The sequence below is a fragment of the Haliotis asinina genome, unplaced genomic scaffold (genome assembly GCF_037392515.1).
Source record: "Haliotis asinina isolate JCU_RB_2024 unplaced genomic scaffold, JCU_Hal_asi_v2 scaffold_39, whole genome shotgun sequence".
NCBI lineage: Eukaryota > Metazoa > Mollusca > Gastropoda > Lepetellida > Haliotidae > Haliotis > Haliotis asinina.
In genome coordinates this window covers 44,577-178,606 of record NW_027133911.1, presented here as the reverse complement: position 1 = coordinate 178,606, position 134,030 = coordinate 44,577, and the positions used below count along the sequence as shown (strand labels likewise).

The following is a 134,030-nucleotide window of genomic DNA, read 5'->3' as shown; positions in this document are numbered from 1 at the left end:
CTTGATAACAGTGTTAGTACCAATGCATAAACGTTGCATTCACTGCAAATTGACTATCTATACACTTGGTTTTCCTGCAAGGTCAGTCAAAAGTCATTGTGAAATATACTGTCGGACACTGGGGTGGGGAAGTTGTGGACTTCCAGGGCCTCGAGGGGCAATCTGCCAGAATTTTCAGGTCAGACACTTACTGGTGAGCACTGTAATTTCACAATTAATGTGGACTTTTCTGCATTTTTCTGCATAGTTGGACAGTCTCTGTAGGTCCATGTGCTTTTAATCTTTGGTATCAGACTGTTGATGTTGCATACATTATTGTTCTTGATGGCATTATGGCATTGAAATATTATGCAAATAAATTTACATACTTGATATTTGATCAAAGATTTCATAACCACTTCCTAGTTCTCAAACTGACCACACATAAAAAACATCTGCAAACTGGAGCAAATATGTAAATAATTCTCAGCATTGGTAAAACATATTTATGTCATTCTGACTGATCACAAGCCTTAAGTTTGGTGTTTCTTTACATGGGAAAACTAATATATATCAATCAAAGATTCACTTTCAGCAAACTGTCAGAATACTATTTCATAAAATCACATGTGCTTTGAAACACTACCTCTCAATAACAGAAACAGTCCAGTGCTCAAATGTTTCAACATGCTCAATGAACTTGCCAATAACCCCTCCCTTAAACACTACAGAAACTAATTACTGACACGCAGGAGTTAATGAAGCAACAAATTAGCATGTCAATGGAGAAGGAGACCTAGAGATGGCCTTTGTTAGAGTGACCTTGAGATGAAGCACATGGACTGGTCAATAAGATCGACATTGCAACTGGTTGGAGCACCTGAGTCGGGCACCATCTCAAAGGCTGTTAGACTGATGGCAAGGCGCAGATGGGATGACGGTCTTCTGCAGTGTGGACTGGACAATAAGATCAGCAACTGGTTGGAGCACCTGAGTCGGGGACCATCTCAAAGGCTGTTAGACTGATGGCAAGGCGCAGATGGGATGACGGCCTTCTGCAGTGTGGACTGGACAATAAAATCAGTCAACTGATTGGAGGACCTGAGTCAGGGATCATCTCAGAAGTTGCATAAGTGATTGCAAGGAGCCCTTGGACCTTCTACTGTATCGACCGGACAGTAATAAGATTTTCAGTGCCACTGACCATCTAAAAGGTTGGCAGAAAGACAAGACCTGAGCACGAAGCAATTACTCTACAGGAACTTGACGATAATAAGATGGTCAGTGCAACTAGGTGCAGCAAACCAGATTGGCCTATTTACCTTTGGTACTAAAAATATTTCATACATTTCAATTTTCCTGGACACCTCATGAAACAGATTACCAAAATGTCTTGACAGGTACATACAGATACTGCTTATCTACTTACTCTCTAAAAGTCAGGGATAACAACAGGTAAAAGTACTTTCAGCTGAAAATCACCCTGGGGTCAGAACACAGTCATGGATTGATTTGCATTTAAATCCGCAGATTTCCAGAAATTCCGGATTTTTTCTCGGAAATTTCCATCCTTGAAAAGTGTTTGCAAACAAATGACAAATACATGAGATGATATTTGTCAGAAAGCAAGGAACAAGATCTAACATGAGGACAAAGGAACAGATACAAAGGACAACTGGACAACTGAATACTTTACATGTAACTCGGTCCATGTGTTACTTAGCAGCCCAGCTGGGATAGACTAATGTTGACTACTGCTTGACAAGTATTAGATGAGCCACAAACGGATAAAGAAGAGGGAAACAGGTTGTTGTCTAAATATTGAAAATTTCCTCGTGCGAATCGTGTTTTGATGGTGTTTTGCTGACCTATATCGCTCTACAAGACACATGTAGCAGCACCGATTTCTTGCCATGCTCAGCATGTATTGCACATGCTTAATCACCAATCTACCTGTAGCAACCAAGTGTATTCACCCAGATTACTTGCCCCGCATGCTTGTCACAAACACGTTCCCTGCGCTGGCTCATCTAATACTTGTCAAGCATTAGCTCTTCAGTGTTCAATCCCCAAGGACCCTGAAGATTCAAGCTGGAGATGATCTGCAGTAACCCAAGAGGTGGTGTATGGGCGCAGGCGGTCAGGATCTTGGTTGACATATGTCACTGTATCCCATTTGTATAGATCGATGCTCATGCTGTTGATCACATGATTGTCCGGACTCGATTTACCGACTGCTGCTGGAATATTGCTTGAAATTGCATAAAACGAAAACCACTCTCTCAACCAACGAGGATTAAGCCTGTCCAGTCTAATGATGGTCATGTGACACACCTTACACGTCTGCCCCAAACACATACCCCACTGCTAGGAGCACAAACACAAACACATTCCTCAGGCTGTTATCTATAACATATGGAAAGGACCAAAATATAAATTTAATTTCATTCCAATGAATAGGTGCTACATGCATGCAACCCTTCAACATACCAGTGCTGTTTATCTAAGGAGACACTACACACCCACTTTATTCTTATCAGCAATGGATGCTAACCATCTGTTCAGTCGTGAGAAGGATGCAGATTTTCTTGTCTGAATAATGTAAAAGAAAACCTCTTTGGGTCCAGGAAGTCTTGCTGGTTCAGCGAGTGAGCGAGTGAGTTTAGTTTTACAACACAGCCATATTTATATTATATGATGGCAGTCTGTATATAATCGAGTCTGAACCAAACAATCCAGTGATCAACAGCACAAGCATCGATCTATGTGACTGGGAACCAATGACGTGTCAACCAAGTCAGCGAGCCTGACCACCTGATCCGGTTAATCGCCTTATACGACAAGCATAGTTATCTTCTATGGCAAGCATGGGTTGCTGGAGGCCTATTGTACCCCGGACCTTCACGGGTCCACATTCAGCAATATTCTAGTAATATTGGCCTACACATGACAAAGCTTCTAACAAACAAGAGTGAGTGAGCTGGTTGTAATCCTGCTGTGAGTGAGTGAGTAAGCAATTCTCAGTGTTTGTCCTGATGCAGAAAAAGTGCGTATTTGATGTACAAATTATGTCAACTACGCTTAGAACTCAGAAGCTTATATCATCTCAGATGCAATGCTACCGGGGCCCTAAGTTCAGATAATCAAAGCTTGTAATTAGTTGTGAACCTTTCTACAAAGTTGACAGCTACATAAAAAGTAAGGGTCGCGATATTCAGTGACTTCCACCCTATCACTGTGACCTTAACCCCATTGAAATGATAAGGAGTATTGTCAAAGGAGATGTTACCAGATCAAACACAACTTTTAGATTACGTGACGTAGAGGTTTTGGTTAAGGAATCCCTTAACAAATTCACAACTTAAACTTGCAAACTGTGTTAAGAAGGAAGCTAACGTCATTGAACAAGGTTACTGGTCTTGGGATAGCTTACAACACTCAACTGTGGCACAACTTGTCGTCCCTTTAAGTTGTGACTATGACACTGTGACAGACAAGGAACTGACAGGTCTCCCAGAATAGATTTTGAGATGTCCCCTGACACAACTGGCTGTTTGGTTTCTGCAGTTTCACCTCGCTGTGACAGATAACAACTTTTGTGTTGTCAATAATGATAGTCTCTTAACATCTTTTCTGGTGGAGTCTGGAAAATGTTCAAATATAAGAAAACTGTTAAGTATTAGTAAATGATAAACATGTGTACTATTTATATTTATGTGGCAGTTTTGTACAATGATAAAATTGCAATTCATTGGTCCATTTCTGACTCAAACGGACTGTATGCTAACCCTAACCCATCACTGCTTTGAACTGTGTTTCAGATCGTAAACCTACACAAGGTGCAGACAAGCGTATTAATCAGCTTGTACCATCAAATATTGCATGCACCATGTCATAATAACCAATACCATCTCTGTCAATGACAACAGCCGAGTTTTTATCAGCAGTAACACTCATAAGCAACTTCAGTATCTCCACAATAGCTTCACAAGATTGTGTACAGTATGAAAATGAGTTTAGTTTTACGCCACATGCAGCAATATTCCAGCTATATGGCCGCTGTCTGTAAATACTGATAATGTGTCAACCACGTCAGCAAGTCTGACCACCCAATCCAGTTAGGCGCCTCTTATGGCAAGCATAGTTGTCTTTTCTGGTAAGCATGGTTTGCTGAAGGCCTATTCAACCCTAGACTTTCACTTTTTAACAATTATTTTACCCCGGTAATTGATTCACTGGACACACACAAAAGAAGATTTCAATAGTGGAAACTCATACAAATTAAACTGCCGCCGTGTACTTGTGGTAGAAAAGGTTACCTGCACTGAGTGCAACCTAAGAATAATGTTCCCTACATTAGCAATAATTTACCTGGTGTTGCCTGGATATATAGCAACATTGATCCCTGTTCTGATATGATCACAGACTTGACTCTGCTTGGCAGCCGTTCTCTGGCGCTGTTGAAGGCGATACGCGAGTTTTGTTTCCATTTTAACCAATACATTTTCTGTTACAGAGCATCTGTTCTGGTTAAAAAGGATATTGTAGCAGTTTTGGAGGTTTATTTTCCTATTTTGATGATTTGTGTTCTGTTTTGGTGTATATGAGTTCAGTTTTGATGATTTGTTCACTGTTTGTATGGTACACCTGTAAAGCAAGCCTAGATTTTCCAGTCATTCATGGAGAGGTGGGCTAGCCTAGCAGTTAAAGCATTTGCTCACACACTGGAGACCAAATTCAATTCTCAACATGGGTACAATGTGTGAAACCCACTGCTGGCTTCAACGTCGTGATTTTGCTGAAATATTGCTAAAAGCAGAGTTAAAAACACACTCTCACACTCCAGAGTCCAGCATCTCCAATCTAACTTACTTTTCAATTTAAGTGAAGTTCTTTGCTTCTGTCAAAATTGTCTTTTTTCAGAGATTAGGCACTAGTCTATCTGAAGAACAGCACTCATCTTCACTGAGGGAGCAGTTCCGAATGCATGTGTATCTGTATGCAGCATCTGGAACTGGTGAATCACCATGTAATGCTCCGCAGGCAATATACTTGCTGTGCCAACATTGGGACTTGCGGCATCACTTGTAAGTGATCCATTACACATTATGTGAAGTTACTCTCAACAAAATATCAGGCCAATTAACTGATCTGTAAAGCTGATTGAGCTGTGACTCATCAAACTAATAAATAAAGTCATTAAAAAATTGATTACATTTGAACAGCTTCTATCAATTGAAGATTGTTTCTCAATAAATTATACGAGTTCATTATTCCACCAAAGAATCACGTGGTACATCATCACAATGTTTCAAAGATGGTGTGCATTCATATTTATTCACTTTGACAGTCTGAACACAGACTGGTTGTTAAATCTCAATCAGCAGCCATTGATTGTCATGAAACTATGATAAAAATGTAACGTTTCATAAGATTTTTGCAATTTCAAGTTGGTAAAAGACAAAGCAGACAAAATTCCTAACAACTTCCAACAGAGACCCTTTGTTATAGATCTTTGTACCACTGTCAATTTGCATGCTTAGTCTTGCATAAGGATCTATATGAATTTGTCACTGTACAGTATATCATGAAGTTATCCATAAATTGTGTACACTAATTTTTAAGTAAGCAATGCAGTGGGGTAGCCTAATGGTTAAAGCGTTCACACTAAGGACCCAAGTTTGATTCAATACCTGTGTACAATGTGAGAAGCTAATTTCTGGTGTCTCCCCCTTCCCCACCACAGTGATATTGCTGGAAACTCAGTCAGTTTCAATAAACATGTCATTGATAATGACAAGTCATACAAGACATCGACATTTTCTAATTCATCAACCCTTCTATTAAAGCTGTAAGCAGTAAGCACACCACAGTGAACAAGGACCAGGGTTATGCGAGTGACATTTAGCTGGTCGTTTCATGTCCTTGTGGGTAAACCTTGTAACGGAAATGTAGCACTCGCCTATTGCCCTGCCCTGCCCTGCCCTGCCCTGCCCTGCCCTGCCCTGCCCTGCCCTGCCCTGCCCTGCCCTGCCCTGCCCTGCCCTGCCCTGCCCTGCCTCTCAACGAAAAGCAGGTGGCATTGAGGCACGAAAACGGGTGACACAGTCTTCCACGAAAGAGGTGCAGCAACTGGCCGTCCAAAAGATGGCAATGTTAGAAACACGCTTCGTTCCTGTTTGAGCAAATCTCAGTCATCAGTTATCAGTTATCAAATAAATAAAAAGTGGAGTGAAAGACATTAATGTCCTTTCCTCCAGACTCAAGTCAGACACGTGGCTGACCAGCGACTACAAGCCCTCCCTCCACTTTTGGTGGGCGGTTCTCGCTGCCACGATCAGCTGACGGAGGTAAACAATGTGCTCTGGTGTCTGATTGGTGCTTGCGGCGTCCGGCTTCCGGCTTCCGGGTTACGTAGTGCTTGTGAATTAATGTGAAAAGTGGAAATGTGCCGAACTGAATTGGAGCTGTGATGAAAGAAAAAGAGAATACATCGTGAAATAAGGGTATATGTAGGGAAAATAAAGTGAATTTCTGCAGAATTAATGGTCGATGGGATGAATACAGGTGAAGTGTATTTGAGAAGCGCGAAAGTTGTAGTCGTGTGTGGGTGAGAGGAGGCGATAGTACTACGTGACCATATATGGCAGATGAATGAAGTCGAGGCAGTGTGAGTTGGGGTTTTGTTGTTGTTGTTGTTGTTGTTGTTGTTGTTGTTGTTGTTTGCCTTCCTTTGAAGTGCTTTGCGGTGTAATTTGGTGGATGTGTGGTAGATACGTGTTGGTTGCGAAAGCATCGTAAAGAAGATGGTCGTGGCGAAGTGATTCCGATGCGTGTCGGAGGGAGTGGTCTGGTTGAGGATGTGTCCGAAGGCGATTGGTCGGTCAGCATCGTTTTGGATGTTATTGATCAACGCATGCGAATGAGCAGGTGGTGCAAGGGTGTGCGAAAGTGCCTTCAAGAAAATCAAAAAGGGCACGGAATGCCATGTCTTCTGGCTTCGGTGTTGATGGTTCCAGTCGGGGATGCCGATTTGGCGCTCAGGCCAAGAATTTTGAGCACGCCTTCGAGTTGTGGAATTATTGGAGCCTAGCATGGTACAGGAAAGCGCAGTCGCCCCGATGGAATTGGTGGTAAACAGGACTCCTTCCGGGTCAGAGTTCTGTAACTATGCATCGGGGTGGGGGTGTTGGTGGTGGTGGGCTTGGCAGGGGCATTAGTGCTGGAAATGATAGGAAAAACATAAAGTACATGAGCGCTACAACGACTTAATGCATTCTTTTTATGAACCACAAACAAGAAACAGTTATGGGAGTCAATAAAATTTTAAATATACGAAGGGCATTGCCTTGGAGTAATTACGAAATGCCTATGTGTGTATTCGTAAAATTATACAAACTATTGTGGTATGAGTTCTGTCTTTGGTTTTGTTGTGAGTGTTGCAAATGCGGGTAAGAGTGCCTACCCGACTATCTGTCACACATGCAAACGACCAGGCGACGGGGGGAAAGGTTTAACTCTCAAGAAAACTAAAGTTGCGAAGGCGGTTAATAAGGCGGTATTAACCACCACGGTTAATAAGTGGCGTAGAACGCAGACTAAGTCTTATGCTGCCTGTTGTGTAGGTATTGATTATATTGTGTTCTTTTTCATAGCACACGAGGGGAATCTCACGTTTTGCTGGGGAGAGGAGTGGGTTTGGGGATGAAGTAGACTGCCTGCAAACTTGAAAAACACTCATGTCGCTTTTATTAATATTATCATTGTTATCATTGTGTAGTGGTAATGGTATTGCTGCTGCTGCTGCTGCTGCTGCTGCGGCGGCGGCGGCGGCGGTGGTGGTGGTGATGGTTGCACTCAGCAACATGCGACTATAGGGTGGCGTTCTGGACACACGATCCAGTAATCAACTGCATGAAAGGCTGACTGAAAGGCTGTGCGTGTGACCATGTCTTCACAGTGTCGGACACGATGCACATATTGTCATACCCACTCAAGCCTTCAGTCAGACAGTACAGCGTTGAACGCATTGCTGCCTGGGTTCAGCATTCAAGGAAACGTGCACTGTTTCTGCAACATGACTCGGACGACGGATACGGCAATGCGATGCACAGACTGATATAAAACACGGGAAAGTAAGACAGATTTAAGAAAATATGATGATCTCATGATTCAAACCGCAAGTCTCACATGAACTGTCAAAACTAAATACAATGTCCACTCGATCACCACTCGTTTCGTCGGGAAGTGAATATATGCTGATGCTCTCAAGCTCCTTTACCCGATATTCCACACCCAACCCCAATCGCTCGCACGCACGCACGCACGCACGCACGCACGCACGCACGCATCATTAGAACGACAACCGTGGTGGTCAAGTTCCTCACGTGCTTGTCATGTGATCCCTCTTGCGTAGATAGTTGTTCATGCTATTGATCACTGGATTGCTTGGTACAGACACAGATATTTAAAGACCGTAGCCATACAGCTGGCAAGCTGCCGAGTGCCGCATAAAACAACAAACAGTGCACAGTACAACATTCAAACACTCTCTTTCTACGTTGTATGAATGGTAGAGAGAGAAAAACACTCGTACCCCTTGGCAGGATGACTGACCGTGGATCTAATGGCGTACACTGTTGGACATAATACACACAGTCTCGTGGGCATTGCCACTTTACCTATTATGTTTTTCTTTGGTTGTTTTTTAAGGACTCGGAAAGTTTAACGAGTTAATTCCAGTACTTCAGTATCAGAATTTAACTGTGTGAGATAAACATCATGATGATGTTTCCTTTCTTGTTTCTTTCGCAAGCTGAAATAACATTTCTTGAAAAACATGGTGTGAAAACAATATTGAAGAAAACAAGGAACTTTCTGGTACCAGACCCAGTGGCGTGGCGTGGCGTGGCGTGGCGTGGCGTGGCGTGGCGTGGCGTGGCGTGGCGTGGCGGAATGATACATAAAACTTAGACAGACAGACAGACAGACAGACAGACAGACAGACAGACAGACAGACTGTATTGACGCAAGCCACACGGACTGTAAACACTTAGCATTTGGACACTACCGTTACATGTTGTAGCCATACATACAATACAATATCGATGTAGTTGTTTGATGATGAGATTGACATTAATAAGTTACAAGTTGTTTCTTATATGGAATGCCACATATCTACCGAGACAGAGCTGAGTATTTATATTTTCTGATGGGCTGGTTCGAACCCGGTTGATTGTGTCTTGTATTCCATTTCTTCCTCTAGGTTAACAGAGGCAGCCCTAACTAACTGAAGCGGCCTACAAATATCTCAAAATCAACCATTCACGGAAACTCCAAGTAAGAGATGATTTTCACGGGTATGCATATACGTGAGCCAAATTCATCACCTTGTTTATATCAAGGTATAGGATTTTTTTCTCTGTGGTTTAGTATATCTATAAAGCAATATTGACGATGACGACAACGACAACGACGGTTCCGAATCCAGGACATTCAGGATGGGGTTCAACGCGCTTCCATGTACGCCAGTCAACGTGCACAATTTCCATAGTATTGCCTAAATTTGTGGTGGATGTCGAAACATGTGGCGCATTATCACCTATTTTTGGCTCTGCCCTCCAGTAAAGAGTTTGTTGTATCAAACATTTCTCACCACTGGGCGAATGTTGTTGTTGCTACTGATATATGCCGCAGAGGCAACATTGCCAAGTGGCACTGACGCGGGACATTTTTGTGAAGGGACAATTTAATCAGTAATCATTTAATCATCGAGTGATTTCATATCAACTTATATGTATACTTATATGTATCAATATCTACACTCATAAATACATTGACTGAGCATAGAACTATTTTACAATGGAAAATAGGACACGGTAGTGCTAAATGATTTTGTGTCTCTCCATTTTTTTCCACTCCCATGAACAATTCAATCCTCCTCTCCTCCTCAAACACAGAACCGAGCGAATATTTCAGTCATTTGAATATTTCGAGAACCAAGCTTGTGGTGAAGTCTTGGTCTTGACATCTTGGGCGGACAGCAGACGTCTGGAAAACTATGACGTCAGAACGGGCGATGATGACGTCATTACGTCTGTACTTGTACTAGCGGACCGTGGTGATGGGACGGCAAACAGTGGTGTGTTATGTGCACAAATGTCAGCCAACCTGTACAGATACACTGTCCACTTTTGATGACGTTTCGATGTCTGTTAAACTATCAACCATTCTCCTCCGCATTTGGTGATTGCGATTGTGATGTACTCTGTGGCTGGGTATTTGTTGTTGTCTTTTGTAAACATACATACATTCATTGAATGCATACGACAGTAAGAAATGCAAAATGATTCTTATGTTGCAACTGGTGACCACAGGAGCAACTATGTTATATTCATTCAGGATGTGACCTATTTCAAACTGCATTCGCGTGCATAGCACCAGTACAGGTCAATGTGAAGTTGCTTAAATTGTTTCCCAGAGTATATCCCGCTATAACATGTAGAGATGTGTGGGCATTAGGACACAGCTACACCATATCCCGTCTAATTCCAGTTTTGTTTCACAGATGAAGCAGTAATACTAGCAAACAACCATTCACGGGGAATCATATTCACGCACAGAGGTGAGTGCGCCCTCTACCGGATGCTGAAAGAACAGTCACAGTCAAACTTCGGGTATATGATGAATCTTACGGATAAGCATGTACAACGTGAAAGTTCAAGTTTTAAGTATACTTTAAAACATATTTTTGTGTCAAATATTTAGTATTTTATTTTCAAAGTGAGGGATAAAGAGGAAGGGCATATAATGTCCCTGTGGCATCCAGGGGGTTAAACATGTGATATTTACTTTGAATGAAGACCATGCAAAACACTGTCAAACAACTGACCTTTCCAGACACTTTGAGTACGGACTAACATCGATTTGTATAGCTGTAATTTAAGTAAGTAACAGATGACCTGCATGAGGGCGGCCATCAGTGCACATGGACAGCGCCCTCGTCACAATTGTGCGGTTAACTGCCTTTGACATCTGAATGCGGTCACGGTGGGACGATTCAAACTGATTAGTTAAGGGGTATGGACAATATGACGTATTCCTGGATGAAATAGAGATAGTGTTTTTATAGGAGAACGCCCTAACACTACCTGGAATCGCTAATACCGTAATAATACAATGTCCGAAATACGACAGTACCGACACAGATTGACCAAAGGAAGATATAAACGTGTAATTCAATATATACACATGCACAGAAGTTAAGCGCCACCCACTATTTTTGTGATGTGCTACTTTGGATACTCAATGGTAACTATTATAAGTATCAGATCTCTGCCGGTCATTGACTGGTTTGATTATGTTATCACTAAACTGGTGATGACGTTGTGATGACGTTGTGATGACGATGACTATGGCCCCCTCATGACATGCCAGCATTTTTCACGCCTATCACCTGTCATCTCTCAGGGGTAGTTAACTTTCTCTGCACCATGACTGATTTCCTAACTCTAAAATGAAAGGAGAATCTCACGACTGACCGGTGAAACTTGGTTTTTAACATTGATTTTCAAAATTCAGATGGTAGGGAAATGGAGTTGCACGTGCAGAAATGCAGAACGTTTTCCTTGTCATATCTTGACAATATTAGGTTCAAGAATCTATGGAAGGCTAATTCGGTCATAAACATTTATAGTTTATATTTCTGAACTTCTTCAGTGGTGAAATCAAGACACTATGAAAGTATGGGCGCTTAACTTTTGTGCATGTGTATACATTTACTGTTGCTGAAAAAAACACCGCAGACTTTCTCTAGCAGCAAAAAATGAAACGATGACGAAAATGATAAGTGTTTACTCCTGTGACATCACTGCTGCATAACGGCGCTTCTACATGGAGTATAATGTGGTGCTGTTATGGGTACACAATATGCAGTATGTCTCCACTGACATACAAGTCCATACATTTCGTTAGCTTGGTTTACTGTTCCGGAACGATATCAGAATGACAACATTTTTTTAAACCAGCAACGGTAAATAATGTTTTAGCAATATCATATGTTTTCTGAACGGATAAAACGGTCACAACGTATTGTGTTCTGGCTTAAAGGTTGTATACATGATTGATTATAAAAATAATTAAAAATCCGCATAGATTTTACCGTAAGAACTACATTATGTCAAAATACTGACAGCAGAAAGATTCATATCTAAATAGAAAACGGCAAAGGGTGCGTGAAGATGCATCTCTTCCCCGAGTACAGGACTCAAAGGATAAACGTATTTCTTTCTACAGATGACACGCTGCGAGGTTGGTCGCCGGGCCAGACGTCATAGCTAGCGGCGTGACGTCATACATCTGGCCTCTGTACTCTTAGTCACAACTGTACTTACTTGTACCCAGTTGTCATGGCAAGACACTGACATGTCCTAGAAGGTCTGCAAAACTGAAAACGGCAAGGTGGCTGAAATATGATAATATTCAAACACTTAATACAATTTGAATCAACACTACAAACCGTGCCCTTCATCAACCCAGTCGTGTTCACACCCCCACGGAAATACTACTAAAAGGAGATGTCGTTGTGGGCACATATGCAGACATACATACCCAACCGGCAATAGAGTCCAAAATGTTCTACCACTGTAGTTTCGAATCCCCTGATTACGAGTGCACATGCACGCTGCGCATCGCACCATAGAGTACTGTACATAATACAATTTGAACGTTTTTGAATGGCGGCAGTGCAACAGTTCCGACTGGACCACGGAAGAAAATATGCTATGTTCACCTCTTGTAATAGCATAGCATAGCGTAGCGTAGCGTAGCGTAGCGTAGCATAGCATAGCATAGCATAGCATAGCATAGCATAGCGTAGCGTAGCGTAGCGTGTCCAGCTAATCTTCCATAACATACGAGTGGCAAGCACTACACCCTAGGCGGACAGAATTTGTTGCCATCAGCCTACTGCTGGTCTATTCAATTCTTTTATTACAGAAGTGTCGTCCATCAGCCTATTGCTGGTCTATTCAATTCTTTTATTACAGAAGTGTCGTCCATCAGCCTATTGCTGGTCTATTCAATTCTTTTATTACAGAAGTGTCGTCCATCAGCCTATTGCTGGTCTATTCAATTCTTTTATTACAGAAGTGTCGTCCATCGGCCTATTGCTGGTCTATTCAATTCTTTTATTACAGAAGTGTCGTCCATCGGCCCATAACTACACATTTTGCTTTGTGTATGGTAAAACGTGGTGTGTACAGTATAGATTGATAATTTCAACATCTTAGATGCATTGCGTAATAAAACAACTAGCTATTTACTATTTTCAGTTATTTATAAGGTTACAATCGGATGGTGACATAAGGAGTTTGAATTTGGCTTTACTTGATATGAAACTCTTTTCGTAAATGGGTTCAAGCGGGGGTTTGAATTTGGAACACACAATGAGAAGGTGGTACTCATCCTCAACATAACCTTCATCGCACTGTAAACATAACCTATCACTTCTATCTATATTACAATATCTTACAGTTTCAATACGCAAATGATGTGAAAAACATCTAAACTGCGCGAGTGCTAAATATTTTAGTGTAAATTTTAGTGTCAATCACATTCAATTCCCTGGACAGACAGTGATATTTTCAAATAAATATAAAACATAGATTTCCGGTCATTTTGAAGGGAACTGTACCAATTTTGTTCATGAATACATTTAAGCCGACTGACAAATTCAGCTGTTCCCAGACGAAACCAAAATCATTACTGGCCTAGATCCGGGCAACAGACGACTAACGGGATCGTGTGGTCAGGCTCCCTGATTTGGTTGAGTCATGTCATTCATCTTATGCCAATTGTTCAACGTGTCAGTAATTAACTGGACTGCCACAGACCGCAGTCATATTGCTACATGTGGTCTTACAAACTAAACACAGAAACGCACAGTCCATCACAAAGAACAAAATCTTGTACAGAGTTAAGACTCTATTTTATTCTTTTCATCTTTAAATACACACACAGATGTGGTTGTTCAAACAAGTATGAAGAGTCAAGAGGCATTACCCGGGGCTCTGGCAATATTTTCTCTTTCGTCTACCCTCCTCTCTGAAAACAAACAAAATACAAATTGATGTAATCTGTCTGTTACCGTTACCCATTGTTAAAACTCTAAACTATAGCAAACCTGCATTACTTCGAGCATATGAACTGTTTATTTATTTCTTGTAAAGATATGTTATAGATTTACTAAAGATATGCTCTCATATGCAGAACTGGATTCCACCGTAAATAACGTTTCTTGTTTGCGAAAACAACTATGTAAGAACGTATGTAACGCGTATGTAAGTACATTGACCACTGTCCACTTGTCGATTGTACATCCCCACCTACGAACCGTCGTCTGATGTGGGCATATATGTGACGACGAAAGTAATAATTAATACGTTTAACCTGAAATCTGCAAGGTGGACGGATTGGAAGATGGTTAAAGTGGTACTGTGTTTCTTGAAAACTTGCATTGTGTTGTCTATGGTGTTTGTGTTATGCATTACTACCTGCAAATACTATAATTTATGCCGACTTCTTTTGTTAAACGAATACAAAGTAAACAATCACTTTGAAGCACTGATACAACCAGTCCATTGCGACGGTCACGTGACGTAGTAATTAACTAGATGTACATGTATAAGTGTTGTCGATGCATTCGGGGTATTTCTGGCGGAAATACGGACATTTGAATATAATAATTACAGCAATACTTTAAGGATTAATTTGGGTATGGAAAAGGGCCACTGATTAAGTCAAAATTCGTTCACAGTGGGCATATGTGGCATATCTCACTTCTTGGTCTCTGTATATGATTGTTCCCAGATGAGTGAGTGAGTGAGTGAGTGAGTGAGTGAGTGAGTGGGTGGGTATGGTTTTATTTGACTTTTAGCCAAGTTACAGCAATACAACAACGGGGAACCAGAAATGGGCTTCGCACATTGCACCCATGTGGGGGAACGAACCCGGTCTTCTGCATGATGATCGTAAGCTTTTGCTAGGCTAGGGCACATGTTCCTTGATGAACATGTAAGCAAACATTTTACCCTTAAAAAAAACCTCTCGTTTGTTCGCAATTCCGATTGTGGTGGTGTTCATTTACCGTCTTTTTAATAAAATGAAATACAGAATATAAGTACGTATGCACACACACGTGATCATAGAAGGCACATTTAGTTTTTTACCTTATATCTTATACAAGGTAAAAAATTAGTTACTATTTGACAATCTAAGCTGTGTATTCATTTCACTTGATATCTCCAGAGTAGCCATTTAAAACGGAATTATAGCGAAAAAAACTTCAAAGCCATGCTTGACCCTTTAAAACCTTGTGTTTCTTGGAAACGTCTTTGCTTGTATTAGTTACACTGTTACTTGCACAGCTAACTGTGTGACAGACCTACATACTCGGGTGCACACAAGCAGCTTGTTTTCAGGGGGTTTTGTAACAGCTAATGTGGTCAGATGTGCGTCAGACTGGCAAATTCTTGACATTCAAACTATTCATTATCTTCATGACACATTTCATTGTTGTTTGGAGTCTGAACATCTATGTCATACATCGAACGGGTCAGGATGTACAGGCTTTACCCACAAGTACAACCAGGCTTTAAGTACAACATGTACACATTGTCAAAACCGCTTGTACAGGTGGTTAGTAGAAGATGCACAGGCCTCCTGTTGTGCAAAAAGTACGATCTAAAAGCACTGGAAGACCGGATCTACAGTCTGTCAGAACCGGAAGTTGATTTTTTTTTTAATACCGGAAGTAGATTTTGTGAGAAAAGGAAGTAGAATTTAACAGAACCGGAAGAAGATTTCGTCAGAACCGGAAGTAGATTTCATCAGAACCGGAAGTACAATTCGTCGGAACCGGAAGTAGATTTCGTCGAAAACGGAAGTAGAATTCGTCGGAACCGGAAGTACAATTCAACAGAACCGGAAGAAGATTTCGTCAGAACCGGAAGTACAATTCTTCAGAACCGGAACTAGATTTCCTTGGAACCGGAAGTACATTTCGTCGGAACCGGAACTAGATTTCGTCAGAACCGGAAGTGGAATTCATCACAACCGGAAGCAGATTTCGTCGTAAACGGAAGTAGAATTCTTCAGAACCGGAAGTAGATTTCGTCGAAAATGGAAGTAGAATTCATAAGACAGGGAGTAGATTTCGTCAGAACCGGAAGTACAATTCGTCAAAACCGGAAGTAGATTTCGTCAGAACCGGAAGTAAAATTCGTCAAAACCGGAAGTAGATTTCATCAGAACCGGAAGTACAATTTAACAGAACCGGAAGAAGATTTCGTCAGAACCGGAAGTACAATTCTTCAGAACCGGAAGTAGAATTCATCAGAACCGGAAGCAGATTTCGTCAGAACCGGAAGTACAATTCTTCAGTGTCGGAAGTACAATTCGTCAGAACCGGAAATTGGATTTTTCAATACTAAAAGTAGAATTTGTCACAACCGGAAGTTGAGTTTTCCAATACCGGAAGTAGTATTTGTCAGCACTGGAAATACTTATTGTTAGGACTGGAAGTAGAACTCCTAAGTGCCAGAAGTTGAATTTGCCCAGTACAGGCTGTAGAGACTGATACTACCAGATATACTGCAGGCTGTCAGTACTGGATATACTGGCTGTTAATACAAGACATAAAGGCTTTCAGTGCCAGATATACGGTCTGTCAGTACCAGATGGACATGCTGTTATACCAGATGCACACAATATTAGTACCGGATCCGGAAGTACAGCTAGGCTCTCAATACCAAATGTACAGGCTGTACTGGATGTATAGGTTTTCAGTACCGGATGTTCAGGCTTTAAGTATTGGAGAGTCACTAACAGATTACAGACACTTAGTGCCAGATTTACAAGCTGTAAGTACAAGACCTACAAACTCAAGTACCGGATATACAGTCTGTGTGAACCTTATATACTGAAGTAAGTAACAGATTTACAGGGTTTAAGTACCTGATGTTCAGACTGTAAGTACTGGAGGTACAGAAGGTACAGTACCGGATTTACAAGCTCTTAGTACCAGATGTACAGACTGTAAGTACAAGATGCACAGGCTTTAGTACTGGATGAAGAGGCTGTCAGTACCAAAAGTACCAAACCTAGGAACCGGATGTACAGCTTTTTAGTACCAGATGAACAGGCTACAAGCATGGGAATTACAAGAAATCAGTCCTGGATGTACAGGATGTAAGTGTCAGATGTACGACGTGCAAGTACAGGCTTAAAGTAACCGATATACAGGTTTTCAGCCATAAATGCTATTATCTAATCAGGACTCAAAATTGGTGACCAGATTCAGGAAATTCACCAAGTTACTCATGCCATTCTCACGTGACTGGACACATCTCAAACACTCTCAATGTAAACAAAGAACTCAAGATTAAAATCATGTTGTGAGAGTAATCATTTTCTTTAAACAGTATACTCCAAGAGCCTCAGTTTAACATTGTTTATCACTCAGCTGTAATAACCTTGTGAGTGAGTGAGTGAGTGAGTGAGTGAGTGAGTGAGTGAGTGAGTGAGTTTATCCAGCATGTAACAACGTGAAAATTTCTGTCATTTCAAGTCTTGCTGTCATTTCAGCCTGAAAAGCATTGGAGCTTGCACAAATTATGTCTTCTGGCCAAGATGGGGTTTGTGCACAAATTGGCCTCCTCTTTCCACTACTCCATTTTGGATCCGATAACCTGTCCACAGTCAAACTGCTGTGAACATCAGGCTTTATTCTTTTCTGTGCAGAAAAGACCATTCACATTCTGTTGAACTAATATGCAACACAAGCATGATTTTCACAAGGCGTAAGATGTTACTAAAGTCGGTTTTGCAAGGATCCTTGGTGAGGAGGTATAAGTGAGATTATGACATGAGAAGAAGGCAATAAACTTCAGAGAGGGCATATGCTTCAGGACTTTTGTATCACGTCCCTTGACATGTGCAATCTTGCGTGTTCCAACAAGTTATTCCAAATGTGTAGACACAGATGTCCAAACTCAGTCACCAAACTTCCATCCTTTCCACCCTGTAGGAAAAGTCTCAAGTACTTGTCAATGTGTGGGACACACCCTTGTGCCTATGGCAGGTGTTGGGGATTAAAGCCTGGCTACCAACTCATCTCCAATCTGTTTGAGCTTGCTTTTACTTTTGGGACGTAAATGATATGTTTTCCAAATCAAGTGTCAGCAGTCTGTTACATGAATCACCATTTGGCATTTCTTTTATAATTTCAAAAGAGCAAGTTCAAGTCTATGTGCCATACAATGAATCAGATGTGGCATAACTTGACTCGCCTATGAAGCTACACTATTTCCACAACCAAGATAAACTGAGGTACCATCTGTATAGAAACCCACAAATTTCTCCTGGACGTTATCTTGACAACCATTTGAAAGTGCACCTTTAACAGCATGTAAAACCCCATCAGCATAAGACTGTTCTTTCAGCTCAAAAAGTCTATTTTTTGGCTCACCATTTTCAACAACTGTAGCAAAAATCTCTGAAGTGCAATCTGTCAGCACTGGAAGTAAGTAAATTTTTGTCAGCACCAGAAGTAACATTCTGTCAGCATCACCACAAGTACAATTTGTCAGTACCGGAACTACAATTTTGTCAGCACCAGAAGTACAATTTATCTGCATTTGAAGTACAATGTCAGCACTGGAAGTACAGGTGGTATGTATCGAAAATACAGGTTGTACATACCAGAAGTACAGGTGGTACATACCAGAAGTATAAGTGGTACACACCGGTAGTACAGGTGGTAGGTACCAGAAGTACGGGTGGTATGCACTGGAAGTCCAGGTGGTATGTACTGGAAGTACAGGTGGTAGGTACCAGAAGTACGGGTGGTATGCACTGGAAGTCCAGGTGGTATGTACTGGAAGTACAGGTGGTAGGTACCAGAAGTACGGGTGGTATGCACTGGAAGTCCAGGTGGTATGTACTGGAAGTACAGGTGGTAGGTACCAGAAGTACGGGTGGTATGTACTGGAAGTCCAGGTGGTATGTACTGGAAGTCCAGGTGGTATGCACTGGAAGTCCAGGTGGTATGTACTGGAAGTACAGGTGGTATGTACTGGAAGTACAGGTGGTATGTACTGGAAGTACAGGTGGTACGTACCAGAAGTACAGGTGTTATGTTCCTTTTTGTGGAAGAAAAGCTGAAAGTGATGTAAATGTTGGAGTGAGTGAGTGAGTGAGTGAGTGAGTGAGTAAGAGTGAGTTCCAGATGCATCAGGATATTGTGGGTTTTACTAGGATACAAGCTTGGTTGTTAGCCTAATACTTTTTTGTTATCCTTGCTTCAGGTGGCAGAAATGAAGCCAGTGAAGCAGAGTGAAAACAGAATAAAACTTAATGAAATCAGTGATTTGTACAAACTGACATCATAGCTGTTTTTTTTTTTAAAAAGCAACACTGACCCAGAGCAATTCCCGTGGTCAGCTGGTTGTTGCTTTTGTTTTATCCCTTGACTACCTGGATGATATCTAAGAATTCTAGGCTGGGTTTCGATTACTGTAGTGTAGGAAAGATGTAGAAAATCTAGCCTCTCCACAGGACTGGCTGGTCAGTTGTTTTACCGGTCCTGCAAAATTCCCATGTTTCGGATGTTGGGACTTGTTATCTTTACTTCACAGGTACCTGGATGATATTCAAACATTCATGGCTGGGTTTCGATTTCTGTGGCGCCACCCGCAAGCGCAGTTGGTGGTAAAAGGATGTATACTTACACTGAACAACAGGGAGGAAATACAGTTTAGATTGGAAATCAACTGAAAAAGTGGTCCTCTTTACAAATGCATTAACATTTTCATTAACATCTGCCAGTGGTAAATAATTATAGAATTGAAAGAAACCGCAGTCAATATATGTCTTTAATTTTTTTACTTTAGAATCATAGCATAATTAATATACTAATATATTTTATGTGCTTTGGAACTTCACAAGTACAAAAGAATTTTGGATGAATTTTAATCATACTGTTAGTGTGGCTTATGTGCATCCTGTCTGTCTCACATCGATGAACTTCATGGAGACCAAAAAGAGTAATGATTATGAACACTGACCAGAGTCCCTTTAAGAAAATGTACAGTACAGAGGAGGTTGATACCAAACACTGTCAACCAATGTACTGGGCTGGTGTACACAAATGATGTACTCTACCTCCCTTCAAGACTGACAGTGTACAGTATAGTGGTGGTTGTTGTGCAAAACTGACTACTGTACCCTACCTCCCTTTAAGACTGACAGGGGACAGTACTGGGGTGGCTGGTGTCAGAAGCTGACTGATGTATTCTACCTCCCTTTAAGACTGACAGTGTACAGTATAAGGGTGGCTGGTGTTCAACACTAACTAGTGTACCCCACATCCCTTTAGGACACATAGTGTACTGTACAGGGGTGGTTGTCCAACACTGACCAGTGTACCCTACCTCCCTTTTAGACTGACAGTGTACAGTGCAGGGGTGGCTGGTGTACAAAGCTGACCAATGTACCCTACCTCCCTTTAAGACTGACAGTGTACAGTACAGGGGTGGCTGGTTTACAACACTGACCAAGATAGTGGTCTGTGGTACGGATAAGGGATAATACTGAGAAGTTCTAACATGCGTTGATGACAATTTCAGTAAAGCAGATATTTAAGGAGACATGCCAACCTTATATCAGACCAATTAGTACTTTGGTCAAATGTCACTGCACTGCATAAACCTTACTGCCACATTTCAATATGACAACAACATATGATAATCTCCTTTAAGTTTACTAGAAAATAACATTTTGTCACAGTGCCATGATATAACTGACTTCTGTTGCATCAACCAACACCAGGGAGACTTCAACATCCGCTATACATTAACAGTAGACACTGATCATATCTTAGTCCTACTACTATTGACAGGATACTGTTGCACATTTTACTTCAAATGTGTAACTTGGGACCTCCTTATCCAGGAACCTGCTGACAGAGGTCAGAGGATTTGTGAAGGAACAGCATGTGTGGAGGGGTACAACTGCAGAGACCGGAGTGGGAGGATTTAGCTTTACGCTGCTTTCAGCAATATCCCAGCAATATTACAGCGTGAACACCACACATGAACTTCACACATTGCAAACATGTAGGGAATGAAATCCCGGTGTACCAGCTCAGAATTTACAGTGCCGTTTGGCTGTCAATGCAGTGGCTGACATACCCTGCCAGTTTCAGCTTGAAAACCCACTCTTACTATGCTCTGTATCTGGAGAATGTATCAGCCCATGTTAGCATTGTAAATAGTGTTTAATTGTGTGAAAAGTACAAGAAAATTATCACAGCATTCTTAATCATTTATTTTCTGTAGGCGTATTATCTGGCCTGGGGGTAAAGTATGGCCTATTCCAGAATAGACCCCAGGTATACATGGCTCGTAACGCCACAAATAAAGTGGAAGGGGTATTACACAAACAGCAAGGTACAATAACCCTTGGGCATTAAAGGGATGCCCCACATACAACATGCCACTTTAATCCTATGACTCTGAAAATGGTGTCCCACTCATACCATGGCACCCTAACCCTCAGACCTTTAAAGGGGTGTTACACCCATAGCATGGCATAATCACCATCAGACATTTAAAGAGGTGTTACACCAGTAGCCTTGCACCCTAACCCTCAGACCTTTAAAGGGTGTTCCACCCATAGCATGGCACCCTAAGCCTGAAGGAAGTGACTGTGAGAATTCAGATTTGTTCCTGTAGTATTTGAGTGTAGTATTCAATCCAGGACAATTCTGGTTGGTCAGTTGGTGTTTGAGCCACATTGCTGAAATAATATTAATGCTGAGAGAATCCATGCTAGACTCACTTCACACAGTCACTAAATTTGGTTTCAAACAACGGCACTACAAATCTTGAACAGCATCTCTACTTACTGGCTGTCAGTACTATTACAAGCCTGGGATCACACTTTTGGTACCTACAGAGATGCCAAACCTGAATCAAATGTAAACAGAGTGATGCCTTGCCTGAAGCAAGTCTCAAGCCCTGAATTTGCAAGTTGGGAGTGAGCATGAGAGTGGGATCGGGCCTCTTTTGACAGTGGGGGGTCGGTGGGTAGGGGGGTTGGGATCTCTGTACCTGCGACACCCTCAGAACAAAGCTGAGCAACCACTGGAACATTTGACCTGTTACAGGGTCATTACCTCAGACACCCTCAGAACACATCTGGACAACCACACAAACATACAAACTGTTACAGATCAAGTAATTTCCTGTGAAAAGGGTCCTTTTGCCAACAATCCCTTGATGTACTTACAAACACACATCTTTACTGACCTGAGTGACATTGTAGTGCTACCTAGTCTACGATGGTAGCTGCTCTCTCAGAAGACTTGGCTTCAAGAAACATATTCATAATCATTATTTTTTTAATTATTACAGAAAATATTTGATGTCTTTTTTTTTACATATCCCTGCAATAATTATGTATGCTGTCACTCAGTTACCCAGGGCTAAGGCCAAGTCCTAGGCACAGACAATTCACAAAGCTGAATCACATATAAGCACCCCAAAGGGAGCATACTCTTCCACCAAATGTTCTAAATTACCTCCCCCTTGTCTACTGCTCAGATACAAATCAATCCCCTGATGCAATATCCAAAAATATAAAGAAAACTGATCAACTACATGTGGCTGATAAACAGTGGTGTATGTGTTCATGAAAACCATTAATGGCAAATTGGGAAATTCTTTTCAGAAGAAGTCCTCCTTGGAGGACATACAAGCATTAAAATGTCCATTTTAAATGCTCTGACAGATGTAACTATATTTTTCAAGAAAAAACAATAAAATATTTGCAAAACAAACAAGAGTTATCCGGAGATGACATATCCCTCCGGCCCAACATATCTGAAAGGGCAAATGATCTGACAGTTACTTCATGTGTTTTTAGACTAAGTTCCAATCATCTTCATGGAAGTCAGGAAAAACATAAATGCCATATCTCTGTAAAACGTAAAAGGCACCATTTCAAGATCTGCTTCATATATCTGCCAAGATCTGTTAAACAATATCAAATGGTTTTCAAGTTGTGCTTTGGAAACAAAGCTTACCCCTCCCTTTCAAGACTAAGTCTGAATCGTTTCCATGGAAAACGGGACAAATGTAAATGCCAAAACTCTGTAAATAGCAAAAGGCACCACCTTGAGGTCTATCTCACATATTCTGCCGAATGATATTAAGAAGATTTCAAGTTGTGCTCCAAACACGGAGGCCATCCCTCCCTTTTAAGGCTATGTACGAATCATTTTCATTTAAACAAAGAAAAATAGAATTGACAGTAACAGGAGTGGGAGGTTTTATTTTTATCTCACTTTTCACAGTATCCCAGCAATATCATGGCAGTAACACTTGACATGTGCTTTACATTGTACCCATATAGGGAATTAAACCCAAATCTTCTTCAATACTGAAAGGGATGTCAACCTCCACCCATAACATGGCTCCTAACTCCACAAAGAATGTGAAAAGCATGTCACACCAATAGCAAGGCACACTAACCCTCGAGCGTCAAGGGAGTGCCCCACTCATACCATGTTGCCCTAACCCTAAGACACTGAAAGAGGTGTCCCACACATACCATCAGACCTTAACTTTAAGACACTGAAAGAGGTGTCCCACACATACCATCAGACCTTAACTTTAAGACACTGAAAGAGGTGTCCCATACATACCATCAGACCCTATCCCTAAGACTCTAAAAGGGGTGCTCCACCCATACCATGACATCCGAACCCTAAGACTTTGTAAGGATGTCCCACACATATCATGGCAACTTAACCCTAAGACTCTGAAAGGGGTGCTCCAACCACAGCATGGCACCCTAACCCACAGATGTCTAAAGGGGTGTTACACCCATAGCGCTACCCTAACACCTTTAAAGGGGTAACCCACCTATAGCATGGCACCCTAACCCACAGATGTCTAAAGGGGTGTTACACCCATAGCATGCTACCCTAACAGTGTCCCAAACTGAAGACGACAAATAATACTAATGATGAATGACTGGCGCCCATGCAAATGACAAAGTCAGCACCTTGTATGGAGAAACACAGGAGAGTACACAAGTAGTTTCCCCATTGTCGTGTCATGCCACCAAGTAAGTGTCTCAACTAATGTAACTAATATAGACAACAGTGCTTGGCATGAAGGAAGTGACTGCGAGACTTCAGATTGGTTTCTGTAGTATTTGAGTCAGAGGATTGGAATCCAAACGTTTAACTCTTCATATTGACTTATGCCCCGAAACTGGAATGAAGAAATTAATCCAGGACAATTCTGCTTGGTCAGCTGGTGTTTGAGGTCAACCACATTGACAAAAGTACTGCAAAAATATTAATGTCAGAATGTTCATGTAAGACACACTTACCTCTGTCAGTAAATTTGGTTTCAAACAATGGCACTACAGATCTTTAACAACATCTCGATCTTCCTGGCTGTCAGTAAAATTAATTCCCTAGGATAAGACCTTTCATACCTGTGACACCCTCAGTCAGCGGAGAGGAGTGGAGTTTTAGACTGCATTCAACAATATTCAAGCTACAGGGCGACAGTCTGTAAATAATCGAGCCTGGACCAGACAATCCAGTGATCAACAGCACGAGCATCAATATGCGCAAATTGGGAAAGGATGACATGTGTCAACCAAGTCAGCGAGTCTGACCACCCAATCCAGTTAGTCAGAACACAGCTGGGCAACCACTGAAACACTCAACCTGTAGCAGGGTCATTATTTGACACCCTCAGAGCACAGGTAGATTGCCAATGAAACATTCAATCTGTTGCTGGGTCAATATCCTCACAGACAGATCAAGCAGATTCCTGCGCAAAGGAACATCTTACCAAAACTCCTTTGAAATACTTACTAAGAAACACCCTGACTGATCTGAGTGACACTGAGATGTCTGCACCATATGGCATCTTGGAAGACTTGGCTTCAACAAACATATTCATTATCATGAACTTTTTAATTATTGCAGTAAATACTTTATATCTTTTTTTAAAATAATGGTTTCCCTGCAATGATCATATATGCTGTCAGTCAGTTTCCCTGGCCTTGTATCCAGCTAGGCGCAAACAATTCACAATGCTGTATAAGACAAAAAGCACACCAAAGGGAGCATACTCTTCCACCAAATGTTCTAAATTACCTCCCCTTTGTCTACTGTTCAGATACACATACAAATTAATCCCGTTGCTTAATACACCAGAACAAAGGAAACTTATCACGTACATTTGGCAACTGAATGGTATGTCTATGGTGTATTAATGAAAACTGTATCATGTGCCCTTGGTGTCATGAGGGGTAAACCAAACCTTTACATACACCTCCCTGGTGTAGTGTGTTAGTAAGTGTGTGATCATACTCTCTACCCAAGAATATGATTGCAATCAAAGTGTACGGAGTCAGAATTGGATCTATTACCCACCCGACCGGTACCCGACAAGTCACACTTGACAGAGGGAGTGAGTACTGGAAATACGCGGCCAGCTCTGATTTACAATTTAGTCTGCTTATCAGCCTCTTACTGTAGGGGATCCATTTGTCGGCATCTTTCTGTGTTATAAACTGGTGTGAAAATTTAAATGTTAACGCATATTTGCCAAAAGAAACGACATTCTTTTGTGCAGTGTGTCACGTCACGAGTTTTGAATGTGACCTAGTTTTGTCTATGACATCGCCGCATATGCTCCACATGTGCACCAGAGACATTTTCAGAACCGCGAGCACCCGCGCGATTGCCTCCCATGACCGCTCGCGTGAGTCCTGAAGAGATAAGAGATATTTTAATGAGCGAGCTATGTGACGTCAAATCAGGACTATCCGACATGAAATCTGAATTTAAAGCAATCAACTCAAAATGTATTTATCTGGATAGAAGGGTTAGTGACGTCAAGCCAGACATTAACCAGGTAAAACAGAACCATGATGTTATGTACAATGATATTGATGACCTAAATGAGAAAGTGGAATGTGTATCCTTCAGATTTTCTCGTACCGACATTGAACCTTCATCTCCCACTCTATAGGATGTCAGCCAAGGCCTGGACTTTATTTCACATGGAACTTGTAGCTTTGACACTGGCAGTGATGACAGCTACATACAGTACGATGAGCCTGTCTGTGAGGGTAGTGAGGGAACATTTGACTTCCTCTGTTGGAACATGAATGGTCTTAAAAACATAATACATAACTCAGACTTTCTCCATTATTTACTTGATTTTCAAGTTATATGTCTGGTAGAAGCATTTGTTGACGATGTTACTGATGTTGATTGGTAAGCTAACTACGATATATTCTACAGCCCTGCTATCAAGTTGTCTGAGTATGGACGACTTTCTGGTGTCTGTGCATGTGTCTATCAGTCACTCAGTAAAACTTGTAAGTTGATAAAAACAGACATTGATAACTTTGTGTGTCTTAACTTCACAAAGGATATATTCTTAACTGATAGAAATATTAATTTACTATGTACATACAAACCCACCAGCGGGTTCGTCTTATCATAATCAGTCTCCGACAAAATGTAACCTTTTAATTGTCTAACGTGGCACAATTACGTGATACATTGTTGTGTGGTGACATGAACACTCAAACAGGTGAGGGTAATCACCCACAGGTTTTTGTCAATGATGATAGACTCATCTAACTTCATGTAACTGGGCCAGTACTGAAGTCAGAGCATCAGGCCCATGCAAGACATTCTGGAACTTGGCCTGTACTATTTTTCTCCCACAATTCAGGCCAGAACGATGCCAGCACTGGCCCAGTAGTGTGATGTTAGGTGGGGTAATATCAACATTGAAGATGATGATGAGGATATCACAGTTAATAATCAAAAGTCACATGATAGTGTCATCAATAAGTTCAGAAAAAACTTCGTAGTCCTTTCTTATGCGTTTAAGCTATTTATCAGTAATAGCAGAGTCCGGAGACAAACAAGGTGAATTCATGGTCTTCATGGGTCAACAAGTGTTAAAGACTATTTCATCTCTTCTCGTGACTCCTTTGAGTATATCGGCAAGCTGAATATAGGGGTTCATCTAGAATCTGATCATTTGCTTCTGGAACTAATCTGCAAGTTCCCCAACTTGAAAATGTTGAATCTTAATACTTTGTCAGAAGGTTTATTTGACAAAATCATATGGAATAATGCTCTTTGTCACACTTTTTTGGAAAATCTAAAAATGAATTACGTCAATATAACTCAGACATTTTTAGATAAACTTGAGAGTAGCATTGAAGACGCTATTGACAATTTCATATGCATGATTGTAGAGTCTGCTAGATACATGAAGAAACATGCATTGAAACCCGAGAAGATGATACTGCTAAACTGTGAGTGTAAAATTGCATGAAGCGCTGCACGAAAATCACTTAGGAATTGTAGAAAACATCATAATGATTTCAAAAACATCGTAACTGGAGACTCTACAGTAAGGAAAGAAATAGATAGATAGAAAACTCTGTGTAGAAGAAACAAATCAAACTTGCATCAACATAATATAGAAAGACTTTTCAAATCAAGTAGTTCACCAACAGCATTTTGGAAATATATATGAAGATTCAAGGATAGACCAATCATTGGCAATACAACTACTAAAACATCACAGCTTGCTCATTTTAAAGGGGCTTTCTGTTTCTAATAATTTTTGCACAAGCACTGACATGCAAGATAATCCAATAAGTGTAACATTTGAAAATAATTTAGACCCAGAAGCACTCGTATTAGATTCGCCCATTAAAGATCAGGAAATTTGTTGACGCTCTTGAAAAATGGAAAATCAGCTGGTTTGGACAACGTTGTTGCAGAAATGTTGAAGTGTTCACCATCTATAATTATGCCATTTTTTAATATGTGCCTTAACAAGGTGTTCAAGACTGGTATATTTCCATGCAGCTGGGGAATATCAGTTACCATTCCTATACATAACAAGAGTCATCAGAAGATAACATATCCCCCTGGCCCCAACATATTTGAAAAGACAAATCATCTGACAGTTACTTGATGTTTTTGAGACTAAGTTTGAATCATTTCCATGGAAATCATGAAAAATATAAATGCCATATATTTGTAAACAGCAAAAAGCACCACTTCAAGATTTGTCTCATACATTTGTCAAGATCTGTTGAATGATATGAAACGGTTATGAAGCCCACCCCTCCATTTTGAGACTAAGTCGGAATTGTTTCCATGGAAACTGGGGAAAATATAAATACCAAAACTTTGTAAATAGCAAACAGCACTACCTTGTGGTCTGCCTCAAATATCTGCTTAAGTTTTGCTGAAAGATATTAAATAGTTTTCGAGTTGTGCTCCAGAAACGAAGCTTATCCCTACATTTTGAGACAAGTCAGACTCGTTTCCATGGAAACCCAGAAAATGATAAATCACCAAAATCTGCAAAACAGCGAAAGGCAAAACTTTAGGGTCTGCCCCAATATCTGCCAAATTTTGCAGAAAGGTATTAAATAATGTTTGACTTCTGCTCCAGAAACAAAGCATGTCCCTCCCTTTTGAGACAAAGTCCAAATTGATTCCATGGAAACCCAGAAAATGATAAATGACGAAAACTTGCAAATAGCAAAAGGCACCCCTTTGTGGCAAAATCAGTCAGTTGGCGATGTGAATCATTTTTGGTGTCCATTCCAAGAAACAGCCATTAATATGTGTAATCGAAACTGGCATTCGGTTATACATAAACGCTCACACTAGGATTCCTATTGAATGTTTAAAACCTTTCTCCAACTTTTAACATCCAAAAGTTGAGAAAGTCATTAATACGATTTAGATTAGAACTATCATACTTAATTATGTCCATGGACAGATATGAAAGAAATTTCCCTTTATGTAAATTAAACCAGAGGGGGAGGGATGCTGGTTTCACATTGTCTATTGAAAACCAGAAGAATGCTAACATATATACCATCAGTGATGGAGAATTACAATGTAGATGATCATTTAATGAATTTAATGGCAGTAACTGTAAGTAGATAATTTAATCCCACCACTTTTGTCTGCCCACTTTCGTCTGCCAGATAGAGCGTCTGCCTACAAATCAGAGACTTGTGGTTCCAATCCCGCTTCAGAAAACATTTGTACTTTGAGCTTGATTTTGAATGATATTTTTCAATTGATTTCAAAGACTTATGTATCATTTGAATGTTGATGTTCATATAAAGTAAGGAAAAGTTAAACCTGGGAAGAGGTCTTTCTAGAGAAAAGTAAAACCTCAAATGCATTTTTTCTCGGTAAACAAGAGATGACTTCATATATAGTGAGAAGCACACTTCAGGTTTATATATACTAAGTACAAAAATTAAGGGAACACCTGGTTTTGTGCAACATGTTTAAATTCATTATTGGTCACAATTTGAAAGCTGCTTCGATAGACTTAGAGATGTCCATCTCTTGCAGCCACACAAGCTCTACACTGTGGCGGCATGCTGGACACCAGTCGCTGGATTGTCGCCCTTGGAATCAAGCCCCACTCTCACTGTAATGCTCTGCCTAACTCGTCATGATTGGTTTGTGCAGGATCCATGCAACAGACTCTTCATCCTAAAATGCTCCACAAATGTTGGGGGATGGGGGAAAGAAGGAGGAAGTGGCAGATTTCTTATCTTGGAGGGGTTACATGTGTCACCTGAAAAGGGGAGGGGTGGCATTTCACCTTGACCAACAAATCTTGGGATGCCAACCCAGAAAGGGGAGGGGAACTGTGATCTTATGGGTAGATGTGTAAACTAAAGGGGAGGGGTATATGTCATGTTGGGGGTAGATGTGTCACCTGAAGGGGGAGGGGGATCTGTCATCTTGGGGGTAGATGTGTCACCTGAAAGGGTAGGGGGTAGGGGGATTACATTTAACCCTTCAGACCCTCACAAAACCAACCTGAACATGAAATGCTCACAACAAAGTCTGTTTGACGACTCCAGCTCTTTTTCAAACATGGAAGTTCTACAAATCACTCTTTACATTCTGTGTTAACCACATCTACCCAAGCTTACATGAATCTGATTTCCATCCCATTCTATTTGACCATTTTACCATTACTAGAAAATACCTTTGTTCTGTAACATTTGATACAGAGTCTTACCACTACACCACAGCCACACCTTAAACCCTTGATACACCAATCAGTTAAACCTACCTGAATTATCATGTATCCATCCTTGATAATCTCCTGGGTATACATTCCGCTAACTCTCCACTTTACCCTGGATGCATCAATGGCTCCGATGAGTTTGGAAATTTTAACCTTAAATTGTACACTTATATACTTATCCTATCTCATGATCTGCATGTCTCTCTCTTGCTTTGTATACATGCACAAATGGTGAAATATTTACACACACATTTCATCTACTGCAGTACACATGTAGATACCACATGGATATGGTTCAATTATTTGTCAGATAAAACAAGAGTCATCAGAAGATGGCATATCCCCCTGGCCCCCACATGTTTGAAAGGACAAATCATCTGAAGGTTACTTCTATGTCTTTTTAGACTAAGTTTGAATTGTTTCCATGGAATTCATGAAATATATAAATGCCATATATCTCTAATAAGCAAAAGTCACCATTTCAAGATCTGTCTCATATATCTGCCAAGATCTGTTGAAAGATGTGAAATGCTTTCGAGTCGTGCTCCTCAAACAAAGCGCAACCCTCCATTTTGAGACTAAGTCCGACACGTTTCCATGGAACCCAAGACAATAATCAATCAAAAAAACCCGTAAAGAGCAAAAGGCACCACTTTGGGGTCTGCCACACATATCTACTAAGTTATACTGACAGATATTTAGAAGTTCTGGTAAGGGAATGAAACACACGTCTCACTTTTGAGACTATGTCCGAAACGTTTCCATGCAAAATGAGAAAATAATAAATCACAAAAACATGTAAATCCCAAAAGGTACCACTGTGGTTCTGATTGATATATCAACCAAGTTTTGCAGAAAAATAGTGAACGTTTTTTGAGTTATGATCCAGAAACCATACCTCCATCTTCGGACCAACTCCAAATCGTTTCTATGGAGACCAAGAAAATAATAAATACAAAAAATATGTAAATAGCTAAAGCCACCACTTGAGGTTCAGATTGATACATCTACCAACTTCTGAACAAAAATACATAACAGGTTTTAGTTCTGCTCCAGAAACGAAGCTCACCCCACCATTAGACTAACACCAAAACATTCCATAGAAAAACAAAACAAAAATAAAAATGCCCAAACTCTGTAAATAGCAAAAGGCACAACTATAGGTTGAGATTATTATATCTATCAAGTTTGGTCCAGGAAACAAAATGATTACCGATGGGCGGATGGACGGACAGACAGACGAGCGTTGACTATATCCCCCCACATTACATGCCAGGAGATAATAAGTCAACATGTAATTATACTGGGGTGCCGTCTGCGGTGTCAATAGACTACGCCTAGACTACACATGCCACCTGGGTAGGTGGTGTAATTCCGGAACATAAATTAAGGCGTAACTTTTCTAACAACATGGATACACATTACGGTGCAGTTCACATTTACACCCACAGTTGAATTTATGCCTGAGATATGCATACAGCCACAGGACTGGCCAGTGTACAACACTGTCCGATGTACTCTACTTCCCTATAAGACCGACCGAGTACAGTACAGGGATAGCTGGTGTACAACACTGACCATTCCAAACTACACCCCTGTAAGATGGACAGAGTACAGTACAGGGGTGGCTGGTGTACAACACTGACATGATTCCACACTACAGCCCTGTAAGATGGACAGAGTACAGTGCAGGGATAGCTGTGTACAACACTGACCATTGTTCTCGATCTCCCTTTAAGACTGAGAGTGTACAGTACAGGGGTGACTGGTATCCAACACTGACCAATGTCCTGTACATCCCTTTAAAGGTGACAGCATACAGTAAATGGATGGCTGGTATCCAACACTGACCATGGTACTCTACCTCAGTTGAAGACTAACAGTGTACAGTACAGAGGTGGTTGGTATCAAACACTGACCAATGTACGCTACAAACCATTAAGACTGACAGTGTACAGTACAGGGGTGGCATAAAGGTCCAAAACTAACCAGTCAAATATACAACACTTCAAGATCGACAGAGTACAGTACATGGATGGCTGGTGTACAAGACTGACCACACTGTACTCCACGTCCTTTTAAGACTGACAGTGTACAGTACAGGGGAGGATGGTGTCCAGCACTCACAGACCAGTGTACTCTACATGTGTCTAAGACTGACAGTGTACCATAGAAGGGTGGTTCGTATCTAAGACTGAGCGATGTAGTCTAGTTAAAGACCGACCGTGTACAGCACTGATCAGTGTACTCTGCCTTAGTCAAAGACCAACAGTGTACAGTACAAGGATGGCTGGTGTACAGCATTGACCAATGTAATCTACTTCAGTTAAAGACTGACAGTGTACAGTACAGGGGTGGTTGGTGTCCAGCACTGACCAGTGTACTCTTTTGAAAGATATGAAAAGGTTTTAGAGTTGTTTTCCGGAAACAAAGTCTGCAACGTGTTCATGGAACCGAGAAAATAATGAATCACAAAAACCTGTAAATACACAAAGGCACCACTTTGTGGTCTGCCATATATCTACCAAGAAGTTTTTGAGTTCTGCTCTGGAAACGAAACACACTTCTCACTTTTGAGACAATGTCCAAAGCGTTTCCATGGAAACAGAGAAATTAATAAATAACAAAAACCTGTAAGTAGCAAAAGGCACCACTTTAGGTTCCGATTGATATATCTACCAGGTTTTGCAGAAAAATATTGAAAGGTGTCTGAGTTCTGCTCCGGAAATGAAGCCCACCCCACCATTAGACTAACACCAAAATGTTCCATGGTAAAACAAAAGAAAAGTAACAATGAAAGTGTCAAAAGTGTGTAAATAGCAAAAGGCACAACTATAGGTTGAGATTATTATATCTATGAAGTTTGGTCTAAAAATATTGAACGGTTTCTGAGTTATGCTCCGGAAACAAAATGATTATGGACAAGTAGATGGGCGGATGGACGGACAGACGGACAGACAGACGAGGCAGGGGGATAAAAACCGACAGTGTACAGTACAGGGGTGGCTGGTGTATTATAATACCAATATACTCTACCTCCCTTTAAGACTGACAGTGTACTGTATACGGGTGGTTAGTGTTCAACAATGACCAGTGTAGTCTACATCCCTTTAAGACTGACAGTGTACAGTACAGGGGTAGCTTGTGACCAATCTACTACACATGCCTTTAAGACTGACAGTGTACAGTACAGAGGAGGCTGATGTGCAACACTGACCAGCCTACTCTACATCCTATTAAGACCGACAATGTACAGTACACTAGTAGCTTGTGACCAACCTAAACATGCCTTTAAGACTGACAGTGTACAATACAGAGGTGCCTGGTGTCCGCCACTGACCAGTGCACTTCACATCCCTTTAAGACTGACAGTGTACAATACAGAGGTGCCTGGTGTCCGCCACGGACCAGTGCACTTCACATCCCTTTAAGACCGACAATGTACAGTACTGGGATGGCTGATGTCCAACACTCACCAATGTACTCTACCTCTCTTTATTGCTGAAAGTGTACAGTATAGGGATGGCTGATGTCCAACACTCACCAATGTACTCTACCTCTCTTTATTGCTGAAAGTGTACAGTACAGGGATGGCTGATGTCCAACACTCACCAATGTACTCTACCTCTCTTTATTGCTGAAAGTGTATAGTACAGGGGTGGCTGGTGTCCAACACTGACCGATGTACTCTACCTCCCTTTATAGCTGAAAGTGTACAGTACAGGGGTGGCTGATGTCCAACACTGACCAATGTATTGGTCAATGAGAGCGATAATGTTGAATACTGAGAAGTCATTAGATGCTTTAATGACATTTTCAGTAAATGGAATATTTAAGGAGACACACCAACCCTGTTTTAGGCCAATTATGTAATTTGGCCTAACGTCACCTGTGTAAGCCCTAGTGCCACATTTCAATATGACAACAACGGTTGACATTCTTGTTTAACTTTACTTAACTTTACATTTTACAGTAGACATTAAACATTATTAATGCTGCTACTGACAGGATACTGTTGCCCATTTTAGTTAACATGTTTAAAGTGGAACCTCCCTTATTCAGAAACCTGTTATTCCTGACACCTTTATACTTATACTTTATACAAATGATAATGCCCTGAAATGTAGCATGACCATAATTATCGCTCAAACAGATAGACTTTTCATTAAAATAAAAACAAAGAATGGTATCTTTTTTGAAGCATTTAATGCAAACAGCAAACGATGGAGGTCACTGCCTCCAAAACACATGACATCACCTAACATTGGGTTTCACTTCAGCATGTTGTAATTCATGGTACAACCAGTTAAAGGTGGCACCGACAAGAAAGCACATAATGGCACAGGCACATGTGTAGTCTGTCTCACAGTCCCTGAACCACATTATTTTGCCTAACGCCAAGCCTTCTCTGTAGTGCTAAAGCCTTAACTGAAGCAAGTCTAGATTTCCTCAGGAATCTCGAGTCTCCCTGAGGCTTCTTTTAAAATGGGTTTGTTTGTTACTATCAAAATTATATATATTCAGAGACTAGCCTTAGTCTAGTAATGTGATGAATGTGAATCACACATATTGTTAATACTGAACCCAAGTTCAAACGAACCATAGATGATTGAACATCTACAGCTGAGCTCCTTATGATGTCACCTAACATTGGGCATGATAATGGCCCAACGTCAAGAAATTTGAGGGCATTATCAAGCTACAGTGGCCTGCTCATCTCTGATAACACACGGGCATTTTAATGATAATACTATCCATTTTGGCTATAAATACGTGCACTTTTAACACGTACTATGGGTATATCTAGCATGACCAAGCCAAAAGTCGCATAATGACTTCTTCAAAGCTGGGTTGACAACCCAAGAGATACAGCCAAGAGTTGGTGTAATTTCAAGTAAGTCATTCATACCTACTTTGAGGGTGCCACTTTTGCATTAAACCCAGATGTAAGTTCTGATGATCAGTTTGTTGTCAGTGTAGGGAAGTAGAACTGGCATCACAGACTTCTTGAGTGCTGCTATAGCTGCAGCATCAGCAAGTGTTACCAGATATTCAAGCATGGCAGGGTTATCAACAAAAAGCAATGTTGCAACAATAACATTAAATAACTCAATAATTTTACATAAAAGTGGATGTTTACAAGATGTTTCTCATAACCAGAAGACCCACACGTTTTCGCATCAAACATTAAAAAGCTACAGATGCCTACAAGCCAATGTTACTTGACAGATGTGGATACCTACGTATCACAATTAGAGTCAGATTTGTCGTAGTCTAAAAAATAGATGCGATGTTGTCTCAATGGAAAGAAGATCACAATAAATATCAGCAGTGACTGATCTGCAATAATTTCCTCTAAAGTGTATGGTCACTTCTACATGAATACACAATGAGACCCTGGATACCCAAATACATTAAATCGTCCAGATAACTGGATTTTTTTGTCTTTGTACACCTCGAGGAAAATCCAAAACTTTCATGATTGCATGTTACTACTTGAATATACACATAATTATCAGGGCTTAATTTAATGAATAAACACCTTGCACACAGTGCAACTTTAGGCAATAAATAACCTTGTGACACCAGACAAGAATAGGTTGCACCTTCAGCTCAATGTACAATAATATACAACACTAGAGTGATGGCACTGATTATTTACAACATCACTGTAAAAAAGATCCTCTTATAAGATAACTTGGAATACAGAAATTGAAGTTTCTTTAAACATTTCTGACCTCTAGGAGAATATGGCTGCTGACTGAGGTTTGAGGATCTTGTGGAAGAACCGCACATGTGGAGGGGTACAGTGGCATGGACAGGAGCGGGAGGTTTTAGTTTTACACTGCCATCAGCAATATTCTAGCAATATTACAGCGTGAACACCAGACATCAACTTCACACATTGCACCCATGTGGGGAATCAAACCCTGGTCTAGCAGCCCAGAATACCCCCCCACCAGATTATACCCTGAGGTAAACTATAGGCTGGCCTGGTTTATACCTGGGGTATATTCTGGAATAGGCCAGAGTATACCTGTCCAGCCCAGAATATACCCCTAAAGTATTACGTTGACAACACACTCAATACTAGTGTGTGACTCTTGGCAATGGTCATGGTGTCATTTAGAGGTACTTGTAGGTGGATTTCACTTACATTACTGCATAATATGGGCTGTCTTCTGGGAAATAACCAGTGTGAGTAGAGTTGACGATCCAAAGCAACAAAAAAGACTGAGAGATGAACAAGAGTCAAGCGACCATACTGATCTTACTACCAAACAAATTAAGTCAACCCGTTTGTTCAACCCTATCTACAAAAAATGCTCGAAGGAATTTTGGCTGCTGCAGTAGGCCTTATCCTTTCAAAGAACATTTATTTCGGAAGATCAATAGGCTTAACATCACTAATTTGGGGATTTCATGAGAGCGTAACAAGGCAGCTGCTCTCTGCACCATTTAGAATCTCGGAAGACTTAACTTCAACAAACATATTCATAATCATGAACTTTTTAATTACTGCTAAACAAGAGTCATCAGCAGATGACACATCCCCCTGGCCCCCACATATTTGAAAGGACAAATCATCTGACAATTACATGATGTTTGTTTAGACCAAGTTTGAATCGTTTCCATGGAAATCTAGACAAATATAAATGCCATATATCTGTAAACAGCAAAAGGCACCACTTCAAGATCTGATCTGAAATGCTTTTCCAATTGTGCTCCAGAAACAAAGCCCATTCACCCATTTTGAGAGGTCTGAATTGTTTCCATGTTTCCATGGAAAAAAAGGAAAAATAAAAATGCCACATCTTAGTCAACAGCAAAAGGCACCACTTTGTGGTCTGCCTCATATGTCTGGTAAATTTTGCTGAAACATATTAAGAAGTTTTTGAGCTGTGCTGTGGAAACGAAGCCCATCCCTCCCCTGTTGAGACTGTGTCCGAAATTCTTCCATGGAAAAATGGGAAAATGATAAATCACTAAAATCTAACCACTTTAGTGTCTGCCTCACATATCTGCCAAGATTTGCTGAAAGATATTTAGCAGTTTTCGAGTTGTGCTCTGGAAACGAAGCCCATCCCCCCATTAGACCAAAAGTCCAAAATGTTTCTATGGAAACCGAGGAAAATAATAAGTCCCAAAAATCTGTAAATAGCAAAAGGCACCACTTTAGGTTCTGTCTGATATATCTACGAAGTTTGCAGAAAAATATTGAAAGTTTTTTGAGTTCTGCTCCGGAAACAAAGCCCACCCCACCATTAGACCAACACCAAAACGTTCCATGGAAAAAAAAAAAAAATAAATAAATAAAAATGCCAAACATGTGTAAATAGCAAAAGGCAGAAGAAAAGATTAAGCTTATTATGTCTATAAAATTTTGGTATATAAATATTGAACAGTTATTGAATTATGCTCCGGAAACAAAATTCATACGGATGGACAAGCATACAGATGGACAGACAGACGAGGCGTCGACTATATCCCCCTGCATGTAATAAAACTATTTTATGTCTTTTTCTTACATAATTGTTTCCCTGCAATAGTTATTCATACTGTCATTCAGTTTCCCTGGCCTTGTATTCAGCTAGGAACAGATGATTCACAATGCTGAATCATACAAAAGCACACCAAAGGGAGCATACTCTACCACCAAATGTTTTAAATTACCTCCCCCTTGTCTACCGTTAGATACAAATAAATACCCTGTTGCATAACACACCATTTCGTTGTCCCGATGGATTACAAAATCACAATAAATCTCAACAGTGATTGATCCTTACATATCTGCTAACATATCTGCTAACAGCAATAATTTACTCCAAAGTGTAGGGCCACTACAACTTGAATGTACAATGAGACCCGGGATACACAGAAACATTTGTTCGCCGTCAATCGCCTGGATAACAGGATTTTTTCTCTTTCGGAAACCTCGTGGAAAATCCAAAACATTCATGATCATTACTACTTGAATATATACATGTACATCGGGACTTAATTCAAAGTACATGTATTTAGACCTTCTTACACATGGTGCAACCTCAGGTAAGAAATAAACTTGTGGCACTAGACAACAGGCTGCACCTGCAGCTCAACATACAATTATACACAAAACTGGAGTGATGGCACTGATCATTTAGAGCATCATTATAAAAAATATTACTCTGATAAGATAACTTCAGTTTTTCGTCACAGAATTTCATGCCATGAACTAGAATATTGTCACTGTGCATGTTGTCATCAAAGCCACTAATCAAGACAATGCCTGATGTTACTGTATTTCAAAGGAAATCTGTGTTCTTTGACACGCAAACCATTAACAACAGAATTTATTGTGGCTATGACTGCCAATACAGAAATTGAAGTTTCTTTCTACATTTCTGAACACTGGGAGAAAATGGCTGCTGACAGATGTCACCCTCGGAGATTTTGTAAAGGGACAGCATGTGTGGATGGGTTCAGCGACAGTACTCATGTAGGGTATGAAACCTGAGTCTTCTTCAATACTGAAAGGGGTGTCGACCTCCACCCATTAACTGGATCCTAAAAACACAAAGAATGTGACAAGCATGTCACTCCAATAGCAAGTCACACTAACCCTAGGCCATAAAGGGAGTGCCCCACCCATACCATGGTGCCCTAACCCTAAGATTCTGAAAGGGGTGTCCCTCCTATAGCAAGGCACACTAACCCTAGGCCATAAAGGGGGTGCCCCACCCATACTATGGTGCCCTAACCCTAAGATTCTGAAAGGGGTGTCCCTCCCATAGCAAGGCACACTAACCACAAGATTCTGAAAGGGGTGTCCCTCCCATAGCAAGGCACCCTAACCTCAAGATTCTGAAAGTGGTGTCCCTCCCATTGCAAGGCACACTAACCCCAAGATTCTGAAAAAGGTGTCCCTCCCATTGCAAGGCACACTAACCCCATGGTGCCTTAACCCTGAACACCTCTAAAGAGGTCTTCCACCCATACCATGGCACCTAGGAATGGAAGGAATTCCCCACCCACAAGGCACCCTTTCCCTAGGGCATGAAAGGAGTGCCCCAACCATATCAAAGCACCCAGATCCAAAGACTCTGAAAGGGGTGTTCCATCGATAACAAGGCGTCCTAACCCAATGACATCAAAGGGGTGCCCCACCGACAGCCTGACACCATAACCTTCTTTAAAGGGGTGTTCCTACCATAGCATGGCACCCTAACTATAAGACCTTTAAAGAGATGCCCCAACCATAGCATGGCACCCTAACTATAAGACCTTTAAAGTGTGCCCCATAGCAATGAACCCTAACCCTGAGACCTTTAAAGGGTGCCCACAAATAGCATGGTACCCTAACCCTAAGACTCTAAAAGGGGTGCCCAACCCATACCATAGTGCTCTAACCCTAAGACTCTGTATGGGGTGTCCCACCCATACCATGCCAGTCTAACCCTAAGGCTTGGAACCCTCCCATGGCAAGCAATGCTAACCAAAGGGCACTAAAGGGGTGCCACACCCATACCATGAGATCCTAACCCTATGAGTGTGAAAAGGGTGCCTCACCCATACCATCGCATCCTGACCCTGAAAGGGGTCTTCCACCATATTATGGCACCCTAACTCTAAGACCCACCCATACAATGCCAGCATTACCCTCACACTCTGTATGGGGTGTCCCACCCATATCATGCCAGCCTAACCCCAAAACACAGAAAGTGGTGTACCTCTCATAGCAAGGATCCCTAACCATTAAAGAGGTGCCCCACCCATACCATGGCACAGTGCCCCCACGACTGTCATGTTATGCCAACAACTAAGTGCCTCGGGTAACATAACCAATATAGACAACAGTGCTTGGAATGAAGGAAGTGACTATGAGACTTCACATTCGTAGTAGCATTTGAGTCAGAGGATTGGAATCTGAATGTTAAACTCTTAATATTTAGGTTATTACAAAGACCCTTGACTCATACCTACAAACTGAAATGAAGAAATTAATCCAGGACAATTTTGCTTGGTCAGTTGGTGCTCATGGTCAGCCACACTGACAAAAGTGCTGAGAGCATCAATGTAAGATTCTTTTAGTCACTCAGTCACTAAATTTGGTGTAAAACATTCACATCTTAAATCTTAAACAGCATCTCTATCCTACTGGCTGTCGGTACAATTATTACCCTAGGATACAACCTCTGGTACCTGTGACACCCTCAGAACACAGCTGGACAACCACTGGAACACTCAACCTGTTGCAGGTCATTACCTGAGGGGGCGGTGGGGTAGCATAGTGGTTAAAGCGTTCGCTCGTCACGCCGGAGACCCAGGTTCAATTCCCCACATGGGTACAATGCGTGAGGCCCATTTTCTGGTGTCCCCCATGGTGATATTGTTGGAATATTGCTAAAAAGTGGTGTAAAATTAAACTCACTCACTCACTCATTACCTGAGACACCCTCAGAACACGGCTAGACAACCACCGAAACACCAAACCTGTCGCTTGGTCATTATCCTCACATCATGCTAACAAACAGATCAAGTAAATTCCTGTGCAAAGGAACGTCTTACCAAAAATGCTTCGAAGTACTTACAAAGAAACACCCTGACTGACCTGAGTGACACTGTAGTGCTACCCAGTCTACCAAGGTAGGTGCTCTCTGCACCATATGACATCTCAGCAGACTTGACTTCAACAAACATATTTATAATCATACAAACATATTCATAAGCATGAACTTATTAATTATTACAGAAAACATTTTATGTCTTTTTTTAAAATAATGGTTTCCCTGCAATAATCATATATGCTGTCACTTCCCCTGGCCTTGTACTCAGCTAGACACAGACAATTCACAATGTTGTATCAGACAAAAGCACCAAAGGGAGCATACTCTTCCACCAAATGTTCTAAATTACCTCCCCCTTGTCTACTGTCCAGACACAAATAAACTCTGTGTTGCATTATCAAGCATGACAAAGAAAACGTATTAACTACATTTGGCAGATAAATGCCAAGTCTATGGTATGTTAATGAAAACTATGACAGTTCAGAGCTCCAGATAAGATGCGTATTTGCGTATTTTACTTTATAAAATCACATTTCCTCAATTACTTGCAAATCTGGAAGTACAGAAAATGCAAAAGAATTACTTAAAACCCAATAGGTCTATAATACCTGGCGTACTTTACTCAATCAACTAAACTGGCTTGTGTACGATAATTCATCGTGAAGCCCAAACTCTACAACAGCATCAGCAAAAGTGAAGTCATGCCTACATATTCATATGCTATTACAGCCGTAGCCACTGTCTGGAGTTGACTGTAGTAGTCACGTGACTTTGCAGCTGCCTGTTCAAAAATGGCTGCCAACTACTTGGGAATATAAGAATTACTAAAAAAGTTAGGTCTATTGAAAACCATTTATGTTTACATATTTAGAAATAGGAAAATACACTCTTTGTAAAGGTACTCACTTCTTTACACGAGTGGCAGTAGACAAAATGCTAGTTAGTCCTTAAGAAATGTAATTACTCATACATACATAAACAGACATGGGTGTAAATACCCAACTGCTTGAAAAAATATCTGGAGCTACATCATGTCAAACTGGGAAAATTCTAACTCCCCATCTGAACTCATGAAACAACATGATCACCTCAAAGAAACAAGTCATTTTGGGGTAAGGAAGGATCTCACCAGGGTGGGGGAGGATGTGTTACCTGGGTCAATCTACATGGTGACCTGGGGGGGGGGATGTGTCACTTGAGAGAATGTGACATCTGGGTGAATCTACATGTTTAACTGAGAGTAGGGGTCACTGTCATCTATGAGAATGTATCACCTGGGTGAATCTACATGGTGACGAGGGGCAGGATGTCCCTGTTATCCCATGAGAAGGATATTTCACCTGGGGTAGGGAGTACAGGTCATCCTGGGAAAGAATGTGTCAGCTGGGGAGGGGGTTCTTGTTATCTGGGTGGAGGTCACCCACCCACTTTCATTTATAGAGGGAGAATGCATCAGCTGAGGAGAGGTTGTGTCACATAGGGGAGGGGCCAATCTCATCTGTGGGAAGGGGTGTTAGATGGAGAAGGTGTCCTCTCATCGGGAGGCGGAATGTGTCCTCTGGTCATATCTACATGGTAATCTGGGGAAGAGAGTCATCTGAGGGGAAGGGGTCTCATCTTGGGCAGGGGTCCCTGTCTTCTAGGGAGAGGGTGTGTCAGCAGGTGGAGGGGTCCCTATCATCTGGAAAAATTGTGCATCAGCTGTGGAAGGGGTCTCTGTCATCTGGAGGGAGAGGGTGTCAGCTGGGGGAGGGGTCCCTCTCATTGGGTCTCTGTCAGTGTGTGTGTGTGAGAGACGGAGAGGGGACCCTATCATTTGGGAGAGGATGTGTTACATGGTAAAATCTACATGATAACCTGGGGTGGGGAAAACCTCTCATTTGGGTGGGGTGGGGTGATGGTCCCTCCCATCTGGGTCAGGTAGGGGGGGATGTATCCCCTTGGAGAATGTGTCACCAGAATAAACCTAGAAGATCACCCAGTGGTGGTGGTTGGTTGATGGGTGTGTGGGTGTATGTGTGTGCGTGTGTGTGTGTGTGTGTTTGTGTGTTAGATGTGTCGCCTGAAAGGGGAAGCGTCAGAACCAGAATGGGGAGGGGGATCTGTGTAGACTAAGAGGGAGGGCATTTGTCATCTGTTGGTAGATATGTCACCTGAAGGGGGAGGGGGATCTGTCATGTTGGGGGTAGATGTTTCACCTGAAGGGGAAGGGGGATGTCATTTGGAGGGGTAGATGTGTCATGTGAAAGGGGAGGGGCAGGATTTCACCTTGACCAACAAACACTGGGATGCCCAGCTCTTAGTTTAAAGGGTCCTCGTGGACACTCCGAGGGCCCTGTGAACTAACAGTGTAGAGAAATGTGTGTTAATTTCTTCAGTATGGTGGCTGATTCGGGCCATCGCATTATCACACTGTAAAATCTGGGTAACATAGCGACAACCCGATAACACGCTGATTGATTACTTTTATGCAGATTTAAATGGTGATTTGTCAAAAGGTAGTGATTATGTAGGTACATTTACTAATCTACACTGAATACACTCTGTTGTGTTTGTGTCTATGTAAAAACAACACCCTTCTTTCAAAGGAGTAACTGCCAATACATTGATTGATTGCTCAATATTGGCTAACTAAATTACTTTTTAAGAAGAATGACGCACATTATGCAATTAGTTGCCAGGTGTGCTATCTTGGGTGACCAATGAGACTATACAGCAATGCGAAAAACCTGAAACGATATATCACGTTTCATATATTAGACTGTTAAAAGACACATCACTTGGGATATCTGCAGTTGAATTATATATCACTCGTTTTTGTGGATATTGATGGATACATTCCTCAAACAAGGTAATAGCCTGGCATTGCTCCTGTAACCTTAATTCTAATATATGCATTTTGTTTTTATTAAGTTCTCATAACTTTCAACAGAATCACTGTTTTCGTCGTGAAGTGTAATGATGCAGATGTCATACACAAGGGTGTGCGTGCGAATTATGATTCATATAGGCAAACTAGAAAATGTCTACATATGACATTCCTTTTATACATTCGCAGATCGCTTCTTTTTTTAAGTTTCAAAACTCATTCAAGTATGATTCTAAAGTAATTAGGATTATGAGACCAAGCATAAAGATGTATACTGACCAGTGTCTACATACTGGCAAGTGAACGTTACAAATGAAGTAAATTTAGCAAATGAAGAAATTTATTGCGCAATTATTTTCACTTCTACACCGAGTTTCTTGGAGACTCCTTTTGGTCATAATTCATATACATATTTAACTACTAGTAGAAAGTAGTTTTGATTTTCTAACTTGATGAAAACAAAAGTTTTCCCATCTTATAAAAAGTACATTATTTATGATTCTGTCTTCTTTGAAAGAGAGATGGTTTACTAGTTTCTTCGTCATTTTTTTATGACTGAAACCCCTGATGGTCTCACTTATAGTATGAAGAACATCAAGGTGTAATCTTTCCAGTACTAATCCTTGTTCTTGAGTTCACTAATCCCTAATGAAGTCACTGAAGTCAAAGATAGGAAAGATGAATGATCTATATAGTCTTTCTAAGCTGTTTCTGTTTAGTTTATATTTAAGACTCCAAAAGCAACTTATCATAGGATTAGTCTTTTTAATAGATATTTGATTTGCATATCATTGCTTTGAAATGATAGACTACTTGTTTATAATTATCAACTTCTTTCATTTTTATGTCATCCATTATAAATCTGTTTTCGCACCAGGTATTAACTTCTAGTGAATGACATAGCCACTCTCTTTTCGGACTAAACCATATCTGCCATTCATTTTCTCATTCAGATAAATAAGCAAGTCCATTGTTCAATATTCTTGTTGCATCGGTGAGGTTACCCGTGTCTTTTAATATGCAATGATATAAAGAAAATATGAATGTTATTAGTAGTTTGGGCTACATCACGAAAATGACCAATCATATCGGGTGAACCAGTTCACGAAAAGTGTACCGCAATATATAGTACTGTGAAGTTCGAATTGCAATATACCGGTTAGGCATTATTATCGCCCATGCCCACAAACTTTTCATTGTTGAACTTTCAAGCAATCATGTAAGCTACAACCAAAATGAGAAAGTGTTAACTTGCCAAGTAAAATATAAGGTTCTGTTTTTTCAAAAAAATATTAAAAATTGCAGTTCAGCCCTTTTTAGATGTACATTGGGATGTACATTGTGCATGTCTTTTAAGGCCCATAACAAACGGTATATTAACATCGGTAGCGTGTATACGTGTTGTAACTAAATACACATGAGTGTTATTTATGCACCATTTGAAACTGGGGGGCAATTTTAAAACTCTTCATTCAAACATGTGATATTACTAGAAAGCACTTGTAAAGCACACTCTCTATCCAGTATATACAAGTGGGTGGAAGGACGATGTGATAGCACATTGAGGTGAAGTAATATATTTCCAAATAGCACTTTGTGTAGTCTGAACTGATGTAAAAGATGACATTACCACTAAACATTAACTTGACAAGACAAGAAGCAGACTTTCCGAAAACGGAAAATCAAATGCAGTCATCAGTTGTTGTTCACAAGTTGTGGTACAATCACAACAATTACATTATTTGAAAACCATACTCTTGGGCATTGATATTTACATTTTGTATATGCCCCACAAATTGTTCATAAATTGTTTCCAAACTTACAAGTTCAGTTTGATGGTTGTTTTTGTCAGAGTAAAATATTTCTGTTACTATTTTCAGTGGAATTATGTTGTTTCAACATGTAGTGTTTCCGTATCTATGTAAATAAAATGGGGATGATTCTTCATTAATACTTTTGTGAACATTACTATGTCCACACATGTTCTTAACTGTTTCTTTCCAAATCGTTTTCCAGAGCCATCATTACAGAACTACAAGACCCAGACTTTCAAAATTTATAAATATCTGTAGAGATAGATTGAACCCTTGTACATTAATCAAATACATTATGTTTTGTTAACTGCATGCTTCATCCCCAAAATATTTAACACTTCCTACCTTGAACATGTACCTTTCCAGAAAAATTCTATTGCTCTACATAACAGTGTATCTTGAAGGGGATCATCAGTCCACTTTACCTGAAGTTGTATGACTGGGTCTAGTTCCGTTGAAACACAGAATTCTAAATGTATATTCTCACTTTCAGACTTCAAGATTAAGCTGACCTACATTTGGCTTCACTGATGGCCATGATAATAATGGTCAAACCGCAAAGTAAAGATTTTCATATCCTACTTCAACTAAACTCAGGAATGTACAAACATATCTATACACATCCTTAAAGCGTATATTCCATCAAATTGCCAACGATAATTGTCAAAAATTCTGAGACTGATTTACTATACCTACTCAAATTAATTAAGTGTATAGAGTTATTATTTGTAGACCTGTGAAGGTCCGGGGTAGAATAGGCCTTCAGCAACCCATGCTTGCCATAAAAGGTAACTGTGCTTGTTGTAAGAGGCGACTAACAGGATTCGGTGGTCAGGCTCTCTGACTTTGTTGACACATGTCATCGGTTCCCAATTGTGCAGATCGATGCTCATGTTGTTGATCACTGGATTGTCTGGTCCAGACTTGATTACCCCAAGGCTACAAGAACCACACTTGAAGACACCCTGCAATCAAAATATGCCCCTATTTATCAATTTCAGTATCCCGTGTATTTGACAACCTATCTCCTAGAGATAGCGACAAACATGTAGCTGTATAATCCACCCTAAAGACACCCTGTAGACACCCAGTAGTACACAACTCCAACCTAGCACATATCTGTTCTTGTTGACTGAACCATTTCATGTGCAATATCTAAACCTGAAGCTATTTGGACCACAGTTCCACCAAAACAATGATCTTAATCTGTTTGTTAATTTGACCATTTTCAGAGAATACCACTAAACTGAACTAAACTCACTAACTAACCTGACACTATACAAACCACCCTCAAGATACAGCTTTCACCCATGCTATGATGTATCTGGCCTCCGCTGGACCACTTCACCATTTCTGGACATTGTCACATTTAAGTTTTACATTTAACCCTTCAGACACTCACAAAACTGACCTAAACAGGAAATTCTCACAACAAAGCCTGTTTGACCTCTCCAGAATTTTTTCAAACATGAAGTTCTACAAATCACCCTTGATATATTGTGTTGACCAAATCTACCAAAGCTATCATGAATCTGATTTCCATACTGTTCTACTTGACCACTTGACCATTGCTAGAAAATATCTTTATTCTGTAATATTTGATACAGACCCTTACCACTACACCACAGCCACACCTGAATACATCAATCAGTTACAACCTACCTGAGGTATCATTTATCCATCCTTGATAATCTCCTGGTTATACGTTCCGATAACTCTCCACTTTTCCCTGGATGCATCTATGGCTCCGATGGTTTTGGAAATTTTAACTTTAAATTGTACATTTTTATACTTATCCTATCTCATGATTGCACTTCTCTCTCTTGCTTTGTCGCTGATTGGAAGAATGAGAACTTTCCCTGTCGGCCTCTCTTGTCCATATGCCTACGTCTGACTCCTTGTGAGCAATTGTGCCTAGTAAGCCAAGAGGTTCAGGAGGTACTGTGCTAGTTGGGCCCTGCCACCCTGGTTCATAGCCATCTATGGTTGTCATTAGCCTATACAATGTATACTGTCAGTGCTTTTTGACCTAGGGTAATCTGTGACCCGCCATCCAATCATGGGCTACGTTCAAATCGTGTGATAGGATAAGTTTGAAAATATGAAATTATTCACTAGAAATTGTATATTTATATACTTATCTTACGTAACGTGATGTATGCCGACTCAGATTACAGTGGTGGCTCCTAGAAGAGAATAGGGACTAGGGACCTGTCCTAGAAGGAGAGCAGCCTGGGGAACATGGGTGTATGAACAAGAGAGGCCTACGGGGAAAGTTCTCATTCATTCCACTCCACATCGAAGCAAGAGAGACAAGTGCAAATCATGAGATAGGATTACCTCCCTTGGATAGCTCTTTTATCCAACGTGGTCAGCTCTGGGAAGAAGAGCAAGCCAATCACAACTCAATTTCGCTTCCTAAATTATCAAACATTTGTGGCTGCAACAATTCATTGTTGGCACTGGCAAGCTCGGTTGTAATGGTGGCTTAGCTGACTGGCTCCGAGAATGGGCAGCAAGCAAGGATTCTTAAGAAAATTATTGGGCCGAGTCACAGATGGATCCAGGGTATAGTGGAGGGTTATCGGAACGTAAACACTGGAGATTATCAAGGGCCTCATATATCTTAACTTAACAGTGTAGCTGTCCACTTGACCATTTCCAACAAATACTCTGATCTGAAGTTGTGCACACTCGCTTCAAAGACCATGACAACCAAATATATCCATGCTGACATCTGGCCTCTGCCAAGTGTCGATATGTACCCAGCACAGAGGTGCTGGATTCAGCTGACCAAGGTCTGTATACAAAATCCAAAACCAAAACCTCATAACACAGCTTGGGGACAAGGTTAATGAAAATACATCACAAACACTGAAACAGTTTATCAACAGATCATTACATTATAAATCTATGGAATAAAAAAATAGCTAATCCCAAAACTAAGTACTGACAGTAAACTACATAAAACCCATATTTTGTTCCACATTGTCCACTTTCGTAAACTGGAACTGGATGCAAAAAACGTAATTTCCAATACAAACCTGGACTTAGTATCAGGTAACTTTGAACATCTTGATCTAGTACCCGGAATGAGTCTTGATCGGCTGCTGGAACCATGGACCTATCAAACATCATTCAGATACCATGTTACCTAATCACTACTACCTGATAAACTACCTGGAAAACAGACCAAGCATTTAGAACATTTAAGTAAATTTACTGGTTATACACTTATATATGGCGGCAGTCTGTACTTACAAGTCTGGCCCAGACAATCCAGTGATCAACAACATGAGCATCGATCTGCGCAATTGGGAACCGATGACATGTGTCAACCAAGTCAGTGAGTCTGACCACTCCATCCCGTTAGTCGCCTCTTACGACAAGCATAGCCACCTTTTATGGCAAGCATGGGTTGCTGAAGGCCTATTCTACCCCGGGGACCTAAGTTAGTAGTAGTCTAAATAAATAACACACCATGCATGGGATACTAGCAGAAATCTTCTATCACATAAAGGACACATCAAGACATAAGGTAACTTACTTCAAAGCAAGAATAAAGGTCTCCCTGCAACCTATTGCTGTTGCACTAAATGGACTAAATGGTCAGGAATCATGTCACTGAATCTCAGATGTGTGAACCAGTGCACATACTAGATTATCACCAGATTATCTGGTGCAAACCTGACTACTTATGAACTGCAGTCAGAGTATTGATGAGGGCAGTCTAAACAAACAATTATATTTGTTCTAATCTAGCTGAGGGTTAAGTGGAAACCATCACTGTTTATCACTACAAGAACACCATATCTGTTACATCACCTGTACTCCCTCATGCCTCACCTTCATGGTTCTTGCTATAAGGGAGGTTCTGGTCATTTGGGTGGATCTGCCATCTGGGTGGATGTGTCATCTGGGTGGATGTGTCATCTGTGAGGATCTGTCATCTGAGAGGGTCTGAGTCGGAATACCTTGGTGGATCTGTGATCCAGCTCGATCAGTCTTTCTAATGGATCAGACATAAGGGTGAATCTGGACGGATCTATCATGTGGGTGGAACTGGACATGATGGGTGCATCTGTCAGTGAATCTGTCATCTAAGTGCATCTGTGATCTGTGAGGATCTGTCATCTGGGTGGATCTGTGATCTGAGTTACGGTATGTCATCTGGGTGGATCTGCCATCTGGGTGGATCTGTCATCTGGGTTGATCTGCCATCTGGGTGGATCTGGATGAAGCCTTTGCCATAAGCATTCAGTACATCAGTGCATCATCTCAGAACAAGCTCTGCTACATTCTGTCTGGTGAAAGGAAGAGGTTTGAATGTAAAATGTCAGGCACCCATAAGGATAATGCCAGTCACAGGCGTACCCTATGGGATGAAATGGCCACGACTGTTCTAGCATCTCACAGTTATTATGATGCAAACACTTCATAGGATGTTGTCTACAGGATGTGACCTATTTTCTTCAACCATTCATTGACTTAGCAATGGCCCCAGAACATTTCAGAGTTGGGCAGCGTGATCAAACAAACAAGGAGACTGTTTATCACGTAGAGTATCAGAAAAATCCCTGTCTTGCGAGAAGAAAACCAGTCAAGCGTGGAAACCAAATTATTGAACAGCTGAACTCTAAACTGACTGACAAACTAGAGGGGATCATTAAAGATTTAACTGGACCTTGTACCATATTTTAGCAAAAATATGTACCCATGGCTGTAACATACGTATTTTAAGGTCTCATGCAACCCCTGCCCTCAAGTGTAACGACAGCTTCCGATTGGCTGGTTCATTTGCTGATATGCTGAGGGCTCATTGTGTGTACAGAAAGATGATCTGTTTGATGGGCATTTTAGAAGTATGGCGAGTCACAAGAAAGTAAGATTCTGGATGGCTAACAACTTCTTTTATTGTAGTCGATACATCATTTCAGTATGAATTTATATACCGTCGTCAAACAAAATCACATACACTAGAAAAAGTTGTTATCCTTAAAGAATGTGTATAGAGATGTTGGGTCTTGTAAATATATGTTCTCTGAATTTGTGTTTGATCCAATCAAAAATCATCTCAGAAGAGATGGTGAACTACTCTGTGGCTTCGTACATAGCAAGACTTGAAACTGACAAGAGTTTGCACCAGTTTCTGTCAGATCTAGTCATCTAAGAAAAATGGATGTAGTTTGTTTGCAACTCACAGACATAAAAAACATGTCATGTGTATCACATCAGCCCAATTACATAATATGGCAGAGATGGGACTCAGGTGCACGAGTCATAAATCAATGTATTTTGTTTATAAGCTTTCTCTGTGACAGAGACTGCCTACGACAATCAACAAGTTTTTTTATCTAACTAGTAGATTATTTACTTGTTTGTGTACAAAACCTAGATAAGACTATACTGCTCACGGCCACATACCCCAGGCATGCATACTGTTTCAAGCTCCACAAACCTATTCACTGTGCATGCATTATGGGCGCAGTGCAGCACACCTAGTCAGAGGCAATACCTTCAACCTCTAGCTAAATATGTAACCCCTAGGACATCCTGTTATCTAAATCTACCCAAGTAACAAACTGTACAGTCTATTTCATCACTTGACAATTCCACAGAATACCTTGTAAACTGGAACTACATAAACTGCACAACTCAAGATAAGGCACATATTTGCATATTTTACTCAATAAAAATGACATTTACTCAATCAATTACAAATCTGGAAATACGAAAAATGCATAACAAACGCTAAAAACTTAATAGGTCTGTAACACCTTGTGTACATTACTTATATAAGTAAACTGGTTTGCGTATGATAATTCATCAATAACAGCATTAACAAATGTTAAGCGATGCCTGTGTATAGATATACTTTACAGAGGCAGCCCCTATCTGGAGTTTACTTTAGTGGTCATGTGTCTTTGACCATTTCAGAAGCCATTATGCTTACACATTTAGAAGTGTTAATTGTCCAATAAGCATAAGAAACTCTGTGCATAGTACACAATTCTTCAAACTGGCGGCAGTATACAAACTCTTAGTCCTCAAAATATGCAATTACTCAAACATAAACAGACATGTAACTCCCCAAAACAATTGGCCTGGAGCTCTGGACATACTGAAGACAAAATACAATCCAACACTGCCATTGTTATTGTGTAGTTATAATCAACAGAAGCTACATAAATCACCCTGAAGACACCCTATAATCTGAATCTAAACACGCCTGAATGTATCTGGCCTCTATAAACAGTGCTTCAGGACTTCCAGAGAAAACCTTTAACCTGGAGCTACACAAACCATCCTGAAGACACCTGGTAGTCTAAATCTACCCCAAGTAGCATGTATCTGGCCTCTATGCACACACTACTTCAAAACTTTCAGAAAATACCTTTAACCTGAACTACACAAACCACTCTGAACACAACCTGTAATCTAAAACAAAACAGGCTACCATATCTGTGCCCTTTGTACATACTCTACTTCATAACTTTCACAGTACTTTTAAAATGAGCTACACATTTAAACACTCTGAACACACCTGGCTGTAGTCTAAATCTACCCCAGGTAGCATGTATCCTGCCTTAATACAGTCTGAGCCATGACTTCCAGAGAATACCTGTAACCTGAAGCTACACAAACCACTCTGAACCCTGTAATTTGAATCTACCCAAATTAGCTTGCATTTGGCATTTATCTACCTGGTGACTTCCAGAGAATACCTCTAATCTGGAGCTACACATTTATATCACCCTGCATACACCCTCTAATCTGAATCTACCCCAATTAGCATGTATCTGGCCACTATACATAGTTCACTGCATGACTTCCAGAGAATACTTTTAACCTGACCTAGACAAACCACCCTCAATACAACCTGTGGTTTGAATCTACCCCAGCTACCATGTATCTAGCTTCCATACACACTCTACTTGATGACTTCCAGAGAAAACCTTTAACCTAGAGCTAGAGAAACCACCTTGAACACACAGTCGGTATTCTGAATCTAACTCAACTAGCATGTATCTGGCCTGAATACACACTCTATTTGATGACTTCCAGAGAATACCTTTAAGCTAAGTTAGTGAAACCACCCTGAACACAGTCTGTAATCTGAATCTACCCCACCTAGTATGTATCTGGGCACCTACAGACTATTTCATGACTTCCAGAGAATACCTTTATCCTGAACTGAGCAAACCCATCTGAAGACACCCCGTATTCCAAATCTACCCAAGCTAGCATGTTTGTGGCCTCTATACATAGTCTACTTCATGACTTCCAAAGAGTACACTACTGCCTAAAAGTTCATTCCCCTTGAACACATTGAGAACACACGACAAGGGTGTGCATCGCATGTGAGTCTCCAGTCACACAGGTGTGCAACGTGTTTCAGCCCCATCACAACGAGACACACATGCACGTACATGTCAGATGCATGTGCGTCTCATGATGCGTCTCATCATGAGACACACACGCACATACATGTCAGACGCATGTGCACCTCATCACAACGAGACACATACGTGTACATGTCAGACGCATGTGCGTCTCATCACACCAAGACACACACGAGTGTACCATGCAATGTAACACAGGAACAAGCTTCAGTTGAATTTGATGAAAAAACAACAATTAAAAGTTCATAGCTGCATGCTGAACATTTTATAGGTTTTGAATTCAGAAATTTACAAGAAGTGGTCAGGGAGGAACTACATGTTGGTAATTGTTTTGTGTATTTCTATGTTTTGGTTTTATATTTTATAAATTAGTAGTTTAGTTTAGTATTTTTTTCTTCTTGCATTTTGTAATTTTGTGTTTCCTTATTCCTTCATGATGTTGCTTTCTTAAGTTTGCTTTCTTAGGTTGCTTTCTTAAGGTTGCTTTCTTAGGTTTGCTTTCTTAAGTTTGCACTATTTGGTTATGTGGAATTATATGTTAACTAGGAGGACAAGTTTTATAAGATATATGTTATTCAGTGGGCATGGTTCTAGCATTAGCTTAGGTTTGGATTTGTGTCCAGTGATCACAGGAACACCATTCTGTGATCTTAACACATTACAGTGGTCTTAAATCTGTTTTGAATGTTGAAAAGTATTTCCTGGAATTGTTTCCTGAAAAAGTCCCATTGATGGTATATTGTAAGTTCCGCAGTGGATCTCATCAATTGAAAGTTCAGTTAGTTTCAAATGCTATGATAATCCCAGTGCACTGTTATGTACAAAATGTCTCCTTGGTTCCACCAAAACGCATCAATTATTAGCATCCACCAACACAAAACATATTAAATCTCTGTCATTGTATTTGAAAAGAAACTTGCTAATTTGATATTGTTATAAATGAATGATACACCAATATGTGCATTGCATGCAGTTGTTTACCCAAAACTCTGTAAATAGCAAAAGGCACAACTGTAGGTTGAGATTATTATATCTATCAAGTTTGTTCTAAAAATATTGAACGGTTTTTGAGTTATGCTCTAGAAACAAAATGAACGGACAGACGGACAGACGAGGCGTCAACTATATCCCCCCGCATTACATGTCAGGGGGATAAAACACGCGATGAAAAAAACCTGCGAAATCGGAGTACACACAATTCACTCATTTTCCCCATCACTGGGGAAAAAGAGGTTTCAGCAGCTATGCTGCGCTGCGCTAATAACACATGTGCAGTGAGTAGGTTTGTGGACCTTGAAACAGTATGCCTTCTTGGAGTATGAGGTCAGCAGCAGCCTGATCTTGGCTGTGTACAAAAATGAAAATAATCCACTCGTTACATGAAAAAACACGTTGATTGTTATAAGCAGATTCTGTCAGAGAGAAAACTCAATGCCTTGTTAATTGACACCTGTATGTCTGCCTGCCTGTCTGCAAATGATGATTTGCAATGCATAACTTTAATCACTGACCACATCCAATTTGAAATTAACACCTGTCAGGCTTATAAGTCATAATCAAAGAATCGGCTGAGCGGAACAGGCAAATGAACCAGTGGCCAATGACAAAGCATCGTTACACATGAGTGTACTCCCACCGGCTCTGACTGGGTTCAGTATCACAGCTGTTTCATTTCAACTGAGGCAACCCAATGTACAAAACATTGCACGCATTGCTTTCAAGGAAGGGCGTTGTTTTCACAGCGGCACCTCAGGGTGTACTAAGCATAGATTAGTAAATCAAAATACATGAACATTAAATCTTGACAAATCTGCTGTCCAGGATAACAGTAATACATGAATCAGCATGTTACCAGTCAATCCTTGGATTGATGTTTGTTTTTGTATCTTAGCCGATAATCTGTCCAGCTGTTATATAATATGTAATACATTTGCCACATCAGACTTTAATTTATGTTGAGTACTTACTCCAGACATGAGAAATGCCAAATGGTACCCTTTGTCAGTTAATCTGAGTGCTTACAGAGAGGGAGCAGTAATTGCTGTATTGAATGTGCATTAATGTATTTTTAATTGCCCGAAAAAATTGTGGACCGACATGTGGCTGTTTTGAGGAAACATAACATCATTGTTCAATAAGAAATACACATAAGCACGTGTACTTACATGTACGTTAAAGACTGTATATAGTTTATTTTCCTCTGTGAAGTTTCAGATTTTTCTGGCATAGGCAAAGTAGGGTTATAGATACATCAAATACATCAAATGTGTTTTAATATCATAGGTAACAGACATCATATTTGTTTTAAACAAATCATATTTCAAGGGTACAAGAAAGGATTGTCAAAGAGGCTTATTGGACTTATATAAATGGCTCTTCAGAACATGTACATATTTGCAGAAGATATTTACAACTAAATCAATTAAAGTAGAGTAAGAGAAGTAAAGTAATAAAGAGAATCCTCACCTACTTACCAGCACATAAAGTCAGCCACCTAGCCCGTTCCGCTATACATTTGAATGTATGCATGAATGTACTCTGAGGGTGTGGGTTCGAATCCCGGATGGGACTCAACCAAAAGTACTAGAATTTGTACTTTACTAAGAATGTGAAATCCCAAATATGACGTATGTTGCATTTGACCAATTTCCAAATGGCATGGCTTTCGGCCATGGGAGCCGTGCCAATTTACACTTATCAGAGGGGTACACAAAGTACATAGTCTAGACTACCATTTGCCTGACTTTCACTTTTGAGGAAGTCGCGGTGGCTGATTTCGATCGGATGAAGTTTTGAAAGTATGTCAGAGTTTCATTATTTAGCATTGTTTTGCATGATTAAAGATCAAGGTACAAAACACAGATATAGGATCAAAGTGGATCATTCACTGTAACAAAGAGGCATTAAAAATCCAAAGCACATACATTGCTGAGATACTTTAATACAATCACACAAGAACTACCAGGGTATTTTCAAAACACGGCATGTGATGGGCATCCACCATTCCCTATGTCCTGCTGTTTAGGTTGGAGAAATTTTGACAAGTTGGACATTAGTCCAGTCCCTATGTCCATCACAGTTGAATGGATGCAGCTTGTTTGCAAGCAACAGAAATCATAAAATGATTTTCTGTGTGCATGTGTGTGCATGTGGGTGTGAGTGTTGGAAAGGAGCCATATTGATTGTAGGAAGTGTGTATATGGCATGTATGTAAGAAGAATGTGTTGTCTGTTTTAGTTTCTTTCATTTAAAAATAAATTTAGGCAAAAAGTGCCCATAGTCCATGTGGGTGACTAATACAATGAAAATTGTATCTTATTTTATGTATTTTGACTATGCGTTGTATTGGTCAAGACTTGAATTAATAATCTCTGTTCATAACATGTCTAATAAAGTAAAGTATCACCCCTGTTTGTCTATGTAATTACAAAATGTGACAGAGACAGACCGTGTTTTGTTTATGGTGTATTGCATGATAGGTGTTAAGTTAAAATTTCAGGGGGTCAGCGACTGAAGTTATGTATTGCATATTGTCTTTTGTCTATGTGTCAATAAAACAGACTGTTGTCTGTGAAAGAGGCTGCTTCATCATAATCAACATGTGTTTCTTGTTTCCATAGACAAGAGTTAAAACATTTCAGTTTTCAATCTGAGCATTTTCTAACGGTCACATGCAACCACAAACACAAGCATGATTAAGACACAATTACCACTTTAATATTGATGACATACAATGTGCTGATTATAAAAAAGTACACAAACAATATTATAAACGTACAATCACAAATCAAAAGTGCAGAATTTCGTACTAGGGTTTACATATGTGCTTATTGTAAATGTCCAAATAATGTCACATCGACTGATTAGACATTATGTTGACAGTAGCACTGGCATTATATTCAACAGACCAGCAGAAACACCACTCCTGCTACGTTTTAATTTCCGCAGTCAATAATATGTTTTTACCACTCCCATCAGCCATTATGCCAATATTTCACAGACATATGTGTGGGGATGTGAATGTGTCTCTACCTGTAATAGGTAATTACTAAAACCCATGCTGCTCTTCCCAGCATTAAGACCAAAGTATTCACACAAGATCATCAAAGCCATCATAAATAATTACAAGCCATTAAAAACAATACATCTACTCATATACAAACTAAAGTCGCAATTTTTGAATGTGAAATTACACAAACCTTTCATCGACAAGAAATCCATGTCACAAGAATTTGAAAATAAGATCATATATATCTTTGATAGGTCCTCCTTAGGTCAAAAGTTTATCCCCTTCAAACTGTGTGTGTCACTGGTTGCACAACCGGTTGCACATGATGACCAGCGAGACTCGCACAGGTTGTGTCACACGTTGAACACATGTTTAAGGGGAATGAACTTTTAGGCAGAAGTGTACCTTTAACCTGAGCAAGAGAAACCATACTACACTAATCTACAATGAACACACCCTGTAATCTCAATCTACCCCTGCTAGCATGCATCTGGCCTCTAACCTCAGTCTACCTCATGACTTCCAGAGACTACCTTTAACCTGAGCTAGACAAACCACCCTGAAAACACCCTCTACTCTGAATCTACCCCAGTTAGCAGGTATCTGGCCTCTATCCACACCCTACATCATGACTTCCAGGGAATACCTTTAAAATGAAGCTACACAAACCACCCTGAAGACACCCTGTAATCTAAATCTACCCCAGCCAGCATGTATGGCCTCTGGAGATTCACAAACCACCCTAAACACACCATGTTATTTACAATTAAACACCCTAACACATCTCTTGCCTCTATACACAGTTAACTTCATGAGTTCCAGAGAGTACCCTTAACATGAAGCTACATATCCACCCTGAACACACCCTGTTATCTGACCCCAGCTGGCATGCATCTGGGTTCTATCCATACTTTACTTCATGACTTCCAAAAAATAAGTTAAAAACAAAGCTAGGCAAACCATCCAGAACACAACCTGTAGTCTGAATCCACAACAATTGTATGTATCTGGCCTCTAAGTAGACTCTACATCATAACGTCCAGAGACTACCTCTAACCTGTGCTACACAAACCACTCGGAAGACACCCTGCTATCTGAATTTACTCAAGCTGGCTGTATCTGGCCTCTACACATATGACTTTATGACTTCCAGAGAATACCTTTACCCTGAGCTTCACAAATCAAACTAAATACAGCCAGCAATCTAAAACTAAACACCCTAACATGTCTCCTGCCTCTATACATAGTCTACTTAATGATCGCCAGGGAACACTTTTAACCTTAACCTACACGAGCCACCCTGAAGATCAGAGAATACCTTTAACCTGAGCTAGACAAACCACCCTGAACACACACTGTAATCTGAATCTACCCCACTTCGCCTACATCTGGCCTTTATACACAGTCTGTGTCATGACCTCTAGAGAATACTTGAAGCCAGGAGCTACACAAACCACCCTTTTTAAGACACCCTGCAAATATGAATCTACCCCAGCTATCATGTACCTGGTCTCTATGCACACTCTACATCATGAGTTCCAGAGAATAACTTTAACCTGAGCTAGTCCACAGTGTACATCATGACTTCTAGAGGGTACCTTTAACCTCAAGCTACACAAACCACCCTTTTTAAGACACCCTGCAAATATGAATCTACCCCAGCTATCATGTACCTGGTCTCTATGCACACTCTACATCATGAGTTCCAGAGAATAACTTTAACCTGAGCTAGTCCACAGTGGACATCATGATTTCCAGAGGGTACCTTTAACCTCAAGCTACACAAACCACCCCGAAGTCACCCTGCAAATATGAATCTACCCCAGCTATGATGTACCTGGTCTCTATGCACACTCTACATCATGAGTTCCAGAGAATAACTTTAACCTGAGCTAGTCCACAGTGGACATCATGATTTCCAGAGGGTACCTTTAACCTCAAGCTACACAAACCACCCTGAAGTCACCCTGCAAATATGAATCTACCCCAGCTATCATGTACCTGGTCTCTATGCACACTCTACATCATGACTTCCAGAGTCTACCTTTAACCCCAAGCTACACAAACCACCCTGGAGATACCTTGTAATATCAGTCTACCCCAGCCAGCATGGATCTGGCCTCTATACATACTTCCTGACGCCAAGAAAATAAGTTGACACTGAGCCAGAAACACCACTTTGGACACTTTGAACGAACACTGTAATCTACTTTTACCCCAGCTACACAAATCACCTTGAACACACCCAACAATTGAAAACTCAACACCCTACAATATCTCTTGACCATATACATAGTGTACTTGATGACTTCCACAGAATACCTTTAACCTGAAGCTACACAAACCAACCAGAGGACATGCTGTAATCAGAATCTAAAACAACTAGCATGTATCTGACCTCTATGCACACTCTACTTCATGACTACCAGAATAAAATTAACCTGGAGCTACACCAACTACCATGAACAGAAGATATAATCTAAATTTATTTAAACATGCTAACCTGTATATGACCTCTCTACATGGTCTAGTTCATGACTTCCAGAAAATACCTTTAACCTAAAGCTACACAAACCACCCTGAAGACATGGTGCCACCTGAATCTACTCCAGGTAGCATGTATCTGGCCTCTATACATCGTTTACTTCATGACTTTCAGGGAATATCTGTTTTTTTAGCTATACCATCCAACCTGAAGACATGGTGTCCTCAGGGCGTTTGTGTACCTCCAGTTTAAAGGTGTTTTCTGGAAATTGTAAACGTGACTGTGGATAGATGCAATAGACATGCTAGCTTGGGTACTCAGATTACAGGGTGTCCTCAGGGTGGTTTGTGTAGCTATGTTTAAACATTTTATCTGAAAGTCATAAAGTAGAGTATACATAGAAGCCACATACATGCTACCTGATTTTCAGGGTGTCTTCAGGGTGGGATGTATAGCTTCTGGTTAAAGGTATTCTTTGGAAGTCATCAAGTAGATTGTGTATAGAGGCCAGATGCATGCTGGCTGGGGTAGATTTATACTACAAGGTGTCTTCAGGGTGGTTAGTGTAGCTTCAGGTTAATTTTATTCTCTGGAAGTCACCAAGGAGACTGTATTGAAGGTAGATACATCCTAGGTGGGGTAGATTCAGATGACACCATGTAATCTAAATCTACACAAACCACACTGAAGGGGCCGAAGTTAGCATGTATCTGGCCTCTATACATACTCTGGTTCATGACTTCCAGATAAAAAGTTTAAACTGAGCTACACACACCACTCTGAAGACACGGCTGTTTTCTGAATCTACTCAAGCTGGCTGTATCTGGCCTCCACAAGTAGTTTTCTTCATGACATTCAGAAAATACCTCTAACCTGAGGTACACAAACCTTAAACACACCCAGCCATCTAAAATTAATACCCTAACAACTCTCCTGCCTCTATTCATATTTATCTATTTAATATCTACTTAATCATCTCCATGGACTCTTAACACAAACCACCCTGAAGACACCCTGTAATCTAAATCTACCAAACCTAGCATGTATCTGGCCCCTATACACATTCTACTTGGGAACTTCAAAAGAATACCTTTAACCTTAAGCTACAAACACCACCGTCAAGACACCCTGTAATCTAAATCGACCAAATCTACCGTGTATCTGGCATCTATACACAGTCTACTTGGGAACTTCCAAAGAATACCTTTAACCTGGAGCTACAAACACCACCGTCAAGACACCCTGTAATCTAAACCGACCAAATCTACCGTGTATCTGGCCCCTATACACATTCTACTTGGTGACCTCCAAAGAATACCTTTAACCTGGAGCTACAAACACCACCGTCAAGACACCCTGTAATCTAAATCTACCAAATCTACCGTGTATCTGGCCCCTATACACATTCTACTTGGTGACCTCCAAAGAATACCTTTAACCTGGAGCTGCAAACACCACCATGAACACATAGTGCCACCTGAATCTACCTAAGGTAGCATGTATCCGGTTTCTATCCACTGTCTACTTCAGGACTTCCACAAATTAAAATTAACCTGGAGCTACACAAACCAACCTGAACAGAAGATGTAATATAAATAGTACACTAGCCTGTATCTGGCCTCTATACACACTCTACTTCCTGACTTCCAGGGAATACCTCTAACCTGAGCTAGCCACACCATCCTGAAGACACCCTGTAATCTGAATCTACCCCAGCTACCATGTATCTGGCCTCTATTACACCGTCTACTTGTGCAATAAATTTAACCTGGAGCTACACAAATCACCTTGAACACACCCTGTAATGACTTGACTCGATACACAGTCTACTTAATGACTTCCAGAGAGTACCTTTAACCTCTAGCTAGACAAACCACACTGAAGACACCCTGAAATCTAAATCTGCCCCACCTAGCATGCATCTGGAATCTTTACAGAGTCTACATTTTGACTTATATATACACCTGGAAATTAATCAAGCAACACCCCAATTTTTTCTATTGGAGCAACTTTGAAGTGTTCTGACAATCAAAATATGCCGGGTTGATATAGTTTGACACTTTTTTATTCAACAGACGATCTCTGACAAACAACTTAAAGGGAAAAAGTATCAAGACTTTGCTTTATTGCAACGAAATCCAAATTCTTAAAACTGTCTTAAATTCATGAAAAAATGGACACAATTTACTATTCATCCACAGACGTTGTTGTCAGGTGTATTAACACAAATGTCACATGGAAAGAAAGAACAGTCATCTGAGAGTCTACACACCGACTTTCATCAATATCTAGTGTGTCCTCCCTGCGCACGCACCACCGATTCCAGACGCCTCCTCATTCCTTGGATGAGTCTCCGGATCTGATTCTGGGGGATCCTGTTCCACTCCTCATGCAGGGCAGCCGTCAATTCGTTGAGATTATGGACTGGTGGGTCTCTCTGCCTCACACGACGGCCAATAAAGTCCCACAAATGTTCAATGGGGTTGAGGTCAGGGCTCATGGCAGGCCATGGAATTCTGTCAATTGCATTTTGCCGCAAAAAATCATTTACAGCATGCGCCCTGTGAGGTCTAGCATTGTCGTCCATAAATATGGGTCTCGTTGCCAGAGGATGGTTCTCAAAATGAGGTACCACAGCCCTGTCAAGAACCTCCTGTTGGTAACGAACACCGTTAAGGTTGCCACGGATGGTAATGATATCCAACTTGCAGTTCATGGAAATGCACCCCCATACCATAACGGAACCTCCCCCAAAGGCCACAGTCTCCTGGATGTTCCGTGGAGCCATTGCTGTGTTCCTCTGCCTCCAGACCCGAGTACGACCGTCCACCATGTGCAGCAAGAACCGGCTCTCATCTGAGAAATGGACCTTCCTCCAAGAGGCAATGTTCCAGTGCAAACGGTCATTACACCAGGCCAGTCGGGCTGCCTTATGGGCTGGAGACAGTCTGGGTCGCTTGATTGGCCTCCTTGCCCGGTATCCTGCAGCTTTCAGACGATTCCGAACAGTCCTGTTCGAGATGGGTCTCCCTGGAAGCCACTCCTGTCTCAACCGAGAGCTCGAGTCGAAGGACCTGCGCCGTACAAGTCTCAGTAAAGCTCTGTCCTCCCGGACTGTGGTCTTCCTGGGTCTTCCTGGTCTAGGCAGGTCTTTAACTTCATTAGTGGCCCGGTATTTTTTCAAAAGTTTTGAAATTATGGAATGATGTCGTCCGATTTGAGTCCCGATTTGTCTTAGAGACATACCAGCATTCCTCATGCCGATTATTTGCCAACGAGTGGCCTCTGATAATTTCCTACGTGCCATGACATTGAAATGAATGAAAAACCGAATGCAATCGACAACCTGCGCTTGTAAACACCCCAGGGAAAAAGTGCATTTTTCGAAAGTTGAGGTTAAAGCAATGCACGTGCGCTGTGCAAGCTTCACGCGCGTCATATCAACCCATGAAAAGCTCATGCTGTATGTCAATACATCAAAATTGAATAATCAATCATCAAAATTACTTCGTTAAACTTTGTTAAGTTTTTATGTGTCTTTGAATTTGGTGTTGCTTAATTAATTTCCATATGTATAGAATACCTTTCACCTGGAGCCACACACATCCTCAAGACAACCTGTAACCTAAATCTAGCCAAGACAGCATTTATCTGGCATCTGTACACAGTCTCCTAAATAATTTCAAGTGAAAACCTTTAACCTGAAGCTACACAAACCACCCTGAACACACCCTGTAATCTGAATCTACCCAAGCAAGCATGTATTTGGCCTCTATACACAGGCTACTTTATGATTTCTGTCCGTGAATGTCCGAGGTAGAACTAGCCTTCAAGAACCCATGCTTGCTATAAAAAGCGAATATGCTTATCATAAGAGGTGATTAACAGGATCACATAGTCAGACTCGCTGACTTAGTTGGCACCTCATCGGTTCCAAATTGTACAGATCAATGCTCATGCTGTTGATCACTGGATTATCTGGTTCAGACTTGATTATTTACAGACTGGCACCAGTTGGACTATTCCTGAGTGCTGCTTACAGCATTAACTGGAAACTATGCAAAACCTACCCTTAACAGCATGTATCTGGACAGTGTTGTCTATCTGACCACTTGACCATGTCTACAGCATTAACAGAAAGCTACACAAAATCTGCCCCAGCTCTCACATGTCTGGACAATGAACAGTCAATTAGACCACTTAACCATTTCTACAGCATTAACTGGGTGCTACACAAAACCTATCCCTACTAGCATGTATCTGGACACACTGTCTAGTCTATGTAACCACTGCCACATTTCTACAGTATTAAATGAAAGCTACACAAAAACTACCCTTGCCAGCATGTATCTGGACAGTGTACAGTCTGTTTCACCACTGGAACATTTCTACAGCATTAACAGGAATCTACACAAAAACTACCCTTGCCAGCATGTATGTGGACAGTGGACTTTTGTCTTTTTGACCACTTGACCATTTCTACAGCCTTAAGTGGAACTTATGCCAAAATCTACCCATGCGAGCATGTATCTTGAAACTCTACAGTCTATTTGAACACTTAACCATTCCTACAGCCTTAACTTGACCTTTTGCAAAATCTACCCATGTTAGCACATATCTTGGCACTGTACAGTCTGTTTGACCACTTGACCATTTCTGCAGCATGAACTGCAAACTGTACAAAATCTACCCATGCCAGCCTGTATCTGGACACTGTACAGTCTCCTCCTTCAAATCCTCACATGTATTTGAACACTCTTGTCAATTTGACCATTTGACCATTTCTACAACATTAACTGGATGCTTTGTAAAATCTACCCACGCTATCCTCTATCGGGATACTGTTGTCTATTTGTAGATTTGACCATTTCTACAACATTAAAATCTTCCCATGCTAGCCTGTATCTAGCCACTGTACAGTCTATTTGACCACTTGACCATTTCTACAGCATTAACTGGACACAATGTAAAACCTACCCACTCCAGCAGGTATCTGGACACTGTACAGTCTGTTTCACCACGCCATACTAGTCGTTATCTACCCATACCAGTATGGATCTCTATCTGACCACTTGACCATTTGTATACAAAATTCAATCTGTATAGCTTGCCTGACCATTGAATATTTCTACAGCATGTAAAATCTACCCATGTTAGCATGTATCTGGATACTGTACAGTCTGCTTGACCACATGACCATTTCTACAGCATAAGTTGCAAACTGAACAAATTCTACCCATGCCAGTATGTATCTGCACACTGTACAGCAGTGTCTAATTTACTTTTCAGATGAAGTGGGCCATTGGCCCGGTTTTTGAGTTCTTCTTCGGAAACGAAGCCCACCCCACCATTAGACTAATACCAAAAGTCTAAGCCCGAAACGTTTCCATGGAAACCGAGAAAATAAGAAGTCACAAAAACCTATAAATAGCAAAAGGCACCACTTTGAGGTCTACCACACATATCTACCATGTTTTGCAGAAAAAATATTCAACGTTTCTAGAGTTGTGCTCCGCAAACGAAGCCCATTCCTCCATTTTAAGTTACACTGACAGATATTTAGTAGTTTTTGAGTTCTCCGGAAACGAAAAACATTTCTCAGTTCTTGAGATTAAGTCCGAAACGCTTCCATGGAAACCCAGAAAATAATAAATCACAAAAACCTGTACATAGCAAAAGGCAAAACTTTAGGTTCTCTTTGATACCACATTTTGCTGAAATTTATTGAGCGATTTTTCAGTTCTGCTCCGGAAACGAAGCCCACACCACTAACACCAAAATGTTCCATGGAAAAACAAAAAAAAAATAAATAAAAATGCCCAGACTCTGTAAATAGCAAAAGGCACAACTATAGGTTGAGATTATTATATCTATCAAGTTTGGTCTAAGAATATTGAACAGTTTCAGAGTTATGCTCCGGAAACAAAATGATTACGGAGGGACAGACGGAGGCACGGATGCGGCGTCAACTATACTCCTCCCCCCTATATGTATATGATTTTGTTTGACGACGGTATATGAATCCATACTGAAACGACGCATCAAGTACAATAAAAGAAGTTGTTAGCCATAAAGAATCTTACTTTCTTCTTATACCATACTTCTAAAATACCCATCAAACAGATTATCTTTCTGTACACGCAATAAGCCCTCAGCATATCAGCAAATGAACCATCTAATCGGAGTGAGTGAGTGAGGTTTTACGCCGCTTTTAGCAATATTCCAGCAATATCACGGCGGGGGACACCAGAAAATGGGCCTCACACATTGTACCCATGTGGGGAATCGAACCCAGGTCTTCGGTGTGACGAGCGAACACTTTAACCACTAGGCTACCCCACCGCCCCGCAAATCGGAAGCCGGTGTTACACTAGAGTGCACACCCATCCCCTATGACTGGGTTCGGTCTCTCGAGGGCTTAGTTTTGAGGGAAGTAAGCCAAAGCACAAAATTTTGCACTTTTGAATCACGATTGCACACTTATAATTGTTTTTACTTGTTTCTTTTACAAGCAGTTATGTATAATATATGTCAGCCTACAATCTATCTGGCCTTTAAGCTATCGGACCAACATTCCCACAGAATACCTTTAACCTGAAGCTGTGCTACCCACCCTCACAACACCCAGTTATTCAAATCTACCCAGTCTACAATCTATCTGGCCTGTATACTATCTGACCAACACACCAACAGAATACCTTTAACCTGAAGCTGTGCAATCCACTCTCACAACTTATTCAAACCTACCCATTCTACAATCTATCAGAGAATACTTTTAACCTGAAGCTGTGTAACCCACCCTCGAGTACAACATCTGGTTATTCAAAGCTACCCAAGCAACAATCTATCTGAAATGTACACATTCTATGTGAGTGAGTGAGCGACATATTGGATATGAATCATTTTTATATGACGTATGACATTATTTCGGTGGGAGAAGCCTAAATTGTCATGACTTCTATTTTGTTAGTTGTCTGGTGAGTAGTGCACGATTCTGGGCCCCTCCGTTGATTTGATAGGTTCTCTCTGTATACTATAGTATCAGAAGTTGTGCGAGAAACCAACAAGTTCTTCCAGGACGTTATAAACTAATGTTGTGCTTAGACCAGAACTTAGGAAATATCTGAGGACCTTTGTTTGTGAATAAACATTCCAAAAATAAAAGGACTTGAACGCCATACTGGACTTATCCTTGAGTATTCCATCTAGCTACATCATCCCCAGACAAAGAGTGGAGGAAATACAGATTGCCTAAGGAGAAGGGTATAACACCCCGACACCCTCAGCTAACATTTTACTTTTTGCAGTAGCTACACTGCCTTAGATGTCTATCAGCAATAGTGTACCTTCCTGTTTCTATGGTAATTTTAAAGTTTAAACATCTAAATCTGGAAATAGCAGTTCTTGCATGAAGAGGTAAATCACAACATAAGCACTTCTCAACATCCAACAAAGATTTGTACAATTTGTAGCGATAACATTTAGGTGTAGACTCCAGAGAGGAGTACCATGCCTGCTGTAAATTATCACATAACCGCTTTTTGAACGTAGATATGAAAGCCTTTGAATCCCCAACACTGTCACTTAACCAGGCGTAACCAAAACTACTAGCCTTACTAGCCCATGTAATTCTCCCACACTCATCAAGTGCCTTAAGCATCATGTGGGACTGATATGGTAACCTATCTTTGGGTAGCTGCAGTAAGTGACACCAGTACTTGATAACCTTTGTTGTGTACACACGCTGTAGTGGATACCTACCACATTCTCCTAAAACCATATCTGATGAAGTAGATTTGTTGACCTTAAGAAAATATTTGCAGAAAGCAAGATGAATAGATTCAATAGTTTTACAGTAAGATAATTCCCAGACATCTGAACAAGAAATATTACCATCTTTCCTCTGGAAACCATTAATTGCTAGTATTGCCATACTTGCCCGAGATGCTAGTACAGTATGTAAATAGCAAACAATTTAATTACTGGTCATGTGGGTGGATGTGACCATAAGGGTGGATCTGGTCATAGGGGAGATCTGGTCATGAAATATACCCATGCTAGCATGTATCTGACCACATGACCCATTTCAACAGGAAAGCTTTTACCTGACGTTTTGACATTCTAAAGCACCTTTGTGGGAAATCAAACCCAGGACTTTAGCAACAAGAAGGAAACACTTCAACTACTTGACCTCCTGTTAACCTGAAGTTCTATACACCATTCGCTCAAAGTCAAATTCAAATACACGAAGCCACACTACAGTCTGTTTGACTTCACCATTTTGAAATGAGAGCTACCAACAAGAACCTATAGAAATCACCTGTCAGACACCCTTTAGACCTATGCTAGAACATACCTGGCCTCAACATACAATCTATCTGACACCATGTTATCTAAATAAATAAAGAAAGAAAACATTTATACAGGTGCTATGCAAACTACAAAAAAGACACCCTGTAAACCCAATCTCTCTCAACTACTATTTTTATCACTTGACATTTTATAGTAAACTACATTTAACCTGAAGCAACACAAACCATACATAACACACACTGCAGTAATTACTGAATTACTACTTTTTGACCACTAGAATATACTTAGACCATCCATATTAAACCTGAACCTAAGGTTGCATCTGCAGGGAACTTGGGGCTTATATGTGCTACACTGCCGTCTCTGTGAACATCTTCAGTGACGTCTTCACCCTTGCACACTTCAGCCACTGACATCGCTGTACCCAAACATGTAGATGTCAATCACTGCATTGTGTGGTCCAAATGCCATTATTTATTCATGACTGTCTTAAAGCTGCAATCCTGATGAATGCAGAGTTTACACTATGTAAATGAAGAACCAAATACTGATAAAAGCATGCAAATATAGCAATATGCCACCGATATCAGGGCAGGGGACCCATGTGGGGACTTGAACCTGGATCTTTTGCGTAATGAGCAAACACCTTACCAACTAGGCTACCCCACCGCTCCACCCCAACATCTACATGGGCCTAAAGCATTGGAACACAATCCTCACTGACTGAATGGCTCAAAAGAGACAGCAATCCAGTCATAAAAAACACCAGTCAGCTAGATCATGATGACAATCTGACAACAGCCACAAACATCCACACACTGAAAAGCTTTATTACCACTTTTCATTCAAATCAGGACCCTGGAACCGTCTTGGTCTAATTATATTCTGCTGGAATGAATCTTGAACAGCAGCTGGAATTTTGAACCTGTCAAACATTATCCAGAAAATATTTATCACTCACACAAGATGAAATACTCAGACAGTATATCAAGTAATTTTACAACTTCCACAATTACAATCTCTTATAATAACCAAAAAAATAACCCGACATTGTATCACTAAACATACCCTTGACCTTACATCATGTGAGCTGTAATTAAATAATGATTTCCTCAATTGATTTTATTTTGTTGGAATTCCCAAGTTAATACAGTAAATGACATCAAGATTAAAGATCTTGGCCATCATTTGAACAGAAAACCTGACTATCTTGGGCAACTAGTAACTAGTAACAGGGGCCAGTTCTTACCAAGAATCAAAGAAATTAATTTCTGTTATCAAGATTACCTCAGTGGTTAAAAAATCCCATTGCCTGATGCCCGAGACAAGTCATGTTTAATTTCTGGCAATCAAATAATGATATCTTTTTTGTCCACGGGCAACTACATAGTTTCCGTGCATCATTTCAAACTGCAAATAAACACAGATTTCATTTCATATCAGTTCAAAATGTAGCTAATGAATAAAGTAGTGTTATCTTTCTTTGCTATTTATCACTTGCAACTTGCCACAAAAATAATAACAAACACAACTTCTGAGCACTGTTTTCGCCTTTTGGACTAATAAGTGTCCCAATGAATTGCTAAATGACCTGTGAAGGTCCGGCGTAGAATAGCCATTCAGCAACCCATGCTTGCCATAAAAGGCGACTGTACTTGTCGTAAGAGGCGACTAACAGGATTGGGTGGTCAGGATCGCTGACTTGGTTGACACATGTCATTGGTTCCCAAATGCGCAGATCAATGTTCATGTTGTTGATCACTGGATTGTCTGATCCAGACTTGATTATTTACAGATGGAATCCGTATAGCTGGAATATTGCTGAGTGCGGCAGAAAACTAAACTCACTCACTCACTGAATTGTTAAACATATCTGTTTTGAAACGTAGTTAATAAATACCATGAGGAAAGATATTCATGAATAAACTATACCCAAACACCTTGGCTCTTGGCTTAAGTTAGACAGGTTACCAAAATTGTACATCATTTTCATGTAACTTATGCTGGTAGCCTACGGTGTGTGGGGACTAGTGATATCCTCTTGTGAAAAATGGGTTAACAGACAAAATCTTCATTTCAAGCTTTAATTCTTTCAACACCGGTCAACCAGAGGCATATACTGCCATGATACCGCGTTCCCAGTTACTCTGAGGTCATAGATGAAGCCTGTGTTTATCAAAATATCAGTTGATAAATCGTTATTACTACCACATATCATACTCCATTTGAAAGGTCTAAGTGAGTGAGTGAGTTTAGTTTTACGCCGCACTCAGCAATATTCCAGCTATATGGCAGCGGTCTGTAAATAATCAAGTCTGGACCACACAATCCAGTGAAAAACTGAGGCAATTGTTCCCATTTATAACACCTCATGATATCCCCTTCCCTTTTCCTTTTAATTCTGATTGGAAATTGGAAAATTATTATCAAAAGTTTTCTGAAATAATATGTATGGTCATGTATTTCCTGATATCATTGGCATTCTGCTCTGTAACTTGACATAACAGCATGAAATGCCTGCGTTTTTGAAGCTTTGCATGAATAAAATGAGAGGCGATTCATTTGATGGCGGGTATCATTCAACAGCTCTGAACATCAATAATATCATTGTTTTTTTCAAAGTTGTAAGAAGCAAATTCATTGGATAAAGATTGATAAACAGATAGCAGCAATCAATACTGTCCTCAGAAATGGAAACCTGTAGATTCAGACAAAAGTTTTTGGTAAAATCATGCTATTAAAATCATCACCTATATGTATATTCTGAGATGGCAACCCTATATTGGGCCTAAGTGTAACACAGTGAGTCAAGAAGTGTAATATTTGTCATCCAGTCACCTCGATATAGCACACATTTTCACAAAAATAATATTCTCGACAGAAATACAAGTCACAAATCATTATGTAACTCCATTCATCAAAAATTATTGGTCAGGGGACACGACATACTTTAATTCCAATTCCTTACAAATTAATTGGAATGAGCATGAATCTAAGAACAAGCAATTTTCATCGGTGTATGGTCATTTCTTCACCCATAGATGAGTGTGCTATGAAACACTTCCTTGTGAAATGTTATCCACTTTATCCATTTCCCAGTGAAAAGCGCAAGGGTTGGCACCTCTGTACATAAGGTAACTTACAGGAAGTACTGAGCTAGGTTATGACATGACAAGAAAATTTTATGTATGTATTTTACCACTTAACATCATGTCCAAGTATAAAGTTCGTAGAGACGAAAGCCAAATTTATATTACATGATCGCACAATAAAGATTGAAATTGTAAGTTGTAATGTTTGTTTGACAACTTTTACAGTTTTGTTGTAAGTTTTTTCATCAGATTTGTTTAATTATGTCCTTGAACCACTGTTAATTTCCTCATTTAGAACTATGATGTGTAACCATTGTGGAAGCATGTGTCTGAGAATCAGGGGCGGTATTCTAAAAAAGTCTAAGATTTCTCTTAAGTTTTGTCTTAAGTTTTCAAAAATTGACTTAGCTAAGTCAGAAACTTAAGTTCGTATTCATAAAGTGACTTAGTCAAAAACTTAGCTGAGTCGGAGGTTAAGTCGATCATAAACTTAAGTTCTTGGCCGCGGTGCGTGCGCATCGTTGCTAGTGGGAAAATACCAGCAACGGAAAACTTCCGGTGGAACTCTTTAATGCAAGAAAATAAAAAGTGACGTCAAGCGGGGATTCCCTTCTGTCATCGGAACGCAGACGACAAGAACCATTGTGGAAGCATGTGTCTGAGAATCAGGGCTTTTGTCAAAACATTGTGAAAAATCGTCTCTTATTCTAACCATACTGATAATATATGACCACTTTGAAAGTAATCAGTGTTTTCAGGCATTATGAAAACTGAAAGATTTGAGAAATGAGTAGAAGTTCGGTCCCTAAAATAACTCATTATTTTGATGTGACAACACCCTGGTCCGTATTCTGGCTTTCAATGTCTGGTGACGTCTTAGCAGGTTTTCGGGCCTACAGTGTTGAATAGGTTAACTTGAACTTCAAGACTTCCTCAAGGTTTTTAAGTCTTTTTCCAGGCTTTTTAAGGCAAATATAGATTTTAAAAGCGAATTGCCCAAACTACAGCCTTCTTAAAGACTCTATGAACCATGTTTGCCACGTGGTAGGTGGCTTTTTTTTTTTTAAAAAAAAATTGAACCCATCCACTTTTCACCTGATATTACACCAAGTACCCTGAACACACCCATTAATCTAAATCTATTAAAGAGTGCATGCATCTGGTCAATGTGACCATACCTAATGACTTCCTGAGAATACCTTTACCTTGAAGATACACAAACCGCCCTGAAGACACCCTGGAATCTAAATCTACCAAAGAGTGCAAACATCTGGCTTTGTAAACAGTCTATGTGACTATATGTAATGGCTTCCAGAGAATGCATTGAACCTGAAGACATACAAACCACCCTCAACACACCCTGGGATCTACATCTACCCAAATGTGCATCTATCTGGCCTCTATACACAGTCTTTATGACTAAACAGTATATGTAATAACTGATATGAATACCTTTAACCTGAAAATACACAAACCACCTTGAGGACACCTTGCAATCTAAATCTACCCAAGTTTGCATGTACCTATCCTCTATACACTTTGTCCTTACTGATGAAGACAATACCTTTAACTTCAAGATACATAAACCACCTTGAAGCCAGACTGGAATCAAAATCTACCCAACCTAACATGAATTTCGACTCTGTCAGCAGTCAATGTGACTACTTGATGACTTCCAGAGAACATCTTTAACATGATGCTATGTAAGCCACACTGAAGACACCCTCTAATCTAAATCTACCAAAGCATGCATGTTTCTGCCCTCTACACACAGTCTGTATGACAATACATAATGACTTCCAGACAATATCTTTAACCTGAAGATATACAAACCACCTGGAGCACACCCTGTCATCTAAATCTAAAAAAGGTAACATGTATCTGGTCTCTATACACAGTCTATATCACAACACACAATAACTTCTAGAGAATACCTCTAACCTGACGCTACAGATCCACCCTGAGCACACCCTGTAATCTAAATCTACCCTAGTTTGTATGTATCTTGTCTCCATCCATGCTCTACTCGATGCCTTTCAGAAAATACCTTTCACCTGAAGCAACACAAACCACCCTGGAATCTAAATCCACCTTACTTTGCATGCATCTGGCCTCTGTACACAGAGTATGTGACAATATGTGAAATGACTTCCTGAGAATACCCTTAACCTGGAGCTACACAAACCACACTAAAGACACACAGTAATCTAAATCTACTCAAGCTTGCATATATCAGGCCTCTATACACATTGTCCTTATTGACAAAAAGAATAACTTTAACTTGGAGATATATAAAACACCCTGAAGCCACCCTGGGACCTAAATCTACCCAACCTAAGATGTATTTTGATTTCGTATACAGTTTATGTGACTACTTGATGACATCCAGAGAATATCTTTAACCTAAAGATACACAAGCCACCCAGAAGACACCCTCTAACCTAATTCTATCCAAACGTGCACTTATTTGGCCTCTCTACACAGTCTGTGTGACTACACATAATGACTTCCAGAAAACACCTTTAACCTGAAGACACAAAAAGCACCCTGAACACTCCCTGGAATCTAAACCTATTCAACCCAACATGTATCTGGCCTCTATACACAGCCTATGTGACTACTTGATGACTTCAAGAGAATACCTTTGACCTGATGCTATGCAAAACCACCGGGAACACACCCTGTAATCTGAATATACCCTAGCTGGCATGTATCTAGCTTCTGCACAAGGTAAACATCACTACTTCATGACTTTAAGAGAATACCCATCACCTGAAATTATATAAAGCACCCTGAACAGACCCTGTACTTGAAATCTACCCAAGCCATCATGTATCTGGCCACCATACAAAGTCTGCTTGATGACTTCAAGAGAATACATTTAACCAGAAGATACACAAACCATGATGAACACATGTACACCCTATAATCTATCCAAGCAAGCAAGTATCTGGCTTCCATTCAGTCAATGTGACTATACATAATGGCTTCCAAAGAATATCTTTTAAAGATTTCTAAAACGTCCTCTACACATTGTTTATATTCGGTCTTAATGAACACCTAGATACATATAATATACACAAAACAAAGTTTTAAACTGTATTGTTTCATTATACAGCTTCTAATGTGAATCTATAACGCAGGGAACTTGTAAGCATTTCCTCATTTTGGAAGAAAATGAGGTAGGTGGTCACATGGTTGCTTGACAACATACCCAAGAGTCACTACCATACAGAGCCTGTTCGCTTACTAAGGTCTACTTCTACTTTAGCAAATAAATCAGACCAGGAAGACCAACCTGAATTTGGATGACATAGTAGATACTGATAATACCACATACATACAACCGTTTACATTTTAAAGTATTTCTAGCAGCAAGACCAACATGAATATTGATGATTCCACCAGTTGACAACATACAGCAGCAAGACAATCCCGATCCTGACTCAGTTTTGAATAGACTACAGCAGACCTATATACAAGCCAGATGCCTAAAATATGTTCATAGAAATCTGATCAGATACAGAATTTATTTTTCAGCAGTCATGGAAAAATTTGCAATCATTATAATGGCAATGCTCAATTAATGTATTAAGCCTGTCTTCCAGTAAACATTGGGAATGTAAACACTGAAATTGTTATACTTCGGGGTTCATTATTTTATGAAGGTTTTCAAGTAACTTTCAGCTTTATTTAATAAAATGTGTCCTCAGATTAAATTTATCCGTAAAGGTTTTAGTATGGTGATAATCTTTACCCTTATGGAAGTGGACAAGTTCAATCTCACTACTTAAATGTACTGATGTACCCTAAATTCGTTAGTGTATGTTTGGAGAGTAAATCGTTAAGACTTTTTATCAGTGCATCAAACATCAGTTTTATTACATTTTCAATTTCTATGTACGTGCAATCTGCAAAATTTGCATAATATACATAAAATGTAAAATGAAATGTGCTTGTAACCTTCATAACAGCTGATAATAGATATAATAAATAATCATAGATGCAATAAATTCTGATAAATCCGTACTGTATCGTTCTCTTCAACTGTCAGCTAGTAGAAAAGAAATTTCTTCATTGTATTGTAGTAGTAATGTGTAAAGTGTGATCAGTCCCAAGGAAAGACCAGCAATTAAGACACCATTCATGACACCAGGACATGAAAATCAAATCACATAATTTATTTGCATGCAAACCGTTTATGACAAAATAATGAATACAGCATGTACTTGTCATCAAGGCGAAGGCTTGCATGCATATTACCTGGATGGACTGGCATGAGCCTAAGAAAACAAGACTGCTCACCAATAACGTGACAAAGTGGTGACAGCAATTTGGAAACATGTGGGTTAAGAGTAACCTAAATATACAGCTGCCATTCACTTTCATTTTATTTACTGTACACTGCCTTTAGGAGAGAAAGTGTGAGAGAGAGTCAAGGTTTAATCAAGCCCTACAACCCACCCACCCACCCACCCTACAATTCAACTATCTTAACTTGGCTGAGGGTCAGTCCCTCATGGGATAACTGTCAGATATTAATCATTTATACTTACTTTTCAGCTATTATGTGCTGGCACTTACCACCTCTTCCACATGTTCCAAGTTCTCATTTGTCCATGCCAAAACTCTTCCCCATCCCTCCACTGTGACAAGCACTCACACATACGACAATGCACCTGTCTAGGGAAATAGATGACTTGGCTCTACAGAGTAACAGTTACTGCGACAGTGAAAATATCCAGATTTTGCCAACATTGGGGTCTTTCACAGCACTCCTCAAATGTTACAAACACAGATGACCAAGCGTGGGGGGCTTCGAACTCTGCACAATGAGAGCAAACAATCTATGACCTTCTTCTTGTCAAATAGAATTTCTCAGGAAATGCACATCCGTGTAGTCTACATAACAGGATAATCATCGAAACTGGAAGTGCAGTTGTCAGTTTCCAATACATAACCACAACAACACTTTATTCAAAACATTGCGCTTCGTATCACTTTCAAGTCAATGGCGAAATGTGAACACACTGAGCAGACTCTCGGTTATGACATCACACTCAAAGACTGAATAACATCATGTAATAAGAATGGCTAGTGTTTTTTAAAAGTCCTGTAACCTGAAGATACACAAACCACCCTAACACCCTCTATAATCTAAATCTACCCAAGCTAACATGTATCTGGTTCCTTTACACCTTGTATGTGACTGTACATAATGACTTCCAGAAAATAGCTTTAACATGAAGAGACACAAACGACCCTAAGGACACCCTGGGATCTAAATCTCCCCAAGCTAGCATGTACTTCGACTCTACACACAGTCTATGTGAAAGTACATAATGACTTCCACAGAATATCTTTAACTTCAAGATACACAAAACCATCCTAAAGACACCCTGTAACCTTCATCTACCCAAGCTAACATGTATCTGCCTTCTATACACATTCTATGTGACTACTTGATGACTTCTCTAAAATACCTTTAACCTGAAGCTACACAAACCACCCTCAAGAAACGATGTAACCTAAATCTACCAAAACGTGCATGAATCTGGCCTCTATACACAGTCTATTACACTATATGCAATGACTTCCAGAGAATACCCTTAACCAGAAACTACACCCTACAGACACCTGGTAATCTAAATCTACCCTAGCTGGCATGTATCTCACCTCTATACATGGTCTACTTGATGAATTTCAGAGTATACCCTCCATCTGAAGCAAAACAAACCACCCTGAAGACACCCTGGAATCTAAATGTACCCAAGCTAACATGTATCTGGGTTCTATACACAGTCTTTGTGACAATACATAATGACTTCGAGAGAACATCTTTAAACGCGAAGATACGCAAACCCCCCTGAACACACCCTGGAATCTAATCTACCCTACCTTGTATGTATCGTGTCTCCATACACAGTCTACTTGATGCCTTTCACACTATACCCTTCACCTAAAGAGACACAAACCATCCTGAAGACACCCTGGGATCCAAATCTACACAAGTGTGCATGTATTTTGACTTTGTACACAATCCATGTCACTCCTTGATGACTTCGAGAGAATATCTTTAACCTGAAGATACACAAATCACCCTGCAATCTAACTCTAACTTAGCATTCATGTATGTGGCCTCCGGACACAGTCTGTGTGACAATATATAATTACTTCCACAGAATATTTTGAGCCTCAAGATACACAAACCACCCTGAACACACCCCTGGAATCTGAATCTACCTGAATCTATACCTTGCCTGTGTACACAGTCTGTGTGACTGTTGGGAATGACAGCATGTTATGTCTCCAGTGTCTATTCTAGGATTTGTGCTATTAATGATCAAATTGCGCCTCATAAAGACAACAGAGCGCAAACTGTTGCGCATAGTAATTTGCTCTCTAACTACCTTTCAAAAAACATACGTAAAAAGCTTTATACTGACAAAGAATGACTTTTTAAAGTAACCTCCCTTGGTTAAAACCACTATCAGCACTGGGGAAACGAAATTCCATTAATATCAGTATGAAAATAGTTAACATTTTTGGATGAAGTTATGATTTGATTAATTACTTAATTGACAACGTTAGACTATGAACTCTAAACATAGTGCTTGTGTGCAGCACTTGCAAAACACAGTTTCATCGATCTTTTTTAGAACATCAGTTCGTTTTTGATTCGTTTTCGAAAACAGACAATGTTATCACTTTAAGTTGCAGACGACAAATGAATATGAAATTCTTATTTACAACGGTTTATGGTAATTTGGCGCGAATAATGCCAAGCAAAAGAATGAAAATAACTGACTTTTTGCACAAAATACCACTGAGAAAGCAACAGTGTCCGCCATGTCTCCCCAGACCGATATGTCTGTTAAGGAGACATGTGAATCGAAAGGTGAGCAAAACCCCGAGACTGACCCCGGTCCCTCCTACTCTAAAAAAACCCAAACCAACTGTTTTTCAGAAAAAAATGGTTGCCAGAATGGCCACGGCTCTCTCAAAATGAGGTTGGTGCTATGATATGTGACTATTGTACCCCAAATAAAATGAGCAATAGTTTCACCGGTGGTGATTACAACAACTTTCGTACATCCACACTACTGTGAAAGAAGGTAATTGACCCCCTACATTTTCCAAATCCAAATCCTCCTCCCCTCTTTTTTTTGTAAGGGGGCGACAACATAATCGGAAAATTATTATAAAAAGATTTCTGAAATAATATGAATGATCATTGATTTATATCATATCATTGGCCTGGTAATGTGAATCAAAAGCAGGAAATACCTCTGTTTTTGAAGCTATGTATAAATAAAATGTCAGGCGATTCATTTGATGGCAGGTATTGTTTGAAAGCTCTAAAACCAACAATGTCGCTACACCCTTGCCAGGAGCATTTTCCTACTTGTAAGGAGCGATTTCACTGGATAAAGATTGGTTTCTAAAGAGACTTATTTGCCACAGTCTACTATAAGGATTGTGATTGGTCGAACTCAGGCATGTGACCTTAGGTAGCACTTCATATTACAGCCATGGATACTGTTCTTGAAAACAAAAACCTGTAGAGTCAGACGGAAGTTTCTAAAATCACTGCCTATGCGTATGTTATGGAACTTAATGCCTGTATCATGCTAGATTATGACCTTTGACAAGAAAGTTTTATGCATATATTTCAGCATTAAACATCGTGTCCCAGTGTGAAGTTCAAGATGAGGAGAGCTGTATTGAATTATATTATACACTATCACACAATAATGATGGAAATAGTAACTTGTAATGTATGTTTAACAGCTATAGTAAACTTGTAATGTATGTTTAAAAACTTTAACGAGTACTGTTGTCGATTTTTTTCATCAGTTAAATCTTCTGACAGTTACTCATTGTCTTTTTAGAACAAGTCTGATTTGTTTCCATGGAATTCATGAAAACGGTAAATGCCATAAATCTGTTACCAACAAAGTCAAAATTTCAAGATATGTCTCATATATCTGAAAAGATCTGTTGAAAGATATGAAATGGTTTTCGAGTGGAAGTTTTGGAAGGAAGCCCATCCCTCCATTTTGAGACCCAAGTCTGAAATGTTTCCATGGAAACCGAGAAAATAATAAATCAGAGCAAAAGGCACCACTTTGGGGTCTGCGACACATATCTGCCAAGTTTTACTGACAGATATTAAGAAGTTTTTGAGTTCTGCTCCAGAACGAAACACACCTCTCACTTTTGAGACTAAGTCCAACACATTTCCAAGAAGACTAAGAAAATAAGAAATCACAAAAATCAGTACAGAAAAATATTGAATGGTTTTTGAGTTCTGCTCTGGAACGAAGCCCACCCAACCATTAGACCAACACCAAAATGTTGGAAAAACAATGAAAATATAAATGCCAAAAAAAGGCTGTGATTACTATATCTATCAAGTTTGGTCTAAAAATTTTGAATGGTTTTTGAGTTATGCTCCGGAAACAAAATGATTACGAATGGATGGTGGACGGGTGGATGGACAGATGAATGGACAGACGAGGCGTCGACTATATCCCCCACATTACATGCCCGGGGGCAGGATAAAAAGGAAAAGGCACAACCATAGGCAGAGATTACTATATCTTTCAAGTTTGGTCTAAATACACAGACACAAACCACCCTAAAGACACCCTGGGATCTAAATCAACCCAAGCTCACATGTATCTGGTATCTATACACAGTCTATGTGACTATATGTAATGACTTCCAGAGAATATCTTTAACCTGAAGACACAAGCCACCCTAAAGACACCCTGGGATCTAAATCTACCCAAGCTAGCAAGTATTTCGACTCTGTACACAGTTTATAGTTAGTGACTTCCAGAGAATATCATTTCTAGAGAATTAACTGGAATCTATGCAAAATATACCCATGCTGGTATGTACCTTGACCTCTGACACACAAACTGAATGAAACAATGACTTCTAAAATTGAGTTTATTTTGTTGTTTCGCAGCCTGGAATTAAACAAGAAGGACCAGACAATCCAGTGATTGATATCAATTATGAGTGATCAGAAAGCAGTAGCTGACATGTCTACCATAACATTCACAAATGAGCAAGCAATACCTGACAAGACAAGGCAATGGATAACCACGGTTTCCAATGACATTTATATTTGTGAGTCTGGTTGATTCTCCAAATTTGTTTTGGGATTTGACATCAAAATTTGAGGGTCAAACAATTTACAATGGCAATCGATTTTCAATGAATACTTCTTTTGGGGGGACATGTCTACATGTCTGAATTCTAAAGAATTATCAGGTGTACTTCTGAATCAGTTTGAAATAGGAAATGCCCTGAAAAACGAGGATGGAAATAGTATCTACACCTTCTGTCATGGATACATTGCCAACCAGATAACAGTGAAGCGAATCTGTGCCACGTCCGGAACTACAAGAATGAAACCTATCATCCCTTCTGGTCAACTGCTGCGACACGGCTGTGGGAAGTTAATAAAGAATTGCTCATGGGACACACATTACCACACAGACAACAGTGAAGTGGATCTGTGCAATGGCCAGGTTTGTGCAATTCACTGACAGTCTCAGAACCAAGGGACATAAGAAACTTCCACAATTAACTTGATGCAAAATATTTGAACGTAAGATGTAACATGGATGTACTACCTTGGAGAATCCTCTTTGTTGCCTGAAAGGGCAGTGGGGGATTGGGGTGTGTCATCTAGGGGGAGGGTATGGCACATGTGTTGTACAATAGGGACTATCTAGGGGCGTCTGTCATCTAGGAAAAGGTTGTCACCTGGGTCAACCTCCATATTGACAAGTGGACGATGGTGTGTCATCTGGGTCAATCTCCATATTGACAACTTGGGGTGGGGGTGCCTTCTGGGGCAATTTCCCCAAGGACAAATGGGGATGAGAGTTGATTTCTGTGGGAATGGTGTGTCACTCTCTAGACAACTGGAGGTGAAACAGGTCAGTCATCTGAGCCAGGGTGTGGCAACTGGGTAACTCTCCATACAAACAACTACGGGTGAGGGAGATCAGACATCTGGGGGATGGTGTGTCACTTCTGTCACTCTCCATATAGACAACCGGGAATGAGGAGTGTCAGTCATCTAGGGGAGGATGTGTCACCTGTGTCACTCTCCATTTAGACAACTGGGGGTGAGAGGTGTCAGTCATCTGGGGGAGGGTATGCCACTTTTGTCACTTTCCAAATACACAACTGAGGGTGAGTGAGATCAGTCATCTGGGGAGGGTGTGTCACCTGGGTCACTCTCTATATTGAAAACTGGGGATGAGGGGTGTCAGACATCTGGGGAAGGGTGTCTCACCTGGGTCAGTCTCCATATAGACAACGGGGGCTGAAATACGTCAGTAATCTAGGGCAGGGTGTGGCATCTGGGTCACTTTCCATATAGACAACTGGGGGTGAGAGGTGTCAGTCATCCGGGGGAGAGTGTGGCACATGGGTCACTCTCCATATAGACAACTGGGGGTGAGAGGTGTCAGTTATCTGGGGGAGGGTGTGTCATTTCTGTCACTCTCCAAATACACAACTGGTGGTGATGGAGATCAATCATCTGGGAGAGGGTGTGTCACCTGGGCCACTCAGCAGGGGATGAAGGGTATCCAGGGTTCAAAATTAATGCTTTCAGGTAGCAAAATGTCATTCTGAGTCATCATTACAAGAGTCATCAGAAGATGACAGATCCCCAGGTCCCCACATACCTGAAACGACAAATCATCTGACAGTTTTTTGATGTTTTCTTAGATAAAGTTTGAATTGGAAGTCCATGGAAGTCATGAAAAATACAAATGCCATACATCAGTAAACAGCAAAAGGCACCACTTCAAGATCTGTCTCATATATGTGCCAAGATCTGTTGAAAGATATGAAATGTTTTTTTGAGTTATGCTTCAGAAATGAAGCAAAAACCTCCATTTTGAGACAAAGTCCGAAACGTTGCCATGGAAACCGAGAAAATAATAAATCACAAAAGCCTGTAAATGGCAAAAGGCATCACTTTAAGTTTTGACTCATATGTCTACCAAGTTTTAAAGAAAAATATTGAACGGCTTTTGAGTTATGCTCCGGAAACGAAGTCCATCCCTCCATTTTGAGACTAAGTCCGAAACATTTCCATGAAAATAATAAATCGCAAAAACTTGTAAAGAGCAAACAGCACCACTTTGAGATCTGCCACACATATCTACAAAGTTTTGCTGACAGATATTAAGAAGTTTTTGAGTTATGCTCTGGAAATGAAACACACCTGTCACTTTTGAGACAAAGTCTGAAACGTTTCCATGGAAACTGAGAAAATGATAAATCACAAAAACCTGTACCTCATAGCAAAAGGTATCACTTTAGGTTCAGCTTGATGTATGTACCAAGTTTTGCAGAATAATATTGAACGGTTTCTGTGTTATGCTCTGGAAACAAAATGATTACGGACATAGAGACAGAAGGACAGACAGACGATGTGTCAACTGTATCCCCCCCGCATTACATGGCTGTGTGTATGTGCGGTGCGGTGCGGTGCAGTGCGGTGATAATAATGCTACTACCAGGTAAGGATATTTTTATACCAGGTAGCAAGTACTTGCTAGAAGCAAAAAACTCTGGGATCAGTCATCAGGGGGAGGGTGTGTCACCCTCCATACAGACATATGGGGAAGAGGGGTGTCAGACATCTGGGGGAGGGTGTGTCACCTGGGTCTCTCTCCATAAAGACAATGGGGGATGAAGGGTACCTGTAATCTGGGTATGGGTGTGTCAACTGGGTCACTCTCCAAATAGACAACTGGGGGTGAGGGGTGGCGGTAGGGGTAGTTCTAGAGCTACACAAGCCCAAAACACCAAACTGAGGACACCCTATAGCTAGAATCTAAACACACTCTTGATATGACAAATATGGTCACTATACTCAGCATGTTTTGACCACTTGACCAGTTCACGACATACATGCATATGGTCACTATACTCAGGTTTTGACCATTCAACCAATTCAAGAGAAAGATTTTGACTTCCATCTACACAAACAAGCATGAAGACACCCTACGATCCAAGCACACCCTTCCTATGCGAATGCGTGTCCCTACTCTAAGATAAAGCCTTGAGCCCAAGCTATACAAACTACCCTTAAGACACCTTCTACTCAACATCCGTCTACCCTGCAATAAAAAAATCAGTTGTGTTCTGTTCTGGCACTTGATCACTTCCAGAGAAAACATTTACCCTGAAACTTTACAACACACTCTTCATCAACCCATACTATGATGTATAATGACTACTTGACCTTTCCCAGACAAAGCCTTTAACCTGAAGCTATGCAACCAACCTTCACAACACCCAGTTATCTAAATCTATCCATGTTACAACCTGTCTGTGACCAACACTTCCAGGGAATACATTTAACCTGTAGCTGTGCAACTCACCCTCACCACACCCTGTTATCCACGTCTACCCATGTTATGACCTATCTGGCCTGTGTAAGTCTATCTGACCAATACATGCAGGGAATACTTTTGACATGAAGCTGGGCAAACAATTCTAATAAAATTTGGGAATCAAACCCTAGCTAAGTGTAAATAGCAAACACTTTAACCAGTGGGTTACCTCACAATCCCCTTTAACATGAAACTATACAACCCATCCTGAAGACACAGTCTATGTGACTACTTGATGACTACCAGAGAGTACCTTAAATCTGAAGCTATACAAATCACCCTGAAGACACAGTCCATGTGACTACTTGATGAGTGAGTGAGTTTTAAGCCACATTTAGCAATCTTCCAGCCATGTGGTGGCGGTCTGTGAATAATTGAGTCAGGGACGAGAAATCCAGTGATCAACAACATGAGCATCAATCTGCCCAATTGGGAACTGATGACATGTGTCAACCAAGTCAGCGAGCCTGACCACCCGATCCCATTAGTAGCCTCTTACGATAAGCATAGTCTCCTTTTATAGCAAGCATCGGTTGCTGAAGGCCTTAATCCTTAAGCTACACAAACCACCCTGAAGACAGTCTATGTGGCTACCTAATGACTTGATGAGTGTTACCAAACTGGGCCTAGATTTTCAAAGCTCTCTCAGCGCTAAGATAGTCGTAAGTTAATCTTAGTGGATGGCACTTACTATCTTTGCACTAAGAGAGTTTAAAAAATCTAGGCCCTGAACCTATAGAAATGACCTGTCAGTCACCCTGTAGAAATGTGTTAGCACGTACCTGGCCTCAACATACAATCTGTCTGATACCATTCTATCATGTCCAGATGTAAACTTTATACAGGTGCTATGCAAACTACCCAAAAGACACCTTGTAAACCCAATCTGAATTACTCTCTTTATCACTAGACTTTTTACAGTGAATTACACTTAACTTGAAGCAAAACAAACCATATATGACACACTATGTAATAACTTTTTTACCACAAGACTATTTCTAGACCATCCAGGTTAAACCTGAACCTGGGCTCATATGTGCTACATCTGTGAACATCTTCAGCGACATCTACTACTTGGATCATGTGGTCACCCTTGCTCACTTGATCAGCTGACATCTTTGTACCAAAACCTGTATATGTCAATCAGTGCATTGTGTGGTTCAAATTCCATTATTTATTTATTGCTGTCTTAAAGCTGGATTCCTGCTAAATGCAGAGTTTTCACTATGTGATGGAAGTCAGGAACAAGCCAAATACTGATGAATTGTGTGAATTTAGTTTTCGAAGCTTTCAGAAACATTAGAGCAAAATCAGGGCAGGCAATACCAAAAATTGTACATATGTGGCGACTTGAACCCGGGTCTTAGGTGTAACAAGCAAACCCTTTAACCACTAGGCTAGTCCACAGCCCTTAATTCTGTGTGAATCCCTAAAGCATTGGAACACAATCCTCACTGATGGCATGGCTCAATGAAGACAGCATTCCAGTCAGTAAATATTCAGCCAAATAGATCATGATGACAATTTGCAATTGGCTGAAAAACTTTATTGCTTAATACACAACACTATTCATTCAAATCAGGAACCATCTTGGTCTTATTACACTCTGTTGGAATGAATCTTCAATAGATGCCGAAATCTTGGGTCTGACAAACATCATCCAGAAAATATGTCATCACTCATACAAGATGAAATACTCAGACAGTATATCAAGTACTTTTACAACTTCCACAATTATAATCTCTCATAATTACAAAAAACAAACAGGACACTGCATCCCTAAATATACCCTTGGCCTTACATCATGTGATTCATAGCCATGGTGACAGTAAACTGTAATGAAATAATGATTTCCTAATTTGATTTTATTTTGTTCGAATTCTGAAGTTAATCCAGTACATGATATCAAGAGCAGTGAACATGGCCATCTAATGGTCAGAAAATCTGACTGTCTGGTACAACTAAGCAGAGCTAACTAGGGCCAGTTCTTACAAAGAATCAAAGAAATTAGTCTCTGTTATCAAGAACTTGACTCTATTTTCTATACACTGAGTATGGATCTGGTCACCTCAGTATATCAGGTCATGTGGGTGGCTGTGACCATGAGGGTGGATCTGTTCATGTGGGTGGATATGACTATGAGGGTGGATATTACCAACTAGGTGGATATGGTCATGTGGTTGGTTGTGACCATGAGGCTTGATCTGGTCAAAGGAATAGGGGGTGGATTTGGTCAGGTAGTGTATCTGGTCACGAGGGTAGATATGACCATGAGGATGGATCTGGTCATGGGGGTAGATATGACCATGAGGGTGGATATTACCAACTAGGTGGATATGGTCATGTGGTTGGTTGTGACCATGAGGCTTTACCTGGTCAAAGGAATAGGGGGTGGATTTGGTCAGGTAGTGTATCTGGTCACGAGGGTAGATATGACCATGAGGATGGATCTGGTCATGGGGGTAGATATGACCATGAGGGTGGATATTACCAACTAGGTGGATATGGTCATGTGGTTGGTTGTGACCATGAGGCTTTACCTGGTCAAAGGAATAGGGGGTGGATTTGGTCAGGTAGTGTATCTGGTCACGAGGGTAGATATGACCATGAGGATGGATCTGGTCATGGGGGTAGATATGACTATGAGGGTGGATATTACCAACTAGGTGGATATGGTCATGTGGTTGGTTGTGACCATGAGGCTTGATCTGGTCAAAGGAATAGGGGGTGGATTTGGTCAGGTAGTGTATCTGGTCACGAGGGTAGATATGACCATGAGGATGGATCTGGTCATGGGGGTAGATATGACCATGAGGGTGGATATTACCAACTAGGTGGATATGGTCATGTGGTTGGTTGTGACCATGAGGCTTTACCTGGTCAAAGGAATAGGGGGTGGATTTGGTCAGGTAGTGTATCTAGTCATGGGGGTGGATCTGGTCATGAGGGTGAAAATGTTCGTAAAGGTGCATCTGCTCACGGGGTGGATCTGGGTGTAAGGGTGGGTCTGGACCTGAGAGTAGATCTGATCATTAATAACCTCAATCAAAACTGATAACATCCAGAATCTTTGTGCAATACCCATGTAATGCATATCTGGTTTAACCATTTGACTGACCTAAACTAAACATTTCACATGCAAAACACCATGCTAACTGAACAACTGGAGCTTTTCAGGAGAAACACCCCCACAATCTAAACCAACTGCCCTGGAGGCATACTGAATACCAAATCAAACAATATCTAGGCCCAGTGAATGCTTCCAGAGATATATCTGTAACATGAAGTTACCTGAACCATCAGCAAGATACAATGTTTTCAAGAGATAATCATGCTTGTATATATCTGGCTACTATGCATACTTATTCTGACCAGTTGACCATTTCTGGATTATAACTTAGGGTTCCACAATCAACCTTGTAATCTTACACCACCCTCTATGTATCTCACCTGGACTATTATCTAAATCTACCTAATCTGCATGCATCTGACCTCTATATACAGTCTATGTGACTACTTCATGACATCATGCTTGCACCCTGGAATCTAAATCTACCCAAGCGTGCATGTATCTGTCCTCTATACTCAGCCTACTTGATGACTTCCAGAGAAAACCTTTAACCTGAAGATACACAAACCACCCCTAACACTCCCTGTAATCTAAATCTACCCAAGCTGGCATGTATCTGGCCTCTATACTCAGCCTACTTGATGACTTCCAGAAACCATTTTAAGACACCCAGCAACAACACTGTACCTAAGTTAGCATGTACCTTGCTTCTGCTGTCCAAAACTACCCAAAGTACAATCAATCTTGGCTAGAACAGCCTCTATATTGAAGACGCACAAACCACCCTGAAGACACCCTGTAATCTACCCATGTTAGTATCCATTTGGTGTCTGTACACAGTCTATTTAACCACCACTTGATCATTTCTAGAAGACCCTCTGTACTGAATGGGGGTCTGTCATCTCGGTGAGGGTGTTTCACAGGTCACCTTGTGCAGATCTGTCATCTGGGGCAGGGTGTGTCACCTGGGCGGTCTGTTGTACGGGGGAGGGTGTGTCACCTGGTACGTCTGTGGTCTGGGGCAGGGTGTGTCACCTGGGACATCTGCCATCTGGGGGAGGGTGTGTCATCTGGCTATATCCATGGGTCACCTGATGGGGATCTGTCATCAGGGTGAGGGTGTTTCACGGGTCACCTTATGGGGATCTGCCATGTGAGGGAGGGTGTGTCACCTTGGAGCTCTGCTGTCTGGGACAGAGTATGTCACCAGGGGTTAGTTACATGGGTTACCTCATTGCCATCTAGGAGGGGGCGGGTGTGGCCCTGGGACGTCTGCTGTCTCACCTCATGGGGGTCTGTCACCTGTGAGAGGGTGTGTCATCTAGGGGGGCTGTCATCTGGGGGAGGATATGTCACCTGAGTATATGCATGGTGAACCTTAAGGGGTTCTGCCATCTGGGGCAGGGTGTGTCACCTGGATATATACATGGGTCACCTTATGGGGGCCTGCCATCTGGGGGAGGGTGTGTCACCTGGGTATATACATGGGTCACCTTATGGGGTCTGCCATCTGGGGGAGGGTGTGTCACCTGGGTATATTCATGGGTCACCTTATGGGGGCCTGCCATCTGGGGGAGGGTGTGTCACCTGGGTATATACATGGGTCACCTTATCCAGGTCTGCCATCTGGGGGAGGGTGTGTCACCTGAGTATATACATGGGTCACCTTATGGGGGCCTGCCATCTGGGGGAGGGTGTGTCACCTGGGTATATACATGGGTCATCTTATGGGGGCCTGCCATCTGGGGGAGGGTGTGTCACCTGGGTATATTCATGGGTCACCTTATGGGGGCCTGCCATCTGGGGGAGGGTGTGTCACCTGGGTATATACATGGGTCACCTTATGGGGGCCTGCCATCTGGGGGAGGGTGTGTCACCTGGGTATATACATGGGTCACCTTATGGGGGTCTGTCATCTGGGGGAGGGTGTGTCACGCCATCTGGGGGAGGGTGTGTCACCTGGGTATATACATGGGTCACCTTATGGGGGCCTGCCATCTGGGGGAGGGTGTGTCACCTGGGTATATACATGGGTCACCTTATGGGGTCTGCCATCTGGGGGAGGGTGTGTCACCTGGGTATATTCATGGGTCACCTTATGGGGGCCTGCCATCTGGGGGAGGGTGTGTCACCTGGGTATATACATGGGTCACCTTATCCAGGTCTGCCATCTGGGGGAGGGTGTGTCACCTGGGTATATACATGGGTCACCTTATGGGGCCTGCCATCTGGGGGAGGGTGTGTCACCTGGGTATATACATGGGTCACCTTATGGGGGCCTGCCATCTGGGGGAGGGTGTGTCACCTGGGTATATACATGGGTCACCTTAAGGGGTTCTGCCATCTGGGGGAGGGTGTGTCACCTGGGTATATCTACATGAGTTACCTTATGGGGGTGGGCTAGTGACCCAAGGTTGTCACTGGCCCATCAGACACATTACTGGCCTGAATAATTCATGATAATTTTTAGACAATAAAACTGTGCATACAAGAATATTCAGAGTATTCATTTCACAAATTAATCGTTTCAGACTATTAACTGTGTGTCTCTGCCATTGGTGGGACATACTCTATGAATAGCCATACATTTTCAAAGAAGATCAGAAAGTCACCAATACCCCAACACAATGGCCATGTACTCTTCATGAATATTGTCTACAAGCTATGACTAAGTCAACTGTTTTGACATGTATATAGGAAAGTGGATGGAGAGCAGTGAATGTTTTTGTGTTCTGCTCTATAAGAAGCAATATCACCAACTTCAGTTGAAGGCAAAATTGCTGCCATAGAAACATAAACATTATTTTAATCAGAATTCCAAAACTACCAAAAGTTACCAGTTCACCATGAGATATGTGTATGTTCGAAACTCAGTGAAGAAACAGTGAATGGTTTACAGGTTATGCTCCACCAATCTGAGTCAAAGGCAAATTTGTTGACATGGAAACACCGAAAATATTCAATTCAGAAGGAACAAACTACCAAAATACACCAGCACACCACCTGACCTATCTATTTGCCAAGTTTGGTAAGGAAATATTGAACGGTTCTAAACATCAGGCTAGCTATTCTCGAAACATTCATAGCCCAACAAACTTCTCATGCCCATCCATATAACACTGGCTACGATCAAAGTTGAGAATTCTTGAGGCTATGAACGTTTCAATAATAAGGGCCCTGCTCCGCAAAATGACAAACATGCACGGACCAAGTCCATTTAAATGTCACAAAACACAATGGTGGGGATTAATTTATTCATATAAAAATATTTTAAAGGTCACAAGAAATAAAAAAATCAAACATAATTAAAACACAGTTATCACATGTTCATGATATATAAAATGCACTGGTGATTGTAAATTAAAAAATAAACAAAATTATAAGGGTATAACTGCAAATCAAAAGTGCAATATTTTGTACTTGGGTTTACCTCCTCGAAACGAAACAGTTGCGATACCAGTCCCAGTCAGGGCCAGTGGGAGTACACTCATGTGTAACGAGGCCTTGTCATTGGCCACTGGTTCATTTGCCAGCTCTTTGTTTATAGCTTATAAGCCCGATATATGTTAATTTCAGTAACTGAAGTTGTGTAGAGCATATTGTCATTAGCAGACAGGTAGACATGTATGTGTCATATTTGGGATTTCACTTTCTTAGTAAAGTATGGTACACAAAGTACACAGTCTAGACTACCAGTTGTCCGACTTTCATTTTTTGTGGAAGTCGCGGTGGCTGAGCGGGCTAGGCAGCTGACTTTGTGTGCTGGCGATTAGGTGCCTGACTCTGAGGGTGCGGGTTCGAATCCCGGATGGGACTCAATCGAAAAAAGTACTACAATTTGTACTTTACTAAGAAAGTGAAATCCCAAATATGACAAATGTTGCATTTGACCACTTTCTAAATGGCATCGTGTAATCATAGCTTTCGGCCGTGGGAGCCGTGCCAATTAACACTCATCAGAGGGGTACACAAAGTACGCAGTCTAGACTACCAGTTGTCCGACTTTCATTTTTTGTGGAAGTCGCGGTGGCTGAGCGGGCTAGGCGGCTGACTTTGTGTGCTGGCGATTAGGTGCCTGACTCTGAGGGTGCGGGTTCGAATCCCGGATGGGACTCAACCAAAAAAAGTACTAGAATTTGTACTTTACTAAGAAAGTGAAATCCCAAATATGACATATGTTGCAAAAGTAATATGTATACAAATTACGCAAAAAAAGTCATATTCAAGAAAACAGGGTTTTACATATTTTTCTAGTTATCTGAACAATGAATGTTTGTTTACCTTTCCTTTCATTTTCGTTTCGTCCATGTTTGTTGTGAGAGAATGCGAAACCTAAACTGCAATACCTTCATGGGAGAGGTTTCCAAGTTTCAGAACATGGCTTTGGGTTTCAGCATAACCGAGGATATGATTTGCTAGAAACCAAAAGCAGTTTAGCAGAATTGATTATCCCCTAATTTCACCACAGTGCTGGCATGAAAAGTGGTTTTGGTGCACACGTAGTGCATGTGCAGGGATTAGATTCGCGCAGCTTGAACGGGAAAGGTGACTCGTAAAACCACTGCAAGTGATGCATGCAGGGATATTTCTTGTGATTACAAGCACCTTGGTTCCGCAGTAATAAAAATACACTGGTCCCATACTCAGTTGCGAAACAAGTTTTCAAGAAAGTGTAGCACTGGAAATTTAATTTCATTACAAAGGAACTGTTCACAATTATGGCTAAGGAGGGTGGTGGTGGTGGGGCACCTATATTATTCTAGGGAGGTAGGGGGTCAATTTTGTACACATGTTCTGGAGGGAGTTCATTGAACATGACAAGCAGGGAGATCACTTACTTTGCACATTATTTTTGGGGTGGGGGTTTGGGGACTAGTCATTCACGTTGTGTGTTTGTGCATGTAACTCCATAATCATCATCATCTAGACATAAGTAATGAACGGTCCCTAAAGATTGTTCAGCTTGAAAGATGAAATGTTTTAATACATGTCTATGGAAGCACAGAAAAATATGGTAAGTGTAACAAGCAGTCTCTGTCACAGACATCACCTATGAGGCAATATACACCATAAACAGCTGAGGGTGTGTCACCTGGAGGTATGTACATGGGTTACCTTCCTGGGATCTGTCATCCGGGGTTATCTACATAGGTCACCTTATGAGAGGTCTATCATCTAGGAAACGTGTGCCACCGGGCGAATCTACATGGGTACCCTTCTGGGGTCTGTCACTGGGGAAAGGGCGTGTCATCTGGGGTTATCTACATGGGTCACCATATGGGGGGCTGTCACCTGGGGGGGTTGTCAGCTGGGAGTATGACGTATTACCTTATGACGGGCTGTCACCTGGGGGTGTGTCCTCTGGGGGTATCTTCATGGGTCACCTTATGGGGCTGTCATCTGGGGGAGAGTGTGTCATCTGAGATTATCTACATGGATCACCTCATGGGAGGCTGTCACCTGGGGGAGGGTCTGTCACCTAGGGGTATCTACATGGGTCACCTTATGGGGGGCTGTCACCTTGGGTTATCTACACTGTGTCATCTCATGGGGGTCTGCCATCTGGGGGAGGGTGTGTCAGGTAGGGGTATCTACACTGGTTACCTTATAGGGGTCTGCCGTCAGGACGGTGTGTCAAATGGCAGTATCAGCATGGGTCATGTCATGGGGGTCTGTCATCTGGGGGAGGGTGTGTCAGGTAGGGGTATCTACACTGGTTACCTTATAGGGGTCTGCCGTCAGGACGGTGTGTCAAATGGCAGTATCAGCATGGGTCATGTCATGGGGGTCTGCCATCTGGGGGAGGGTGTGTCAGGTAGGGGTATCTACACTGGTTACCTTATAGGGGTCTGCCGTCAGGACGGTGTGTCAAATGGCAGTATCAGCATGGGTCATGTCATGGGGGTCTGTCATCTGGGGGAGGGTGTGTCAGGTAGGGGTATCTACACTGGTTACCTTATAGGGGTCTGCCGTCAGGACGGTGTGTCAAATGGCAGTATCAGCATGGGTCATGTCATGGGGGTCTGCCATCTGGGGGAGGGTGTGTCAGGTAGGGGTATCTACACTGGTTACCTCATAGGGGTCTGCCGTCAGGACGGTGTGTCAAATGGCAGTATCAGCATGGATCATGTCATGGGGGTCTGTCATCTGGTAGTGTCCACATTTATCACCTAAATGGGGTCTGCAATCTGGGGAAGAGTGTGTCACCTGCGGGTATCTACATTGGTGACCTTGTTCAGGGTGTGTCACCAGGTGGAGGGTTTGTCACCTAGGGAATCTACTTGGGTCCCCTGGGGGAGGGTGTGTCACCAGGGGGAGGGTTTGTCACCTAGGGAATCTACATGGTCACATGATGGGGTGTGTCACCTGGGGGAGGGTGTGTCACCTGGGGGAGGGTGTGTCACCTGGGGAGGGTGTGTCACCAGGGGGAGGGTTTGTCACCTAGGGAATCTACATGGGTCACATGATGGGGTGTGTCACCTGCGGGAGGGTGTGTCACCTGGGGGAGGGTGTGTCACCAGGGGGAGGGTTTGTCACCTAGGGAATCTACATGGGTCACATGATGGGGTGTGTCACCTGGGGAGGGTGTGTCACCTGGGGGAGGGTTTGTCACCTAGGGAATCTACATGGGTCACATGATGGGGTGTGTCACCTGGGGGAGGGTGTGTCACCAGGGGGAGGGTTTGTCACCTAGGGAATCTACATGGGTCACATGATGGGGTGTGTCACCTGGGGAGGGTGTGTCACCTGGGGGAGGGTGTGTCACCTGGGGGAGGGTTTGTCCCCCGGGGAATCTACATGGGTCACATGATGGGGTGTGTCACCTGGGGGAGGGTGTGTCCCCTGGGGGAGGATGTGTCACCAGGGGGAGGGTTTGTCCCCCGGGGAATCTACATGGGTCACATGATGGGGTGTGTCACCTGGGGGAGGGTGTGTCACCTGGGTTATCTACAAGTTTCATCTTAGTGGGTTCTGTCATCTGGTGTGTCACCTGGGTATATATATGGGCCAACTTGTTGGGTTCTGTCGTCTGGGGGAGGGTGTGTCACCTGGGATTATCTACATTGGTCACCTTATTGGGGTCTGCTGTCTGGGGGAGGGTGTGTCCTTTGGGACAGTTCATAATCAGGGGACCCATGAAGGTCCCAGGGTAGAATAGGCCTTCAGAAACCCATGCTTGCCATAAAAGCCGACTGTGCTTGTCGCAAGAGGCTACTAACAGGATCGGGTGGTCAGGTTCGCTGACTTCACTAACACATCATCGGTTCCCAATGGCGCAGATTGATGCTCATGTTGTTGGTCCCTAGGTTGATGTACAGACTGCCGCCATATAGCTGGAATACTGCTGAGTGCGGTGTTAAAATAAACTCACTCACTCACTCTGTCATTAGGGGTAGGGTTTGCCACCTAGGGAAGGGTGTTTTACCTTGGGGATCTACATGGGTCACCTCAAGGGGTCTGTCACCTGTGTATCACCGGTGGATCTGTCATTTGTGGCAGGGTCTGTCATCAGGGGGAGGGTTTGTCACCTGGATTATCTACCTGGATCAATATATGGGGTCTGTCACCTGGGGGATCTACATGGATCACCTTATGGGGGTCTGTTACCTGGGTATGGGTGTTCCACCTGAGGGATCTACAACGGTCACATTATGGGAGGTCAGTGTCACCTGGCGTATCAACATGGGTACCCTTCTGGAGGTCTGTCATCAGTCGGGGAGGGTGTGTCATCTGGTGTTTCAATGTGGGTCACTTCATGGCGGTCTGTCGACTTCAGGAACAATGTTTAAATGAGAATCTATTATCTTTGGGTGTGATATCCCTGGCGTCTGCTACCTAGAGGTATGTACATGGGTCACTTTATGGGGGTCTGTCACCTGGGGAAGGGGGAGTCAGCTGGAGTAGAGTGTATCAACTTATGGGGTCTGTCATCCAGGGAGGGTGAGTCACTTGGAGCAGAGTATATCACTTATGGGGGACTGTCACCTGGTGGAGGGGGAGTCGCCTTGAGCAGAGTGCATCAACTTATGGGGCTGCCACCTGGGGGTATCTACATGGGTCACCTTATGGGGGTCTGTCACCTGGGGAAGGGTGAGTCACCTGGAGCAGTGTGTATCACCTTATGGGGGTGTGTCACCTGAGAAAGAGTATGTCATCTAGGGGTATCTACATGGGTCACCCTATGGGGGTCTGTCACCTGGGGGCAAAATGTTAACCTGAAGGGACAGTGGTTACCTGTGGGGTCCGTCATCTGAGGGGACAATGTTCACCTGTGGGATCTGTCATCAGTAGGGACTGTGTTCACCTGGAGGGTCTGTCATCTGTTAGTTTTAGAAAAATAATCAACATGTAAACATATCTGTACTCAACAATACAAAATTAACATTTCATTATAAATTTAACCATATATTGCATTGCATTGTATGTAGAAAACAGTTATTCTTTATTATTGAATGTTTAACAGATGGTGTTCACTTGTCATTGTTTACAGTGTCTGTCAAATTCTGGGCACAAAATAAAAAATAAAAAAATTCGGAACAAAATATGCCAAAAGCATATTTTCTGTTTATTGTGTTCTGTTGCAGATATAGAAAATTCTTGTTGCTGTACACTATTAACCCAGTTTAGTTGTTGGTTTGAGTTACTGAGTGTAATATCATCGTAGAATAATACATATAATCATGGTTATAACAATATACAATACTAGTAATTCAATTAACACAGGCATGCTTTAGAACGTGCGCTCCATGAAATAACAACCTTAAGCCCCTGGGGCGGTTATCTGACCATCTCTCCGTGCGATACCGTAACAAAGGTCAACTTCGCTTCACCTTAATCCTAGCATTGCACCTTGAGAAGGACATTTCCATCGGCATATCAAGTTTGCCACTCATATGCCTCTACCTTAATGTTTTAATGGAAACATCTTCAATAAATAAATACAGAACAAGTCAATTTCTTTTAAAATTAGTAATACATGTGGACATTGTCCTTAATAATGACTGTCAACTAAAATGGGCATGTTTTTGACCTAGTGGTATATGCAAAATAATAAGTTTGTGATTCGCTGCGATAACCACCTCAAGGTCCCCTGCAGGTGGTTAAAGGGGCACTGATGCGGAGCAATTTCCGTGGACTGGTGTAAACTTTTGTTATTGTTTTTCTCCCGTGAGTACCCGGATGATATCCCAGAATTCGTGACTGGTTCGTGACCTCTGCTGCGCATTCCGTAAGTGCAATTGATAGTTTAATTATAGACAGATCAACTTAGATGAAGTCATTTTTACTTCATAACAAATATATTATGAAAACAAATGAAACACTTTGAAGGTTAATCATCTGCCAGTGGTAGAAATGGTAAAAAACTATTAGGACAGGAAAATAACGAAGCCAATGTACGTCTCTATATTTTGTCTCAAAACCCTAATTAGTTTATTGTCATATTTGTATGATTCTGAAAATTAATAAAAGAACACACGATCTGCTTATACTCATAGTAAATTTCTAACATAACAGCAACATTTATACATTGTATAGATTGCCAATGTGGATCCTATTTCACACACATACGCGATCTAGTGTGTGTTTTCTGTCATACAGATTCTGCTGAATGCTACAACGAATAAATTAAAACAAAATGCAAATAATGAGTGTAAAACAGACTAATTTTATAGCAACAATGTCAGGCTACTACCTTGTTCAGGAATGTATCCATCAATATCCACGTAAAAGAAATCGTATTCCATTCATCTGCAGCTGGTAAATAATCCTGCTCTGTGTCGCGTGTCTTACAACTGTCTAGTTTGCGAAAAAGTAACACATCGTTTCACGTCTTTCGTTGGTGAAAACCAGATAAACCTCTCATTGGTCTCCCAAGATAGCACACCTGGCAACTAATTGTATGATGTCCACTATTCTAAGTAATTTAGTTAACCAATAATGAGCAATCAATCAATCAACGCAAGGGTGGTTAATTCTTTGAAGGGAGGATGTTGTTTTTGCTCTCACTCTTTACGACAGGGTGTAGTCATCTACACACACTGCCTTTTGACAAATCCGCTAGAAGATAAGAGTAATTAATCAATCAGTGTGTTATCGGTTAATCCTTTGATCGATGTTTGTTTTTGTAACTCAGCTGATAAACCCTCTTGCATCACTTACATGCACATATTACATAACATACAATACATTTGCCATTACAGACCTTAATTTATAATGTTGAGTATTTACTCCAGACAGGAGAAATGCCAAATGGGAACCTTTGTTGAGTAACCTGAATGGTGTTACTACTAATTGAACCTGTTATAAATTCATTAATTGACCATCCAGAGAATGATGACAAATAACACGTGTAGGTTTACACCATCAAACGCCAGTTACAGCAAGGAAGATGTAGTCTCTGTGTCGCATGCAGCCGGAAAACACTTATGGGCCGAAACTGTTTTGAGGATACCAACGGAATTTCGTTACATAAGGAATACACACAGGCATTTGCTGTGTACTTGGGTAAATAGGTGAAATAAGGGTTTTTTAACGTAAGAAAATTTTCAGATTTCTCTACCAAAGGCAAAGTCATCGTTTTTTGTTTACGAATTCAAATAAATCAACTGTGTGTTTTTATTATCATAAATAATAAACCATTGTAGCTACCATAGCTACCAAAATTTACGTATGATATTTGCTATCACAGCTGAACCAACACTCAAAACTACCTATATATATAAAGCTTTGCAATCTTCCGCACTGAAACAAATGGCTTGCTACGTGCCTGTAGACATCATATTTTCATGTAACATGATTAAATATCAAGGTTAAAAACACAGAAATAGGATCAAATTGGATCAGTAACTATACCATCCGAAAAGAACTACATTGCTGGGATATTTGGTTACGATCAGACAATGATACCATGGATATTTTTAAACAAATGGCATATGATGGGCATCCAGCCTCCTGACAGTGCCCCTTTAACACAGCAAACCACTCGCTTGGCAGTGGTCATTTCACCCATAACCCAAGGACTCCAGTGTCCCCTTATTTTCAAACACTGCTTAACATTTTTACATTGTCAACAATCATAACAATACTGAATGCTGATGTTCAGACCTGTTCAGAGTCCAATATTCAGCCCCAAGTCTGCAGCAAATTGCAGAAGAAGTTCCCAGTTATCGTAGCATTTACTAAAGAAAATTAAAAACAATAAAATGCTGCACAATTATGAACATGTGGTTCCTTAAAAGATATAACATAAAATTAACCAACAGGCCTGGAGAGTATAATTTATAACCATTCCCATCCAAATGATCATTTAATCAAAGCATGGCAATTTTTCTAAATTGTACTGCAACAATGATTGCTGTCAAAAATATGATATCTACAAACTAAGTCAAATTATCTTAAATGCATCGCTGTTGCATGCTCGCCATGTAAAACAAAAGATACCTCGGAAACCAACCATATGAAAAACCGCACACATTTTGGTCTGCGCGATCATCTGAGTTTCAGCTTTTTGGAATTTCTTCCCGCGATATTGTTCAAGTTCAAATATAAACAAATAACAAAATTCACATCGGATACACTTACGATGTATGTATGAAACACTTTTGATAGTTCAGAATTAGCTGTCATAATAATAACAAACACGGCCTTTTTCGCGAGAGGCGTTGAGATCAATCGCCTGCTGACGTTTGTCCCTGCCTCGCGCAACACTGGCAACAGTGGATGATGGCGCAGTCGCATGCCTGCTGTGCCATATCTCTCTAAAACGCAATCAGAACATAAATAAATATATCTGAAAGGTATAAACAGTTACAACACTACCTTATGCATCCACATGTTGTTAGGATGTCTCATGACATATCGCATTTTGTTCATGAACTTCAAAACTCGACGCTATCATTTCCAGCACGCTCTTCCTTGCCGCCATTTTCTTTTTCAAGAAAGGTCAAGGTCGTGATAGACGGCAAGCGTACCGCATAAAAAAATATGATTTTTCGTTTTTGTCACTGTGTTTCCATTAATATATATTCTAATTGGACGAATCGGGGTGAGAGTCATTTATCGTTTATTTTGGTTAGAATATATATGCTTTTTTTAAAGAAAAAAATGTTTATCATCATGAAAAAATGCATTAATTTCAAGCTTAGATCTATTTACTTTGAGAGCCTGTCAGGGATACACAGCACAATTAACATAATATTGAAAAAAACATATAAGGTGTTCATCATTTAAATATATAACTTATGGAATAATATTCTTGTAGTAGATTCAATAATATGCTATTATATCGGCAATGTTTATGAAAATCACTTCACCGGTATAGTCTGGCATGCGTAAAGACCCTGAACCAGTACAGTCCATGCCGGGTTGGAATATGTGCTGTAGCAAGTCTAGATAAGGAAGTCTTTGGGCTCCTCTTATACTGAATGAATAAAATGTTGGCACTCTTTATACACATATGAGGTTCGGGGTAGAATAGGCCGTGTAGGTACCCACAGGAGAAACACCCTCACACAGATGACAGACCCCCAGGTGACACACCCTCCCCAGACGGCAGATCCCCATAAGGTGACCCATCCTCCCGACCCGTGAAGATCCAAGTTAGAATAGGCCTTTACCAACCCATGCTTGCCATAAAAGGAGACTACTTGTCGTAGGAAGCGACTAAAGGGATCGGGTGGTCAGGCTCGCTAACTTGGTTCCCATTTGCGCAGATCGATGTTTATTCTGTTGATCACTGGATTGTTTGATTTAGACTCGATTATTTACAGACCGCCGACATATAATAATAGCTGGAATATTGCCGAGTGCACTCATTTCATAGACTTAATGTTAGTCTAACCATGGTATAATCACAGGGACTTGTATCGCATAGAAATAGCGCTTGAAAGACATGTATGTGTATAGACCCTACCCTAGTACTATATTAAAGGATCCCAGGTAGCATGCCATCATCGGGCCGACGTCGGCTGATGGTCGACACCGTCGGCTAATATCGGCATCGTTGAACAGCGCTGATACATGTAAATTCAGGAAAATATTCCCAATAGTGACAATCTGAAAATTTTAGTGTTCATTGGAAATCCAGAGTCTGTAAGTCATAGGTAACAGTTACCTGACGCTAAAAATTGAAAAAAAAAAAAAATTAATCTTACGCTAAACTAAAACCTTCTCTTTGAGCACGTGACAGTCACATGACATATTCTGTCGTCTGCTTGTTTGCACTGACAATTTCCGGTAGCATGGGGAAGAATAGTGAATTTTCAAAGGTCGTCTAAGATTTAATCGTAGCGAAGTTCCAACAGCACAAAAATACAGTGAAATATCTAGTGATCCTTGTCTACCCAGGAATACGATTTCGAGAACGTGGAAGCACAGAAAATCGGCGTAGAAATGGACATCGCCGATCGCTTACCGAGACACTCGCCGACTTTTAAAGTTAGTGAAAAGCAGTCGCATTTCTCCATTATCAGAAATTACCTCAGCATTTAACCATAATAGGGTAAGAATTGTCTCCAAGCGTACAATTCAAAGGGAATTATTCGAATATGATTATCACAGACGTATCGTTCGAAAGAACATCAGGATTAGTGAAGTGAATGTGAAAAACCGTCTCACTTGGGCCAGAGGAAAAGTTCGATGGCGAGTTAATGAAGAGCGTCATATTCAGTGATGAATGTAAAATAGTTATTGGAGAAAATAACCGTGTGTATGTGTGGAGAAGACCAGGTTAAGGACACTAACTGTTGTGGAAGGTAACATAAATACTCAGAAATACACTGATAGTCTTGACTCACACTCACAGTTATGGCCCGTTATTGTCCGCCATTTCCCGAATGGAAATCATATATTTCAAATTGACAATGCTTCTGTGCACAGACCCCTATCGTACCAGAATGTAAACAAAGAAATGACAGCAATGGCATGTTGTGGCCAGCACAGTCTCCAGTAAAATATCATACATATAAACAACACCCATCCTTTAGTCTTGAACCGTTGAACACTTTGTGTTCTGATCACAGCTTCATGTAGGGCTCCAGATAAATATACATAAATATTTATATATAAAGTGCAGTGTTCACGAATAGTGTCTGACCCTCTGACAAATCTGGCAGAAGTTATCAACTTGCTGGCCCCAGTGTCTGACTGAATATATCACAATAACTTTGTCTGAAGTTGTTATTTGTGGCATGTGACACTTGTTCAGTGTCTATAAATTTATGTTTATAATGTTTGTCATTATATAATGTTAATAATTTGAATGCCAATTTTGAGAAATGTTAAATCTTAAATGTTTGTTTAACTTTATTCTGTGGGTCCTGTGAATTTTCAGTGGGTCAGACAGACATCTGAAACTTTCAGGACCGAACTGTTACTTTGAAACACCATTCGTAAACACTGAAAGTGTTGAATGGAATTTAATGGAATATCTAAGTATCTATAATATTGTCTTTTGTATCTGCTACCTTTTCCAAATGACTTCCTACATAGCATAATTTTTTGTCTGTACATATGCCAATATGTCCCTTAACCTGAGCCCGGTTTCAGTGATGAACAGGCTAAATACAACTTTGGAGTTTCATTTCAATGTGCTAAATACAAGCAAATATTCATTTTCATCATCACTGTGAAACGTCTTTATTAGACTTTTCAGTGGGCAATGAACATAAGTCATTTGTGATACGTTTTGAGTGAGAGTTACGAGTATGTAATGTATTTTGGGAGTTTGTGAAACCATTATCTATGTTCACTGAAATCAAAATTTGTTTCCTGGAATTTTAACACAGTGTTAACACAATCGGTCATTTGTGTCTTAACCATAACATTAATGCCAACAGCACCCAACATGATACATTATAATGTAAAGTTGTAGCTGGCAACCTTAAAAAGGGGTAAAATTAGCATGAATATACAACAGTGTAACCTGTGACAATTTTATGTGCCTGTAATGGATTTAACAATGTAGTTTTTAACAATTATTCTTGTCATCCACCCGTGTCGTGACTGCCTCATTCAGAGCTGAAAGAAATCCTTGAATACCAGCTACTGGTAAAGTGATGCCTGCAGACATCAAGACCACTTATAAGTGGTTCACCACCACGAAGAAGTGCAGTGAGCAAAAATATAATTAATACAGTAGGTAATGGGTTGGAAAAAAGAATGCCGACGTTGAGCCGATGCAGGGCCGATAAAGAATGCCGACGTTGGGCCGATGCAGGGCCGAAGTTGGGCCAATGAAGTATGACGACGTTGGACCAACGTCGATCCGATGAGCAAAACTTCATCGGTTCGATGCAGTTGGCCGATGTCGGGCCGATGATGTACACGACATCGGTCTGATGTCGGTTCGATGCTGGCTTGCTACCTGGGATAGTACTAGGGTAGGGTCTATACACCTATATGTCTTTCGAATGCCGTCTGTTACAAGTCCCTGTGGGTATAATATCAGACCTTTGCACAGGTCGTTAGTAGCAGAGAAATCTGTCTCGGGCATAACTAACCTTCGACAAGGCGGCCTGAAGCAGGTGACGTCAAATATGTAAACATGACGTCATTAGCTTTGTCCTCGCATCTAGTAAACGTGGCAGTGACTCCGCGCAGACGTCAAAAATCTGTCATGTCTGGGATGTTTTAGAAAACTTGCTTTCTACAGGGTGACTGTTTCAATGGCTGGTTTTGGATATACCATCGATTCCTTTTAGTGAAATCTACGAGTTTTTAAATTTGCAAATTTGACCTTAAACACAACTGGATTCTGCAGTAGTGTATGTAGAAAAAGGAATACCTGCCATGTTGCGAAACTTTATAATGGCGGCCGGGTGCTGATGAAGAGCAAGATGAACAGGCATCAGAATGTCAACTGAAAATTTATTGACCTTAAACATGAATCACTGGACGCTATCACTGGATTGTCTGGTTCGGAGTAAACATTCCTCAGAAATATATACATACAGTGTCTCATGTCGACGTTACAGCCTTGTGGACCAACATTGTTTCACATGTTAAAAGCATATAGGATATTGAATATTTAAAAAAAAACAGCAAGAAAATGAAGAAAAAAAACAGAACTAAAGTATAATTCACGATGTATTGATGATCTCTGATGTGATTTTTTTTCAGCAAATTTGATTTTTGTGTTGGCGTTTCTGCAATATGGTGTTTTATCGATGAAGATAAAATATTTCATGGGGCTGGACACGGTATGGGTCAAGTGACTACATGTGTACTTGATGGAAACACAATGTTTACAGCTTGAAGATCTACAGAACACTGTAATCAATGTACAAATGTATTGGACTGGGGGGTCTTTGCTTTGACTGGACAGCTACAGGGTGTGAAAGGACGGGGTGGTGAAGTGGCAATGTTTCAGTCAAGACGTTTGTCAGGAGATTCTATTTTTTTGTTACAATGCCTAAATTTTGAGAACGTTCATCATGTCAAGTGTATAAAAATAACTATTAAGATTGAGCACAATCATACAAATTGTGTAAGTTCTAAAATTTATTCTATAGTCCTCATTTTTCATCAAGCATTTTATCTTTACACACTTCAGTGACACGCACTAACGAGACCGGGTGGTCAGACTCGCTGACTTGGTTGACAGGTGTCACCGTATCCCAGTTGCGAAGATCGATGCTTAGGCTGTTGATCACTGGATTGTCTGCTCCAGACTGGATTATTTACAGGCCGTCCCCAACATTGTTGGAATATTGCTGAGTGCGGCGTAATACTAAACTCACTCACTCACTCAGTGACATACACCTTCTGAAACTCTGGTGTTCAGCTTGCACCACAACATTCGTAATAAGAGTAATGCTTGAATGACCAGGCAACATTACCAGTGGCTTACCAACCTTGTCGGTTGCAGGTCTATGTTGTGACCACCAGACCTTCAAACATGTATAATCTGCAGTGGTAGACATCTTAAACATAAATCCCGCACTCTGCTGCCGTACTACAAGAAAGTGGGGCCACAGAGAAGCAGCGTAGGGCGGCAGCAGTTAAAAAAATCCTGCCCTCTTATATTTTTGGAAGTAACGCTCAGAGGCAACACGCAACTGCTAAAAATTAAAATAAGAGTGATTGTTTGCTGCTTGCTGTCCCGTCGCATTGGGAAATTCCCTCTGTGTAACATCCCTTCTAAACCACTAAAGTTTGCTTGTTGTTTACTCGGAATTCAGCAATTATTCAGCTTTATGGTGGTGTTGTACAATCGAGTCTGGACCAGACAATCCAATGACCAACGTTATGTGCATCAACCTAGACTGCTTCAATGTCATTTGAAAACTGTGTGATTGCTGCAGAGATGCAGCCTTAAGCTCGTTGTTCAGCGGCGTACCCAAGTCAGCGAGCGAGAACACACGACCTGTTTGCCGCCTCCATGACCAACATTGGCTGCTTAAAGATCAATTCTTTCCGTTGTCTTCACGGACCGATACTACTAAATATAATCAGCTTGGATTAAATGTGCAGTTTTAGCGAGTCTGTGAATTTATCGTCTACTAAACTAACTAAATAATATGGAATAAATACTAGCTAATAAAGAGACTTTGTTCATTTTCAAAAACTGTAGCGATCTAGACTTGTCATATATTACAGACTTGCATGAGTTTTCGTGGATATATTTGTTTGAGGACATGTCACTTACATTCATCAATTGCTACGAACTGTCCAAGTTTTATACCTGATTGAGGCCGGCCCAACAGAGGTATCGGAACCAAACAGCTTTCGGCGCTTGTCTACAGTCTGTCCAAGTTCTATAAACTGGCTAATTTCAGTCTCAACATGGGAGTTCTCGTTCGCCCTGAGTAGGAGAGACAGTGCTTCACGTGACTGAAATTGACACGACATCGAGGCAGACGGCATTGGAGAGACAAAGCCTTGAATTGAATGCTGGTGTGGTCGGAGTTCAACGCATTCAGCCGCAGAAATGGGGTACAGTTGTACACATTGTACTCTCCCCATTGTATACTCTGGCAATCACTTCAAGAATTATCAAACTTTCGAATCCTCACTGTCTTACAACCCTGCAAAGTGCCCATATATTGTTGTTGAGCTTTGAATGAGTAAGGAAGAATGAAATATTTAAACATGACCACAACAAAATCTGATCAAATCCGACCAAGCTTGGAGCTCAGTAATCTAATAAAACTATGCAGGTCGTGGTAAGCAATAGTCTAATTATACAATCAACAGCGTCAGCATCGATCGACGCAACTGGCATACGATGACGTGTCAACCAAGCCAGCGAGCCTGACCATCCGACACTTTTCTATAAAATATAAACATTTTTATCGTTGGCATTCATGTATTTAGAGAATATGTTTTGAGCAAACGAATGAGTGAGTGAACATTTAAAGTGATTTTTCAGAATATGAAACCTATACAGACTAATAAGAGACACAATCTTCAACGATGTGAGGATGTGAAAACATGTCAATAAAGGAATATCACAACTGAATATCACAACTGCAGATACACTGAAACTTGCAACGAATAATTACGTCATATTCAACATGCAGGTTCGCTGGGTTTGGTTAACGTATGTTCAACATTTATTATGGAATAAGCAAGACATGACCTTAATAAAGCCGATGTGACCACTGTGTGAGTAAGCTATTTCTGTTAATATGCAATGTGACGAGAGTCATAGAACAAAACTTAAACTCACTCACTCACTCACTCAGCACTACAAAATGTCATCGAGCATCGGACCTGACCATACCTTAATCACCTTTTATCATAACACAGATCTCCACGGGGAGACCCAGTAGTTTATAGACACATGCATCTCAGTCTTAGAGCTTAGGCGTCCATTTGACGTGGCAATATAACGCTACACATCTGTACCAATAGACGCAAAGCATGCCCAGTCAAACAAATTCAACGTCCGCCTATCTACGTCATTTCATAACTTTCATATCAAACTAACATACTGAATTTGGGGCCCCATCCAGCGGCCTTGTGTAAATATTGAGTATGGACCAGATATTCCAGTGATCAACACCACGATAACGTCACTAAGCCTCTTGATTCATTTGGGAGCCTCTGACGCAGAACTTCCAGCACAAGGGAGAAAACAGCTTGAGACGCCGTGGCCCCCCTCCACGATCGGGTTTTCAAGCCCTCTGAAGCCAATGCATGTTGCAAATTCACGTCTAAGAAAAGTAACTGACACTGACATATTCATACCTATTTGTGTGATTTTAACGGAGTGTGATATTAGTAATAAAAGCCAGAGTTTCAAGGTAAATGCGCGTCAGAAGGCTTTACTTCTCCCGGGACCTCTACAGATCACGGGTGCATGCAACTGCATGGTGGACGAAAAGTACAGTCACACCCACTCACCCAACATTTCACCATAATCCAACAAGTTATCTATGCAATGTTCGTGTCGTCTGTAAGTGTTCTAGAACGGACCAGACAACCCAGTGATTAGCATCTTGACCATCGATCTAACCAATTATTCAACTATGATACATTTATTTACCCGCCACTTATAACAGCCAAATATCCCCAGGCACCTAAATTCGAAACTGGAACAGTCAAGGATTACCATTTGTAAAAACATTTTGGTGAAATAGTTTCAGTGTTTTCCACCATTTAGCCAAAGATTCATTCATGTCATATACGGTCGAACCCCGTTTACTCGGACCCCACATATCCGGAAACCCCGCCTTCCGGACGATTTTGATGTGAAACGAAACTTACGTTCATTAATTGTACTCGCCTAACCGGACCCCGCGCTTCCGGACCCGGACGGCGAATTTTCAACCCATTCCTATACATTTCCATTGAAAAAAGATCCAGTTATCCGGACGGAAAGATCTGTGCAACGTGCATGTGTATGTGTAACGTTTACCGCACAACTATTTGATTTCATTCGTAATCTATCGATAGGGAATTGATGTGAATTGGTTAATTAGCCATTAAAACACTAGGGACGCGTGTCCCGCGGGTTCTTCATTAGGATTTGGCGGGTGTGAGAACATCTCATCAGTAACGAAAACACATGTCGGATTAAGGTAAACTACACTGTAATTGTACTGTATGTAACGCTTATAAATCGACCCCTCCTATCTGTCGCGATGCAAGTTAAAAATAGCCTCCCACATGATCTAAGTCATGTGATCCCGTCCGGAAGTTTACTTTCTGCAGACAGCATAAGTTCGACGCGATTCCATATGTTCTTAGTGCATTTAAAATTTAAAAAAAAGAATATGCAATTGGCAAAATAGAGACTTTTTGTCATCGATTTACGTATTTCATCTAACTTACCAACTGCAGCTCCACACACTACATTATTACGTCCGAGATAAAACGTCCGGATAAACGGGGTTCGACTTACAGCGATTATCACATCCAGTTATATGAATAAACCTGTGTCAAACAACCTTTGATTAAAATCGTTTCTAAATGTACCCACTGACGTTGTTTTCACACTCGTTCTCCAGACATCCATCTGTACTTCCAGAAAAGAGAAGTAGCCTCGTGGTAAAAGGGTTCGCTCCTCACATAGAAAACCCGAGTGTGTTCCATTCCTATATGGCTACAATGTGTACATAAAGCCAAAAGACTCTCTTCGTTTTCAGAAAAGGCAGTAATCTAGAATTGCCACACATTATATGGTTTTGTATGGGCTTTCTTGGCTAGGCTTGATCCCAGGCCTAACGATTTAATTAACGCATTACTGACGCGCATTCTCAAAGTTTCGATACCATCAGAACCAAACATCTTGAGACGTGTATCTACAGTCTGTCCAAGTGTTATAACCTGGCTAAGGCCGCTTCGTCATAAGCTTCTCGTCCCCCGTGAGTGGGAGAGACTGTGTCGCACGAAATGGTCGTGGTTGAAACTGACGCGACAAGGTGGAACATACAGCATAAGAGAGTCGATACTCACAAAGACTATCTCGAGCCTGACGCTGAACTGGAAGGAGTGACTTTGAATATCACTGTACACGGGCAATCGGGTTTGGAAGGCTATATAAACTTTCGAATCCACATTCTGTCATACCACTGCAGCGGCTGTGTTTTCAATCTGACAAATGTTAGAAATTTTATTGAGCTTAAATACAATATTTTTAGACAAATTGAAATAATTAAACAATGGATAAAATAATGTACAAAGAAACTAGATGTAATTTAAACAGTATATTAAATTTATGAATAAGAACCGCATGACAGATGAAACTCAGTCAGCCACCGGGGTGGGGAATACTCGCCCAGTATGTCACTCTGATTTCAAATCAACATCTATAAAGGATCTATGAATTAGCGTAAGTTCTTGTTTATTTAGAAGTTTTGGAAGGAAACAATATTGACTATTAAGTTTTGATGTATGTAGCTAAAAACTCTATCAATCGAAAGGTTTAATTTTGTAGAAAACATTTGTCATGTTTAGTTTCAATATCATATGAAAAAGGCACAGGGTTGTACATGATACTGAATCACGTTCAATCACTTCCGACCACCGTGAACCACGTCCCATGTACGGAGAGTGCAAGCTTCGACTCACAGTCCCCGAATCGCATTATTTCCTATTTTCCTATTCTCTGCTAGATACCTAAACGAAGCGAGTAAATATTTCCTCTCATCTCGCTTGGGCTCCGGTTCAGTTTAAATATAATCGTATATTTTGTTATACTGATTCAGCCTGTTCTCCTGCCCCCAATACTTCTGCTGCCTTCAAGCTTTGGTGGCGTTCAGAGTGTCAAAGTGGTCACAGTGTTCGCTCACCACGCGGAAGGTTCGATTCCCACAATGGTTACGTTGTATGAAGCTTCTCCAGTGACCTACGCCGTGATGTTGCTAGAATATTATCAAAAGCGGTGTAAAACCCAACTCACTCACTCACTCACTCACTCACTGACGCTGCTTCATGCATGATTCGACCCGTGAAGGTCCGCTGTGGAATAGCCCTTCAGCAACCCATGCTTTCTATAAAAAGCGACTATACTTGTGGTAAGAGGCGACTAACGGGAGGTCAAATTCACTGACTTGGTTGACACGTCATCGGTTCCCACTTGCGCAGATCGATGCTCATGATGGTGATCACCGGATTGCCTGGTCCAGACTCGATTATTCTCAGATCTCCACCATATAGTTGGAATATTGCTGATTGCAGCATAGAACTAAACTCACTCACTCACTCCTACATGATTCCCAATAGGATTAACGTCATCACTTTGGCCCCCATTGGCTGTATGCAGAGCTAAGTAATACTTTTAAAGAAAGCTGTAATCGAGTAATTAGAAAACTAGTTCATGTTACATACGTCATGTAAGCTGGCCTCAGGGAGACAATGTTGTTTACTTTAACGCCCAGAGTGGAAATGCCATGAATAATCTCAGTAACATCACACTAAATTCAATACAATTCAAATATTCAAAATTTTGTCAAATATTTTGCTTAGAACTTTAAGAAAAGCATTATTTGATACGCAAGGAAAAGTCTCAAGACCCCTTGTGCACTATAACGTGTTAACATTTTCATGAAACATTTCGTTTTGATTGCAGTTTTTTCAAAAAACATTTTCCATTGTCTAAAATATTCTGTTTACACTAAGTTTGTAAAATTGTTCTGTTTAAAGTGAGAGTGATCTTTGGCAGGTGTCAGTACAAGTTGCTTTATAGATTTTGTTGCGATTCTTTCACTTTTAGGGCGGTGGGGTAGCCCAATGGTTCGTCACACTGAAGACCCGGGTTCGATTCCTCACATGGGTACAATGAGTGAAGCCCATTTCCGATGTCCACCGTCATGATATTGCTGGAATATTGCTAAAACCGGCCTAAAACCATACTCACTTACTTTGACTGTTGTTCTACGCTGCACCCAGCTAAATTCAAGCTACATGTGATGGTGGTTTGTAGATAATCAAGTATGGACCAGACAGGACTGCCATCATGTGAAGCCAGCAAATTACAACTGCTGACTGACTATACATTTATAACAACACCACACATTGATTAAAATAAATAAATTCCATACCTTGTGGCCACAACATGTTACCTATTTCCAAGTTCCTGGCTGGTCTGCATAACTGTCGACCGGATGCCTCTTTGTAGGTCATCTCCATGGAGACGTCTCGATGGCTCAAAAGTCCCCTCAGCTTGGGTTATGGCGGGATATTTATTTGCGACATGTTATAGCCCCCTGCGGTATTTATTTAATAATTTACATAGATAGTATATAAAATAAACTTGAATAAACTTTGCAATAACTAACATATGGAAATAAATGAAATGTTGTAAGGAATCTGATATTAAGAGAGTACAAAAGCACAGCAGATGTGTCTACTTCAGAATCAAGTGAAGCGCAATAGGTCTGTGTGATGTTTTGATACCAGTTGGCCTGCCTTCAGAGTCCCTGACCAAATACGCACTCTGTCTCTTTTTGTTCCACACTGTTCTTACAAGTTCCTAATTTCACATCCGGTCCATATGCTTAACTATCATGCTGCAATATTGTTGTGCATATGCCCCGTCTGTGTTCCAATGGCGACAGACATCGTACTTGCCTTTATAATTATTGTTATGGTTGTGTAAGGCTTCAGTGTAGTGTTTTAAACATTATGGAATTAAAGAGGTTATTTTTATACTTTCATTTTTAATTCTGAGGATTACGGTCATGTTTAATTTGTAAGGCGGGGTTGTCCCATTGTAGTAGGAGCTATTTTATATTTTCTGTTTGATATTTTATCACCGTTTACATTTATGTTTCGTTCTATAAATGTGCTGTCACAAAACCTTTCATTCAATACGAGAATGGTAAGGAAAATTGTGTTCTTGTTTTGTTATCTTTCTGCGAGTTGTTTGTTACAAAATATATCTTAACAGATTTGGGGCCATTCCTTTCATCAAATTACGCATTCTTGATCTTGTTTCTTTTTGTGATGTTGTGAAGTTTTCATTTTCTTTCGGGGGATTTGTGGTCTTGGAAAAGAACGTCGAGGAAGTTAGGTTTCCTAACATGTGGCGGCCCAACTCCCAGTGGTTGATGAAGCCCTCCACTCCACTCCACTCCACTACCCGTGCTCTCCCCGAACTCCCACCGCATCTCCGCACCAGCACTTATCCCCGTCTTGGTCACCATCCAGAACCTCGGCCGTTCCTCACCCGTCCTCCCCACTACCCGGGTTAACTTACGGTTAGCGCTATCCCTAGAGTAGTTTATGGTAGCCCCTAAATTTGAGTTAGGGTCGATCAGATCGCCCTGTTCATTTCTATGGTCATCTAAAACAAGTGCCCACAAACCTTGAGCGCCCGCCACGTGAATAAACCGATAAGTTAAATTCAGCCTGTCCTATTCCTCCAATCTCCCATCAACGGTTGCCCTCGGAATTAGCTGGCCTAAGTACTCAGTCACCCTTCCCCACCTTTTATAATTCTGGAATTTGGGGAGGCAAAAAGACAGGGCAGATAACCGAAAACAGAATTTCTTCGTTTTAGGCCTAACCGAGCACCTGTCACAATGCACAGCTTGACTGCATGGATTTTCTGCCAGACGCAACAGGGGTGTTTGGAACACTGTTATCACGGTTCGGGAACAGCATTTCCTATCTATCAACTTCCAGGGATGTATAATGTAAGAATTTAAAACTATTTCACATGACAGCATCTTTTATACTTACAAATGTAGACGATCCGCGAGGAGTAACATGCAGAAACATAAGAGATGACTTGGGAACATATTTTAGAAACAACGAGCATGGCGTTCAAACGCAGCCATATACGTGATCACTTGTGAGGCCCTGCAGGGAACAAACATTTACAGTGAGTGAGTGAGTTTAGTTTTACGCCGCACTCAGCAATATCCCAGCTATATGGCGGCGATCTGTAAATAATTGAACCTGGACCAGACAATCCAGTGACCAACAACATGAGCATCGATCTGCGCAGTTGGGATCCCGTTAGTCGCCTCTCACGACAAGCATAGTCGCCGTTTATGGCAAGCATGGGTTGCTGAAGGCCTATTCTACCCCAAGACCTTTAAAAGACATTTAAAATAAATATTCATTTGAAATGGGGTACTTTATGTTACATTATGGAATATTCTTTACTTATCATTACAATGACCTTGTACAAATGAACTGATAATACAAACGGACTTTGTTGTGTGAATGGCCATTTGATAACAATCTGACATTAATGAATTTAAAGTGGACGAGGAGAAATCTATAAATAAACAACTGTTTTATTATTAATAATAAATTTGTATATCCACAGAAGGCCCCTCCTTGTTCACAACACCAACTTCTAAATGCCACTCTGTATTCAGTATCCAACAACTAACAACTGACTGATGCGAGAGATCAATAAACAGTAAGCTGATTCCTTTAGAATGCTCTGCTGTCCTTATGTGAGCAAAATCAAAAAGAAACAGACAGCAATTGATCTTCAGTAACATAAGATAGTGGCTAAGGAAGACAAAGACGACTATCAGGTTGTCAGGTTCTCTGGCTTGGTTTACAAATGTCATCGGTTCCCAGTTACCCAAATCGATACTCATGCTGTTGATCACTGGATTGTCTGGTCCAGACTCGATTATTTACAGACCACCCATATAGCTGGAACGTTGCTGAGAGCAGCATGAAACTAAACTGGCACACTCACTAGTTCAGCCATACCAGACAATCCAGTGATGAGCATCATAAGCATCGATCTGTAGGAAGTATTGGGATACGATAACGTGCATCAGTCTAGTCAGCCGTTAGTCGCCTCTTCAGGCGTGGGTTGCTAAGGACCACTCCTAACCAGAGTCTTCACGGGTCATTGGAAATGACATTTTGATCCACGGATGAGGCAAAACAATTTACAGGCCCATTCCTACCATAAACAGTAAAGGAATGAATCTTAATACTGGAGATTCTGAGTAAAAGAATTACTGAAGCTATGAATAAACGGACATTGCTGACACAGTATTGTGAAAATATATTTTGTAAGTTGTAACACTAATGTTTATCTGTAAGTTTATAATTCCAGAGAATACCTGTAATCTGAAGCCACACAAACCACACTGAAGACACCCAGTAATTTAGATTTCCCCAAGCTAGCATGTATCTGGCCTAAGTCTATCTGAGTGAGTGAGTGAGTGAGTTTATTTTTTACGCTGTAGTCAGCAATGTTCTATCTTTACGGCAGTGTTGTCTTAATAATCAAATCTGGACCAGACAATCCTGTGATCAACATCATGAGCATCGATCTGCGCAATTGGGTAATGAACTTTGAAATGAATTTATGCATGCGTGCGTGCATGCGTGCATGCGTGCGTGCATACGTGCATGCCACTTTCGCCAAATATATAAGATGAAACATGTCCATGTGCTACAGGCGAGTGCTTTACCATGTTTCATGAATAATGGAATTCTAATTAAATAGGCACAGAGATGAATGAGAGCAGATTATGAAATACTTCTTCTTCTCCACAACATATGATGGAAGGGACAACAGCCCTGCCTTCATACAGTATTTGTCAGGATCAATCTGGGCTAACCAGCTGATCCAACCAGCACCTTAAACACTAATCTTCCACGAATATCCCCTTGTGACGTATCGTCTCCAGTGCAGTAATTTTTGTCTATGTATACATATACAACAAAGATTAATTTTGACAATGGAACAGATTCACTTAATCAATACTCATAATGAGGTAATCTCTTTATGATGAGCAGAACTTCTGCTGGGAAACATGCATGACCGACATGTAGGACCGAGGAGTAAGATGGGAAATTCACTTACACTTAAGAAAAAAACATTCTAACAACAGAATGGTTGAAGTGAAGTGTGGTACATGACAATGCTGATTTTAATAATAACCCCAAACCTTCATTAGCTTAATGATAGATTAATGAAGGAATTTGTTCATAAAGGGCTTCATGCAACTGAAGATAATGAATTATTAACTAATCATAGTAAAACTGACGATTAAAGCTTCATTATAGTTTGATATAATCGGGTCCAGGGGTGTCAGAAATGGAGACTGCTGCTAGTGTAAGAGGCTACCAACGGATCGGGTGGTCAGACTCGCTGACTTGACTGACACATGTCATCGTATCCCAGTATGTGTAGATCGAGGCCCATATCCTCAAAAACTGGATTATTTGGTACAGACATAATTATTTATGATGAGGCGAAATGTTGCTCACTGCGCTGTTAAACAACGCACAAGCAGTCAGATATACTGGAATGGAAAGGATGACAGATTGTGCCATTATTGCAAATGGAGGGGATGTGTACATATGTATCAAATGCTAATTATATTGGTAATTTTATTCTTGAACGTGTTACCTTGCATACTGTACCTACTCCTTTTTCAGTATGAATGAAGATAATAAAGTAATCTACCACACTGGCTTATTTCTGTATGATGTCTATAGGGTTATCCATGCTGCAAGTTGTGTTACTAGATGGGGGTTTTGTTAGTAAGACTGCATGAATATAGAAATGCTTACACATTAGTCTCTGGCAATGACATATTTATGAAAAGAATGAATCGTAGTAAATATTTTTTAGGTATAGATTACATTTTCAGCAGTGCTTCCCGTATAATGTTTATCACTACTTTGCTTTGGTTAGAACTTGTGTCCAGAAACTGTCTTAAGAGACAACAAACTGACTTGTGTGGTCAGGGTCACAAATGACACTGTATCCCAATTGTATTATAACAGAACAGAATGGTTGACGTTAAGTGTGGTACACGACAATGCTGATTTTATGCGAGGTCTAACTATACAAACATATATATGGTTTGGGGGTTTGGGGGATGGGGGACGGGGTAGTTCATTCTGCAGTACTAAACAATCACATGTGATGTGTGGTCCTAGGGGTAAACAACAGAACGTCCAAAGAAATCCAGACAAAATGGGACAATATGTTTCAAAATGCAGAACAAAATACAAAAGAAAAACAAACAAACAAACAAACAAAAACCAAACGTTTTTTGGATAGGCAGTTGACAGAAAGTTATATTGTCTGCCATGTTGATACAGCTAAAGATGAGTTGATGATACCCCCAAACCTTCATTAGTTTAATGAAGGTTTAATAAAGGGATTCATTTATAAAGATTCCATGCAACTGATTGCATTGATCAATGCTCTTGATATCAATCATTGGTTTGTGTGGTTCAAACACAGTTATTTACAGACCACGGTGATATACACAGACAGACAGACAGACAGACAGACAGACATATTATTCAGTATAAAGGCCAAAGGCCCATAATACCCAAAAGTAGATTTGTTGAGATAAGCACACATAAAATTGATAGGATTTATGTTTTCAGGATTACAGTTCTAGTTTCAAATACATATTTCAGAAATTTACGACATTTATGATATTTTTTTCTTTAGTGTTAAGTATGTGTATTAAATTTTGTTTGCTGACATTGCCATACAAAAATGGAGTGATGAACCTATTTCTAGCATCATTATATAATTTACAATCCAGCAGGACATGTCTTTCATCTTCGATACATTTCAAATTTTCTGCTTTACAGTACAAACAAACTCTGTCAGCCTCTGGAATGTCATTATATCTTCCTGCTTCTATACCTAACCCAAAATTGCTGCACCTAAACTTTGCTAGAAGAGATTTTAAATAGGGAGAGATTGATAATGATAGGTAGCTTTCTACATGCAGTAATGATTTAAAGTGTTTGTAGGCAAATGAATCTGAAAGGTTATGAACAGTGGCAGACCATGATTGTTTGAGGTTATCAGAGAGCCGAAGTTAAAATTGCTGCATAAATGCTTTGCTATCACCGACATCCTGTGTGATCCATACAAACCTAAGACTGAGGGTAAAAAGGATATTTTTTTATATTTGTAGCCCATGTGCTCCTACCTAGATCATGAAGAGATGTCAACACATCATAACACTGAAATGGGAGTCGATGTGATTTTAACTGTATTAACCTACACCAATATTTAACTGCTCTAGGCATATAATTATATTGTAATGGAAGCCTGCCACATTCCCCTACCATTAACATTTCTGCCAACTCTAAGGTATTTTCTGCAAATCTTAATCTGGAGGCCTTCAATAATTTTACAATATGATGTTCCCCAAACCTCAGATCCACAGCACACCATAGGCAGAATGACAGAATCGAACAACTTAAAGATGTTCTGAGCTGACAGATTACCAAAATTTCTTTGAAACGAGTAGATAGTGCTTTATTGCCTTGAGAGAGGAGGCGATGTTGTGCCTTAGTCCATGATAGCCTGGGAGTGAAATTAAAAACTATGCCAAGATACCTATGAAATGGCACGACTTCAATTTGTTTACCCTCAAAGAACCAGTTTTCATAGTGCCTTTAATATCCTGACTTTCGAAGCAAAAACATCTTTGTTTTTTCCAAATTAATCCTCATACCAGTATGCCTGCAGAATATCTCTAGTGCATTAAGCTTCTTCCGTAATTGAAGTGCAGTATCTGCAACTCCTGACACATCATCAGCAAACATTAATGCATAGAGATTATCAACATTAACATTGATGTCAACACCTTTTCCTAAAACTGAAAAGAGCTTATTGATGAAGATAATGAATACTGGTAGTTGGGCACTCAAGATGCAACCTTGACGGGTGCCTTGATTGCACCTGAAAGTATCAGTGAGACCATTTGAAGTCCTAATACAGGCTACCAATTCTGAGTACATGGACACTAAGACATCATAGAATTTGCCAGTTATTCCAACATCCTTTAGACAATCAAATAAAACTTTATGATTAATTGTATCCAATGCTTTTGCAAAATCTATGAAAACACAATAAAACCTTCCCCTTTTTTATGAGCATGTACAACAGCATTCAATGAAAAAATATGGTCAACAGTGCTGAATCAGGCCAATGGTATTATTACTCTCACACCACTTCTGCAGCCTAGATGTTAGGATGCAAGTAAACACTTTACGAAGTGAATCCATAAGAGAGATGTCCCTATTATTACTGGGGTCTTGTTTTAATCCTGACTTGAAGTGAGGGCATGTTATACATATACCCCACACAACTGGGAAATTGCCTGTATTAAGTATTTGGCTACAAAGTAACGTAAGATGATGAACAGAATATGGTTTTGATGTTTTAATAATTTCAGATGCTATACCATCAGGTCCGGGAGATTTATTGTTTTTCAGTTTGTCAATGTTATGGCACACTTCCTGTTCTGTAATGTTATCATTTAAGCCATCATCACACACAGTATCACACACTGCATCTGTAGTGTCACATGGGAGTAACTGTAAGTCTTGATCACAAGTCAGCAGAGAGGAGAATTGTTTCACCCAGTCACATCTGTCAATATTAACATTAATAACAGGAGTTTTCCTAGTACACTTAAGGAATTGCCAAAATATTTTAGGGTCATTCCTGGCTTCTACAAGTTTGTGTTGTTTGTGTTCATAATATTATCTCTTCTTCCCTTTAAACAGGCATTTCAGTGATGATCTCAGCGATTTGAATATATAAAAATCATCACCATAGTCTCTGTGAGCTCTAAGAGCAGCATATTTCTTACGTTTAAGTACTTCTAATTCTTGGTCCCACTATGGAGGCTGGGTTTGGAATTTCCTTGTGTTAGGCTTATATATTTTTTTGCCAAAATCAGCAGACTGGTAAAAAATGTTTGTGATAGCTAGTATTGCTGAGTCAATTTTGTTACTTATCTTATCACACAGGGATTCTTGTTCAGTTTCCATTATGCCTTTAAAGTTACTAATGAAATTTTCAGAGGAATCCTGGTTCCAAACAAACTCTATCCAGTCATGGGAAGTCTGTTCCTGTACAGTGGTGCTAGGATGTAGTCTGGCGTCTGTTTGTATATCATCATCAGTAACAGGTTCACAGTCACATGTTGAGTGGAAGCCAGCTGTGTTTAATGAACATAATATTGGGAAATGATTTGAGTAATCAGCATCTTCAACTTTAAAATCGCTTATGTATGGAAATAACTTAGCTGAAGCTATATCGCATAATCCACAACACTTGAACCAGGTGAATTCTCCATGTTTATCTGCAAACAGTCTACCATTCAAAATATGTATACCAAAGCTTCTACATACTTCTGCAAGTTTTTTCCATAATTATTGAGATATTGGTCTTTATTGGATCTGGGGGTGTCGAAGACATTACTTGGGTAGTCAACTATGTCATGTTGAATAAAATAGATATTATCATTAGGGATATAGTCCATAAGATCTTTGGTTCTTGCGTTTAGGTCTCCTGCTGAAACTATAGTCTTATCTGGGTGGTCTGAAGAAATAATATGGAGGCATTCTGCAAGATAGTCGAGACCATCACAGTCCCTGTTTCTATAAATTGGTGAATTTTCTGGGGATATGTAGGTAAAGAACAGTGTGACATCATTTTCCCAGTTCCAGTGTGCTGTTTAGGAGGAATATGATAGAGTTGGTATATTCTTGACATGTAACCTTTACTGATTAAATCATCCTTAATAAGAACTGACACTCCTCCACTGTGTCTACCAAACCGTTTACTTTTGTCTCTGACACAGTTCTCAATGGTAAATCCCTTTTGAAAATCACTGAATTCCGAGTTTGTCCTCACGAATGATTCAAGAACAGCAACAATGTCATATCTTTTGATAAACGTTTTCAACTCACTGCATTGTTGGTACTCATTCAGCCCCTCTATGTTCCACGAAAGAATATCCAGTGAACCATGGCCTTTGCATCACATCTGTGTAGTGTTGTTTGCCTGTTGGGAGTGGCCTCCCTTGACGAATCTGTACTTCCGGGTCCAAACATTGCGCTCTCGTGGTCCGCCCACTTTGGGCTGTTATTGTGTTGCGTTGATGGACTGACTCTCACGATAGAATTTGAGTTCCTGTCATACTTGAAGACTTCATCATCAACGATGAGCTTGTTCAGTCTCACTTTGGGTCGTTTCCTAGCTTTCTGTGCCTTTGTAAACCAGTTGGACAGAGCACGCCTGTCCTCCCGGATGTATTGCGGGAAATCTTCATTCACTCGGTGTTGTAAGTCCTTGTGTAACATCTCTCTCGCCTGTCTATAGACCTTTGCAACGTGAGGGAATCCGCCCTTGCTTGAGCAAAAAAACAAAATAAGCAAACAAAAACAAAATATGGAAACACCCGCATCCTGTTCCTTTTTTCATGGTGATCCAGTGTTAGGGGTCAGTGACAGGGGGAAGGGGGCGCTGGGGTAAATTGACAAGCCTGCTGTCTGTGTCCTAACGCCAGCCTCCTTCAACTCAACAGTTTAAATAACACCAGTCTTGTCACTTTCCTCCCCAAAGTAATTTCTAATTCACTCTTCAGATGTAAGATCAAGCTGCCCTGTAGCTTATTTTTGTCAGTGACAGAATTAGTCTCACCAGGACATGTCAACAACGACGAGGTTGTCACATGTTAAAAAAATTTTCCTATAATATGTCAGCATGACAATGCAGCGCTGACGGGAGATGGGAAACATATAAACAGATGTGCAGTCTTATACAATTTAAAATGATTGCTTGTTTGCTTTCTGTTGGCTGTTTCACGCAGCACTCAGCATTAGTTCAGCCGTAGCCACGTGAAGGACGCAGGTTGATGATCATGGTATGGATCACTGGATTGTCTGGTCCACATTCGATTATTTACTGACAGACACCATATAGGTGGAACATTGCTGAGTGCGGCGTACAGTCCACCCATTCAGTTAGTTCACCTATATGGCGGCAGCCTGTACCAGACAATCCAGTGATGATGAACATCATAAGCATCGATCTCTGCAGTATTGGGATACGATACCAATGAATCAGTCGACTCAGCTGGCCGTTAGTTAGTCAGTGAAATATATCCATGTGCTACAGGCGAGCGGTTTACCATGTTCTGTGGAGAATGGAATTAGAATGAATGGGTAAGGAGATGAATGAGCGCGGATTATTAAATATTTTTCTCCTCAAGCGACATATGAGGGAGGGGACAACAATTTTGGCTTCACACAGTGCTGTGAGGATCAGTCTAGGCGTCTAAGTGGTTGATGCAGTCAAGTCTAACAAGTCTACTATGACCGTCATCTTGAGACGTATGTCTTATGTGCAGCAACTCTCCTTGATTGATAAATATATACAAACAACAAAGATTAGCTTTGACAACAAAATAGATTCAGTTTAATCAACACTTATATCGAGATACACTATTCTTGATCAGCAGAACTTCTGCTGGAAAACAAGTATGATCGGCATGTGTGATCGACATGTGTGATCGGCATGTGTGATCGAAATGTGTGATCGGCATGTGTGATCGACATGAAAGATCGGAATTTCAACACCTTACCTACAGACAAATAACAACTTAGCAACAGAACACAAAGAAATTGCATATTATAGCTATACCGGCTGGTATATTTAATGGTGCAGTATGGTACATGTCAGTGTTGATTTTATGTAATTGGTATTAATTTCAAGTTCAGGGAACATAACCACCACACCAACCCTGAACCCCACAAATTATCCAGCCTAAATCTTGGATACGATGACATGAGTCAAGTTAGTGAGTGAGTGAATGTTGTCTGTGCTAGTCATCAGAACCTCGTAAAAGAAAAAAACAAAAAACAAAAACCAAAAAAAACAACAACAAAAAAACAATTCCTGTGTGAGTCAGTGTTATTGTTGCAGACACACATGTGGATGGTGCTCTGCTACAGAAAACTGTAAGGCTGAGTGACTGAGAAAGAATGTTTTTCGGCTGGATGCAATAAACCAGCGAGAGAATGAGTGAGTGGTGTGGCCCATCAAACCAGTGGTCGAGTGAGGTGAGGTGATTTGTTAATTGGCACAGATAGTGGCCAGCTGAAGGACGTTGTACAAGCAAACCAGTGTGTGAGTGACTGAATGCGTGAGTGAGCGACTTAGTAAGAGTTGCTTCCGCTAGGACCAGCAGTGATATAAATGATGTTATGCTACAGAAGCTTGTACAAACAACCAGTGGTCGAGTGAGTGAGCATCATTTCGTCCTGAGGAAGGATAGTATAGTATATATTGTTGGATGTCGTACATCTTGAGATCGTTGTGAAGAAGGAAAGTTTATGATCAGAATATTGTCCATGCAGCTTACTGTTAATGCCAATCTTTCAGAACAGGTATCCTTCACATTTGAACAGGATTCTTATTTCAAGAGTGAAATGACAAAACGATATAGCAATATACCTATACATGACTTCCTGAAATGTTACGTTTCATTTTTCCTATACATGACTTCCTGAAATGTTACGTTTCATTTTTCCTACAGATGGCACAGTGTGGGCCTTCAGTATTTATTTCAGGTATATAGTAAAACTGCACATGTGAAAGATTTTAATATTATTGAATTAGATATTTAATGAGGGCCTACAGCTTCTGAAGTCTGTCTTTATAGTTTCCTCTGCTGCTTGTTTTCTTTTATGAAATCTAAATACTGCTGCCTGGGTCAGTCTATAGGGCTCCCGCAGCAATGTGGTATATACTATATTGAAATAATATCATATTTGATATCACTAACAACATTTAAAATTATTGTTTTTCATAATTATTTTAAATAAACATTAAAAGAAATAAACGAAATTTTCAGTCACATTCTGTCCCCAATGTTTGTGACACTTGTGCTAAGTGATATTTTAAATGCTGTGCTAAGCTGGTGTGAAACATTAGATGGTATTAGATGGTATTTAGTAGCGGTTGGTACCCTCACCTATAGAATTGCATAGAGATAGAATTATTTGCGAGAAATTACTGTGTGGAATTAAAGAGTACAAACAGTGTCCACCTCCAGTGCTTTTACAATGAGTGAGTGAGTGAGTTGCGTTTTTCACTTGAAGTGCACATTCAATACCCCACTAGGGGAAGCCTTGACGTCATGTTTGAATTTAACAAGAGCTGCCAAGGAAAATGGTGCACTAATTTTGAAATTGGTTTGGATATATGGAAAGGTCCCAGGATATTACTAAAAGTTTTGACATTATGTATTCTTACATACTAGTATGTAAAAGGCCCATATGTCAAAATATTTGATTGGAAAGTGAAAGTCCTACTTTTCTAAGAATACGAGGTAGGGACATCAAAGAGGTGGTAGAATGGGTACTGTCAAATGTAAACACTATCGTGGTACCATCATTAACACCCTTAATGTAAAGGTTTCAGTTGCTTGTGGCTGATATCCATTGTTCATGCAGGCTATGAAATGATCTGCTTCTAATGCCATCTAATAGACCTCAATATAAGGCCTACGAAATGGTAACTAATCTTGATTCAGTAGGTAGGCAGAACTAGGGAAGTAATTTAAAAAAATATTCTGTTAAGTTCAGGTCTTGGCTGTGCTTGGGTTTACGGGAAGGTTTCATGTAGAGGTAGTCTTCTTACCACTTTCCAACCTGAGGGAAAGATATGTGCAGTCAATAACGGACAAGAACATTAACATCTAGCACAAGATATGATTGTTATCAAGAATCATATTAATAGACTCGGCCTCGTGTACAGATGCTTCTGACTTTCCTGGTACTCCAGTCGTTCAAGGCATTCAAATACCTTGATTCGGAACGCAAGCCAATGATCTAAGTAGCCCGAGCTATATCTATTGTTAAATCTTTGTGCATTGAATGAAGAGATATGACTAAAATTCAAGTACCTTACATTTCCCTCTTCATAATTTGATCTACCCATTCAACAAGCGTGTCTGAGCACCTTGTACACATTGTGCAGTACAAATTACAGGCCGAAAGCACAGTGGTATTACTGTAATTGAGACACTGATATTTATTGAAGTTTTACTTTTAAGGTTTAAAACTATTTTCCAGTTTTGGACGCTCACTCTATTTCTCTGTGTCTTCATTTGTGCCAGTCAGTTGAGGATTTCTTTCATTAGCTTCAAAGTTTCAGACGAAGTTTTATGCAAACTCAGATCCCTGTACCACTGAAAGGAGCTTTTACATGTTCATTCAAACAGACGAAACAATGCGGTTAAATGAGTAACAATACAAGTGGACTCTGGCAATTCAGGAGGACTGTGTGTCGTACAAATGCAATATTGTGAATGCCGCATTAAATCACAATTGAGAAAATATCTAGTACAATCCGTTTTTAATATTAGAAAGAATGAAGTGTAATGCAATGATTTTTAAACTTATGCATTCAATCTTTAAACAAAAGATCAACACTGTATGCTTGTACTTCTTAAGTAGATTAACACTGGGAGTTTCCTCAGGTTGTTGGTACGAGTCAAGGGAGATGTGAGAGGGGAAGATTAATGCTCGGAACATACTTCCTCATTGCTGCAAGAGCATTGGCGAGTTAGCATAGTAGTCATCGTGACACACTAACCAGTCCGGTCGAGGACTGTGCATGCGGCATCGCAACATTTTCGACTGTACGCATGTGCTGAGGCGTACACTGATTCATTACACATACTTACTGAAATGAGCATCTGCTCAAGAATGAAACCTCATACACAAAGGTTTGTTTGCCTGGTAACTTCATTAATATCTTGTTGATAACTGAAGGGCCTGGTCAGTTACATTCAGCACATTAGTTTTTACTTTCACAGTCTAAGCTGGAATGACACCTGGAGTTACAGGGAACTTTAGCTGTGAAACACTTACACCTGCTTGTTTGACACCTGTTATTATCAGCACAGCAACATCACGCCAAACCATGGCCACCAGAATTTTACTTACTTTGAACTACAGCTCTGAGAAAAACGTCACTGTCAGTACACGTCAGATGTCACATGTAATAGTAATGGGGAATAGGAATAGGAATAGGAATAGGAATAGTCAGCTTATATAGCACCCACATCCAGGCACAATGCCTGCTCACAGCACAAGGTACATTTGCATAGTCGGTCATTGAAGACCAGTCTACTATCTGAAAGTTTTCAGGTCCCTGGGGAGTATACAGCCATGGCGCCTGTTAGGTGCAAGAAACTAAACATTGCCATTGCCATCAGATCATCACGGGTATCATTACAAAATTTCAATAAATATACATAATTAATGACAAATTTACATATTTACTGATTGTACGCATTAACTGTAATATATTGGAATGGAGAAAAAATCACTTCACAGATGGTTGGCAGGTTGCCAGACTTGGCACTCCTATAGCGATGCCATCCGTCCAACATGACTCAAATATCAGATCAATCCAAGCCGAACAGATTTCTCAATACAGGTTACAAGAGGATATATGTGGGGGTTCAAATTGTTTAAGAAATATCAACGAAATTTCAATGAAATTTCAACGAAAAGGGCACTTTACAGATGGTCGGCAGGTTGGCAAGTGTACAGTCTATCTGACCACTTGACCACTTCTACAGTATAAACTAAAAGCTACACAAAATTTATGCCTGACAGCATGTATATACACACGGTTGTCTGTTTGACTACTCGACCATTTCTACAGCATTAACTGGAAGCTATATAAATCTTCCCTTAACAGATCGTATCTGGACAGTCTACAGTCTGTTTGAACAGAGGTGGTTTGTTTAGGCATGTGCTAATTATCTTGCAGCAAGTCCTTCACAGTTAAAACAGCAGTATCACTGAAAACTCGGTACCGTCTGAAGATGTTCATATATCAGATTCATAATTTGATGCAACATGGTAGGATGGTTGCTCTACGCCTGTGGAAAGAAAGGTGTTTGGTGGTGCACAACTATCCAACATTTCTTTGCTTTTAACGCATATCTTACACAGCTCCTGCTCAACGGTAGTATCACTAGACACGTCGCATTCTCTAAGTATATCCGTGTATGAGATTCACATTTTAAAACAATATTGAATGATGGTGTCTCTACGAATGTGCCAAGTATAGTTCTTGAGTGTTCATAATTCTGCAAAATTCGTCGAGCTCAAACATAGAGTATTTCTGTGATACTTTAACGCAAATCCTACACAATATCTGCGCAACAGTAGTATCACTGAAAATTCAGCATCGTGTGGGCATATATATGTATCAGATTCATATTTTGACACAATATGGAAGGATAGCTTCTTTAGGCATGTGCTAATTATGGTGTTTGAGCGTCTATAATTAGGCGGCCTTCGTCGAGCTGAAAATAGAGTACTTCTATGCTACTTTAATGCAAATCCTACACAGTATCTGCGCAACAGTAGTATCACTGAAAACTCGGTATCGTGTGGGCATATATATGTATCAGATTCATATTTTGACACAATATGGAAGGATAGCTTCTTTAGGCATGTGCTAATTATGGTGTTTGAGTGTCTATAATTAGGCGGCCTTCGTCGAGCTCAAAATAGAGTATTTCTGTGCTACTTTCATGCAAATCCTACACAGTATCTGCGCAACAGTAGTATCACTGAAAACTCGGTATCGTGAGGGCATATATATGTATCAGATTCATATTTTGACACAATATGGAAGGATAGCTTCTTTAGGCATGTGCTAATTATGGTGTTTGAGCGTCTATAATTAGGCGGCCTTCGTCGAGCTCAAAATAGAGTACTTCTATGCTACTTTAATGCAAATCCTAAACAGTATCTGCGCAACAGTAGTATCACTGAAAACTCGGTATCGTGTGGGCATATATATGCATCAGATTCATATTTTGACTCGATATGGAAGGATAGCTTCTTTAGGCATGTGCTAATTATGGTGTTTGAGCGGCTATAATTAGGCGGCCTTCGTCGGGCTCAAAATAGAGTATTTCTATGCTACTTTAACGCAAATCCTACACAGTATCTGCGCAACAGTAGTATCACTGAAAACTCGGTATCGTGTGGGCATATATATGTATCAGATTCATATTTTGACACAATATGGAAGGATAGCTTCTTTAGGCATGTGCTAATTATGGTGTTTGAGTGTCTATAATTAGGCGGCCTTCGTCGGGCTCAAAATAGAGTATTTCTATGCTACTTTAATGCAAATCCTACACAGTATCTGCGCAACAGTAGTATCACTGAAAACTCGGTATCGTGTGGGCATATATATGCATCAGATTCATATTTTGACTCGATATGGAAGGATAGCTTCTTTAGGCATGTGCTAATTATGGTGTTTGAGCGGCTATAATTAGGCGGCCTTCGTCGGGCTCAAAATAGAGTATTTCTATGCTACTTTAACGCAAATCCTAAACAGTATCTGCGCAACAGTAGTATCACTGAAAACTCGGTATCGTGTGGGCATATATATGTATCAGATTCATATTTTGACACAATATGGAAGGATAGCTTCTTTAGGCATGTGCTAATTATGGTGTTTGAGTGTCTATAATTATGCAGCCTTCGTCGAGCTCAAATTAAAGTATTTCTGTGTTACTTTAATGCAAATCCTACACAGATCCTGCGCAATAGTAGTATCACTGAAAACTCGGTATCGTGTGGGCATATATATGTATCAGATTCATATTTTGACTTGATATGGACGGATAGCTTCTTTAGGCATGTGCTAATTATGGTGTTTGAGTGTCTATAATTAGGCGGCCTTCGTCGAGCTCAAAATAGAGTATTTCTATGCTACTTCAATGCAAATCCTAAACAGTATCTGCGCAATAGTAGTATCACTGAAAACTCGGTATCGTGTGGGCATATATATGTATCAGATTCATATTTTGACACAATATGGAAGGATAGCTTCTTTAGGCATGTGCTAATTATGGTGTTTGAGTGTCTATAATTAGGCGGCCTTCGTCGAGCTCAAATTAGAGTATTTCTGTGTTACTTTAATGCAAATCCTACACAGTTCCTGCGCAACAGTAGTATCACTGAAAACTCGGTATCGTGTGGGCATATATATGTATCAGATTCATATTTTGACGCAATATGGAAGGATAGCTTTTTTAGGCATGTGCTAATTATGGTGTTTGAGCGTCTGTAATTATGCGTCCTTCGTCGAGCTCAAAATAGAGTATTTCTGTGATACTTTAATGCAAATCCTACACAGTTCCTGCGCAATAGTAGTATCACTGAAAACTCGGTATCGTGTGGGCATATATATGTATCAGATTCATATTTTGACACAATATGGAAGGATAGCTTCTTTAGGCATGTGCTAATTATGGTGTTTGAGTGTCTATAATTATGCGTCCTTCGTCGAGCTCAAAGTAGTGTATTTCTATGCTACTTTAGTGCAAATCCTACACAGTTCCTGCGCAACAGTAGTATCACTTAAAATTCAGCATCGTGTGGGCATATATATGTATCAGATTCATATTTTGACTCGATATGGAAAGATAGCTTTTTTAGGCATGTGCTAATTATGGTGTTTGAGCGGCTATAATTAGGCGGCCTTCGTCGAGCTCAAAATAGAGTATTTCTGTGTTACTTTAATGCAAATCCTACACAGTTCCTGCGCAATAGTAGTATCACTGAAAACTCCGTATCGTGTGGGCATATACATGTATCAGATTCATATTTTGACACAATATGGAAGGATAGCTTCTTTAGGCATGTGCTAATTATGGTGTTTGAGCGGCTATAATTAGGCGGCCTTCGTCGAGCTCAAAATAGAGTATTTCTGTGCTACTTTAATCCAAATCCTACACAGTTTCTTCGGAACTGGTTTATTGTGTCTCATTGGTCCTATTCTGAAAACATCAGGTTGTTAGGAGGATGTACGAACTGATTGAAGCGGGCTACAAATATCTGAAGAACAGCCGTTCATGAAAACTAAGACGACGAGGCTCTCAGCCTGATTGAAGAACGAAATGATTCATTTTCACAATGCAAGAATAACCATGATCTTGTTAATATCAGGGTACAAGAGTTTTTTTCATTGCTACATGTATGCCTATATAGTTATATATTTTGACCGTTTGAGCCCAGTTATTAATCAATGATGGTCAGTCATGACCGATCTCTAAAATGCTAACAGACAGTGGCCTTTTCCGGTACTTTGAGAATCTTTAGTAACCGTCATTCCAGTATTTTATCAATAGAATTTGTTATACGTGATATGCAAGTTAGGTAGAACAACCGCTAGTGCATATGGGAAGGAAAGCACCCTCGTCTTAGTCGTGAGATAAACTACCGCGGACAAGTACATGACGTCATGGTGAAACGACTCAAACGTTCATGTAAATGTTCCTGCACTAAACATCACAGGTCTTGACCTCAAAGGGGCCCATTTCGGGTGAAATTTCATTGTCAGCGCTGGTTCATATTAACACCATCCATGTGTTAAAGTCAGTAATCAAAAGACTTCACAGAGTAATTATTCACAACGTATCCACTTTAAAGATATAAAATATCCACTATTACTCTTCATTCACAGAGTCATCAATCTCAGTTTCTGATTCACTGTCAAAAACTGCAGTATTCAAGAGAGTATAAACCTAAAGTAGATCAAAATATATAAAATATGAATTTTTAAATATTGGGAACAAAGGCAACTAGACCGACTTGAAAAGGTGAATGGTCAGTGTCTTAAGAAAAACATTACAATATTGGGATTTGATGTGAAACAGTTTAGTTAAACATTGTAGACTTGATAAACAAACTTTGAAAAAAAGAAAGAAACGTTACATGGATTTGAACCTGCATGTCTGATAACAAAAAACCCAAACAGCCCACTATTACAACCATTAGGCTACATATTCGTTTGCCTCACATTGTGAATGCAAGCTTTTATATTACACTTTACAGCTATGCATGGCTTGACGTCTGCTTGTGTTCATCATCTGCTAGACCTTGAAACAATGTTCTTATTGTAGCTACAAAGAAAAATCCATATAAAATTTCATATAGTTAAGTGTTGATCGCCGCTTGCTTGTAAACAAGTCCCTCGACTTGTAAACGAGTTACTGAACAACTGGGTGCAAGTACACCGCCTAAGGTCGGGGCACATAGGCCTAACAATTATGACGTTGGTATCGTCAGGTATGACGTCACGTCGCCAAGGTAGCAGGTCTGACAGACGTCGAGCTGTTCCCAGCCGATGTTGGTAAACAACACATTTTTCTTGTGTGAGCAGGAACTGGGTGCCGAGGCAGAGACGGAGTCATGACGTCATCATAGCCAGATATGACGTCACGCCTCGAACACAACAGATCTTCAGCTGAGAGATTGTTTTCATCTCGGAGAGAGAATAATAACAGTGGGTGTGGGTGTGTCATGTCTAAGTACTCGCTCTCTGAATGACCGTCCATGACACTTACAATCGGACTGACACAAAAGATTGAAGAAAAAAGGTTCCCAAATTAAAAATTGGTGAGAATATTAGTAAACAGAAGCATGCATTGTTACTAAACCCGGGTGTGTTTGCAATATCGTCTGTGGTGTACATCATTTTATTATATTTAAGTACGCATGCGAACACGTGATTAAAGAAGGTATATTTTTTCCCGACATCTTTCATAAGTTAAAAATTATTTACAATTTGAATCTATCTGATCGTTTGTCACATGTTGGTAAATGTGTCTTGTTACAAACCAACCTGGGTGTATGCTGCCGGCACATTAAAGAGAAGGGGAATGCAGGAACAGTAACAGGCACTGTTGAAAAACATTGTATCAGTGACGAACGAACCTCCCTCCCACAGTCGTTCATCTCCCTTACTTACTCCCTCCCTCCTTCCCACTCACTCACTCACTCAATCAGCCACCTACCCACCCAATAATTCACCCACCACTCACTCACTCCACCCTGTACCGAACAAATGGAGGATGTTGTCAAGTAACTGGTGTTGAACATGGTTCAGACATGCAGTGAGGGGGATAAAGCCACCGGGTGGTTTATATTGCTTGGTTTTCACAGCATCTCTACATTTGGCCCAGGTGAAGTCACGAAATGTTTGTCGTCTCATGCAGTAGCAGGCAAGTATGGCCTTGCTACCACCCACGATTTCTACAGACAATTTCCACAGCCATGAATGCAACACTGAAACACCTCATTTCCCACATTGTTAGAAATGGTAGGGAAATAAAGCTCATATGATACAGGCTTGGAAGGCTGACTGGCTGTTTGCGCCCGGGTAATGTTGTACAGTGTTGGACCTGTGAAACATAGTATCATAGCTACAAAATCAACAATACATATCGTGTGGCCCATATTGTGTAGGGAGATGATTAACATTATTATTACAGAATGTAATTACAGGCTGTTATTCATTTGTTTTTGGTTGGTTGGTTGCATACATAGGGATGTTTTGGAGGGAGGGCCGCGTACATGAGTGTTACTGACTGACTGACTCCCAGTCCCCACCCCTACATCCCCTTCCTCAGACACACACATGCGCACACGCTCGTTCATACGCAAAAACATTTAGCCATAACGTACGAACGGTCCGTAAGTGTACATTTGAAGACGTGTTAGCTATACAACACTTGCGCCTCTCCTTTCAAGGTTAAAACATGAGAAAACACTGTTGAAATTCTTTGTATATGGATTGTAACGGAGGTGGTGAATAAAGCTCGTATCTCACGGGCGGTAAGGCAGAATGGTTGCTTGACGCCTGCTGATGTTGCAACATGTTGGACAACGTTGGACATGCTATGTACATTGTGTCACTGGCAAACAACCACACATGCTTTATAATATCAGCATGATTGGGATTTATAAACTATGTACATGCGTGAGTGCGTGGGTGTGTCTGTCTGTCTGTCTGTCCATCCATGACAACCCGTGATAATCCGGGTTTAGAATTGATTGGGTGGCCAGGTTCTCTCTCACATGGTTGACACGTCTTTGTATTCCAACTGCGTACATTGAGGTTCATGCTGTTGATCACTGGATTGCCTGGATTATTTACAGGTCGCCGCATAAAGCAAGAACATTGCTGTGTGAGAACTAAACTAAACTATTCATCCATAACGGGCTTTTTTAGTTATGCACACAAATAGAGTAATGCATACAAATCGCTGAAAAGTGGCCAGCCGTTCTCCTGAACAAATTACTAGAGGCAAACCCTGGAATGAACTGATGCCCTGTAACCAGGAGCTAGTTGATACACTTGTGAGGGTGTAGAAACATTGAAAAACGTCTTTCTACATTGTATTGATGGAGGGCGTGGAAGAATGTTCATATCGCACGGGTAGGAAGGCACTATGGCAGCTTAGTTCTGGACAATGTTGCACAATTTTGGACATGGTATCAGCGGCCTCAAATACACGAATATTATATTATGTCAAACGGTCATTGCATGAAAAATACGATACCCTACGAAAACGTCTATATGACACAAACTGCCCGGTGCACATAGAACATAACGGTTTTCATAAACTGCACGATGTTATGGCTGCTCGTACACGAACAATATATCAACACTGAAGCGCTCTACTGGGTGCCCTTCTCTGCATGGATTTCTGTTCATGCTATCGACCATTCGCGTATTTCTAGAACAGTATTTGATGCAATTTTCCCTTCTCATACCTGAACATCACCATAACCACCATCACCATAACCATCACCATGGCATGGTGTGCTATGGCATGTGGGATGTACCATGGTTTGATGTATCATGACATGTTGGATGTGGCATGTGGGATATGGGATGTGGCATATGGGATTTACCATGGTGGGATGTACCATGGAGGGATGTACCATAGTGGGATGTACCATGGTGGGTGTATCATAGCATGTGGAATGTACTATGGTGGGTGTATCATAGCATGTGGAATGTACTATGGTGGGTGTATCATACCATGTTTGGTGTACCATGGTGGGTGTATCAAAGCATGTGGGAGTTACCATGGTGGGTGTAACATAGCATGTGGGATGTATCATGGTGGGTGTATCATAACACAGGTAGTATGTACTATGGTGGGTGTATCATAAAATGTGTGATGCACCATGGTGGGTGTATCATAGCATGTGGGATGTACCATGGTGGGATGTTTGATGGCATGTGGAATGTACCATGGTCGGATGTTTCATGGCATGTGGGATGTACCATGGTGGGATGTACCATGGTGGGATGTTTGATGACATGCGGAATGTACTATGGTGGGATGTTTGATGCCATGTGGAATGTACCATGGTTTGATGTTTCATGCCATGTGGAATGTACCATGGTGGGATGTTTGATGTTATGTGGGATGTACCATGGTGGTATGTTTCATGGCATGTGGGATGTACCATGGTGGGATGTTTGATGGCATGTGGGATGTGCCATGGTGGGATGTTTGATGCCATGTGGAATGTACCATGGTTTGATGTTTCATGCCATGTGGAATGTACCATGGTGGGATGTTTGATGTTATGTGGGATGTACCATGGTGGTATGTTTCATGGCATGTGGGATGTACCATGGTGGGATGTTTGATGTCATGTGGAATGTACCATGGTTTGATGTTTCATGCCATGTGGAATGTACCATGGTGGGATGTTTGATGTTTTGTGGGATGTACCATGGTGGTATGTTTCATGGCATGTGGGATGTACCATGGTGGGATGTTTGATGGCATGTGGAATGTACCATGATTTGAAGGATCGTGAGATGTTGGATATGGCATGTGGGATATGAGATGGCATGGAGGTATGAGGTAAGGTGTGATGTGCCATGGCATTGTGGGGTGTGGCATGTTAAGATGAGTCATGGCGGGTTATTCCATGGAATGGTGGGATATGTCTCCGCACGGTGGGATGTGGCATAGCAGGATATAGCATTGCAGGATGTGACGTGTGGCATGGTGACATAAAGGATGTGGCATACCATGGCATGATAGGATGGGGCATGATGGCATACGAGGATGTGGCATATCATGGGATGGGATGGTATGGTATGGTAGTATAAGGTATATTGTGTGGTATATCATCTCATGGTGTTGTGAGGAATGGTGGCAAGAGAAGACGTGGTATGGCATATCATGACATGGTATGGTGAGGCATAGTTGAATAAGAGGATGTGGCATAGCATGGGATGATATGGTATGACATGGTGACATAACAGGATGTGGTATATCATGGCATGTTATGGTGTTGCATGGTGACACCACGATGTGGCATATCATGGCATGGGATGGTGTGGCATGGTGGCATGCGAGGATGTGGCATATCATGGGATGATATGGTATGGCATGGTGACATAACATGATGTGGCATATCATGGCATGGTATGGTGTGGCATGGGGGCATAAAAGGGTATGGTATGTCATGGCATGGTATGGTATGGCATGGTTGTATAACAGGATGTGATATATCATGGCGTGGCATGGTATGGTGCAGTCTGATGAGGTGATATGAGGCGACCACTTGACGCCATCACATCTATCCATCCACACATTTCTCCCCAGCCGCCTTTCATGTCTACACGAAATGTGGAGTTGCCCTAAAGCAACTCCATTTCCTCGATGGACAGTGACAGAAGAACACGTAACATGAAAGTAAGGATAAGTTTTCCCTGACATTTTCATAATTGTGCAAGTATATCTGTCCTTGTCATTTGGCAGACGAATCTAGAATTCTTTCCCTAATACCTCCAGTCTACAGATCTCTCTGTAATAGCTTGATACCCCTGCATTTATTGCGATCCTGCGTTAAGCGAGGGCACCCGCCTAGGTGTCGAAATAGTCTCGATTAATATCACTATATTTTTTAAAAATTTCACTTAGCCTTATTTTTAAATATTTTGTTACAAAAGTGAAATGCCAAAGTATGAGGTGGTAGCTAACAACAAAGACGTCTATTGCTCCTGATGTTTTTGTATCTTCCATATCTTCATTGGTGACATGTTCAAAACGTCCATGCACCTAGACACACATATATTACACAAAACACACATGCATACATTTGTTTCTGTGGGTGGTTTCAAACTCAGAGTGAACTTGAATTCGCCACTGCGCCACAGTCCACACTACCCTACACATCGAAAGGACTGTGGGAACTTCCAACATGTTCATATATACATATATATACATATCTATTGCAGGATATTTATATAGCGTACATATCCTTGCAACCAGTGCCTGCTCAATGTGCTGGTATTTGTTTGCCTCGGTCATTGGCTCTCAGTTTCAACGTCACATTGTATTATCGATCTCAACTCCTCGGGGAATATACAACTGTTGCTGCCACAAGGTGCACCGGGTGTACTGTGGATATCACATCCTAACGAGGTATCCATTCACAGCTGGGTGGACTGGGTCACATAACCACAGTACATGTACTTTGTCCAAGTTCACTAAACGCTGCTGTACCCACAACTAAATGTTTACATATGTTCATGTGCCCATCATCTGGTCATATACAAACGGAGTAGTGGGTTCGTTTAAGAGCACAGGGATGTGCACTGTACGCGGGAGTTTGTGACAACACCGAAAGAGTCTGCACATTAAAGTTTGACTCCAAGATTTTTAACATTTTAACACCCGGTCACAGGTGGGCTCGATCCCGACACCTGAACCTCGCTGGATCATGGACAGACACACGGACGCAAGTATCAACTGTATTGCATACAGACGGACGGACTGACAGCGACGACAGACATGTCTGTCAAATCAGCTGTATTCCATATTCAAATAGCTTGAGAAGATGGGGTGTTTGGGTTTGTGATGGGGGAATTCTATGTCCCCAGCAGTACGCGCTTGGATCTGACACTCCAATCTGTTGGCCCCTGACATTACTTCCAGTTTGCGTTGAGGGCTCTTGACATTTGGCCAGTTCATACTGAGTGAAACTGCGAATATGAGTGAAAAACAGACGTTTAGTTTCATGTAATTGGCCCCGAACTCAAAGCCAAGCTCACTATCCACTGCACCAGGCAACTATTCTCTTATTTACATGTGATTACAGTATTGTCTGGTCCAGAGCTCATTACTTACAAACAGCCGACATATAACTGAAATATTCTTCAAATACACCCCGGGGAAATTACTTGATAACTGTGATATCAGTAGTTTTTCATATGGACGATCCCATT

The 134,030-nt window shown here is 40.8% G+C and overlaps 1 long non-coding RNA gene across 1 annotated transcript; it reads right to left on the bottom strand.

Moving 5' to 3' along the window:
- Positions 1-13,949: 13,949 nt before the first annotated feature.
- On the bottom strand, positions 13,950-98,160 carry LOC137270085 (uncharacterized). The gene is made up of 3 exons (XR_010955095.1): positions 98,042-98,160; positions 94,457-94,542; positions 13,950-14,082 (listed from the first exon to the last, which is right to left on the bottom strand). It is a non-coding gene; the product is annotated as an uncharacterized lncRNA (long non-coding RNA).
- Positions 98,161-134,030: the final 35,870 nt, after the last annotated feature.